Genomic DNA, 142,765 nt, shown 5'->3' on the forward strand with positions numbered 1-142,765 from the left:
GCTGGGCAAACCGAATGTGCCCCACTGGCAGGGCTGCGGCGAGCCCCCAGGGTCTATACAAGAAGGAACTGACCCCGCCAGGGCTGCTCCGAGCCAGGGCCAACATGTTGGCCCTTCTTTTGTGGGAATGGCACTCCCAGGGTTGTGTAGGGCAAAGCTGACCCCCACTCCAACCAAGACAGAGGGGAGAGATTCCTAAGCCAGACAGCGCTTCTCCGGGACTCACACGGCTGCTCCCCTTGGAAGTGGGTGGCTCAAAGGGACAGAGCAAGCCTTTCCCAAAGACTGGATTCATGCAGCTTCATCCCACGTGGACGATCTTTACTTGTGGGTGCCAGACACTGGTGGAAGCATTCCAAAGTCTGTTTTAAATGTGAAACCATCCTTATAATCTCGGGAAGTGAGAGAGTGTATGAGAAAGAGCCTTGTAAACCAGACAGGACTCCAGAATACAGGGAATTGCTCGTAGGTTGGTAACAGCCAGGCCAAGGAATGCTGCTCCAGCAGAAATTTTACCAGCGAGCTCTGTCTCCACCTCCTGCATCTTCCCATTAACTCAAAAGACCATGATTAGGGGCACTCAGCATGTCGCCAGCCCTGGGAATACAGAGATAAGTCGAACACAGCCGTGCCAATAAAGAGAGTGAAGTCTGATGAGAAAGGCAGCAGACGCACAATTTCATCACAAGGCAGAGAATGAGGGCTGGCAGGGAGGGAGGCAGAGCCATTATGGAATGATGGGAGGGCACCTAAGCCAACTGAGAGAATCAGAGAAGCCTTCCTGGGGGTGGGGGCTCTCACTGGAGGGAGCCATGGATGAGGGAAAGGGCCTTGCAAGCAAAGGGGAAAGAGCCACTACTCAGAGGCCCGACGATACGTGACAATAGGGCACATGGGGACATGCACGTGGCTGGTATGGCCGGAGCACAGGATGTTTTAGGAAGGCAGGAAGGTGCAAACAGGACCTTGCATTCCATTTTGAGGAATAAGGACTTTGTGCCAAAGACAGGCAGTTCCCAAAGTGTGCCTCATGGAATCCTAGACCCCAGGTGCCCTGGGAAAGAGGGGTTCCATGGTCACACAAGTTTGGAAAATCCCTCCTACCATCCACCTTTCTTGGAGAGTCAGAGTCATTAGCATATCAAAGGTTCTGGGAGTTCCAGCGGTAAGGAAGCCTGGTCAACTCTGTCTAACCCATGCTTTTCCAAACAGCTCTGGCCAGGAGGAATGGAATACCTGTAACTGTTCCACGGAACATTCTTTGGGAAATCTGCCAGAGCCTCAGGGCAGACTGTGAAGGCTTTTCGAGGTACGAAAATGAGCTGGTCAGATTTGGGTATTGGAAACATGCCCGAGTGAAGGAATGTCCCCTTCCTCAGCCCGCTTCTAGATTTCCCTGAGCGTGTCACCAATGACATGCAAGTTCTCCATCCCTCAGTGCGGCCTTCCCTCCCTCCTTCTCTCCAGCTGCCATCATTTTTCAAGGTTCAGTTCAGGTGTCACCTCCTCCAGAAAGCTTCCCCTGACCCACCAGGGGAGGTTAGATGGCTCACACTCTGTCCCCGCTGTGACTTGCACAGTCAATTGTCCGACACGGGGTCACCCGGTCCTCCTTGCTCTCTGAGCATTCCTGCTCAGGTGCCTTTGCTGACTCATGCTCTTTCTTTTCTCACTGAGGTTCCATCTCCGGCCTTCATCCCTTCTCACATTCGAATGCCAGTCCTGGACCATATCTCCCATCTCCATGGTTTCAACAACCCAACAGGCTGAAGACTGACAGATGCGTGTCTCCTGCCAGAACTCCCTTTCCAGCAGCAGACCTGGTTAAAACACCTGTTAGACAGCTCCACCTGGACACCCTTCAGGCGCTGCAAAGCAGCACTCCACCTGCTTCTGCATACACCCGTTCCTCCTTCTGCATCACCCCTGTTCCTCCTTCCATCACTCTGACCCAGAGAACAGCAGCATCCCCCTACCTGCCCAGGCTGGAACCTGAGGGCCAGGTGGACTCTGCTCTCTTCTCCCGCCACATGCAGTCGCCTCCCGAGTCCTGACGATGCTGCCTCCTGAAAGTGTGCCCCTCTTTCCCATCCCCTCCTCATTGTTCTGCCCGTCTGGAGCTTCATCCTAGCCCATCTGCATCCCTGCGATAGCTCCACAGCTGCTCCCTCTCAAACCACTCTCCGCACGGCAGCAGAGCGGTCCTTCTGAAGCACAGGTGTGTCATGTCTGGCTCCTGCTTAACAGTTCCGTGACTCCGCACTGCAGCTCCTTCACGGGGCCCACGGGGCCCTTCACTCTGTGGCCTGTGCCTGCTTCCCCCACACTCTTCTCCTTGAGTCCTCTGCTCAAGTCCCACTTGCCATTCCTCATTCCTCCACCACTCTAAGATTTTGCAGATGCTGTGCTCTCTGCCTTGAATGCTTTTCTGTCTCCTACCCTGCAAAACGCCTAGCTATCCTCCAAGTTTCTTTTCAAGGGCTGCCTGCCCGTGGCTGGCCTCCCAGGGCAGCTTAGATGCTCTTTCTGCCTCTGAAGCCCTCTGAGCCTCAGTTTCCTCATGTGGAAAACCACAATCCCTACATCAACCATTTGTTGTGAAGAGCAAAAGAGAAAATAGTCAGTGCCCACACTGTGCCTGGAATAAAGAGGACACTCAGTAAGTGGCTTAGGGCTAACAAGAGTTCTTCTGCCCCATGCCCCAGAGTGGCTGCTGTGATTTCCACTCGAGACTGACTTCCAGAGTCACTCAGGCCTTGCCAGCCAAGCACGGCCCTTCAGCAGGGATACCATCCTTCGCTCTGAGGCTGCCCAGCTCCCATTGTGGCTGATGCCAGCAGACCATCACCAAAAGCCCCAAACTAGTGCTTTGAAGTTTGAATGTGATCAAAGGCTCCTGAAGGACAGGCATGGAATATGCCAGCCACCAAGGATACCAGGATGGGCCAGCGCTGGCCCCAGGGTGCAGAGAACCTCATCACAATGGAAATGGGTCTTCTAAGAAATGTCTGGCCTGCAGTAGAGGGAAGCTGTGCATAGCTGCTGGAAGAGCTATGAGTACAAGTCTCAAAAGTCAAGTCAGGATACTGACAGCCCAGCTCCCACCTGGCCGAGGACAGTGCCGTGGAGCCAGGGCACCTCCCAGAGACAGTGAACTTTATCCACGGTTCCGTCATGGCTTTGAGCCAACCCAGCTGCCAGGTGGCAAGGTATGGTGGAATCGAAGAGGAAAGAAACAAGGCCTGGGGCACAGTAACTCAGGCGGCTCACAGAGGCCCACAGGGTCCAACCTCGCTCCCGGGGTGAGTACACTCTGTTACGATTTCAGGCCAGAGCCTGGAGAATAACAGGAAGCACACCATTGACCAGCTTTTCTGAACGGCTCCTTAGAGAAACTCTCCTGGCTACTGACAGCTGGCCAAGGACTTGGGTGATCTTGGATTCTGGCCAAATCTTCCATCAAGCCTGAGGTTGACTATTGGCAACCTGGCCCCTGCACCCCAGCAAGGTCAGTAAGATTCCTGCGCTTCAAATCTGATTGTTTGAGTTTGTGAAGTCTTTGAGTGATCCTTCAGTTGATGGGTATCCATCATGTACGGATGCTATGCACCGGGAATGCAAGGGAGCAAGGAGCATGGTGCCTGCTGTCGAAAGCTCAGTAAAGTGGGGGAGAAAGCTGAAGAATAGGCAAGGAGGATTTGTGAAAATGTCAAAACAGGCCAAAACGGGAGCTCGAATGAGAGGAAGCTGCCTAGTATTAGCAGGGAGGGTGATGGAAATGAGGGATGGCTTCCTGGAGGAGGAGACACCTCTGCTGAACCTTGAAGGAGTGTAGGAATGCATAAGATAAAGAAGAGAGAAACGTTATTCCAGAAGAAATAGACTGAGTGGAGGTACAGGAACATGAAACAGCATGGTGCGTTCCAGGGACACTCAGCACTTCAATATGGCTGCAACCCCAAGTAGGAGAAGGAGAGTGGCAGGTGACCGAGGCCAAAGGGATGCAGGGGCCGAGAACCTGAGGGGAGAGGACCTCACCTGGATTTGGTCCCTCGTGAACGAGCCGCCTCCAGTTTTCCAGAATCGTGATATTTCTCCTCTCTGTCCACACACCAAAAAGCTGGATGCCACTTAGATCTGGGGTTATTTTAAGAAACAATGTCAATTCTTCTGTACCGAGATTCCAGCACAAACTGCACATAAACATCCACGCAAGCCAGACAGGTGGATGTCAGTCAGCTAACAACGCGGGTTGAGGAAGGAGCTCGGGAAGAAATCAATGATTTTGGTCTCTCCCAGGCCTTAAGAGTCTTAAAAGCCCATCGGACACTTCTCTGGCCAGTTCAAGCATCTCCCAAAAAGCTATTTGGAGTCAAGCACATCCTCTTAAGTGGCTCTCCCCTGCCCTGAGAGCCAGGCAGCAGAGCGCCATTTCCCCAGCTTTTAGGAGAAGTATCACGAAGGGATGAGAAAGCCCGTTTTCCCAGGTCACCGTGGGGCTGGCCCGCTATCCGGTGCGCCCCCACTCTCCTCGCTGTTTCCTCCCACACACACACACACACACGCCTTATTCTGAGGGGAGGGGAATTTATAAAGGTGGAAAGAATTTAAAAAGTGCGGACTGGGTTCAGTCAACGAGCTAAGCACCTTTTCTAGAGTCTCTCATTTGGAGTGCAGCACTTCCCAGCAGCCTCTGGAGGTGGGGAGCCTGGGTTCAAGTCCAGCCTCCACCATATGCTTGCTGTGGGCCTCTGGTCAGACTACTTTACCTGTCTTGCCTCGGTGTTCATCTATAAAATAGGATAATAGTGATACCTACGTCTAGGCTATCTGTGAGAATGTAGTAAGTCCCACCCCCACCCCCGCCCTTCCTCCCTGAGCATAAGCTGCTTTCCACAGGTTTGCAACAATTCTGCTCAGTTGAGCAGTCCATGGGCAAAGGAAGCGAGGAACGAGAGACAAAAAGAAGAATGGAAGATGGTACTGAGGGCCACTGGAAGGAGCCATGGACAGGAAGCCAAGCCCCAGTGGACTCTCTCCCTGGGTTACGTCTCTCAGCCCAGACCTTCTCGTCACCCTAGAGCCGTGAAAGTCCCTGACTCTGAGCGCGCCTCGGGAACGTCTGTTCATCCACGAATATTCATCACCTCTTTCCCAGAAGTTTTCAAGACGCCTAGGTAGAGTTATTTGCCCCTCTTCATATACAGTGTTTCTAATGACTTTTAAAAATCATCTGTCCTTGTGTCTTGCTCTCCTAATAACTATAAATTTCTTGAGAAGAGTAATACTGGCTCAGACATCTCCAGATCATTGCTCAGAACACTAATGGTTTAAAAAGCAAAAGTGCCTCATACTTATTTTGTAGGAAGGGAGGGAGGAGAAGAAATGAATTGATGTAACCTTTAGATAACTTACTCCAAGCTTCATTCCAAGTGGAAATAGTCTGTCTTGGTGACTGTTGTATCCGTAGAATCTGATATATGCACGAGCACATAGGAAGTGTTTACTAAGTTTATCATTCATTCATTTACCCAACAAAATTTATTGAGAGCCATCTAGGTGACCGCTGGGTTCTCGGCACTGAGGATACCAGTTAAAGGACAGTCAGGAAGCCTGTCCTCACAGCACTTACATTCTATGAGCCAGACGGACCACAGACATATAATTTAATGTCAGGTAATAACAACCACTGCTAAGAATAGTTAATCAGAGTCAGGGTCCAGAGAGTGTTTCTGCAGATCAGGCCATCAACAAAGATGTCCCCAATCTCTCTTGGTGAACAGTGACCCACCCCTTGAGTGTAATGAGATCCCAGGCTGGGATTGGATCCTGGCTTTGCTGTTCACTGGCTTTGCGGCCGTGGGGAAGTGGCATAAATTCCTTGAGCCTCAGTTTTCTCATCTTTGAAATGGGGAGAATATTGCCTATTTTAAGAGTTGTTTTGAAGATTAAAATAGATAACGCATAGATAATGGAAAGCGTTTAGCATAGATTGTGGTGGATAAATAGGTCAATAAATGACAGTGTTACCAGATGATGTAGTAAAATAAACACAAAGCCCAGTACGTCATCATCATCACTGTCATCGTTACCGTCACAATAACAACCTGTAGCTCACAGTACGTGACATGCTGTTAGAAGTATTTCCCATAAACTCATATTTAATCCTCAAACAACCCAGCTATTATTAATCCCATTTTATAGATGAGAAAACAGAAAGCACTGGACAGATTGAACCCTCCAGAGGAGAAGTGACTTTCCCAGATCAAACAGCAAGATAGTGCCAGGCCAGGCTCTGGTTCCAGGCCTTCTGATTCCCAGGGGCCCATCCTCCTTCCGTCTCACTCACCGAGCAAGTCTTGGCTCCTCTGGGACCACACGCCTGTCAAGGAAATGAGTTTATGACTAATTCCTGCCGGGCAGTGTCTACCAAGTATTCCCAGGGAAGTTAATTGGGGTCTGTCAATCTAAAAGGTCCTATGATTGAGTCCCTTTGGGAAATCTGAGTAAGACAAGATGAGGGAGCTCTCCTTATTGCCCATCCTCTGAGGGAGATAAACATGCTAATGAGCATCACGGCTCCCCCAAGAGGAGAATGTTCTGTCCCATCCTCCAGCGTGTGCCTCCCACAGAGCCCTTTTCTCCAAAGAGTGGTGCTGGCTGTCCCCTGAACAACCCAGGGAAGCGTTGCTTGGGGTTGGCCCACATGCCCAGCCTTGCATTTTTCACACTCTGCCAGTACCCATAGACCACCACTCCTTTGAAACTCATTTCTTCTCATTTTGAATTCTAGTTTTTAAAAGAAGCATGTGCAGGAAACATTTCTCCCAAAACCTTTAATCTGTGAATCCCATCTCTAATCAAACATATACACACATCCCCACTCCTCCCCTGGGATGGCCATTTAAAAGATTTGGTCGCTGAGTAAATAAGCCTGGCTGATAAGCACTTGTCTCGTGCTGATAATGCCTGTCATTACAGAAGCAGGAACACCGCCACGCTGAGCAGAGCAGGCAGCCTCCCCAAGGAGCGGTTCCAGTGGAGCGAAGAAGAGCTCCCCGGCTCTGCAGCTTAAACACAGCTCCCCAGTCAGGCTTCTGGGAGGCCAAGTTTGCCTTCCTTTGCTTGAAATGTTCACCATCAAAGTGATCCCCTGAGTTAGGTTAAGAATAACCATTACAATGCACTCTACTCAGCAGTATGCATAGCTCTAGAACTCTCAAATCCGTCCTCTTAAGGCAGTCTCCCTACCTTGGACCCGCTCCTATCACTGCACTGCCCATACTGTCACTGAGAGTCCCCATCTGCAGTAGATGTCACCAGCGCTCACCCCACATCCTCTCGGCCCACCTCTGACTTCAGCTGCTGCAAGGATGGACAGCTCCCGACCACGCTGGTGGCTTCTCATCTCAAGGCCTGTCTGGTCTCTCAACTCTTCTACCTCAGGGCTTTCTCTGAAGCTCTGGAAGCTGGCTCAGTCCCAGATCCCAGAAGTTCAGGAGAGTTAACGCCCATGAGAACAACTCTCAACAATGGGAAATGAGAATCATCCTCAGAGTTACAATGTTGACTGCAGTCTAGACAGCTTCCTACCGTATCTCCAGTGAGGTTGAGCCCACAGTGGTAACCAGCTCACTAACACTCCTCAACTAGCTTTTTCTCTGTTAGGTTATAGCTATCCTCAATTAGCTACAGCTATAGCTGGAAGAAACCACTCCAAAATTTCATTTAGCTCATAAGTCTACTGGTCAGTGGGACGTTCTTCTGGGTTGATCTTGGCTGGATTTGTTCGTGCGTCTGTGGTCACATGGTGGATCCTGGCCCTAGCCATGGCTTCTATTTAGCATTTGTCATCAAAGACCTTCTCAGTTTTACCTCTTACTGGTTGGAGATGAGAAGCAGTTGAATCTTTCAACCCTCTGAGTCCCAGAATTCCCAAACTCTCTCCATTCCTTTTCAAACCTGCTTACAAATTAGCCAATTCTTTTCTGAGCTCATCTCTTTCTTGCAGGAGCAACCACGACGTGCTACTAACATTCTGTTTTCCAACCTTTTCCCGTTCAGCCACAAGATCCTTCAGTACATCATCTACCTTCCAAGTTATTCAGACAGCAGTTCTACCAAATATTTCACCACTGCACGTCTCAGATCACCACCTCTCCCATCTCCAGTAGCAGTTTCCTGCTGCCCACCACCTGGCCCCAGAGCCCGTGCCACATACTCTACTTTTGTGTTAACATAGCTCCCCACTCCTGGTACAATAATATAATGTTCAAAATCCTCAGTGGGAAGTATTCTCCCCCATTGAAAACTGCTGGTCTATGAGGGAAATATACTCTCATTTTGTTTTTTGTTTGTTTGTTTTGTTTTTGCTGAGACACCTCCTCAATGTCTCTTTGGTCTTACAGACAGATTATTTGGTTCATTCACAGTGGACAAGGGGAATGTCCCACTCCAGACACATAAAATAGCAAGTGCCAAAAAATGTGTGTGTGTGTGTGTGTTGTTTGAAGCAGGCTTGCTAAATGACCACCAGTCACACACTGAGTGAGTGACAGAGGGAGTCCTAAGACCCGAGTCTCTCAGTCCAAGACACTTAGACCTCCACCACACTCCTGCCTTCTCCTGTCCATCCAGCATTTTCTGGAGCCCAGGCTTTGAGGGTGCACCAGGACTGCTGTTGAGAGGAGCTTAGGGGCACCAGTCTGTGAGAGGGAGCGTTGAAAACTGGATTTGCAGAGCAATTTACCTAAGATCGAGAACATGTCAAAGAATGAGTCATGGAGATCGTGGGGTACATCTACCTCTGTCCGTCAGCTCCACCCTACCTGCCTCCCACTGGTATTTTCTGTCCATCTAGGGGAACAAGAACTCCCGTATGACCCTGCTTATTCTGTCTCCATGAAAAATGAGGCACATTGAGAGCCAGGAAACATAGAAGTCTGTGGTTCTGCACCAGCATGACTGTGGTTGAAGCAGTGTGGGGGATGGGAAGAGAAGAGTGATTCTGGCATGCCTCTTCTGGCAGGAAGTCATCATTTTAGTGTCCACCATATGCCAGCCTCCTGTACACTTTAATCATCTCAGAATAGATGTTAGCCTCCCACTTTCCAGAAAGAAAACTCAGGCCCAGAAACACACATTATAAGTGATTAAGCCGGAATTAAAGCTGGCCCTTCTCATAACTATCCAACTTCATTAATTAAGTGCTTTGATCCTCAAGTTTTTACATGGGACAGTTAGACCAGAAAAATCTCTAAGGCCCCCTTTATCTCTGGGCTTCTTCATCTCTTCCAGATGAGAGGAACACGACTCCTTTGCCCTTAGCACTTTCCAGTTCACAAGCCTGTTCGTTAGGTCTGATGGCTGCAGCCAGAGCCTTCCTTACATGAAATGCAGAGAGTAACAACCCAGGGGAGGGAGGGAAACAGCATCCTTACATAACGATTCCCTCTATGATTTGGTTATAAATAACCCATGAAGAAAATGAGGTCTCTCTGGCAGGCCCTGCTTGTAGTGGGTGTTGGGGTACGTGACCGGGACCATGCAGATGCTCCGACTGATTGAGAAGGTGCCACTTGTGATTCCGCTGGGCACCTAGCCCAGTACTAACAATGAGTTAATTCAGTACTAACAATGTGACAGGTATTGTCCCAGGTGCTTTGTATAGAGTCTCCTATTTCATCTTTATAGCATTGCACGGGGTGGCATCATAATTATCCCCATTCAACAGAATGGGAAACTGAGGCACAACTTATCCCCAAGGTCATATAGTTAGCTAAGTAGGAGAGCAGGAATTAACCTAGCAACCTGACTCCAGAGCCTGAGCGGCTAACCCCTCTGTGATGAGTTAGTCAATGAATTAATAAGTTAATCCACCTGTTGGCCAGCCTGGGGCTCTACCTGAACCCCAGCTGTGCAACTGCCACTACTGCTGCCCTTCCTGGATTGGGCTGCCTAGGGACAGACTCTTTCCATTCCCAGCCCAGTGCTGGTCTTCTCTCCCGAGGACAGGGTTCCTGAATGCCCCCACCAGACCCACAGGAACAGATTCTGCTGCTTAGATTCTCAGACCACTGGAAACCTCAGTGCCAACTGCTGGATAGCTGGCCACCTACCTTACCCTTTGAATTTCCAGAACTGGTCTCTGGAACTGCCCAGTTTCCATGGCATCACGTCTACCTAACAGCCAGTCGGAGACTATATTAGTCAGGGTTCTCCAGAGAAGTAGAACCAGCTGGATGTATATATATGTATATGAAGAGAGATTTGTTATGAGGAATTCATTGATTCAACTATGGAGGCTGAGGAGTCCCCAGGTCCGCAGTCGGTAAGCTAGAGATGGGCATGAGACCCAAGATGAGCCGAGGTTTCATTCCAAGGCCAAAGGCCAAAAAAACATAATTTCTGTTGTTTTAAGCCAGCTGGTGTGAGCTATTTTGTTGTAGAGCCTGAACTGACTAAGTCAGAGCCCCACAAATAGGTCTGCTCTTCCCCCAGTACCCAATGCCTCAGCTCAGCAGTCAGGCCGGGCTGGGGGAGCGGGGTACCCTCTCACTCAGCCTGTTGTCCTGGTCAGCTCTTCGGTTGACTGGATGAGGCCTGTCCACGTCAGGGAAGGCAATCTCTTTTACTCAGTCTCATCCAGAAACACCCTCACAGACATGCCCAGAATCATGGTTGACCAGATATCCGGGCACCCCCCCCCCCACCGGGCCCAGTCAAGCTGAGACATAAAATTAACCATCACACAGACCAAGAGAAAAGAAAACATACCAGAATTTTCGTAGCGATTTTATTCATAAGAGCTAAAAAGTGAAAATAATCCAAACATGAAAATGGAAAAACAAACTGGTTATTCACACAATTGAATATCACTCAGCGTTAAAAAGAAAAAAACTTATGACACATGGCTAAGTCTCAAAAACACTCTGCTGATGAAAAGACCTCATACAGATGATTCCATTGATATGAAATTCTAGAAAGGCACAACTATTCTATAATGGAAAAGGGCAATGGTTGTCTCTCGGGTGTGGGGCAAGGACTGTCCGAGAAAGCACAAGAGGGAACTTCCAGGGGTGAGGATGATGTTCTGGTGATGTTTTTCAAAACTCAGGAAGTATGAACTTAATATATAAACATTTTGTTGTATGTAAATGCTCCATCAAAAGAAAACTTCAAACAAATACTGAACTCTAGTTAGTAGTAAGCACACTGAAGGATTTAGATGGACATGTACTGAGTCTGCAATTTACTTTAAAATGCTTCAAAAATTAGATGAATTAAGGATGAATAAATGGACAGATAGCAGAGAAGCAAGGATGGCAACACGTTCATGGAAAATCAAGGTCGTAGTTAGCAGGTGTTCACTGTAACATTTTGTCAACTTTGTAGGGGGACAAGAATTAAGCAGAGAATAGGTGCCCGTTAGATATTTGTTGAATGAATAAATATCTTGAAAACCAAACTCATCCAGACAATGGAACTATTTATGATATTTTTAAGTAAGAGGGATAAAAACTCCCAGAGTGTGAGAAGAATAAGATTCCGATTTTGTTATTAGAGAAAGGTTTCCAAATGCATGAGGATGTGTGTGCGCAAGGAAATATCCATGGAAATGTAAGACGAAATCATACACAACAAAACATGCATAGCTGTTCATTCTGAGGGTGAAAATGTGAGCCACTTTTATTTTGGAGGTTTTCTGGGTTTTTCAGTTGTGTCATTGAACATGTATTTGCTACATAATCCAGAAAAAGCAACAAATGTTATATTGTTGTAATTGTTGAAATTGTTCTAGAAGATTATGTAATATTTATAGAAGATTATTTAATAACCTACTTTTTTATTGTAGTAAAGTATACAGAACATAAATTTGCCATTTCAATTGCTTTCTAAGTGTATAGTTCAGCAGCATCAAGCACGTTGACGTTGCTGTGCAACCATCCCCACCATCCATCTCCAGAACGTCTTCATCTTCCCAAACTGAAACCTCTTGCCCATTAAACAGTGACTCCCCCATCCCCCTCTTCCTTCAGGTCATGGCGCCACCATTCCATTATCTGTCTCTATGAATTTGACTGCTCGAGTTACCTCAGGTAAGTGGAACTAAACGATGTTTGTCTTTTTGTGACTGGCTTATTTCACTTTGCCTAATGTCCTGCAGGTTCATCCATGTTGTAGCACGTGTCAAAATTTCCTTCCTTCCTAAGGCTGACTAATAGTCCCTCAGATGTATAGACCACATTTTGTTTATCTAGTCATTCATCGATAGACACTTGGATGGCTGCCACTTTTGGACAGCCTGCCTTTTGTTTTCATTTTTGTTTTTGGTGAGGAAGATTGGCCCTGAGCTAACATCTGTGCCCATCTTCCTCTATTTTGTATGTGGGACGCCACCAAAGTACAGCTTGATGAGTGGTGTGTTATGTCCATGCCCGGGATCCGAACCCGCGGACCCTAGGCCACCAAAGCAGAGCACAAATTTAGCCACAATACCTCTGGACCAGCTCCAATAGCCTGCCTTTTTAACATAAAATTTTTGTGAACATTTTTCCATGTTTCATGTGAAATGGTGAGAGACGGGCAAGGGATCTGGAAAGAGCGTATCCATCAGGTACCCGATCCACAGTGTCTGCCAGGGATGGAGAGGAGAACAAGGAGAGAAGGCAGGGAGAGGCCCTCCAGGTATAGTACATGTCTATATAATTAAAAAGAAAGGTAACTGAAAGGAAAACTGGCCTATGTAGATTTTTTAATTGCTGTTTCCCCTGGCTAGAAATACTGCAACGTGATGGAGGGAGGGAGGGAGGAAGGCACAGAGAAGAGAGATTTTTTTGTGAACATTAAATGAGTTGAGATTTATAAAATGTTTAGCACAGTGCCTGTGCAGGGAGCAAGCACCCAATTCATCGCTGTTATCATGACCCGCTGCTCAGCACGCTCTCTGGTGCCCCTGAGGTCCTTTGGGGACAGAGAGCATGGACGTGCCCTGTTCTTCTGCAGGGAAACGGGCCTGGGGCTGGAGACCTGTGCTCCAACCAGGTCGATGCATCCCTCACCATGTCCTTGCCGGCGAACCCTTTCCTGTTGTCTGTTTGATCGGGAATTGAGGTTTAGTTGCTCCTCTTAGTGTGCAAATGGCTTCTCCTGAGGCTCCTTCAACACAGCCATCATGAAAAAGCTCTCCAGCTTTCAGGGAGAAAGTTTCCGACATGCACCGAGTCCGGAAGAATCAAATGGAGCAAAATAAAGGCACAGGGGATCTCTTGCAAGACTGAAAGTGACTCAAAACAGAGGGCATGTTGGAGGGGATCATGCTAGCTGCTCCGCGCCAGCACCATCGTGAGGACTGACTGGATTAACACCTGGAAACCCTTTGGCACAGCGCCGGCACAAAGTTAGCTGTCGGTCAGTGTTGCCTGTTATCTTTGGAGGCGGTGGCCCCAGACCCAGACCTCTGCCCTGGTGCTCACCCCGGACACCCACCTGGATGGCCCCTGTGCACCTTAACCGTGAGTCCAAAGCTGAATCCAAAAGCACTGTCCCCACTCACCACCACCCCCAGACTCCCCTTCCTCCCGGGCCGCTGAGGGCTCCACAGAGTAGGGTCCATGGAAGCAGAGACCATGATGCTAACCCATCGTTAATCCTGGGTTCCTAGCACAGGGCCACAGAGTAGGCAATCAATACATCTTTGAAGCTTGTGGGTTTTATTTTGTTTTCGGGTGCAGTTTATTGTCATCACGTTCTTATCATGTGGGATAGTGTCAAGTCAGACAGGCATGGCTGTGAATCCCTACCTTGTCACTTCTTAGCTGTGTGAGCTGGAGCAAGGAACAGGACTTCTCTGAACCTCAGTATCTTTAGCTGTACAATGGGAACGAGCAGACCTATTCATAGGGCTCTGTCTTAGGTTGGGCTGCTGAAACAAAATACCACAGACTAGGTGGCTTACAAACCACAGAAATGATTCCTCACAGTTTTGGAGGCTGGGAAATCCAAGATCAAGGCGCCGGCAGATTCCGCGTTTGGTGAGAGCTTGCTTCCTAGACAGCCGTCGGTGCTGCAGCTGTGTCCTCACATGGCGGAGGGCGTGGGGACTCTCTCGGGCCCCTTTGATTAGAGCTCTAATCCCAACCACAAAGCCTTCATGACCTAGTCACCTCCCCAAGGCCCCGCCCTCTAACACCATCAGCTGGGGGTTAGGGTTTCAACATAGGAAATTTGGGGGGAAGACGAACATTTAGACCATAGCAGGCTGCCATAGAGGATCAAGGAGACCTCTGCACAGGTCCAAACGTGGCGTCCGGTCTGGAGTGAATTCTAGTAAGTGAGCATTTTCTACGTTAGTAATGCCCCTGTGACGTCAGCACGCTCTTCATTACTAGAGATGCGGGGGTCGAACTCAGTCATTGAAGCATTTGCTTAAATTCCCACACCGGGGTCGTGAACCAGGTCTCTTGCTTCCTGACCTGATGCTCATTCTTTGTTGCCTGAAATGTCTGAATCATTTTATCAGAACTGGGGGTGGGGTGAGGGGACAGAAAGCTGCTTAACTTCTTTTCACGCGAACGGCCTGTCTCCCTGCGGGAAGCGCTTGCAGTGATGAAAGCCGCGCCTTCGAGTTTGTTTTCATATATTTTTGAAGTTCTCTTTTCCCCTTAGCTCTTCTTTGAAAATGGCTTCCTGCCACTTTGCTTGAAAAGCCCGTTTCTCTTTCATGAAATACCAAAAACAAACAAAACCTAAGTCTTTGAAACTCTGTTTGCCCTTCAAAGAGCTAACATTTGTCAGTTGTAAATTACCATTCTCCACACTTCTTTCAATCAGAATTAACCAAATCCCTTTGCATTTGCATCTGTATTTAGTCCACAAACAACGTTCCATCTTAACAGGGGATGTTGTGGGAACAGCAGAAATGCCATCAGCTTCTTTTACATGGAAAGAACAATGGGGAACAAACTTTTTGGCACTCATGGTCTCCTTTGGGGACGGAGGGTGGAGGACAGGGAGCACTCCCCGCCCCCACGCCCGCCCCCGCCCAAGGTGCACAGTGCTGCGGAAAGACCAGGCAGCGGGAGTCCGCAGACCTGGATTCTAGTTTGTGGGACCTTGCTGGGCTTCTTGGGCAAGTCCCCCAATTTCTCTGGGCCTCAGTTTCCACATGTGGACAATGAAGGGGGTGGACAAAATAATTTCGAGTCTCCAGCCAGATTTCAAATTTGCTTAAAGTACGTGGAATATTGCTAAAGAAAAAAGTGACACTGGCCATTTCTGTTCAGGCTGGAAACCCTTGTTGAATGTTTATTGAATTAGGTATGGACTGTTGTAAAGGGTCTTTCCTTAGACGATGAAGGTGGAGACAGACATATGTAAGGGCACATGTGTGGGCTTGTGTGTGTTTAAGTGTGCATATGTGAGCTCACATGCTTGGAAATGTATTTGTGTGGGCATCTGTGTCCATGTGTGTATGCATAAGTGCCCTGGTGTGTGTTTGGCTGGGGAGGTGAGGGGGTTGGCAACAGCAGGTTGCCGGTGTAGACACACTAATCATGGCTCATTTTATGCAAAGATTTTAACAACAGCATTAGTCATCCTATTACTGACTTTAGAAACATGGACAATGTCTCCTGGGTAGCATCCTGGAATAGGGAAATGAGTACAGGTTTTAGAGTCGCATCCCACCCCGGGCACTCACCCAGCATCTCTGAACTTCCATTTCTTCATTCAGGTTGGCAGGAGGTTGAAACGAGAAAAGGTCTGCAAAGTGCCTGGGGAGAGTGAAGGGCTCGACAGATGCTGTTCCCTCCCTTCTCTTCTGATTAGTTATCTATTACTCAGCAGCAAATTAACTAAACTTAGCAGCTTAAAACAACAAGAATTTGTTATCTTACAGTTTCTATGACTCAGAAGCCCAGGCAATTTCTCTGGGCCTTCGGGCTCAAGGTGTCTCACAGGCCGCAGTCAAGGTGCTGGCTGGGGCCACAGTCTCATCTGACAGCTCAACTGAGGGAGACGCTGCTAGTCCTCTCTGTAGGACGGCTCACCACATTGCAGCCGGATTCCAGCAGAACAGGAAACCAAAAGAGTAAGAGAGAGCGCTGGAAAGGATCACTGGAGGCCATCTCAGAGGCTGGCGACCAGTCTGTCTTCTGGCCCCCAGTGATTCACACCCCTCCCACATGCAAAATGGACTCATTTCCTCCCAAGATCCCTAAAGTCCCCTCTGACTTCAGCATCAGCTCAAAGTCCAGAATCTCATCTAATCAGATCCATGGTTGGAGGAAGCTCCTTGGGCACAATTGCTCACACACGGCTCCTAGACACAGTTCCTCTCCATCCATGGGCCCGTGGAACTAAAGAGATACAGATCTCTAACATACAATGGTGTAACAGCCGAAAGATAACTGTTATGTCTCTTGCTTTTTTTCCCCCAGATTTTTAACAAGAGTTTTGATTTTTGTATGCCACTAATTCATTCATTCATTCAACAAATATTTATTAGGTACTTAGTATATACTCTTTTTTTGCATCTCATTTGCATCTCAGTGAGGAGTCAGAATCAGAGGCAAAATATTATAGCTGAGCCCACTGGATTGTTTTCCCCTCGGTAAAAGGACCCTTAGTGTTCTCCATCAATGAGAACTTTCTAGCCATACCTGCAGTGAAGTTTGAGTTGGTTTAACTACTTAGATCATCTACCACAAACACTAGCCATTTGAGTTCTTTTTTGTGGCAGAATATTAAGGATAATGCAAGATAATAAGAGATCTAGAGTATTGTCAGATGTAGTCTGCCTATAAGAGCCCATTGAATATTGTCGGAAAAGGGCAATTTGAGGAGACAAGGCAGATACATTTGGAACATGCCTAATGACAGTGTGGACCAGTGGTGTTTCTCGATTGTGGCTACACATTCAAATTCATCTAAATTTTGTAAAATACCAAGGCTTAGGCCCTATCCCTCAGAAATCAGGACTCAGCTGGTTTGGGGCAAGTCCCAGACATTAATATCTTAATCCTCAGGTGGGTCTATGGGACACACAGGATTGAAGACTACGGGAGACCCACAACGGCAAATGCTTCGAACATGTCACACATCCCACCTCCCAAGCCCGAAACAGACGTCATTCATCAGTCAGACCCCTCGTTTCCGCGGTTGGGATGCAGCCTTGAAATCTTTCTCATCACAGGATTCTTGAGAGCCACTCCAAGGAATCCAAGTGGTCACACGAACTGGGACATGTTTGCCATTCCTGACAAGCATATTGGACACGCTTTCCCAATTCTGGAAATTATCGAGGGGGAGGAAAGTTAGGGCCCCCTCTATGTTGAGCAGACCCCACCTGATGTAGACAACTGAGGTCTAATTGCCCCTTGTTAAAGGGCCATTGGAAGAGCACAGAAGAGGGGCCAAGATGGAGAGAGGATTTACAACCAGGTCTGGCAAGAAATGTTTTCAGAACTCCAAGATGTTTAGCTCAGAGAAGACCCATGGGGCGATATATATGAAGAGGTGACCCTCCGTCTGAGTCCTTCCAAGGAGCTGCGTAAGGCCCCAGAGGGGGACTCTCCGGGGAGACAGATCATGGCTCAGTGTGTGCAGGACCTTCTTTCTGAACAGTCCTCTCTTCAAAGCCCACTTCTTTCACTCACTAGAAACATAAGTTTACGTGAATTACTGAACCTCTCTGAGCTTCCTTTTCCTCATCTTTCAAATGAAGATAATGGTGCCTACTTCACAAGAATATTCCAATGATGGCATGAAAAGATAAATATAAAGCATCCGGCACAAAGTATGTGGTCAACAAATGCTGGTTATCACCATTCTTCTGTCACTGTTGGTGGAGTGCCAGCTCCCCCAGAGATGGTCTTAGAAAAGAATAGAAAACAATGTTCTAAGTGTTTCCCCTGGGCGCAGCATTGTGTTAATATCCCACAGATGGGACACATGTGTCCCCAGGCCCCAAACCAGGAATGTCACAATGGCATCTCCTTGACAGTGTCAAAGCAAAAGTCTGATGGCTCTGCCCCCACTTGTGAGTGGGGTATTCATGTTCCCTTTAAGTCCTCCGAACTGGCCTAGAACTCCAAGGGGTTCCATATGATCTCAAGAGTATTCTCCTCTTAGGTCTCCTCTCGTCTCAACCATTTCTCTCCTTGAAGCTTGACATCTGGTCCTGTTTCGTCCTGTTCCAAGTGTGGCCACACCTGGTTTGCTGTGGACCCACTCTATCCCTCTCCTGAATCTTGGCCCCGGAGCTCTTGGTCCTTGCACTAACCCTAAAATGGAGCACGGAACTACCACGTGGACACAGAGAGGTCCTGCCCTGTGCTCTCAGGACACAGTCACAGACACAATCACAGAGCTGACAGTTTCTGAATTCCCACTGTGTGTACGGCCTTACTCATTCCACCGGCATCATATCCCATAACCCTGACAATAAACTACAGGGTAAGTCCAGCTGTTATCCCCATTTTAATATGAAAAAAAAACCTTGGCAGGAACTCTTTGACTTCTAATTCTCGTGAACTAAGAAGTCAGAGAGTCAGAATTTGAACAGGGGTGATGACTTTAAAATATGTCCACAAGGTATCAGAATGAACCCATGGGTCTTATATATATACGTAGCTAGATATAGAAATATACAAATAGATGCTTGTGGAGCTGTGCATGTGCACATATGAATATACGTGTGTATGTATATGCATATATCTATTTTCCAGCTCTGTCCTTTGAGAGAGTCTAGAAGCAATGTCACCTCAGTAGCAACAGCACCCTGATCTTGACTTTTAAATACCATTTTTCACTAAAAGAAACCAAAGCTCCCTGGAGAAATGGCTGATTCCAGGGCTCAGGCAGGGAATCTATAGGATGAGTCTGAAATATCTTGTGCCAAATAATAGCAAAGTGCTCGGAGAATAATGACAGCATATCAAAAGGATGCAGGAGCCAATTCGAAAGGGCTCACACTGCCCAAATCTGGGACAATTTAAACATTATAATAAATGTGGAAAGTAAAGGTTTATAACCTATTGGAAAAACAAGGAATCCAAGTGTCTACACTGACGCAAATAAATAAATATGTAAATGTCCTTCCTTACGGTAGAAAACCAGCAGTAAAAAAACGATGGAATTTTAAAAAATAGTATTTGGCAATCGCAACAATAATTGATTTGGAAAAGGATTTTAACAGATGCTAAAACCAGAGGGTGAAAGCATGAGGAATAGCCGGGTATTTTCGTAGTCTCAGATTAGCTCTCCAAAGGCTACTTAGTAATTACCCAGGGTAAAATAGCAACTTTATAGTGGATACCACTGTAAACCCATGATCAAGGCTAATATCGCTAGTAATGGGGTTAATTGACTCGTGCCCCCGACACAACGCCCTGGGAGGACCTCAGCTTCGCTCCTCTGGTCTTCCTGCCCAAAGCACTCGTCAGAATCTATTCAGGAGGAATCACCAGACAAACCCGAATTTAGAGACATTCTACCAAGTGACTGGCTGGGTGTTCTTCACAAAAGTCAAATCACGAAAGACAAAGAGACAGGAACTGTTTCAGAATAACGAAGGTCTAAAGAGATATAATAGCTAAATGCAACACACGTTCTTGGGTTGTTTTGTGAGAAAGGACATTATCATGAAATCTGAATAAGGTCTGAAGATTAGATAAGAAATTTCTTGTTTTTAGGAAATATGCACTGATTTATTCAGGGGTAAATGAACATCATGTCCTAAATGGTTCAGAAAAGAGAGACGGGGGCAGAGAGGAACACACCAAGTAACATAGTAAAATATTAATATTTGGGGACCTGAATAAAGGGTATTTAGGATGCTTTTGTAATATTTTGCAACTTTTCTGTAAATGTGAATCACATTGGAATTTTTTTTTAGTAAAACATAAAGCATCTCTTCTGCAAATTGCTTGACACTCTCCCCATCAAGAGGTGATGTCTAATCCCTGCCCTTGAACAAGGTCTGGCCTTGGGGACTCACTTCCAAGGAGTACGGCTCCTGGAGGCCAGGTCATAAAGGGAGATTCGGCGTCCACCCGGCTGACCCCTCTCAGGGCACGCACCCGTGAGCTCTGAGCCCCCATGTACGAAGTCCCCGGATTCTGAAGCCACTATGCTGGAGAGACCACAGGGAAGACCTGACCACACAGAGACGGGAATAGGGCGAAGAGAGCAAGACACAGAGTTTAAGGGAGCGCTAACCACTCACCTTCTGGGCCCAGCAGGGTGGATAGAGTGCAGGAATTAAGGTCACCTTCAAATTGAGTGTGTCTCTCTGGATGGGTGACCTTGCCTGAGTCCCTGGACCCTCCCCACGTCAACTGTCTCATCTGTTTAATGGGCAGTCCGGAAAGACCTTACCCCGTGTTTGTGAGGCTGCCAGGGCCACGGTGGAGGCACTGTGCTAGTTATAAAAGAGCATCCAGGTGTGGCACCACGATGGCACCACCACGTGCAACACCACCAGGGACTCGCTGTGTAAACACCTAGCTACTCACACCATTGCAGCACCTAAGACTGGGGTGTGTGTGTAGGAGAGCGAGGTGGAGAGAGACGTTGCATGTGCTGAGCCTACTCCATGCCAGACACTGCTCTAGGCTGAGAAGACAGTGGGGGCAAGACACAGCGACTCTCAGCTCTGGTGGCTGTTAGCTTCAGGATGACGTACTTTACTCAAGCTAGGAGCCTCAAAGTCTTCTTAAAATGTACCAGGCCATAGCGTCCCTTAAAGAAGGAGAAAAGACAAGGGAAAAGAATAACGCAAAAATAACCTCAGTGTTATACACACTCACTTAATCCTCACCCAAACCTCTGGGGTTGACGGACCCATTTCTCAGGCATAGACACTGAAGCTAGGAGAGGTGCCCAAACTGCAACAACTAAGAAATGGGGGAGCTAAAATTCGAACTCGGACCCTGGAGCATCAAAGCCTGGGCTGTGTGGCTTTGTGGGCAGGCGGCTGGGACCTGGAGTCCGTCAGCCCGGGTCAGGGCCTCGCAGGGCTGGACACCTCTCTGTGTGGGGAACTGTCCTGTGCACTGTAGGGTGTTTAGCAGCATCCCTGGCCTCTCTCACAACCAGGAACACCCCACACCCAGTTGTGACAACCAAAAATGCCTCCAGACATGGCCAAACATCCTCCTGGGGGATGAAATCACCCCAATTGAGAACCACTGGCCTAGGTGCAAACCCTGGTCTCACCACTTGTTAGTCATATGGCCTTGGACAAGCAACTTAACCTCTCTGTGCCTCAGTGTCCTCATCTGTAAAATGGAAAAACAATGGTCTGTGAGGTTACTGTGGGGATCCAAGAAGGCTCAGGAAAGCACATGGCCATCCACGTCGGGGCTGCAGACACCGGCTCTTCTCTCCACTGCCCTCTGCTGCTTCCCCTCGAAACACGAAGGGGAGCTCAGAGCAGGTGCATGATGAAGGTCAGCTCACGTGTGGATATGGGAACACGTCGGTTAACAGGCGAATTAACTAACGAACAGGAACCTTCTGATCCAGGCGTCGTGCATTTGCTGATCGGGCACGCCCCTCGGCCCCTCTCAGCACTGCATGGCAGTTAAGATTAAAGGCTCCGTAGTGAGGCTGCCCGGGTTCAAGTCCAGTTCGGCCACTCAGGCGCTATGTGAGCCTGGGCTAGTGATCTAGCCTCCTAATGACTTCGTTTCCTCACTGTAAAATGGGGGTCACAAAGTGCCTGCCTCCCAGGGTTGTGAGCATTGAAGGAATTAGCACACGAGTGTATCCAGCACAGAATGAGTCTCTGTGGGGCCTGCTTTACTGCTCTTACTATCATAAGCACTAACCGTTCATCGGCCTCCAGCCTCACTGCCACCTTTCTCTTCTCCCTGCCTGCCAGCACAGGCCCACTTCTAGGCCTTTCCACTTGCCATTCCCTCCCCCTGGAGCACTCTTCTTCATAGACATTAGGAGCATCGCTCCCACCTCATCTCTTCATCCAGTCTCCCTTCACATGCCTCTTCCGAGAAGCCCTCTTTGACCACCCTAAATAAAACAGCAGCTTCAGCCCTCTACTCACTTGGTTTTATTCTGCATCACATTGCTCATCAGGGACACGCTCTATCGGAGGCTATATGGTCTAGTACGCTGCAGTAGAGGACACGATAGCAGTGGTCATTTGCTTGTCTCTCTCCCACCAAAATGTAAGTTCTAAGACCTCAGAGTCTCTGACTGTGACCACATCCCGAGAACAGTGCCAGCACATAGTAGGTGTAAATAATCGTAATGAATGATGATTGATATTTTGCAGAAGGGACTTCCAAAGTCCTCCCATAACTCATTTTTCGTAACACAGAAATTATTCAAACAGAGCCCTAGAATATTCGCCACAAAAGATTGTGCCTATAACAACCTGTCGTTTAGAATAGAACAGCTGAATTTTAGAGACTTCCAGATCAATCAGAGTTTCTCCGACCACGTTCCCTGCAACTGTGGTCTCCAGAGAGATGATAATAACAAATTCCACCAAACAAGGATCCACAAGGTCACACAGCTGGGAAACAATGCAGGATTCTCTCCCGCTTGGGGATTCACCAGGCATAGGAGAGCTCTAAGAAGCCCCGTCGAGAAAACAGATATTGTACCTGGGTTTGCTGAACTTACTTCACCCTAGCTCCCATCCATTACCATCCGCATCGTGATGCAGAATTCAGAAAATGGTGCTCTAGTATAAGTCTTTCAATTTACAGATACAGACAGAAAGTGAGGCCCAGAGAGGTCAACTGGCTCATTCAAAGTCACATAGCCACCTCCTGCATCCTAGAGCAGGGCGCTTTTCACTGCCCCTGATGTTTTCCCTATGGTCCACTTAGCTATCATTTCACAAGAGGTCAAAAACTGAACACAGACGTAATATCAGTTTGACTAAATCATATATGAAAGCTAATGCACCAAATACGATTTGCTTTCAATCTCACTGCTCCAGAAATAGACAGTTATTCATTCAACAAATATTTATTAAGCATTATGTGCCAGGCACTGCACATTTTGCATTGAACGAGGCATGGTTCGGTAGACTGACAATAAAATTATAAAGAGTTCAAAATTGATTGAACTGTCCTTGAGACGCCTGCCTCAAAGTGGGGATTTGTAAGAAATTACATATTCACATTTCATTTGCTTCCATTAACAATGCTCACATTTAGATCTGATGGTAATAATACGCTCTCAACTGGAATGGCTCTGGAAGAAAACCCTCCCCTCCACGGTGCAGACTGCCGAGAGGAAAAACGAAAAGATGGGACCTCGCTGGGCACCTCAACCAACAGATTTTCCAATTTCAAGTTCATTTAAATTACATCTCTGGCTCTTCCATTTTATTTAAAATGCATTCCCTCATTTACTATTATCTACAAATCAAAATACCTATTGAAAAGTGGGATTTGTTTTTTAAAGCACATCGACTCACACATTTCAAAGTCCTTTGAAAGCACGATTTATCAAAAGCCACGTAACTAACAGATTTGAGATGGAGAAAGCTCTAACTATTAATCTATATGATCTTCTCAGTGAACTGGTAGCATCTGCCTAGGAATCGGGAGAATTGTTTTATGTTATGCTATTTTAAAAAGAAGATTCCAAATGAGAAAAAAAAAAATTAGAATTCCAGGCTTGTGAAGTCGATATCTGATGCCATGGCATTGAAGCCAGCTTTTAGCACAGACTCGAGACGTGTGTGTCTAACACGCAAAAAAAACCTGAGAAATTGGAAGCTCTGCAAGGTCCCTTGCCCCTGTATGTATCATTAAGGGCCAAACTGTCTGCTTTGTAAGGATGCTGTCCTGGCTTCTCCAGGAGCTGTCCGGAAAATTAGTCTGGCAAAGCAAAGATAATCACCCCAAAACGCACATAATTTGTGTTTATTAGACACCAGAACAAATCAGGAAGAATTCCTCCGCTGTGGTAGAGACACACGGAGAGCAGAAACTGCATAAGCACAGGGCCACAGGAAGCAAGGGACAGGAAAGCCACGCCCCCCCATCAGCACTACACACAGTGAACCTGTTGTTTAAAATCAACTCAAACAGAAATCACTGAACAATCCGTTTGTTTAAAAGGGGAGGGGAGAGTACATCTTTTAAAACCAAGTACCACTTTTTTTTTTTAAGCACCAAACACCACCTTCTCTTCTCTCACAGGATCACTCGTCCATCTCTGCTAGGCTGGGGTATATGTGACTGAGTTACTTCCAACCGCCTCAGCCAATTCTTTCAACAACAAATCAGTAGTGAGGTTCCTAAGCACACGGGCTGCTATACAGACAGAAAACGTGATAAAATGAGCAGCACGGGAAACGTGTGTGTCCGTGTGTGTGTGTCTGCGAGCGTGTATGTGTGCATGTGTATTCTGCATGCTCGTTAATATCTGCGCAGTTATATACATCCATGAGGGGCTGGTTTCTTATGCAGCTTAATGGAATCCATTTGGGGTGAAAGGCGTTATTTTGCCTAATGAAATCTCCCTCTCACAGTCCAGCTCCCAGACTGAATCTGCAGCAGGGTCACCATTGGGGGACGTCTGAGAGATCTGGGACATACGATCGAAAGGGCCCTCCTCCTCCTCCTTGTCCACCTCCTCGTGCCCCGGGGCCACAGCGTTGGGGATCATATGGACGTAGGCGGCTGCGATCTCCTTGTGGAAGACGGTGTCTTGGTTGTAGGACATGAGCTCATTGCTGATGTTCACTGTCTCCACCGGGGTGCGTGAGCAGAGGTGGCTGCACCCCAGCAGCTGGGCAAACACCTTCCGGAAGTCGGCGTTGAAGGCGTAGATGATGGGGTTGAGCGAGGAGTTGGCCCAACCGAACCAGACAAAGACATCGAAGGTGGTCTCGCTGACGCAGGGGAAGGCGGCCCTCGGGCCCTCGGGGTGTCCGCTGCAGAACGGGACCATGCAGTTAAGGATGAAGAAGGGCAGCCAGCAGCACACGAAGACCCCCATGATCACCGACAGGGTCTGGAGGACCTTGGTCTCCTTCTTGATGGATGTCCGCAGGCTGGTGTCGGGCGCACAGGCTGCGCGGCTCCGGCAACTCTGCGCGTGCTCCACCGCTCTCTCCAAGGAGGAAATCCTGCGGATCTGCGCCTGTGCGATGCGGTAGATGCGCGTGTAGGTTACGATCATGATGGCCACGGGGATGTAGAAGCTGATGAGAGAGGAGGAGATTGCGTAAGTTCTGTTCAGGCTGGAGTCACAGTTCTCTGCCCTCACCTCTGGCTCCCCGGCTTCGTCCCAGGGCGTCCCGTTGGCCAGGTTGGATGGCGGGTCCATCCCGCCCCAGGAGCCTGCCTTGTCCCTGTGCCAGTGGAGCTGGACCGGGATGAAGGAGATGAGGATGGACAAGGTCCAGGCCAGGCCGACCATGACCAAGGCCACGCGCTGGGTCATCTTACGCTCGTAGCGGAAGGGCCTGGAGATGGCCCAGTAGCGATCCACGCTGATGACGCACAGGTTCAGGATGGAGGCGGTGGAGCACATGATGTCAAAGGCCACCCAGACGTCGCAGAAGGCCCCAAAAGGCCAGTAACCGGCCACCTCGGCGACCGCCTTCCATGGCATGACCAGCAGCGCCACGAAGAGGTCGGACACGGCCAGAGACACGATGAAGACGTTGGTCATCTTGGCGCGTAGGTGGCGGCTGCTCACGATGGCCGCGCACACCAGCACGTTGCCCAGAAGGGTCCAGACGATGAGCAGGGTCAGGAGGCCGGCGGTGACCACCTGCGCGGGCCCCAGCGGCGCCGCCCCCTCCGAGCCCCCCACGGTGCCCCCCTGCGCCCGCTGCTGCTGCCCGAACCGCGCCCGGTACGCGGTGCCGTTGCGCCCCGGTGGCAGCATGTCGGGCTCGGCAGCAGGGGTGGGCTGCGCGCTGTCCCAACTTCAGCCCTGGGCCCCCCGGGCGGCCCCATCGGGCACCCAGGGGGTGGCGCGCCGGGACCCGCGGCTAAGGGATCCCTGAGCCCCGGGGGGAGCTCACCGTGCGCTGCGCCGGAGCCCTGGAGCGCGCGGGGACCCCTCTCGCTTCCTTGAGCACCTCCGGGTCGGTGGCCGCGTTGCGCCCCTCCAGGGCCGGCGCTGGGGCCAGGAAGCGGTCGGTGGCCGCGGAGCTGTTCCCGGGAGCCGGCAGCGCGCCGGGCGGCGGCGGCTGTGTCCGGTTCGGAGCCGGAGAAGGGAAGAGCGAACCGCCACCGAGGGGGCGGGGGCCGGGAGCCGCGCTGCTGCGCCGCCTCGTCCTTCGCTGCTCCCCGGGCCCGCGCGCCCGCCCCCCGCGCCTCCGCGCTCCCCTCTCCCGCGCGCCCGCCCCACCTGCGCTTGGCGCCCTCACTCCCGCGCACCGCCCGCCGGAGTCACGGAGGGAACCGGCGGGGCGAGAGGCGCTCCAGGGCCCGACCCTCTCCCCGTGAGGGCAGAACGCGCCCCGGGAAGACGACGAGGTGCCTGGCCCAGCCCTGGTGCCCTGGCCCGGCCAAGTCTGAGGAACAGCGAAGTGGGTAGGGATGGGGGCGGGGGGCAGTGGCGCGGAGTTCTAGCTTCTAGATGGGGAAAGAGCGGCTGTAGGGACTCACAGACCTGAGTCCCAATCCGGACTTTATTCCTGGCTGTGTGACCTTGAGCGCTCTACTTAACTTCGCTGAGCCTTGGTTTCCGCATCCACAAAATGGGGTAAGGATTCCTGCTCCTCCGAGCAGTGTAAAGGCTCAGCGACGCGCTGGCGGCCGTGTCTCCTAAGAGCGACTTCTCCCAGCCTCCCCCCAACATCCGTCCTAAGGTTGGGGCTTAACCTGACCTCTTGGGAGAGCCTTTTCCCCACCCCACCCCCAACCTTAAGCGATTTTTCATTTGGGGAGTAGTTTTGAATGAACCCCAAAGAGAAAGAGGAGGAAGGGAGCCTGCAGCCCGTTGGGAGCCTCTTGCCCTTCAGGGCACTTCCTCCGGCTCCCTCTTTTTTAACCTTGAGAGGGATGGATGAGTATCTCAGTGCATGACAGAAGAGGAAACTGATGCTTCACAGGTGTCCCAAAGCCCAGATATTTAAAAAGAATGGTGGGAAAACACTGGAAAGGGAGAGCAGTGTTCCTGGACCTCACCCCACCCCAGCGACAAGTTCCATTTGTGAACCACCAAGTCTCTCCCTCTCCGTCTCCTCCCCCTCCATCCCTCTCGTGTTAAGCTCAGCTGAAGGCCACCGGGGAGAGAAACGGATGCGGCAGCAGCATGCTACACAGTTCCATCTGGGACTGACCCAAACAGCTGCCCTGCGTCAAGGTCTAGAAACAAGGCTGGACTCTCACCCACTCCCTAATTGCTCGCTCTGCTCAGACCCTTCTGTTCCGTTCTTCCTGGCCCCCACCTGCCCCCTGGACCAACACCTACAAGGGCCCCGCTTCTCAGACCCGCCTGCACAGCCTTGTCCAGCCTCTTCCCCTTGACACCTTCTGCCCCTTGAGGGCTTTCTGCTCCTGGAGGCAGCAAGACCGTCTGTCCAGGTGTCTACACCTAAAACTGGAGAGTCATGCTCACCTCCTCTTTCTCCCCATCTTCTAGGAGCTGGACCACTCCTCTCTCCACTGACGTCCCTGTCCAGGACTGCGTCTTCTCCAACCTGTTTTATGGTGACACTAGCCTAGCCTCCAGGTCTGCCCTGATCCTCTGTCCGCGCTCCAATCAATGGCAGGCAGAGTGATCCTTCTCGGAAATCACTATGGTCCTGTCATTGCCCAGATGGAACACCCCCTGTCGCTCCCTACCATCCCTGGTCCTTAGTCATGTGAAGTCTTTGGAGTCTGGTTGTCTTCTTGCCCTTGCTCAGTGCTCCTCCTGCTGCTCCTGCTCCCTCACATACAGCCTGGATGCAAGCTACTACCAAGGGCCAAAAAAAAAAGACCCCACCAATTGTAATTTCCCTAATGGTTATACGGTAATTCCTCATCCCGGAACGACCTCCACCCCGTCTTGTCCTCCTGGAGAGCAGCGACTTATGATGTCAGAAAAGAACGTGGGTTTTGGAGACAGGGCTTTGAATTTCAGTTCCTTATTCTTTTATTTAGCAAATATTTATTGAGCACCTATTATGTCCCAGATGCTCTTTCATTCACTGGGAATCCAAGGGTGTATAAAAAAATATATATTGTCCTTTCCCTCTGCGAGGTTATAGTCGAGGGTTGGAGACAGACCTTAGCCTGAGAATCATCCAAAGAAATGTAGAATTAGAACTGAGACAAGTGCTCTGAAGGCAAAGTACGCAGCATTATGAAAGTGTCCAATAGGGGGTTGACCTGGACAAGACCCTTAGGCAGGGCTTCCCCGGGGAAGTCCATTTTTGCATTGCACTCACAGCTAAGTGGACAAATGGGGAGACAGAGAGAAGGAAGGACGCAGCAGGCAGGGAGAACGGGCATTTGCTAGCTGTGGGATCTTGGGCAAGTTGCTTGATCTCTCTGAGCCTGTGTTCTCGTCTTCAAAATGAGTTAATAGTAGTTTAAAAGGTAAGTGTGATGAGGCCAAAATAATTCCCGCATGAGTGGCTGCGAGCCTCCCTCTCGTCTGGCTGTGCCGCTACAGGGGCCTGGGCTGTCTCTGCGGAGGCTCCTGCCCTGGCTGTTGTGAGGGAGAGTCAGAAAGTGGGTGCATCATTGGACCTGCGAGCTGGAGGAGGAAGGAACCGTTCCAGAAGGAAGAGACTGTGTTTGTCTCTTCGTAACAAAGAGCAGCAGGAGAAGAGTGGGAGAGGGACTGAACGCTCAGGGGCGTTTGCTGTGAGAGTGCTGAGCGAACTGGGGTCGTAGGAAAATGGATAGGAAAGGAAAAGGGGATTTTGGAGAAAGATCACCTATTGCCTTCCCAAAACTTAAGAAATGCAAGAAAACTACTTGAACTTGGAAATTATCTTCTTGGACAGAACACTGGAGATAGGACCATACGGACCATGGCTTTCTAAGTGATATGGAGCTCTTAACAATGTGGGCGCCCTTCCCTCCTTCTCACTCTAACTTAGTACCTCTCCAGGAAGCCCACCTGACTCTTCTGGACTGAGTGGGTGTCCTGGGCTCCAGGAGACCCCTATGTGGGCTCATACTGCAGCAATTGTGACACTGTATTGTCATTGTTCATTTACACGGCTGTTTGGTTCTCTAGACTCTGAACTTCTTAAATCAAGGAACCGCATCTTATTCAGGTTTGAATTCCCCAAATCAACGCAATGAGTGGGTGCTTGACAAATCTTTATTGGTGGACGAGTAAAAAAGAGAGGGCTGTGTGCCTGACACTGTGACACCAATAGACAGACAGTTCAACCAACAAAAGCAGACACACGCTCACCACACAATTTTGCATTTGCTGAGGACCTACTATGCGGGGAGCAGGGAGGAGATGTACACAAGTTATAGCTGGGCTCAAGGGCTCCTGACTCTGTGGACTGCCCCGTGTCCTGGGCTCCAGGAGATCCCTGTGTTGCTTACAATGCAACAATTATGACACTGGAGGAGGTGGGGGCAGCAGGAGGGGGAGGGAAAGGGGAGGGGGAGAAGGAAAAGAGAGAGAGGAAGAGGAAAGGGAGGAAGGAAGAGAAGGGGAAGGGGAAAAAGAAATAGAGAAAGAGGAAATGACATCTTTGGACCCCTTGATCCAGTCAGACCCTGGTCTTTGCAGTTACAAATGCCAATCAATCTCCCTTTTGCTAACGTGTGTCTGAGTTGAGTTTCAGTTGTCTCCTGTGACCGAAGAAGCCCTGCCGGGCACAAGGAATAAACAAGGTTCAGTAGTGGCGTGAGGGCAAGGGGATGGACTGCCAGTTTGCGTGGGCAGCACCGAGAAGGGCTGCACAGAAGAGAGGACACTCAAGCTGGAGGGTGAAACAGAGCCCACCAGCATCTGAGGTAGAGAGACATTCCTAACAAAGGGAACAGCATGTGCAAAGGCCCAGAGGCACGAAACTTCATATGTGAAAGGATAGATTTTCAGAACTCTAAGGCTTTTCCTTCTGTTTGTCCAAAAGACCATGTTTCTCATCATTTTTGGAAACTGAGAGTTTTCTATCAATAAGACCTCATGCATGCAAAGTAACAATCTGCAGCTCGTGTCTCTCCCATCTTCACAGGAGGGCTCCTGGAGTGGTTTGTCTGCTGGGGATGATGGTTTTGTGTAAGCAGTGGCTGCCTTCTCTCACCCAGCCTCTTTCCCACATCCTTCAAAAGAGCTGGGCAGAGCCAGCAACTGAAACCGAGGAGTGTCTTTAGTCAGCCTCAGAACCCAGCCTCGTCAGTGCGGACTCCAACCAACAGGACAGCTAATAAACTCCTCCTCTTATTTTCTCCAGCCAGACTCCTGCCCTCAGAGGCTGACAGGGAGGACGTGATCCGCTCACACGTTTGGCTCCTGCCAGATTGTACTAAGAGGATTTGCTGAGAGCAATTTAGCACAGAGAGGGTTTTCCTAATCCGTCAGCAAATATTATTCTATTTGAATTCGTTGATCCTCCTTTTTCTGAAGATATATTTTAAATTGGATTTGCTTCACTGAGACAAATCGCAAAATCAATAGGACAAGAGCCAGGATTTTGCCGCTGCTGCCACAGCTGGTGTCAAAAGACTGAACCGTGTTTTACAGGCAGAAAGGCCTGGTTCCTTGGCTACAGGATACACCTGAGCTCCCTGTGCCAGCCCTGCCAGCGTGCTCAGCTCGGCTCAGTGGAGCCCAGGCAGAAAGGCAGAGAGGACCCAGCCACGTGCATCCCCGTGGCTGGAAAAGCCACCCCGAGCACACGTCCATTGATGGTGACCTCCTCTTCAAGCCTCAGTCCCTGGGTCTCCCCGCCTCCCCAGCTCAGAAACGCAGCAGGCTGGGATCGGCCACTTCTGGCAGATCAAAAGAGCTATCCAGAAGGTTAGCACCTTCTCGTAGACAGAGGAAGGAAGATGGGCTTGCAACTCAGAGAGTCCTGGGCTCAAACCCTCTTCTCTGACTTACTAGCTGTAGAAACTTGAGCAAGTGACTTCACTTCTTTGTGCCTCAGTTTCCTCATCTTTAAAATGGTAACACTAGTACTTACTATGCGGAGATATTATGAATAAATGACATGCTGTCTGTAGGACACGGTAAGTCTCTGTATTAGTCAAGTTTTGTTACCATAACGCTGTGTAACAAATAGCCCCAGGATCTCGGTGGCTTAAAATAACCAACATTTATTTCTCCCTAATGGTCTGTGGTCAGCTGAGAAAGCTTTGCCCTGAGATGGGGGTCAGTTCAGTTTGCTCCTTGAGTCTCTCATTCCCAGGGCAATGGTTCCCCTGGGCTTGCTCTTCTTGGGGTGCTGGGTGGGAGCCGAGAGGGCTGCCCCAACCACACTTACACCTGGAGCCTCCAGTCAGACAGAGCATGTGTCAGCTCATGTGCCCCTGATCAAAGCAGGTCATGTGGCCAAGCAAGAAATATGCCCCGTCCACGGGGAAGCCCCAGCAAGGTGTGGAGGCCAGGAAAAAGTGTAAGCAAATAATATCACCCATGCAGTCTGCAGTAAGTGGAAACCATTATTGGTTCATTGTTCCCACATGGCTCCAACAGCCAATCCCTTCTATCCATCCCCTCTGCCACCTGCAGTTCAGGTCCTCATCGCTCTGTGCCGACATGCTGCCCAGAGCCTCGCGACAGGCCCACGTCCTGCTGTCCTCTCTCCCTTCCACCTGATGCTCTACGCCAAGATGATTCTCCTAAAGATATGATGCCCTTAGCTGCTTAAGCATGTCCCATGATTCCCATGACTCGCGTTATGAATTACTAACTCAACTAACAAAGATTAATCTATTAATTCCAAAGGTCTTAGCATGGCCCTTTACAATCTGGTCACCACCCGTTTACCTGGTTACCTACCTGGTTGCCAGCCTCGTCTCTTGCCTTCCAAGCCTTCCCCAGCAGACCCCATCTTTAACCCGCCCCAAATGGGTCCCTCTTCTCCCAGCACACCCCGCTCCTTCAGGTCTTGTGCCCTTGCTTGCTCTCCCCCTGCTGGAGATGTCCTCCCCACTCTTTTCTGCATGGCGGCAAACTCCCACTGGCCTTTCAAAGCCAGTGCCAATGGACCGCAAGGCTCCAGGGGGTGACACGCTCTGTGTCTGTGCTCCTGCAGGACCCGGCACCCACCTCCACTATAGCGCGCAAGCCCATGGTAGTGTGATGGTCTGCTCACTTACTGTTTACCAACCTTCCTCCTCCAGCAGCAGACCCCCTGAGGTGAAGCTGTCTCAGCCTCCTGGAGTCAGCCTGGCCAGGCGGAACCCGGTCCATATTTGCTGCATGAATGGACACGTGGTAGAAGGGATGAGGCGCGTCAGCCTCCCTTGTGCTCCATGCTGCCCAGGCTCCCTCGCGCTTCTGGCAGATGGGAATGCGAGCAGGAGTGATGCAGCACTCCTTGTTGGAAGCACCGAAGAACAAGCATGGTTCCCGCCCCTCTCTTCTCTGCAGCGAGGAACTCGTGCAGGGACGGCAGAGCTGCAAAGACAGAGTCTGACTGGATACCTGGGTTCCCGGACGGAGGAGGCCCCCAGTGACCTGTATCAGACTTTGCATGAGGCAGACGTACGCTTCTTGCTCCCCATCACGGAGACGTGGGGTTATTTCTCACTGCAGCCTAGCCTAGCATGAATTTGCGTGACTAATACATGTATAAATAAACGTTGCTCCATTTCTAGCGTGACTAACACATGTATGTATGAGTAAACGTTGCTCCATTTCTCATGGCGTCTGACTGAATGTTGCTCAATCTCCACAGGGCACCCAGATCTTGGCTTATAAACATCATCCTTCCCCAGAAGGACTCAGAGGGTCGCAGAAATGGCTGATGCCAGAGCTGGGGAGAGAAAGTAGGTGAGCCTGGAACACCTCATGGTACCAGAAGCAAGAAAGTGCTCACAGAGTGACGGAGATGTGTCGAAATGACACAACAGCCAACCTGAAGGGGCTCCTACTTGCCAACTCTGGGACAATGTAAGCATCAGAATTAATAATACTAATGGATTGTAATCGATTGAATAAAATGATAATCCGTGAATCCATATTTATAAAAAGAAAAAGGAAGGAAGGAATGGGGGAGGGAGGGAGAGAGAGACAGAGGAGCCATCCTTGCAGTAGGATGCCAATTAATAAATGTCAAAGGAATGATAGAGTTAGAAAATCACATTTGCAACCATAATAGTAATAATTGATTTAGACAAGAATCATCACTAAGTAAAAGTTTGGAGAGGAACAGGGTATTTGCATGGTCTCAAAGCACCTCCAAGCATATTGTTTATTAATTACAAAGAGGAAAAAATACTAACTTTACAGTTGAGAACCCTGGCAGGCCCCCCCTTGATGAGGTGAACAAAGTTCCCACCACCAAGAATGGGACAGACGGGCCAAGTGCCCCCTGACGGGACGCCCCAGGGCCGCAGCATCCTTACTGGGATTCCCGTTCCCTCAGGGGACATCAGACACACCCAGACTGAGGGACCTTCGACAACTGACCTGAAGTCTTCAAAAGCATCGATGTCCCAGCAAAGGAAGATGGAGGAAGCTCTACAGGTTAAAGGAGACTAAGGAGGCACGCCAACTGGATCAGGCGGAAGACCCTTTAAAGAGTATTACTGGGACGCTTGGCAAAACGTCCATGCGGACTGTACATTAGACAGTCATTGAGAATTAGACCGTTGACAACTGACAATTATTGACAATTAGACAGTTGTATGGCATCAGCCTTAAATCTCCTGAATTCGATCATTAGACTCTCCTTGTTCTTAGAGAACACATGGTGAAATGTTTAAGGGAAAAGGAGCAGAAGCCTGCAGCTAAATTCCCACCGCTTCAGGAAAAGATCAATGTCGTCTCCTCTCCTCTCATATATATGAAGTAAGAGGTGAAGTGAATGTGGTGCATAACAATCCGTGAGTCTCGGTGACGGGCACATGAAAGTTCATCTGAGTCTTGCTCTTCTGTAAGTTTGAAATTATTTCAAAATCAAAGAAATTTTAAATAAATATATTGATTAAGAATGCTTTCAGCTGCGAGTAACAGAAAGCCGGACTTTTCCTGGCTTGGGCAATAAAGACATTCAATTCTCTAACATAAGAGGACACTCAGAGGGAGCAGGCAGAGAGCCTGGTGCAAAGGCTCAGGGAGGTAAGGACGACCCAGATTCTTCTTGTCTTTTCATCAAACGCTCCACCTTTCCCAACATTGTGGCTTTGTGCCCTCGGAGCCTCACCATCACAGGATGGCTGTTACAGCCTCAGGCATCATGACTGAGTTCAAACTCCAGGAGCAAAATGGGGGACACTATGTCAGGGGAACTTTTCTTGATGTGTCTGTCACCTGTCACCAGTGAAGAAAATCTTCTCAGAAGGACCGGAAGTCTCATTAGCCAGAAGTGAGCCACACGGCCGCCCCTAGCTACAAGGCAGGCTGTGAACTGTTTCAGGATCAGACAGAAGGGAACAGCGCCCACGCTTGGCTTAACAAACTGTGATTCATGGCCTGAGACCCGGGGCTTTGTGTCCCCAACCAAAACCAGGGTTTTCTTAGCAAGCAAAGGATTTGCTACCGGGAAGGCAATGAACAGTGTGTGCCGCCATTAATATTTGCTCGGGTCGGCACTGCCGGAACTGAGCATCGGAATTAGAGAGCTGCAGACCCAGCCTCACCCCCGCGAGCCCCCGCCTGTTCTCGGGGCAATCCCGGTGACTTGGCCACCACAGCCCTCCACCCAGAGCGCGGAAGCCCCTTCAGAGCTTAATTAGGATCAAGTGCCAGGAAAATGTGACCTCACAGACTTGAGTCTTTCCAAAAACACATAAATAAATAACTTTTCAGCCCGCACAGACAAATATCAAAAAAAATACATGTTTTTTAACTGAACTTTCCATAATATTGAACTATTTCTCACTTCCCATTTTTTATCTCAAAAGATCTTTGAGCATCCACCCATTTGTCTGTTCATGCAACAATAATTACAGAGCTCTGCTGGCCATGGCGATACGGCTGGGGAACAAAACAGACATTGTCTCTCCCTCTTGAGGCTTATAGTTAAGTGATAAAAAAAAATAAGGACTACTAGTCAAACAACCCAATACATGACTGTGTGATTAGAAGGGACGGTAGCCACAGTGAAGGAAGGCTAGGTGGGGCTGCGAGAACTCATAACAGGGACACCAGACCTGGTCTAGGGGTGAGTGCAGACTTCCCTGTTGTTTGGATGGAGATCTGAAAGATCAGTAGAATTAACTAGGTGAAAGGAAGAGGAAGCAGGGGCTGGCCCTGTGGCCGAGTGGTTAAGTTCGCGCGCTCCGCTGCAGGCGGCCCAGTGTTTCGTCGGTTCGAATCCTGGGCGCGGACATGGCACTGCTCGTCAGACCACGCTGAGGCAGCGTCCCACATGCCACAACTAGAGGAACCCACAACGAAGAATACACAACTATGTACCGGGGGGCTTTGGGGAGAAAAAGGAAAAAATAAAATCTTTAAAAAAAAAAAAAAAAAAAAAGGAAGAGGAAGCAGCAAGTGCAAAGGACCTGAGGCAGGAGGGAAGATAGCACGCGAAAGAACTAAAGAAGCTGGTCAGGGTGATGAAGCACAGAGGAAAAGTGAAACACAAGGAAGCGATATGAGATCAGGGTGGGCAAGAAAGACCACGCAGGCCCCGGGGGGCCAAGGTAAGGTTCTCTATCTCAACAGCAATGAGAAGCCGTTGGAGGACATTGAGCAGGGGAGGGACATGGGCACAGTTGCCTTTCTCAAACACCATTCCAGCCATAGTGAGAAGGACACACTGGTAGGGCAAGGGAGGAACTGGAGAAATGAGTGAGGAAGCTACTTCAGAAGACCCATCGTGAGCTGAGAGGGACTCAGAGTAGGGTGATGGTGGTGGAAGTGGGGAGAAGAGGGCAGAGGCAGGAGATCTGTGGTGGCCCCTGATGAGAGATGAGGCATAAGGGTGGTGTAAAGACAGCCCTTGTACACCTGGTGTGCATGACAGAGGCAGGTACGATCCATGGCATGGAAAATATGGAGGGACCACTGGCCAGAGGAGTGAGAAAGCTTGAGTTTGGTGTTGGACACATTCATTTAAAGCGCCTTGGGGACATCTGAGTAGGCTACTGGAAATAAGCAGCGGGGAGCCGAGAGGCAGGGCTGAAAATGCAGATTTAGGAGTCAGCAGCATCTCCATGTGAGTGAGTGGCTGGCCGTGAACTAGATCACCAAGAAAAGCAAGGAGAATCCAAGAGGACCAGTGTCGCCCCCTGGACACTCCAACACCAAATGGCCAAGAAGAGGGCGATGAGCCTGCAAACAACACCGGGTGTGGGGGCCGCGGAGAGGCAGAACAGTGCCAGAGGGAGGGTGTCATCGAGGCCCAGACCCTGTTCACGCTGCTCACCCTCTCTGCAGACAGCGAAGCGGAGACAGAAGACACAGAGGGGCTTGTGCAGTGCCCCAGACCACCCAGCTTTTTCCTGGGCCAACCGTGACTACATTCCCCAGTTCCCATTTGTCCCATTTTTTACTTTTTGTGTGAGGCACAAAAAAGCAGGGCAAAGGGACTGTATGTGTTTCCTATGGCTGATGTACAAATTTAGTGGCTTAAAACAGCACAAATTTATTATCTTACAGTTCTAGAAGTCATAAATCCAAAATGAATCCTAACTGGGCTAAGATCCAGCTGTCAGGAGGCCATTGGCAGAGGCCTAGGAGAGAACCCCAACCCTGCCTTTCCAGCTTCTGGTGGCGGCCGCATTCCTTGGCTTGTGGCCGCATACCCAGCCTCTGCCTCACTAATCACATCACCTCCTCCTCTTCCGTGTCAGACTCCCTCTCATAAGGACACTTGCGATTGCATTTAGGGCCCACCCACATATTCCGGGATAACCTCCCCTTCTATGGTCCTTGACTTAATCACATCTGCAAAGTCCCTTTTGCTTTTAAGGTGACATATTCACAGGTTCCAGGCATTAGGACGTGGACAGCTGTAGGGGACATCATCTGCCCTTCCCACGGGCTCTCTGGGCCACGTAGAGGACCAGCAATCTGAGAACTTCCTGGCACAGCACCATGTCCGTGCAAAGAGAGATGCCTGGTCTACCTGAGCAGCAGCACCTGGAGGCAGAGACCTCGGATGCTCCATGTGGCCTTGGTCAGAGCTTGCCGTGTGCCAGACTCCACAACTCAGGCTTCAGTGCATCATCTCAGTTCATTCTTTCAAGGACTCTGTAAGCTGTGTGATCCTGTTTCCACTGTCTTACAGGGGAGGAAGCCAAGATTCAGTGAGGGGAAGGTCACCACGGCAGAGACCTGGACCTGACCTCAAAGCCTTGTCCCTCTCCCCACATCGCTCTTCTGCCAGGGAAGCACATTTGCAGGGCCCTGTCACAGGGCAGCCCCAGCTCTGCGTGCTCCTGCGGGCAGGAGAATCAGGCCCCTTTGCCTGAGGCTGCACCCCCAAGACTCGCTGTAATCCTGTCTGTCCTCTGGGGTCCAGCCCAGACCTCGAGGAGCCCCTGGTGCTAACATCGGGGACAGAGCCTCACGGGTTTCTGCAGCTCATCAGCGCCCATGGTCTTAATCATCCTCGTGCCATCACATCACCTGACGGCTGCCCTTTTGGGGTCTGTGCTCAGCCGGGGAGGTGAACACTCCCCACTTCCCCCACCAGCCAGACCCCTGCTCTGTGAGCCGGTGGACACAGCTACCCTCCCACCCTGTTGCTCTGTGGCTCAGTCCTGCCCAGGGCGTGGGCCGTGCCATTCCTGCCAGGCCTGCGGCAGAAGTGCAGCGCCGAGGGGAAGCAGGCGCATCTGTCACGCCCTGGACCACATTCTTCCCTGTCCGAGGAGGAAAGCTGAACTCACCTGAAAGCCTCTGGGGAGATGGCCCCACGCCCCCCACGATCCAGAGCAAGCGCCCCCCGATCCAGAGCAAGCAGAGGAGAGTACATCCTGATTCACGCTTCTGGACTCTTTGCTAACAACCAGGCTCCAAGCGCCATCTTGTGCCTTAAAGGTGAACAAACGCTGGGAGTGTGTGCTGGAAGCAGGCAGAGACTCTGCCAAGGTCTGGAAAACTATGTGATGCAAGGAAACACGCCCACCGTGAGCCCCCATCGCATGCCTGGCACTTCCTTACGCCCTGCAATAGTCTGCTGTTGTGAAGCCTGCACACATGTTCATGCAACCATGTGATGAGGCCCCGGGAGAGAAAGGGGCCTAGCCCCACCCTCACCAGGTGGACAGCCCTGTCTTGGAGAGACGGCACGAAGAAATAACTAAACAACTAATGGCAAAGGGTGCCAAGGAGAGGCATGACAAGGGGTCTGTTCAGATAGATGACCAGGGCACCCCTCACTATGAAGGGACCTCTACACATGGCCTGAAGGATGAGAAAGAGACTCCTCCATTTCAAGGAGCCAGGAGAAGCATGGTCCTAAGAGAGGAGCACGTGCAAATGTCCTGAGGAGCAGAAGAATGGAATATGCAAGGACGTGAGGGGAGACATATATGGCTGCAGCCACACAGGTGGGGATGCCCAGGGAAGGGGGGCGGAGGAAGGGACTGGCATGAGAAGATGCAGTAGCAGAGGCCAGATCTTGAGGGTCTGCATCGACCGCGGCTGGGAGTCTGTGCTTTCTTCTAAAAGCAGTGGGAAGCTATTGAAGAGTTTTTAGCAGGTGTGACTTGATTTGATGTACATTTTTAAGACAATTAACATCACTATCATTGTTGTGGTGTTTCATATGATATTAACGTGGCTGAAACACCGTACCAGAATTACCAGCCCTCTTGAGCATTAAAACACTGCCCTCATCCTTCTCCTGCCCCCTCTCCATGGTCCCCTAGGACCTGCTCTTAGAAGGAGCTGGTGTCCCGGTCATTCCCCATCAGACCCCATGGAAGTCCCCTCCTGCCAGCTGCCCCAGCCTCCTCCTCCAAAAAGTTCCCCCCACCCTCATGCTGGGGACTCCCCTCTCACGGGAACACCCTGCAACCACCTTGTTCCTCCAAAGCCTCTTGCCAGGGACAAGGATGCCCCACGGGGAGGGAAAGGTGGTGGGGGCAGGTGGAGGGAACATCCTTGCGGAAACGTAACTAGTTCTCAGCATGCCCTCCCCTGGGGGCGGTGACAGCCTTCTCTGACACACAGCCAGGAACCCAACGCTGTGGAGAGGGTGCAGTCGGGCGCTTCGGCCCATCCTCTCATTTGTTACCCTTGAGGCTGCTGCCCACGCACCAGGTCCCCATCGCTCATCTGACAGCGCGGGCGACCAGGACTCAGAAGGAAAGGCACCAGCGCCCCCTGCCGGTGATGCTCCTCCGCAGCGGAGCTCCCGGGGGCGGAGGCACCTGCTGGCTCTCCAGCAGCTTCGGTTCTTCCCCATTTTGAGCCAAGTGTAGCAACTGAGAACTCAGTGAAAGGGGAGCATTCTGTCATTTGGTGGCTTGTTCTGTATCATATCCTCAAGCAGTTGTTTGACGGGTGTTTTTACCGAGCTGACTTTGTCTTTAAGATGATGTGGCTAAGAGAGAGGAAAAGGCAATGAGCTTTTTAAAGGCGTCATAGTCCAATAGCTACGACCTACTGCCGTGTGGGCGTGGCCGAAGGTTCCCTCCGATCAATCAGAGCGGTGATGCCTACCTGAGCAGGTGCACCGAGCTCAGCCACCGAAGACAGGGACAGACGCACGGCCGGGCGGCACGGTCGTTCCTCCAGCTGGGTCCCGTGGCTGGTGTTTGCCGCGGAAAGACGGAGAGACAAGGGCGCCGACCCCAGGCTCGGCGGCTAGGCGGACGCTGGCGGGGTTTAGCGCGAGAGTTCATAGTGTCTGTGGAAGGGGCGCACAGCCCTTCTAACGCACACCCAGGTGCCACAGGGGCTTGCTGTGACCCTGGGGGTCCAGCTCCAAAGCTCTCATCCTTCCACTCGGCCTCACCAAGAGCTGTGGTACCCAAAACACACAGCTCGAAGCCTGGCTTGACCGGGTTCAGGGACGACTGAGCTCCAGCTTCCAAATGCACAGTCTCCCCTTGGATGAGGCTGCAAGAGACAAGTCAGCGATGCTCCTGAAAACCAGCGTTGGGTTCCTGGCTGTCCCCAGGGCATTGGGAAGGCAAGTCCATGTTGAGTTTCCTGATGACACGGAATCATGCCTGGGGAGCCAGCCAGTGATCTTTACAGCTAATGGCATTGAGCCACCCACCCGGGGATCTACCATCATCTACCCACCAGGGACACCAGATGCTCCTCCCAGCAATGGGGGATGAATATTAGGAATTCACCTTCTCTGATGACTTTTTGTCTTTCTTATGCTTTCTGTCAAATGTTTTTATAATGAAATATCTCATGCGCATAAAGAAGTACAGAAGAAAATATAATGAATACTTCTGTACCAGCCACTTTTCAAAGATATTTCAGCCACAGCATGCACTCAGCTGTTTGTCTCCACTCCAGGCCTGCCCCTCCCTGTATTTCTCTTACTCTAACCCTGAGATCTTGACACTTATTCACTGCACACTCCAGTTACTCTCCTGAGAACTGCCTTGGACTAAGGCAATAAATTTTCCTTTGCTGCCTAGGCTGGTTGAGTCAGGATGCTTGACTGCTTGTGGGTTGAAGCCGCCTGGCTGGAACAGCCATCCCCAAGGCTACGGGCTCTTTCTGTTTAGTGCCAGGTGAGGCTATATCTCTAAGGTCACTCCGCAGAAGCCCTGCGCCCAGCAAGACCGTGCTGACTTTTCCGAGCTCTGATGGTGCCCCGGGTCCACTCTGAAAACACCGCACCCGGATCATTTGTTCCCAGAGTTGCCGTGATTCCTTTATCTCCTTGGCAGAGCCCGAAACCCACAGGCTGCGGCCCAATGGCTGTACTGATGTGCTTATCACAGGGGAAGATTAACACCAACCAAAATGGTGTCCCTTGGAGACACCGGCATGCCCATTCAGTCATCTCATACGGGGTGGGCTACCAATGTGCAAAGACTCAGCCACGAGGATGCTTGCTGTGCTGTCCTTTATGATAGCAAAAAATGAAAAGAAAAGAAGAAACAAACAAATAAACCATCTAAATGTCTCTAAATGTCCAGCATCAGGATTTGGACTGAATGAGGAATGGTACATCCCTCCACGGAATGTGCTTTGAAGCCATCCAAAGCCATACTGCGGAAGAGTACACAGCATCAAGGAGCCTTTCCCTGGGGTCCACGGACTCCTGAGATGATGCTTTGGAACAGAGTTGGCATCACCTGAGATGCTTATTTAAGCATCCTGGGCCCCACTCCAGCCCAACAGAAGCAGAACTTCTGGCTGGGAGGGCAGGAATCCCAAGATGATTCTTATGCATACTAAAGTGTGAGAATCAATGCCATGGGGACCCTAAAATACTTAAGAAGCATGCTGGTGTATTAAAGGAAAAAAAGCAAGTGACGTGCAAATTCGGCATACATAAAGACAATCCCATCTGTGTGTGTGTGAGACTGTGTGCGCACTAATAGGGACCTAGGGACCAAAAATTAACAGCGATTACCTCTAGATCAGTTTCTCAACCTTGGCCCTATTAGCATTTGGGCCACATAATTCTTGCGGGGGGGCTGTCCTGTGCATTGTAGGATGTTTAGCAGCATCCCAGGCCTCGACCCACTAGAGGCCAGTAATCCCCCTCATAGTAACAATCAAAAACGTCTCCAGAGATTGCCAAATGTCCCCTAGGGGACAAGACAGCCCCGGGTTGAAAACCATTGCCCTAGATGGAAGGTATGATAAATGATGTTTTACTTCGCTTTTAGTCTATCTGCCCACTTTTTAGTTTATTCTAAAATGAACATAAACTATCTTAGTCATGTAAAAAAATTCGGTGTTTCTTAATGTCCCACTGCCTGTGCTGTCAAAAAAAGAAATACACTCAGATGAAAAGATGTTCGCATTAGTATTTACAACAAGTGAAGTAATTTTATTATGATTTTAAAATAATTATGGAAAAGCATTTACAAAGGCCTTCCAAATGTCAATTAAGAGGCTTAAAATATTTATAACCTTTGGAATAGGCATCCTGATTTTGAGTATGTATCTTAAGCAATTCTAAATATAGGAAGTACTTTACAAATATGGTTGATTTTTGCAGAGTCATTTATAAAAATAAGAAGTTATAAACACTCTAAAACCAACAGTAGGAAACTCAGTTAACTACAGAACATTCACTCAGTAGACGACATTACAGTGTTAGAACGATATTTACAAAGAGTTTATCGCAATGTGGGGGGATGGTTTATGCCATATTGTTCAGTGGGAAAAAAGTGGATACAATTTGAATCTATCGCCTCATAGCTGGCAAGTATCACAATAGCAACAGTAAAAAGAACCTTTGCATCCACACGGCAAAAAAATACACCGAAATGTTAAAAAGCGATTGTCAATTGAACAATGGCATCCTAGGTGATTTTTTTTCTCTCTACTCTTCTCAAATGTCCAAATTTCCTATAATAAGCATGTGTGTATTTATAATGAGAGACAGAACAGTAAGGTTTATTTTTTTAAAAACTTCAAAATGATCACGAACAAAAATGTGGCAGAATTTCAGGGAAGAAATATGTCTTTGTATTGATCTATATAAAAATAACTTTGTTCAAAAAATGAGACATATTCAGAAAGTACAATATAACCTAAATGTGATTGTCTCTACATTTATCAGTTCTGGGAGGGATAAAATTTAAGGCCGATGATACTAACGCAGACGGTCAGAAAAAGGTTGCATGTAGTAACATGATAACAGAAAATGATTTTTATGAAAAACAAACTGGATAAATTTTTTTTCCAATCTGGGATCACAGTTTTCTAAAACAGAAGATCTCATTTGGAAGGAGATGAAGTAATTTGGGTTTGATTAGAATTAACCAACCAGGCACAGATTTCAGCCGCCTTGTTGATTTTTATCTAACTGGTTTGCTTTCAGCCGGGGTGATGGGCCGTTCCATCCCATGGAAAATACAACCACTGCAGACAAAAGGCGGCCCTCCTCGCATGTGTAAGGCAATATTTGCCCAACTGGCCATTCCCAGGTGGCTCCCAGGCATTCTCTCGTTGGCTCACTTTCACGTTGCCCCAGACTAGATCCTACAATAGACCTCGAAGAGGGAGGCAGCTGCGTGCATTCGGTAGAAAATGGAAAAAGGCATGGCCAGGTTGACCACAATGATCCAGGGTTCAAAGCCGAAGACAGTTTCTTCCAACCCGTTGTCGTACTCGGGGCGGCAGCCGAAGGCAGGAGGGATCCACAGCTGCAAGAGAAGAGGAGTGCGTCCTGGTTCTGCCTAGGAGGGCCCCGCAAGTCCCAGGACTCAGGGGATGTCACCGTGCTAAGGATGACACAGCATCTGCACAGCATTTCTCATCTCCACGGAGCCCGTCGGGGCCCCTGAGCCTTCTCCCTTCCTCAGTCGCCCTCCTGAATGAACGCTTTTCAAACCCATGTGACTCTCTCCACCCCTACGGCCCTCACCTTGGTCAGGGGCTCGGCATCCCCCACCTGAACTGCTGCTGTGCCTCCAAGTGACCGCCCCACTCCACCGGCACCTCCCGTCTACCCCTGCGTGGCTGTGGGAGTGCGCTTTATCAAGCACACATCTGACCTTGTCGCTCCTCTGCTTCTCACTCGCCAGTGGCTCCTGAGCACCTTCAGGAGCAAGTCCAGATCCCCTCCGTGATCCGGAACCCATCGCTTCTCCATGTCCCTCATCCTGCCAGCCTCCTCAGGCCATGCACAGTCCCCAAATGTGCCTCTCTCCCCCAAGTCTTCAGGCCTTTGCTCCTGCCTCTTCCTCTCTGGGGACTCCCACTCTTCCTTCTTCTGCTAAATCCTACCTTCTTCCAAGTTCTGAGACACCACCCCTTCCAGGAAGCCCTCCCAGGAAGCCCTCCCAGATCTAACAGGTCAGGGCAGGAAACCCCTCCGTGTTCCCACAGCCCCCAGTGTTTACCGACAGCAGAGGTTGCCTGTTTACCATCCTGCCTTTACCAACATTGGTGCTTGGAGATCCCAGCCGCTAGGTCTGGGCTGGCGTGTTCTGTGGTCTCCTTTTGGGCTTGTCCTTGCCTTGGAGAGGCAGCCCAGGCCCTGTCCACATCCCCCTGATCAGGGGGAGAAGCACATGCTTTGGAACCAGACCTGCGTTCGTGTGACTTACAGACTATAATTTAACCTCTCCAAGCCTCGGTTTCCTCATCTGTAAGATGGGAATACTAACACCTGTCTCAGAGGGCTCAGATGAGAATAAAATGGCAACTAAGTTTGCAAAACCTAAAGCAATAACCTAGTACTTCTGATGCTCATGGAACCTACACCTGGTCGCCCCTTGTCAGTCTCCCTGTCCCACTTCCTCCTCCTCCACCTCCCCTTGAACTGTCTGGCTCCTCGCCTGCTTCCCTTTCACATGCACACGTCTGCAACTTCCTCCACCCGTGCACTGTGGCAGGCAGCCCCCCGTGATCCCACATCCTTGTGGTGCCCCCTCCCCTTGAGTTGGGCTGAACTTAGTGACTCACTTCTAATAAATAGAATATGACAAAGTCTCAGCATGTGGCTTCTGAGGTTACAAAAGGTCTCTCAAGTCCATGTTGCTCATGTCCTCTTATAAGAAAGGAAGCCAGCGGCCATGCCATGAGCTGCCTGATGGGGAGGCCGTGTGGCCGTGAACCGAGGGAGGGCTCAGGCCAGCAGCGAACAAGGAGCTCAAACTCTCAGCCCAACAACCTGCCAGGAGCTGGATCCTGCCAACAGCCACGCGAGTGGGTTTGGAAACAGATCCCCTCCCCACAACAGTCAAGTCTGGAAATGACTGCAGCCCCTGTGGGCAGTTTGACAGCTGCCTTTGAAGGACCCTGAGCCAGGCGCCCAGCTAAGCCACACTGGGACTCCTGACCCAGAGAAACTGTGGAATAATAAACGTTTGTGGTTTTAAGTTGCTAGGTTTGGGGTAATTTCTTACACAGCAATCAATAACTGCTACATGTGGCTTTCATTAGCATGCACATGCAGGACTCTCCCTGGGTTATATCTCTACGCCACTGTGTTCTCTGGGTTCTGAGACTCTTAGGGGTCCTCCAACCACTCCAGCTGGTTCTTCCTGTTCTGCTTTTCAAGCTCCTCCTTCTTTGCTCAGTCCCTTCATGTTGGCCGATCCCAGGGCTCACTCCTGGGTCCCCTTCACTTCTCTATACTCATCACCCCTGGATGATCTCACCTAGTCCCTGGTTGTAAATACCAGCTATCAGCCTGTGACTTTCCAACCTAAATCACCAGCCTGGTCCACCCTCGAGAATTCCAGGCTCGTGTATCCCATTGGTTACCAGCGTGTCTAAGATGCATCTCAAACTCAGCATGCCTTCCCCATGCCCCACCTCCTCAGTGACATCTTCCTCCCAGTTGCTCAGTCATCTTCCACCCGTTTTTCTCCACCTCCGATTGTCCAGGCCGCCACCCTCATCTCTCACCCGGACCATTGCAGTGGCCTCCTGACTGGCCTCTCTGCTTGCACTCTTGACCCCACAGCCTAGTCAACACTCAGCTGCCGCATTAAATACGATCGTGTCCCTTCCCTGATTAAACCCTCAGAGTCCTCAGAGCCCCTACACGGGATTGTGAAGTCGTCCGTTAGCTGATCCCTTACCGCCTCCAACCCCGCTCCTCGGATTGTCCCCTACCCATCCGGCCCCACCCATGGCCCGTCTTCCTCTTTCTCAGACAAGACAAGCTCACTCCCACCTGGGGTTTTGCACCTGCTGTTTCCTGGAACCCTTGCGGCCAGCTCCTCTCTGCCATTCAGCTCCTAGCTCTAATGTCACTCCCGGAGAGAGTCCTTCTCGCCATCCAGGACTTCTGATCTACAGTGGCCGCCCCAGCACTGTCTCGCACAGCCTCCTTTCTCAATTCTCTGTAGAGCACGAGTCCCTCTAAGGGGTTTTCCCCTTTGATCGTTTATTGACAGTCCTGCCATCTGATTTGTAAGCCCCACAGGAGGAAGGCCAGAGATCTCGGTCATGTCACACCCTCGTCACTCACAGCTGCGCTGGCCCTCAGTAGGTGCTCAGCGGATATATTTTCAGGAAGGATGGGAGGAATGGGGGGAGGGAGAGAGAGAGGGAAGAGGAGGGGAAAAATGAGAAGAAAGGAAGGAGAGATGATTGGACCTCTTTCCTGAAATGCAGACCTTTCTATCTGCTGTGAAATTGGCCGGATTTCTTGCTACTCATCCCATTGGGTCTATGTCCCCTTCCCTTGAATCTGGGTGATGCTGTCGCTGCTTGACCCATAAAATATGGCAAAACCAATGCCATGCAATGTCCACCCCCAGGCCTTAAGGGACTGGCACTTCCAATCTCTTAGAAGGTTGGCTTGGGGCCCTGAGCCGCCCACTAAGAAGTCACGTGGCCTAGACCAGCATGCTGGAGAGCCCACATGCAGATGCTGCAGCCAAGAGTCCCAGCTGAGCCAGCCCTTCAGCCATTCCACCAAGGCATCAGATCTTGGACCCTTCAGCCCAGCTCGTCCACCAGCTTCAGTCAACACCACATGGAACAGGAGAATTTCCCAGCCAAGCACTGCCAGAGTTTCTAAACCGCAAGGTCATAAAACATAATAAAATGGTTGTTTTTATCATACATTTGGGGTTGCTTGTTACACAGCAATAGAAAAGCAGAACATCTGCCTGTTGGCTATGTCCCCTTGGATGTCTCAGAGGCACCTTACAACTGAGCATGTCCAGTACCAAACTCACATACTTCCTTCCACATTGCGCCCCCTCCCAAGACTGCTCCCCCTCCAGAGCCCCCGATCTCCGTAAATAGCATCACCATCTACCCAGGAACTCAAGTCAGGACCTGGGCGTCATCCTCTACACCTCCCCCCCTCCACACACTACAGCATGGATGGACCTGGAGGAAATTATGCTAAGTAGATAAGCCAGTCTCGGAGAGACACACACTGCGTGGTCCCTCCCACATGAGGCACTTGGGTAGGCAAACTCATAGAGACACAAAGCAGGATGCTGTTGCCAGGAGCTGGGCGGGATGGGGAGTTGCTCAATGGCTACAGAATTTCACTTTTGCAAGGTGAAAAAAGGTTGAGAGATGGATGGTGGTGATGCTGGCACACTAGTGTGACTTACTTAACACTACTGAATGGCACGCTTAAAAATGGCTAAGATGGTAAATTGTATGTTATGTGTTTTTTACCACACTTAAAAATTAAATTAAAAAGAAAAAAACGTGAATCAACTCCTGTCACTCCCAGCGTAAAACCCGTGGACAGTTTTCTGTTGCATTTAGGATTAAGTCCTGGCTTACGAGGCCGTGTGACCCGCCCCAGCGCCCCCTCAGCCTCTGGGCACCTTCCTCGTGTTCTAGATACAGGGGTTTCCTTCCAGTTCCTAGAGCGCATCCAGCAAGCCCTGCCCTGGTTTGCATCCACGCCTTCCTCGTGCATGTTGCTCTGCCCAGATTGCCCCACCCCCACCAGCCCCCCTCTCCAGGAGCGAGGCCTTCCCTGACCCCAGCGTTCTCACAGTGCCCTGAACTCCTCCATCCTCACGTCCACCACCCTTTACTGCCCACTCCCCAGCCGCTGACTCCCTCATGTGGATATGCACACCGGCACCTCCAGCTGCAGCCTCTGTGCCAGCTCCTGGGCCTGGAGAAGAACCATGCCTGCCCTCTGCCAGGTGTCTCTGGCACAGCATGGGATCATCCACAGGGTCTCAAAGTGCTGCCCTTCGAGTCGGCTCCCGGCATCTTAAGACATCGTCTTCAGTGATTTCCATCCTCTGGCTGATTGCAGGCAGGCCTGGGCCATCAGGCGCGGAGAACAGAGATGAGGAGACAGGAGCATCCTCCCCCTGGGAGGAACCCACAGATTCTAGTATCACAAGCAGTGCTATTCCTGTTGGAGCCAGTCCAAGAACACAAGCCAAGTGCTTCACCCGGTGGTCAAGCTAAGGACCAGCAAGGGGAATGTGGCTTTCCTGTACTTACCAGAAAGAGATACACTCACACCTCGGGGTACGTCCAAAAACAATATGCTTTAGGGGACTTCTAGAACCAACCCTGACTTTATAAGAAATTGAGCAGATACACCTCCCTCTCACATAAAATGCAGCCCTGCCGTACTCACTAACACCTCTCTCTCGTTTTCCTGTTTAACTGCTTTGTTCCCTGCTGTGCCCACAGCCCTGACTTAGTTCCTGGCACACAGCAGGTTCTCCATAAATGTCTCTTAGATGAAAGAAGAGGGCCCACCTAGAACCAAACCCTTTTGGGGCCCCTTCTCCTTCAGAGCTCCTCCTAACTGTCTGCAAACCTGGAGGGGGACTGAGGCCCCAGTGACTGAGACCCCAAAGTGGGAATCCAATTTGATTGGCAGACACATTTTGGCCTGGGATGGACCCTCCACTTTTGTGGCCCTAGTGTAACTTATGTCCAATGCTGCAGCCCCTGGGTGTACACCAGCTGAACTGATGGGGAGGAATCTCAAAGCCAATGAGCTGCTGGGGAAACCGAGTGGCCCTGATGAAAGGAGGCTGGCAGTGGAGAGCTGGCTGTGATGACGGCAGGCTCCATAGACCGGGGCGTCCCCACCATCCCGCCAGCCAGTCATTGCAGAGGCCTCTGTGGTGCCAAAGGCTGCTTCTCCCTCCTTTTACCAAGCCCTGCCATCCCCCTACATGTTTCTAGAACAAATCCCACAGCACACAATGTTTTTCATTTCTTTTTCTTCTCTCCATCCGCACTGCCACTGCCCTGGCTCAAGTTCCCATCATTTTCTATCTAGGCACCTGCAGGGCTTCTGTTCCGGCCTCCTTCCTGCACACAGCTGCTAAGGGGTCATTCCAAAACACACATCTGAGAGCATCCTCAATTGCCCTCAGCATAAAGAGCAGACTCAGCAGGCTTAGGAAGTCTGCTCCGGCCAGACCATGTAACTGGACCCTCCATCCCATTTCCCGCTCTGCTGCTCTGCTTAACGTCTACGGAATTCATGCTCAACTGCTTCATGCTCCCCAAATCAGCCAGGGTGTCTTTCGCCTCTGTGTCTTTGCACATTGTGTGCCCTCTGCTCCAAACACTTTTCCTTACTTTGACCACCATTGCTTTGACTTTCAACCATTCCTGGAGGCCAAAGCAGATGCTAGTGACCGACTGACTGTACATCTTCTTCTTTCTTGCTACCTTCCATCATAGAGGCTGGAAAGCAAACTATCCACTTCCCCAGCCTCCCTCGCAGTGAGGGGCAGCCACATGAGAGACATTGCCTGGCACCAGTCCTTCCCTCCTTTTTCCTGTCTTGAACCCAGATGTGATGCCTGGTACTACTGCAGCCATCTTATGACCATGTGGCAACAAGGATCACACCGAGCGCTGTCAGGTAGAAAGATGAACATTGCCTGGATCCTCAGTGATAAGGTTCAGCTGCCAGGCCAACTCTGAGCAGCCAACCTCCAGAATTCTTATCTTAAGACTGAAGATGCTGCTGGTCAAGCTTTCTATTTATTTACAGCCAAAAGCACTCCTAATTGAGACTGAGCCTCACCTCAAGCATCCCCTACTCATTGAACTCCCCCTGGACCCATGCTCCTATTATCCCTCGCACACACGCCTGTCCCACCCTTGCCATACTCATCGTATTCTATTTTTAACTTGTCTCCCTCCCCCGCTAGACTCTGACCTTTCTGAGGAAAGAGAGTAAGTCTTCTCCCCTTTAATCCTTAGTTCCCACCCAGCCCCTGGCACACAGCAGGTACTCAGTAAGGACCTGCTTTGTAGACTATAAGCCTATGTTCTAGCCTCATTTTTAAGCCTTACACTTAAATTATTTTGACTACAAGCTGCCTCCATCCCTTATTTGAAAAAGGCAAGGAAAATAGATTAATTAATTTTTTTAAATAAATAGACAACTGGATGCAGATTACCGAAATATTGCAGAGGAACAAAAAGGCTGTGATATTCCTCAAGACTCGTCTCTTGGCATTGCCCTGCAGGAAACGGGGGTGGCAGGCTGGGCCCAGAGCCCCCTCCCGGCTCCTCTCCTCCTCCTCTTTGCCACAGCCCTCTCTCAGACACGTATTTCCGTTGACTGCAGGTGGCATCTTGCTGCCCTGGGGAGTCACGTCTCCAGCCACGGCTCCACGCTTGAGGGAGAAAGAAGTGAGGGATGTGGCATTGCCGGTGCAGACGGTGACCACCCGCAGGGTCCTGATGTCCTCAGAGAGCTTCTCGGGCTCCCGGTGAGTGGACTCGATGATGAAGAGGTTCTGGATGTATTTCTCGACGATCACCAGGACGGAGTAGGGCAGATTGTACCAGGTGTACGGGGGGCAGGACTCAGCACAGAAGATGGCCAAGATGGAGCCCCAGGAGATGAGCCAGGAGCCGAAGGCAGTGCCCACCAAGAGGTCCACGTCCAGTTTGCGGGCCGGATTTTTGGACTCATCTAGTGATTTCTCATCTATCCTGTAAATCTGGATTCCAACCAGCCCTGCAGCTCCCATGAGCATCAGCAAGGTGATGGCGTACAGGTAGAACATGATGAGTGCCGACTCACTCTTAGTTTTGGAACGCCCGATCTGAATCAGATACACCACCACAACCCCGATCGTGGCGGCCAGCACGGTCAAGCCCAGGACCAAGCCCACCATGACCCCGTGAAACTTGAACTGAATCTTCCGATGCTGATGACTGTCTACTTTGCGTCCAACGTTTTTCCACAGGACGTAGAGCATTGTGGAAGCCAGGATCTGATACTCTATGTTGAAAGGGTAGAGATAGTAAACCCCTTGTGAGATGGCAGAGCAGAAGGTCGGGGGTGTGCAATTACACGGAGGTGTGTGGTCATCTAAAACTGGGAGAGAGAGGCAGATCCAGGGGAGGGCGGTTAGCACGTTCAGTGGGGAAGCGGACAAGCACAAAGAAATACTGTCACTGTGGATTCATGCTCAGGCTTTCCCATTGAATCAAAAGCTTTAGTTCATGGCTTATTATCATATTTAATATCACGGTTAAATTGACAAGCATGACCATCCCCGAAGAGTACTAACCACATGAATCATATTTTATCCACACACTGGAATATCATACAGCCAGTATAATGGCATTGTAGAAATTTACTTATCAACATATAAAGACGTTCACAAGATATTGTTAAACAAAAGCAGCCTGCCAAGAGGGACAGAGTATGACTCTCTTCTTGTAAATTATAGATACATACGTGATAAATAGATCTATAGATAAAGAGACAGACAGATATAGGAAAATCTGGAAAGACATAAACTAAACTGTTAACAATGGTTATCGCTGGATGGAAAAAGGGCAGGTGATTCTTCCTTTCTTTTCAGTAAATGAAATTTTTATAGTGTCCTTTTATGTTCCTTTTACTGAGATACAATTGACATATAACATTGTGTAAGTTTACAGTGCACAATGTGCTATTTTCTTCTAGATTTTGCTTCACTGCATTTTCTAAGCTTTCTTTGTGAATATGAGTTCCATATGTGATTTTTAAATTATTTTTTAAAAGATAACTTTGTGACAGAAAATTCCCCTTCTTATTAGCAAAGACTGTCCTCTTGAGAATATCAGACGTGGGCAAGTATGACACGACATGGGCACCCTCCAAACCGATGGCAGGAGTGCGAGTTGGAATTAGCTTCCAGAAGACCCTTAGCAATGGTATAAAGAACTGTTTCATAACAAGGAGGGAAAATGCTGTTAATAAATAATGCAATACGTAACAAAAGCCTAAAAGATGATATCGATATAGTCTGACCTATAACTTCAGTCAATTTTAAGGAAGAAATCAAAATGTAATCAAAGCATTAGGTAAAATTGTGTGCGTGTGTGAAAGAGAGAGAGAGAGAGAAATCCCAATGTGCAACAATTTAGAAATTAAGTGAATTTTGATACATCCACACAATGGAATAGTAAGCAACCATTAAAAATTATAATTAAGTTGTGTTTTAATGATACAAGAAAATAATCATGTTACAATAACAATGGAAAAAAGTAAGAACAAATTATATATCCAGTATTTTTTAAATGCATATCACAACCCAGTATTTGGTTGTGAAATAAATTTATAGGGTATCAACCAGTATTTTTTTTTTAACAGAATGGAATTGTAATGTAATAGAAGGAATGGAATCGAATACAATAGAAATTTGAGAGTGTCTCTGATATAGTAAGGTGACTATTTTATGACATATGTGTACACACACAGGTATGTGTGCATTCGGATTGCAATGTAAAATCTATTTTTTATTGTGGGTTGTAGTCAAGAAAAAACTGAATATATACAGCATGATTTCAACTAGAAATTAACAGCACACTACAAAGAAATCAGCAAATGCTAACAGCATTTAACGGTGTTTCTGGGTAGGCATCATCGTGGGTTTTTTCTTTACTCTATGGCAGGGTTTTAAGTTAGGATACGCATGTACTAATTACGAAAGCAGGTGGAAAAGCCTCATGGTAGCATTAATCACCCTCCCTTTTGCAAAATACTCTGCAATTTTCAAAGCATAAGGAGTTTCCTCACCACTTAGAACCCAGCCAGTACCATGCAAAAGATGGGGAGAGGTCAAGAGGACAGGTCAGATTAACAGAGGGTTAGAGCTGACGGAGTCCTTTTTCATAAAATAATGTAATCCCATCTTTTCACAAAGAGCTCAGGAGCCAGATCAAATCCTGGCTCAATCACTTCCTCGCTGTGTGACCTGGGGCTTGTCACTTCTCTGTGACTGGATGGCTTCATCTGCATACTGAGGTCAACGTCGTCCACCTCAGACTGTTGGGACAAGATTAAATGAGGTGCATGCAGTGGCTGGGACCGCGCCAGGCACTCAGCAAATGCTTAACAAAGCTGTGCTTTTGTCACTGTTGTCATTGCCGTCACTGTTATTGATACCGAGGAAATGAGGCCCAAAGAGAGAGAAGGATCTTGCCGAGAGGGGGCTGCTAGCAGGGGGTGGTGACGAAATAATAGCACGTGCCCCTGATTTCATCATCCCCACCCACTGGTGAGGAAACGGGTTTAAAGTTGCTCTCTGTGACCGGCCTGGGGTCATACAGTGAGTATAGACGTGCAGTGCATTAAGGCTGGAGGGACGCTTTCAGAGTACATGGTTCAGGTCCCCTTACTTTACAGATGAGAAAAGGAAGGCTCAGAGAGGTTGAATGGCTTCCAAAGGTCACACAGCTGGTACGTGATGGGAACAAGACCTAAACCTGAGACATCCAGTTCCCAGCACAATGCACTTTCCTCTCAACACCAATGTTCTAATATAGAAGCGATAGGTCATACATGAAAAAAAAGCTTTGGAAGATAGAATTCAAAAATAGAAAGATTAGCACTACAGGCTCTCAAATAGGAGCAAGGAGGAATAAAGATGGGCCAAAGTCATAAGCCAAGTAGAGTTAAATAAAAACTTCCATGAACTAAAACCTATTAACCACAACCTACCATCAGACTTCCGTGGACTTTTTAAAGCTATACTTCCAGCGGGAAGAACTGGTAATAAAGGCTTAATTGAAAACACAAACACAAACAACCACCAATCTTCCATAGGTATAAACAAAGACCTTCATTTCCATATCAAACTGGACCTTGAAAAATGGTGATCAAAATGATAGGGGCCGACAAGTCCCTGAGTCACTGGAGAAACCTTTAATTATGCTCCACACCCTGCCATGGAGCAGAACGAGAGACTGAGGAGGTTTCGATGGATTTTCAACAACAGAGGATTGTCTGGCCGATGCTGAGCTGGGTGGACCCTGCGGCTCTTTGGAACCTGTCCCTCCATCTCTGCGCGTTCCGGTCCCTGTAGGTTTCCAAGATGCTCCAACACCGGAGCCCTTACCACTCACCTATGGAGATGTTGCCAAAGCCCAGAGTGATGAGCCGTTCCTTGTGCTCGTTCAGCTGGTGCTTGGACTCATTCAGGACACTGTTGGCCCACAGAAGCAGGTTGGTGAACACCGAGTGGATCACCCCAAACCTGAAAACACAAGGACTCAGTCGTTGAGTAGCCCTGGGAAGCGCCAAGCCCCATGGGGTGAGACAGACACGTTGCACACACACACAACACACACATCCCTCCTTCTTAGCCACGGTTCGGGTTTCATCTGGCAGCTCCGGCTCTGGGTGGAGCCCCCGTCTGGCTGGGAGGGGCAGTACCACAGGACCTTCCAAAACCATAGTCTTGGCACTCTGCCTTAACCTCGAACCTGCCTGTACTCAATGCGTTGTCTACGGGACACAAAGAAACTGGGTCTTGGAAGCAGTGATACAGGGATGGAAATTTACTAAAAGCAGGCAACCAAGCCTGCCATACCCCAAACCATTTCTTCCAGAAGGGAAGAGGAGAGAACAATGAGTGAAAGATGAAAGGGCTACACTGGAAATCTGGAGAGTTGGGTGTACCCTTTCTGTTGGTTGGCCAACCCAACGATCATCATCCGCCTCCTCTACCTTGCCACTTACCTCTAAAGACACCAAAACAAGCCAGAGACTTGCTGTCTGGCCTCCCTGGCAGCGAGGCATGGCCATTCTGGCCAGTGGGATGTGAGGTGAAGTCTACTGGGCACTACTGAAAAGCTTTTGCTTTCTTGATGAAAGAGATAAGAATGAGAAAAGCCTACTGACTGTGCCTCCCTCCTTTTTTCCAGGCTTGAATGTAGATACGAAGGCTAGAGTTGTGGCAGCTATCTTGTAACCATGAAGCAACCTGCATGGGCTGAAACCCTGACCCACTGAGGACGGCAGAGTGGAAATGTAGGAAGAGTCTGTTCTGTGACAACCTTGTTGCACTGCTGGAGGCTCAGACACCTTCAGGAATTAGACCATTGTCACAAATAGAGTAAATAGCCGCATTGTGGTCTGAAGAGTTAGTAAGCAGCAGGGCTGCTCCAGTCTGACGGAAGAGGCCTGCCCTTGCCTCCATGCCATACTGCCTCCAAAGGAAGAAGAAAAGGGATGAAGCGGAAGGTGGACACTGGATTCTGGGGAATAGAGGAGAGATGTGGGGCAAATGTGGCTCCAGTGGGGTCACTGACTGCTTCAAAACCTCTGAAGTCGCGCCATGCCTGCCGGTTTAAACTGCAGCTTTGGTAGCTTCCAGGGTACTTAACAGTGGGCCTTGCATGCCACAGGTGTGGCCAATCCCGGGATTCGAGAGAGGCACCCCTTCAAGCTCTCTCTGTGGCTGGTCATGCCTCAGTTGGAGAGCAGAGGCCCGGAGGAAGCAAGCCCCCTCGCTGCCTAACCAAGAGCTCGCTCTCGCATAATCTGTCCACAGGAAAAACGGTGCAGCTGGCTCCTCAACCCTGACCTTGCCTCTCCTCGGAGTTTTAGCCCCAGCTGACCCCTCTAGGGTTCCCATGAGCGACGGCCTGCAAAATCTCCCTTCATTTGAGCCCTGGCTTCCTTGGGCAGCTGTGTAATGTCCAGGCACAACTGGAGAAGGAAACAGCCTCCTAGGCATGTGGGAGGCAGGTGTTTGCCCATCTGCTCGCCCCTGGTGCTGGCCCAGTTGCTATCGGTTGTGGCCAGCCTTCCCCGAGGCCTCTGGAAGGCTTTGTATAGAGCTTTTGACAAACGCAGACAATGCTGTTTGCCTCAGACTGGCTGGCTTTTCTTTGACTCATAATGCACACAACTCTCCTTTCTTCTCCACTTTCCTGGTCCAGATGGCGCTGTCCACAGCCAGGCCCACAGAACCTGAGGGGTGATGCCGATGTCAATGCCGCCCGCAGCTGCAGACCATGCTGCCATGCAAGCTCCCTGCGAGCCAGCAGCCTCCCGCTGGTTTGATCTGGAAACCATCCTACAAACTAAAGGCAGACACCATTTGCTCATGCCAAGCTTCCTTTCTCATACTCGGATCCCATAAACCCGGACCACAATAAAGCAGAGGCTTCCATGAGCCATTTCTGAGCTCAAGTTATGTTTCCAGCTCTGCTTTCGGAGCTGCTGTTCCTCTAAACCTCGCCCTTGGGAAAAGAAAAGGACTCAAACCAACAAGAGGAATTCTCAGATCAGGAGAAAAGTCCCTGTATGTACTAAAAGTGTAGGATAGTAGAGTATTGGCTCAAAAGACCAGAAAAAAACAGTAAGGCCAAGGGTGGTAAGTTCCTAAGCCTTCAGGGCCTGGCACGAAATGTCAGTGAATGAAGCAGGTCTAGCATGACATTAGGGAGTGGTGGGGACTGAAGCAAACTTAGGGGGCAGCTCCCATCTGGAGGGAACAACCCTGATTCAGTTCTAGCCCTTTGGTGACATGCACATTTTGCATTGCCAAATCTTCCATTTTGTTTGAAGAAGTCTAAATTTTCTAGAGAAGTCTAAATCGAAAACCTAAAGGTGATAAGTAACTCAAAAATGTTCCACACTTTGCCCTACAAACCAAACAGGCTAAATCAAGCTATTGGCATCTCTGGTTCAAGCCACTCACTGTCCAGTCTAGGAAAGGGCCCAGAGACAGGGAGTGACTTGTCTCCAGTCACTCAACAAGCAAGGCCAAGTAAGGGCCATGTCCCAGTCCCCCAGAGGTCCCCTGGATGAAAGATCCTCATGGTAAATGTCTGGGTACCTGGCCCAGAGCAGCGTTCATGTGTGCATATAGGGCTTTCTTAAGTAATAATAATAGGTGGCACTGAGGTAATTCACCCCATTATCCTATAGATTCTTTCTCTTGATCCTCACAATCACCCCAAGAGAGAGGTGGATGGAGGTAGTCATAGACCCAACATCGATCACTTCCTTCCGTCCTCAGAGATTGGCTATGCTATTATCTCCATTTTACAGATGAGGAAAACTGAGGATCGCAAAGGAGAAATGTCTAACATGGCAGAGTGGAAATTCAAACACACATCCTCCTACTTCCAAGGCGGTCCCCAGGAAGAGGCCAGAGGGGGGAGGTCTTGCTTCTGGGCCACGATGAGGGCTCTGCCCGTCAGGATGGGGAGGAGAGTTGTCTCATGTTTACAACCCAAGTAAGACGGCGGCCATGAGTTTTGTTTGTTCTAGAGGAACACCAAATTCAACATGTAATTCAATTACCCACGGTTTTTACCTTTCCAGTGTTTTGAAAGACTGGATGACATCCTTTGCATGCCCCCAAAGAAAATATACCTAGACGGAAAGAAAGGAAGAAAAGCAAGACGCATCAGTGGGAGATCATCATATTTGCACACTTGAGAAGCTATGAGACTTAAGGAAGAGGTTTGGGAAAATGTTAGGGAGTGACTTCCCACCCTAAGACTGGCGAGTCGATATCCTCGTCTTGGGTGGCAGTGCCACTCCCCAGTGGGGACAGTGCCCCAGAGCACTTTGGGGAGAATGAGGGTGAGGCTCCAGGTTCAGGAGGAAATGGTGCCATGACCGACTGAGGATGTCTGCCGTGGAAGAGGGTTTGGGGGTGGCAGCCTGCCTGTCACGAGCCTGTTAACCCATTTATATCATCCACATTAGGCTTCATCCGAGAAATATCCGCTGAACAGTTACTACGCCAGTGGCCAGAAACCCAATTTTGTGTCCTTTAAATGAAGAATAGAATTGATCTGGGTTGGTCCTTTATTTTACTCTATTACCCATGCGGCCCCGGCCCCTGGCGTGCAGTCACTAGAAGTAAAGCGAGGCAAGCGCCGAACGCCGGGAGGCTGGTACCGGACCTGCGCGGATTCTGGCGGCCGTGGCCTTGGGCAAGCCAAGGAGCCTGTCTGCATGTGGTTCCCATCTGTGAAGTGGGGGTGACAACGGAACTTGCCTTGGAGGGTGTCATGAGCAATTAAATAAGATAATGCATGTCAACTACTTAGAAGAGTGCCTGGAGTGGGGACATTTTCAGTGAACATTCTCCACTGTCAACTTATTCACTGGCATTGAAGGAGCACCTCCCAGGTACCAGGCAGCATTTGAACTCCTAAAATATTTGGGGCCTAATTTTAGACACAAACACATACACTAGTCCACCCCCCTTGTCTGCGGGGAATGGTTCCAAGACCCACAGTGGGTGCCTGAAACCGCAGATGCACAGACCCCTATGTATACTGTGTTTTTTCTATACATATGTATCTATGATAAAGGTTAATTTATAAATTAGGCACAGTAAGAGATTAACAATTATAACTAGTAATAAAATAGAATGATTATAACAATATCCTGTAATAAAAGTTACCATAGATCTTAGCAACCTCAGCATATGACTTTTTTTCTTATTAACTTGAAAACTTTCACCTTTTCGCTTAAAGGAAGCACTTCACAGCTTCTCTTTGGCATAGCCGAATCGCCACCATCACTACTCTTGCACGTTGGGGCCATTATTAAATAAAATAAGGGTGACTTGAACACAAGCACTGCGATACTGCGACAGCCGGTCTCATAACTGACACGGCTGCTTAGTGACCGAGAGGCGGGTGGCGTCTACAGCGTGGATCCACTGGACAGAGGACGAGTCACACCTCGGATGAGGTGGAGAGAGACGGCGCGAGATTTCATCACTCAGAATGGCGTGCAATTTAAAACTCAGAAGTTGTCTATTTTTGGAATTTTCCATTTAATATTTTTGGACCATGGTGGTCCACGGGTAACTGAAACTACGGAAAGCAAAACCACGGATCAGGGGAGCCCTGTACTAGCATCTATTGTATGCCAAACCATGCTGGGCACTTCATAAATTTGTCTCATTTCATCTTCATTTTGCAATTAAGTGCCATAAAAAGAAAGCCAGACAGCCGAAAGGAAAATACACTTATACAGACTATCTCTTCCACCTTGTTTTACCTAAGACTTACTGTCCTGCTCTGGAAAACACTTTCGGGGTATGATTGTTGAAATACCTGACAATTTAAAAAACGGATAGCAGTGACTCCTGGTAAAGATGACATTCAGCCCAACAATAGGGAAACGGTCAAGTAATCTAGCATTCACCAATGAATTCTAAGTTAGACAGCTACTTAATTGGTGCTTCTATAAAGACTACATAGCAACACAGAGAAGTTATGTTACCAAGTAAGGGCTCAAAGCCAATACTATGGCACCAGCTTTTGAGAAGAGGCTTTATTGCGAGGTTGAGCAGCGAGGAGACAGGGGGCAAGGCTCTCAAATCTGTCTCTGGGATCCAGAGTTTGGGGCAAAACTTAAGGAGTTAGGGGCTTCTAAGCTACAGCTGGGCCCATGTAAGCTGATCGGCTAGTCTTGAATCAGTCCATATATGGGCAGCTTGGGCTGCCTGAAGCTGGGTTTTCCTTATTGAAGGAAGATTCTTGGTTCCAGGGTCATCCCAGGGCTATGGGTTCCCGTCTGGCACATGTGCAGTGCCGTCTCTGTTACTGAGCAAAGTTTGATTAAAATAACCTGTTTGGGGGCTGGCCTGGTGGTGTAGTGGTTAAGTTTGCCCACTCTGCTTCTGCAGCCCAGGGTTCGCGTGTTCAGATCCTGGGCACAGACCTACACACTGGCCATCAAGCCACGCTATGGTGGCATCTCACATAAAGCAGAGGATGATTGGCACAGATGTTAGCTCAGTGACAATCTTCCTCACCAAAATAAATAAAATAAAATCACCTGTTTTAAGGAAACAAAATTAATTTAAGGTGGTCAATATTTTATGTACTGTTTCATTTATAATTTTTTTTTTCTGAAGAAGATTAGCCCTGAGCTAACATCTGTGCCAATCTTCCTCTATTTTATATGTGGGTTGCCGCCACAGTGTCGCTTGACAAGTGGTATGGGTCTGTGCCCGGGATCTGAACCCACAATCCCAGGCCACCAAAGCGGAGTGTGCCAGACTCAACCACTAGGCCACAGACCCAGCCCCTCATTTATAACTTTTTTAAAGTGAAAAACCCATAATAGTTCCACACCTCCTGTGTAAAACTTTGACGAGAATGTACACTTGAGTATAAGGAATGGAGGAAATAGATAAAAACAATAACAAATGTTTCCATTAATGGGCTTACAGTTAGATGTATTTTTATTCTCGTTTCCAATTTTTTCAGTAATGTTCTACTATAATTTAAAAATAAATTTTTTAAAATTACCATACAACCTAGTAATTCCATTTCTGGGTACACATCCAAAAAAATTGAAAGCAGGGTCTCAAAAAGATATTTGTGTCCCCATGTTCACGGCAGCACTACTCACAATAGTCAAAAGGCAGAAGCAACCCACGTGTCCATCGATGGATGAACAAAATGTGACCTCTCCATACGATGGAACATTGCTCAGCCTTAGGAAGGAAGGAAATCCTGTCACAGGCTGCAACGTGGATGGACCTTGAGGACATTATGCCAAGTGAAGTAGGGCAGTCACAAAAGACAAACACTGTGTGATTCCACTTAACCGAGGCCCCCAGAGGAGTCAAATTCCTAGAGAGGGAAAGCGGAACGGCCGCTGCCAGGGGCTGGGGGCGGAGGATTCAGGAGCCAGTGTTTAATGGGAAGAGAATTTCATTTTTGCAAGCTGAAAGAGTTCTGGAGATGTGTAGAACAACAATGTGAATACGCTCAGCACTACTGACCTGTACACTCAAAAATGGCTAAGAGGGCAAATTTTATGTTGTGAGTATTTTACAATTTTTTTTAAAAAATACTATATTTTTAAAAATAATGGTTTTCACTCTCCAGTCACCTAATGTAGCAAAGGCACATAGTAAAGTAGAGAATGATTGATTAATTGATTGACTGACTGATAAAATGCTTTAAATTAAGAAGATCCAGATCTCTAACCCATCAAGTAACAGCATTATTTTGAAAACTCACATCTCTCCAGGTTATTCCTCTGTCTAAAGCCTTCAATGGCTCCCCATTGCCCTCCAGATAAAGTCCAAGCTCCTAAGCAGCCATCAGCCCTGACTAAGTGCTCACTGAAAAGTGCTTTACACACATTAGCACCTCCAAACCTCATCATCCCATGAAATAGGCACTTTACAGATGAGAACTGTGAGGCCCAGAGAGGTTAAGAAATTTGCCTGAGGTCACACAGCTGGTATAAGTCAGAGTCAGGTCTGCCCAGAGTCCATGCTTATAAGCCCTATGCTAAACCATGGCTCCATTCTGTGCCCGTCACCCCAGCTCACCTCCCCGCACAGCCCCACACATCTTCTCCCTTGTCATGTAGAAAGACCGCACATCCCCAAAATGTCCTCTTTTAATGGCCTCTTACACACCACACCTCTCTTTCATTGACAGCTCTGGGGCTCTTCCCTGGCAGAAACCACCACTCCCCCCAAAGCTGACGAGAGACCCCCCTGGCCCTCATCACCGGAGGACTTGGGTCAAGGCCTCGAGCCCCCGCGTTGTCATCGTCTGTTTCTGTGACTGTCTCCCCATCTGACTGACAGCTCCGGAGGGCGCAGCCCGCGGTGCTCACCCTGGTACCCCCAGAACCGAGCACAGTGTCTGCCCGGCTCGGAGGGAAGGAGGGAAGGAGGGAAGTTAGCTCTTTCTGGTCTCACTGAGGCTGTCCACATTGCCGCTGGTGTCACTGTAAGACTCTCATACCATGAGATTTGACTTCCCTGGAATAAACCCCCAGTTAACCCTTGTATTAGTTTGCTGGGGCTGCCATAACAAAGCACCACAGACAAGGTGACTTCGAACAACAGAAACTTATTTTCTCGCAGTTCTAGAGGCCAGAAGTCCAAGACCAACGTGCCAGCAGGGTTGGTTCCTTCTGAGGCCTCTCTCCTTGGCCTGTAAATGGCTGTCTTCCTCCAGCATCCTCACACGGTCTTCCCTCTGTGAGCCTCTGTCCTAATCTTCTCTTCTCACGAGGACGCCAGTCCTGCTCTATGAGGGCCACCCATAGGACCTGATTTAGCCTTTAGCCTTAATGACCTCTGTAAAGACGCTATCCCAAACGAAGTCACATTCTGAGGTACTACAGGTTAACACTCAGCATATGAACTGTGGGGGCGTGGCCGGCCATTTCAGCCCATAGCAACTCAAATGCAAGGTGACCCCTTCAAACTTGTCCCCAGCAAGCCACCACGCCACCGCAGAGCCACACTGCTGCCGAGCTCACACGGCACGTCCTCTCAAAGAGCTTCACTTGTAAGAATGTCTGATCTCAGGAAACATCCTAAGGTCAGCGAGAGCTGTCCGGCAAGTCACGTGGGTACACAAACTGGAGACCGCTGTGATAAAGGACAGAGCTCATCAATGGCATCAGTGGCCTTCTGGAGGTGGAAAATTGGTCCCGGAGGACCTTCTTAAACTGGGAATCCAGAAATACTCTGAGCAGCGACAGTATGACTGCACCACGGTTATGGTCGTCAGGGCGACTCATGTGAAGGAGAATCATCGTGTCTTGGCTGTGGCTTTCGGCAAGTCATTTCTCCTCTCTCACCTCCAGCTTCTGCCTTAGAAATGAACGTGGTGCTCCAACACCTGTTCTTGTGGAGTTGTTGGAGTCATTGCACGAAGTGATAAATGAAAAGTACCTCTGCATACTCTACAGTTCTACAGAAATATGAATTATCACTTTCATTATTAGAGTAACAGGGATCCCAACTCTGACAGCCATCACCAGGGACTTCTGCTAAGAATGGAAGCTATACTGGAGGTCCATCTAAGATTCTTTTCAAACATGAGATTTTTCTGATTCTAAGCTATCTGTTTAAATTACATATAGCAAATCCTTATTTCTTAGCCACACCAAGTTGACCAGTGCTGAGAAGGAACCTCTCATACATTTCTAAAAGAATTTAATCCACAAGTAGGCAAACAAAAAGTGTTTCAATGACCCAGAAGAGTGACTGTAATGGCACGGGGTTTCTTTTGGGGATGATGAAAAAGTTCTAAAATTGATTGTGGTGATGGTTGCACAACCTTATGAATATACTAAATGACGCAACTATATGCATTAAACGGGTGAATTGTACGGTATGTGAATTATATCTCCATAAAGGTGTTATATTAAAATTGCCCCAAGCCTTTTCTGGTGGACCCTGGCTTGGCAGAATTTCCTGACTCTCCATCATTACAGTTCTGCCTCATAGGACTCCCACAAAGATAACCAAGGGGACACAGAGTCCCACTTTACAGTGGAGGCAGCTGAAGACCCGAACCTCAGAGACGGACTCAAGCTCACCGTGTGCTGCCCCCATTTTCTACACCCTGGAGCATACTTAACAGGAACCAAGACAACATAAATAAACATTGCGTGGTTTACCTGCAGCAGAGTATGTACTGCGTGTGTCACAGGGAACACTCCTTCTGTGGCTGATAAACATTCAGAAAATCCAATGAAGTACCCAATTTTAAGGCATCCCAGGATGATGGTAATGACTGCAAACAATGTGATACTACCTAAATTGGGGGGGGAGGGGGTAGAAACGCACACATATAAATAATATGCACTGATGTCATTTCAAAATGAGTTATATTAAACCCTCACGTATAGGGTCAAATGATTTTTGACAAGGGTGCCAAGACCGTTCAATGGGAGAAGGACGGTCGATTCAACCAATGGTGCCGGGAAACTGGATAGTCACATGCAAAAGAATGAAGATGGACCCCTACTTTACCCTATATACAAAAATTAATGCAAAAGGAATCAAAGACTTAAAAGTAAAACCTCAAACTCTTAGAAGAAAATGTAGGGGAAAATCTTTACAAGATGGCTTTGGAAATGATTCGTTGGATATGACACCAAAAACGCAAGCAATAAAAGTAAACGTAGATAGACTGGACTACATCAAAATGAAAAAAATTTATGCATCAGAGGACACCACCAACCCACAGAATGGGAGAAAATATTTGCAAATCATATATCTGATAAGGCATTAGTATCCAGAATGTATAAAGAACTGTAATTTAACAATAACAAAAAAGAAACAACCCAACTAAAAAATGAGCAAAGAACTTGAATAGACATTTCTCCAAAGAAGATATGCAAATGGATAATTAACATAGGAAAAGATGCTCAACTTCACTAATTATTAGGGAAATGCAACTGAGAAAACCACAATGAGTCATCACCTCACATCCATTCGGATGGCTGCTATCAAGAAAAGAAAAGAGAGAGAAAGAGAAAAGAGAAAGGGGGGGGAAGAAAGAAAGAAAGAGAGAGACAGAGAGAGAGAGAGAAAGAAAGAGAGAAAGAAAGAAAGAAAAAACAACAACAACAAATGTTGGCAAGGATGTGGAAAAATTGGACGCCTGGCATACTGTTGATGGGAACGTAAAATGGGGCAGCCATTATGGAAAACAGTATGGCAATTTCTCAAAAAACTAAAAATAGTATTTCAACTTGATTTAGCAATTCCACTTCTGGGTATATACTCAAAAGGATCAAAAGCAGGGACACAAAGGGATATTTGTACACCCATGTTCCTGGCAGCATTATTCACAATAGCCAAAAGGTGGAAGCAACCCAAGTGTCCATTGATGGACTGGATAAACAAAATGTGGTCTATCCATACAATGGAATATTATTCAGCTTTAAAGAGGAAGGATAATCTCTCACATGTGAATCTTTCACAAGTGAAACAAGCCACTCACGGATGGACAAACACTGTATGATTGTACTCGGGAGATCCTTAGGGCAGTTAAATCCACAGGGATAGAAAGTAGAATAGGAGTTGCCAGGGCCGGCAGGGAGGGGGAATGGGGCGCTGTTTAATGGGGACAGTTTTAGTTTGCAAGAGGGAAGAGTTCTAGAGATTGATTACACAATGTGAATGTACTGAACACTACTGAACAATACTTAAAAATGATTGTTGGTAAATTTTATGTTATATGTATTTTACCACAATTAAAAATAAATATATATATCTATAAAATAAGTTCTACTATTGGCCCGATAATCTGAAGCCAGAAGGCAGTATGATGTCCTGTTTATTACGGTACCCACCCCATGCATATCCCAGGGTCTGACAAATGATACACATTCAAGAAAAGTTTGGCCGAATCAACAGAAGGCCTCTAGAAGCTTTTGGCAAAAAAAGATCAGTCGAAGAATGTCACGGCTCTGCTCAAAAATCTCAGTTCTCTAATCCTAAAATGCTTATTCTTGAGAAGAATAAGGGTGAGGGATATACAGGTACACAGAAAGTCTCTGTACTGCGTTTGCAACTCTTCTGTAAATCTAAAGCGTTTCTGAAATAGAAAGCTTCCTTTAAAACAATGATGGGAGGGTCCATGGTAGCATCAGGGAAAGGGTCTATGCTGGGTGAAGAGAAGAAAGAAAACACTCGTTGATGGTGTATCCAGCATGGCTTTGACAAAAAGTAAAAACAAACAAAAAATACGCATACAAAAAAAAGCCTACAAAGGAATATAGCAAATACATTAAGAAGAAACTTGTAACAAACGAAGAAATTAGGGAGAAAAACATAGTGATCATGGGGACTTGACCAACGTCAGCGTTCCTAATCCCTCTTCTGGGCCAACATTGACCACCATTCACACATTCTCTCCCACCAACGGGAGGAAACTGGATCGTGTGTGACATGCATTATGGCAAGAGAGAGAGAGGGCATGAGCTGTAAGTGAGCTATAACCTTACAGCTCAGCCTCAGAAGCCTGCAGTGAAGGGTAATGCAATCGCCTGGCTCCTTCCCATCGCTCAAAGCCTTATAGAAACAACTCTAAGTCAGATTTTATTGAAGCCTGGAAAAACCCCAGTGAAATCAGAAACTTTGTAAGAGTGGAGATTGAATCCCAGTCCTTTGAAATGGTTTGACAAATGCATGGTTCGTTTTGATTACAAAGAGAACTAGCAAGCACAAAGAGAACTAACAAGATGAGGCACAGCAACCTGGTTGGGGCGACAAGAGCACAGGGTGTAGCCGTGGGCACCTGGGCACCAGTCCCGGCTGTGCCGCTGATGGAACGTGAGTTCAGACAAGTCACTGCTCTGTAAAATGAGACTGGTCCACAGCAGGGGTTCTCAAACTTGAGCGTGCATCACAATCACCTGGAGGGCTTGTTAAAACACAGATTGGGGTGGAGACTCAAAATTTGCATCTTTAACAAGTTCCCAGGTGGGACAGATGCTGTTGGTCTGGAACCCCACCTTGAGAACCACTGGTCTAGAATATCTCTGTCAGTGACATTTCAAAAGTTCTGTGATAAATACATCATGTACCTTCTCACACTCTTAAAGTCCTTCCTTCCTTCATCTATCTATCCATCCATCCACTTATTTATACAACAAATATTTTGGGGACTCCTACTATACGTAAGGCATTTTGCCAGGGGCTCAAAACAAGATTGGTGGAGAAACAAAAATGCACACATATTATATTGCATAAATTGGGGTGTGCACAAAATATAGAGGGATGAGCTGGCGCCAGACTTCTCATCTGCAGCATGGGAACCAGAAGCCAGTGGATGAGTAGCTAGAGCCCACTTGCAAGGAAAGGACTGCAGCTCAAGAATCCTATTCCCAGACAAGATGCGGCCCACCTGTCAGGGAAAAGACAGAAAGGTATTCGAGGATATGCAAAACATAATTTGCTCAACAACCATTTGTGGAGCACCAACTATGATCCAGGCACTGTTCCAGGCACTGTAGATATAAAAAAGTCAATAAAATGAAGTATATGCTCTCGATGGGGAAGATAGAAAACAAACAAGTGAATAATAAACACAGAAGAAATGTCAAGAAGTGCTAAATACATGAAGAAAAGTAAAGCAGCAAAGAGAAGCAAGGCTGATGGTAGGTGGTCAGGAAAGGACTCTCTGAGAAGGTGACAACTGAACAGAGAATAGAGGATGAGGGAAAAATATCATCCACATAACTCGTCTGACAAAGGGCTTTAACCAAACAACCAGTGAACTGGGAAAGAGTCCTCAAAATTGGGGAAGATGAAGAGGAGACGGAACAAGAGTGAGCAATAGACTTTGTAAAAATTGGAGGGGTGAATGAAGGCGTAATGGAAGGAAGGAGGAAGGGAGTGGAGGGGAGGGAGCAAGAGTTGGTGTAAAATAGATGGATGGATGGATGGATGGGTGGGTGGATGGATGGGTGGATGGATGGATGGGTAGGCGGGTGGGTGAATAGTCCAGTAGGTAGGTAGATAGATTAGTAGGAAAGAAAACAAGATAAAAGAAGTTAAATCAAAATGGATGAGGATAAACTATCTGGAAATGTGTAATCTACATGCCCTATAAAGACTTGTGATACAGGATAAAGTTGGGGTTGGTCTGGGTGGGGAGCAGAGACAAAAAACCTTTCAAAGGTCTCATGGTAGAGAGATGGGTACTAGGGGGGAAAGGGCAAAAAGAGGGATGCAGACGTATTCTACAGGTCTCATAGGAGTAGAGAGGAAGTGGGAGGATCCTGGAGCAGGAAGCAGTGTGTCTCGCTGGGGGAAATGTGTGGTATTTTGTTTTCAGATAAGAATGGGGTAATATATACCTGACTGTGAGAACAAGGAAAAGGAAGAGGGCCATTAATGGACTAGGAAAATCACAATAAGATGTTCAAGTGCTCCAAAAAGTAAACGTGTGGAAAAGGAAAATGACGGAACAATATGTAAAATAAATCATTATAATCATCACAAAGAAAAACAGAAATAATAAAGTCGAGCATATAAACGATTACAGTAAATTAGAATGATCTAAATCTCCCATTAATTAATAGACAAGGATGGGAATGTTGAATTGAAAATAAAACCTAGCTATATGCTCTTTATACAAATCACACTTTGAACAAAGTGATAACAGTGGAAAATAAAGGGGTGGACAAAGATGAACCAGGCAACACAAACAAAAAGAAAGCAGGAACGGCGATATTAATATCACATCATAAGGAATTTAAGGTTAAATGTAATAAAAATAGGATAAAGAATCCTTCTACCGTTATCATTGCACACGAGAAAAGACATAATGTATGAGGAGGAGGTACTAGTCACATGTGCACCCAGATAAAATAGTTTGTGCTTTGTATGTTTACCGTCTGAAAGAACAGAGTGGAAGATCTCAGAACCAGACAGATCTAGCAGACAAAACATAAGAGAGGACGCAGAAGAACTGAATCACACAATCAATAAACTTGGTTTTATAATGTCACCTTGCATACCTCAAAAAGAGAAAATGTAATTTTGGACGTCCACGGAACAGTGACATAAATCGATTGTGCTATAAAAAGACAGTGCAGTGCAGGGGTAGAAGCCGCCGGCCTGACTTCAAATCCTGTTTTTTATCACTTATTAGGTGATGACCTTGGGAAATTACTTAACTTCTCCGTGCCTCAGTTTCCTCATCTGTAAAATGTGGATAATAATAAGATTGCCTATCTCATAGGGTTGTAGAGGAGATTAAATGAGTCACTACATTAAAAGCACCCAGAACAGTGCCCCACACATAGAAAATTCTACAAATAGGATGTTATGATCATCATCACTCAACCACAAAGAAAAGTTTAAATCAGAAAGTTTACCAGTCACATGACTTGAGAATAATCCTAGCGTCTACTGTTGGCAGAAGGGAGGCCCATCCTCTGTGTTAGGCACCCAGACCCCTCCTAGGAGTCTACAATCTTAAACTGTGGGCTCTCAGAAGTGGACGGTCCCACAGAGTTAGTCTGCATCGCCCATCTCATGCAAGGATGCCTCCCACTGCATCAAGACCGGCGGCCACCTGGCCTCCACCTGGACCAGGGCTCCCCCTCCTCTGGGGAGGTGCCCCATCTCTCAAAGTGTGCCCTACCATCACCAACTGGTGCTCATATTAGAACGTTCTTCCTTACTTCGAACTGCAGTCAGTCTCCCAGAAGTGCCATCTTCTTCCCTGGAGATTCTGTCATCCCTCACTCACTCATTCATTCATCCATGCATTCACTCATTTGATGATTCAGTAAATATCAATGTAATCAACAAATATTATTACATGTCGGGTGCTAGGCTGGGAGCTCAGGATACAATGGGGAGCACATTCAGACAGGATCCCTGCCTTCGAGAGCTCACAATCTGGTTAGATCAACGAACACACTGAATAACACGACCCCCTGCTTGATTAGTGCTGGAAGACGATGAAGAGGGTACTCTGAGAACTCACATCCCAGGAGCCGCACGGGTCTGAAGGGTCAGGAAAGGCTTCCCTGAAGAAGGGACTCTTGTTTGCGGAAAGCCAGAGGAGGGCCTGGAGCTGAGGCAGTGAGGCGGCAGCATTTTCTACCCTGCCGTCTCCACATCCTCTCTCTTCCGGACTGAACATCCTTTCACTCCTCCCAGGCCCCCCTCCTACAGGTGCCCACGTGAGGCTCAAAGGGGCACAAGACACGCCACGTGCAGTCTGACTTCCTTTCCAAGGAATGCCAAACCATCATCAGCTTTTTGGGCAGCCACATGCTCTTGCTGATGCTGAAATCCTGACGTTATGTTCGTATTTTCTATTAGACCAGGGATCCCACCCAAACAAACAAATAAGTCAGAAAGTGCACGCAGTTAGGTAAAACTCTCTCATAGTGACCTCAGGCTGGGTCTTGGGGGTCACTGCTCCCCTTCCTGAGGAAATTGCTCGAAACCCCCTGTGCATTGATTTGCTCCAGAATTTTGCTGGGTGTCACTGCTGTGCTCAGTTCTCTACATTCTCTGTATTCTTTCATCTTTTTAAAATTCAGGACATATTCCTATTCCTCCCCTTGTCAGCTGATTCCTCAGGGTCATCTTCCAGCCTCCTGTATTACTCCTCTGAAACTTGGGTCACACCCTGAAGACAGAGCGATCATTCTGAAATGCAAATACAATCACATCCTTCCCTCTCTTTAAAATCTTCAATGGCTCCCCATTACCCACAGGACAAAGCCAAGGTCTGAAGTCTGCGTGTAGGGTTCTACCTACCACAGATCTTGCCAGCATCTCTGGACTCGCTCCAGACTCCAGCAAAAACAAAACATCCTCCTCTGGGGACCCTTCCCTAAACCTCCAAACCCCCTCATGCCCAGGCTACTCTTTTGCCCACCCACCCACCCCTGCACATCATAATACTGAATAATTTATTTCATAATAATAATACATTTCTCTTACTATGCGCCAGAGGCTTCTCTAAGCATTTTATATGTACTAACTTACGGATTCTCGTAACAACCCTATGTGACAGGCAGTATCAACATCCCCATTTTACAGATGAGGAAACTGAGGCAGAGAAGAGGATCTATATGCCCTGCACAGGGGCCATGCTCTCAGACATCATGCTCCACTGCCCCTCATCGTCTGCACCGTCCTCGCCCTCTCCTGCACCTCTCCGTGCAGGGCCTGATCATTCTGGCATCCTCAGAGCCCAGACAGGGCCTGGCACAGATGGGAGCTCAGTCCAGGCTGTGGAAGAAAACCAGACCCAAAGGTCCTGCCCAGCCACCTCAAAAGTTGTCTCCATGCTGTGGGCTCGGCTCCCTTCTCTGTTGCTCTCTGCAAGTTCCAAAGATCCTCCCGCTCGATGGAGAAGACAGGAGCCAAGTGTAAGTGAGGGGGTTTGCCCTCTCGGTCGCCTGTTGCTATCATATCGTCCACCCCAAAGCGAGCAGCTTGTCCCTCTTCTCTGTCTCACTCTGTTCGAATATTTCCAGAGATGGGGGCTCAGCCCTCCTCCTGAAGCCCCTTCAGCTTGCTGGTCTGGTAAATGGGCGTGATAACACCCACCTCGAGAGGCGCTGTGAGATTGAGACACTACGCCAAGTGAAAGAAGCTAGTCACAAAGATGACATGCTACGTGATTCCATTTGCAGGAAATGTCCAGACTACGCGAATCTAGAGACAGGAAGCAGATTAGTGGTGGCCTTGGGCTAGGGGGGAATAAGAGGTATAGGGGATGACAGCTGAAGGGTGCAGGGCTTCTTTTTGAGATGAGAAAAATGTTCTAAAATGGACTGTGGTGATGGTTGACATGTCTGTGAATACACTACGAACCATTGACTTGTGCCCGTTCCATGCGCGAATTGTGGAGTATGTGGACTACATCTCAATAAAGCTGTCTTTAACAAGAAGGCGAAGAATTGCTGGGGCACGCTGACTTGGGGCTTGCTATACCCATAGCAGGGACAGAAGCTCCAGGAAACGAGGAGTGTCTGGAAGAGGCTGCGTCTGCCGGAGAGTGAGGCTATAGGAGGAGCACGCATTCTGAGGAGGAAGAACAAAGTGCAGCCTGGCTCGATGTTCAGGAACTCGCTGCATCTGTCCTGAAGTCAGCAGGCGGGCTGGAATCCCACGAGGACCCAGCCTGACCGCTCCCTCCTCTGCGGCACCGGACGCTGCCGTGTGACCGCACACCAGGTTTTGCAATCCGGTCGACCATCCTCCGGTGGTTCCTCGCGAGTCCTGGCTGCACTACCAGCCTGTGGGCTCCCTGAGCAGCAGGGACTCCTGCTGCATCTTTGAGTCCCTCTCCTCTGCTCTCTGCCACCATCCCCATGACGCCTGCCCCTCTTCACACATGTCCTCGGTCCCATCTCTCTTAGCAACCTTCACTCTCTCACACTTGGGGACAGCCTGTTTCCAAAACCCATCATTGTGTGTCCGACCTTTATCTCTACAACTTGCACAGCCGCCACCCCGGGCTGATCTTACATAAGCAGCTCACATCTGCCCCTTTACTTCCAGTCCCTTAAAGGACGATGAGCATAGTGCTCTGAGCAGCCCATTTCCGGGGATGGCGTGCTGGACAGAGAGGCAATGTGTCATACACACAGGTGTGCCAAATTTTAAGAAAAAAGCACTACATAAAAATCTGACTTCACAAAAGGAGTAAATTTGGGGGTGACTATTCACGCGCACAAAGAAAGAATTGCTGTGACAAATAACTGGGACAATGCTTCTAATGTACCAGCATTCCGAACCACCCAATAAATATAGCTATTACTCTTATCGTTGTCATTCCCATAACTTTGTGTTAATAACACTTCCCTGGGCTTGAGACAGGACAGAAACAAGAAAAAAAACTACCTTTACCACTGCAGTCTTGTAAGAGACTAGAAACAGGACAAAAGCAGGCCTCTGGTAATTAATGGGAGGAAGCAGCTATTCACTGGGTTTTCATGTCACTGCGCATGACACAAGATACAGCGGCTGTGGTCATTTCTTCGAAAAAAAATCAAGGCCTTTAGTTAGCAAATAGAGGAGCTGGATTAATAATCCACCATCTCTATTGCATTTTTTTTTTACATAGGTCAATATTTTGTTCCAAAGGAAGTCTTCACTTTCTCACACCCAGTAGGTGGAATAGAATGTTTCCCGCTTGAAGAAATGCCTCACAGCCCATAACAAAACCCAAGAACTTTCTCTGGAAAACCTCAGTGCCTGGAATGCCCCAGGCTGGCTCTGTCTCAGAGCCCCAGACGTCCAAGACTGTCACAGAAGCCAGGGCAGAGCTAAGTCAAACCCGTCTTTCCAGCTACGATTCCAGAGAAACCCAGTCCCTGCTGGGGCTGAAGGCACTTCCCTTGGCACCGAGGCCTCCCGACGCTCCTTTGGGATAACTGGCCTCCTCTTCTCTGACGAACTGTGGCTCTCTTACAGGGATGGAGAGGGCTTGGCCAACTGTGCTCCCTCGACATCTCCCAGCTCCTCCCTGAGAGGCAGTCAGGATTCTCATTTTACTGCTGAGGAAACCGGGCCTCAGAAAGGTGGCAGTAATATAGCTGAGGCATTAAGTCATGCCTTCCAGGGCCAGCGCCACTTCCACCACCCACACGCCTCATTTGAATGGTTATGTTATTGAGGCAACTTGCTGAGTGTCGAAACAGCCACTATTTATCGAACACCTACTATGTGCTCTCTCTCTATTGCCTCATTTGTTCCATCATTGGTTGGGGTCAAATAGACATCTCAAATGTAACGCATCCACAAGAGAAACCTTGATTCTGCATCCCCACTCCTGCTTCTTCCTCTGTCTTCCCAATCCTGGGAAATGGCACCACCCTTCACCAACTGACTCAGGCCCCAGTGCTTGGAGTCTTTCTGGAAGGAGGGAGAGAGTGGGGAAGATCAGGGAAAGAAGGATAAAGGAAGGAAGGGAGCAAGGAGAGAGGAAGGAAGGACAAGGGGAGAGAAGAAGAAAAAGAAAAGGAGAAAAGGAGGGAGAGAGGGAGGGAAGAAAACAGAACAGAAGGGGAGGAGAGGGAGGCAGGAATGAGGAGGGGTGAAGGAGAAAGAAAGGAATGATGAGGAGGGAAGGAAGGAGGGAAGAAGGAAGAACCAAAGGATGGAGGAGGACGAAGGGAGGGAGGGACAAAGACAGGATCCTCCCACTATAGGAAAGCATAGGTCACAGCCAGTGTGCGTGGTATTTTTAGCCTAAGTTAATATCCTCAAAAGACCCTTTCATTGCCGTTTGCTCGTTTGTTTGACATGGCACTGGATTCACTGCCATTGGCAGAGTCACAAAGCCACGAACCTCCCTAAAACAACCATTTCCAGAACAGGAATTTGGGCCATCCTGGAGTTGTGTGCAGTTTTTCCAAAGGCAACATGAATCAGACACAGTCCCTGAGCCCGACACCTCAGATCTCATCCAGATGACAAGGCTCATACCCACTCGTCACAGCACAAGGCAAAGACCGACAAGGAGCAGAAGAGCGTTACACAGAGAGAGCCGCGGCGGCCTGTGGGAGCGAGAGGGACGCCTGCCAGGCACGTGCAGAGGGCAGCGCTGGGGCCAGACCTTCGAAAAGGGAATGTGGGTGCGAAGGACGAAAGTGCGCTGGGCACCCACCCCATAGCCAGCAGACATTGGTCCTGCCAAGTGTGTGAGTCCCATTCTACACATGCTGAAACAGTGGTGGGGTAGGGGACTACAGATTAAGTACCCAGCCCAAGGGCATGCAAGGAGAGTGAAAGCCACACTAGAAGGGAGATTTCGATTCAGGTCTAACATGAGAATTCAAACAGAGATGTGCTACGTGTGTGGACCACTCCGAGCGAAATGTACTCAGCCTCTCCTATGAAGATTTCTCAGACAGCAGCTTTCTCCGAAACTAGACTCCCCATGCCTCCTCCCTTTGACCAGCATCTTGTCTGTCTCCCTTTCAAGAGTGAAAGCTCCTTGAGGAGTGGACTGTTTCTATTTTGACAATGTGTCAATCAACAGGTTGTGAATTCCTAGCAACCGACATTGGAATTCAGGAATTCAGACATTCTCCCCACTGTCTGGAGGTTTATCCACTCATTCCTTACTTCACTCATCCCAAATGCACTTTCCTACCACCTGTTCTATGTCAGGACCTGCAGCAGTTCTAGGACCAAGAGACGAGCATCACAGAGCTCCCCATGGCAGTGGAGGGGGCAGATGTGTCAACAAGAACAACGGTGTTTACCCAGGGCACAGGGAGGGGTGAAGTGGGGCCAGAACCATCAAGTGGGGGAGGTCGGAAAAGCTTCACTAGGGAGGATGGGGTGTGGCCTGGATCCTGTCTTGGAAAGCAGGGCAGGTGGGAGGCATTTAGGAGGAGGGAACCGAATATGCAAAGGCACAGAAACATGAAATACTGTGATGGGAACCAAAAGCCTTTGAGACTGGAGCACAGGGTGAGGGGATATACCTAAAGAGGTCATCTGGGGCCAGATTTTAGAAGGCCTTGAATGCCAGGAAAGGGACTGTGGTCTCCAGCTTGGGGGCAGAGGAACCATGGGAGGGCTTTAAGTCAAGGAAAGATGTGAACAGGTTTGTGTAACTGTAGCTCTAACGATGGAATGTAAGGCAAGAGCCTGAAGGCAGAAAGAAGAGGCTACTGCAATAATCCAGGCTTAAGGAAGAGCGAGAAAGAGAGAAGGAAGGGCAGGAGGGGCGAGCCAAAAAGGATGCTCAGGAAGAGGGAGGCAGAAAAGACAAAAGGGAAGAAGTCAAAGGAGGAAAGGGCGCACGGCTGCTGCCAGGCTGCAGCTGGCGGGCGAGCAGGCTGGGTTCGCGGTGCGCTCGCTCCCGCGCACCTGCCCGCCGGCTGGGAGACTCACCTCGGAGCCAGCGCGCGCCGGCCTCCGTGTCCTTGAGGCGGATGAGGCGGCGGTGCGAGGAGCTGTGGCGCACGTACCACAGCATCCAGAGCAGCTGCAGCAGCATGAGCGCCGTGAGGAAGCAGAGCAGATGGCTCTTGCCCACGCCCGAGGCGTGCACGGCCCAGGCCAGCAGGAGCAGCAGCCCCGCCACGAACACGTTCAGCCCGTACTGGCTGCTCAGTGCCTCGGCCAGCTTCTGCGGGACGCTGGCGCAGACGGTGCCCCGCCGAAGAGCCGGGGACTCCGGGGACTCTCTATCCCCCGCGCTCTGAGCCGCCTGGGGAGAGGCAGGAGCCCTCTGGCCCTCGGGCATCATTGACTGACCCGCACCGAGCCTAGTCCCTGGAGTGGCTGCGGCCCGGGCCCCACCTGCTGCCCTGACCCCTGCCCTTGCCCTGACCCCTCTGTCAACCAGCCCCTCACTCCTGCTCCCCCCTCCAGTTCCTGCCCCGACGCCCTCTGAGAATCGGCCCCAGTCTCCTAATCGCCGTCCGACGCCTGCTCTCCCCGCTTCTTCGCCCTGCACTGGGTCAAGGTGCCCGCCCGGTCCACTTACCACCGTCCCCTACCCGTTTGACCCGAGCTGATCCCGGCTGCTTCGTGCTCCCCAAGGCGCACTGCCCCCTTCCTCTTAGGGCCGTTCCCCGCCCCTGATGCCTCCGACGAGGGTCTGCCCTGCAGAACCCCCGCGCGTCCTCCCGCAGCCCTCCCCGCGCGCCCCGACCCCTCCTGCTGTCAGCAGCCCTCTCCCCTGCGCCCACGCCGGCAGACCCAGCCCTGCCAGGGGCCCCGGAAACCCTGGCTGGCTACAGGTGCCTCCCGCCGGCTCCCGGTGTGAGGGGGGAGCCAAGGGGTCGCGCCGGGCGGCCCGAAGGAGTGGGCACCGGGGCGTGGTTGCGGCGGAGCAGGGTGTCCGGGGCTCCGCGGGTGCGTGCCCGGCTCCTGAGCGTCTGCCTCGCGGACCGGAGAGTCTCGGTGAGCCTGGAAGCGTCCGCGTGCGTGAGTCTGTCTGTCCTCGTCCCTGCGTATTTCTGCGGTATGTTTTCTCTGTGCGAGTCTGTCTGTCTGGCCATCTGTCTTCGGGTGTGTCTGGTTGGGACGGGCGGGGGTTGGGGGTGGGGGGAGCGGCGTGCCGCAGCGCCCATCCCTCGATCCATGAATAGGGGGAGGAGGTGTCTTTGTTTGCGTCTATGTTTGTCTGTCGGTCTGATGTACTTGTGTGTCTGCCAGGAATGCCCAGATCAGGAGCCAGTTCCCGAGAAAAGAGATCATCTCTCTCCCTCCTCCACGGGAATGGGGAGCTGCTTCTGGACCGAGTGGAGCTGGGGGTAGGGGGCGCCCAGGGTCCTCCCTGGAACCGCGGGCACCCGAGAGCCTTCCTCAGCCCCTCTAGCCCGCCGTAAGATGACCGTCGGCCAGGGTGCCCAGCTTAGATGCCTCTAAGAGGAGGTCCTGGAAGGTTCTGCAAAAGAGCTTCCTAAGGGCAGGCATGGCTGAGGGAGGGGCCGTAGCCAGGAGTTGGGAGGGAGCCACTGGGGGTTTGGAGCCTCGGAGAGGGCAGGCATGCCTCATAGGCGAGCCACCCGTGCAGCAACATAGGGCTCAGCACCCAGGAGACACCCTCTCCGCCTTGGATTAATGCTCTGCTGTTGCTGTACTGAAATTTTCCTTCCTCCCTCCCTCCCCACCTCCCTCTCTCCCTATCTTCCTTCCTTTGAGGAAGATTAGCCCTGAGCTAACTGCTGCCAATCCTCCTCTTTTTGCTGAGGAAGACTCGCCCTGAGCTAACATCCCTGCCCATCTTCCTCTAGTTTATATGTGGGACGCCTACCACAGCATGGCTTGCCAAGCGGTGCCATGTCCGCACCCAGGATCCGAACCAGCAAACCCTGGGCCACCGAAGCGGACCATGCGCACTTAACCACTGCGCCACCAGGCGGGCCCCTGAAATTCTTCATTTTTGAACAAGGGGGCTCACATTTTCATTTTGCAGTGGGTTCAAATGACATAGTCAGTTCTGATTGCTAGAGGGTCCTGGCTGCCAAGAGCCCTGGGCGGGGAGGGAGTCAACATGGGGAGCTTGCCTTTCCTTCATTCATTTTTTTCAATCCATTCACTCAACACTTATCAACACTGCATCATTTGCCAGGCTGTTCTAGGTGCTGGGGATTCTGCTGGGAAAGACTGTCCTCCTGGAGCTGACATGCAGATGCAGACACACTCAATGTTTACTGAGTATTTACTGAGAACTCGCTGGGAAGCTGGAGAGCATCAAAGGTGAGACTCAGCCCTGCCCTCCAGGAGCTCATGGCCCAGTGGGGGAGGCCCAGCAAACAGCCCCTGTGAGCAGGGCTGCCTGGAGGGGAGGGCTGGGTGAGCCCAGATTCTGCCAGGAAGGGTGAGAGCTTCTTGGAGGGGCAGCACGTGCACAGTCTTTATCCTAGCAGCAGGAGCTGGCCAGGGGACATGAGGTAGGGCGTGGGAGGGCGTTCCAGAGAGAGGATGGAACACATGCACAGAAATGACTGTAAACAGTCAGGTAGTGACCAGGGAACGTGTCTGTCAGTACCAAGCTTAGAGTGTGACCTTCAGCTGGGTGTCCCCAGAACCAAGCCAGGTGGATGCTCAGTAAATAAGCCAAGGAGTTAATGAATGCACAAATGGATGGACGCTGCACAAATGAGCAAGTGAGGCCTCCGAATCCTCATCAGATCAACAAGGGTTTGGGACCCGCTGCTGCATCTTCCCAACTGTGCCCCATCCCCTGACCTTGCTTCATTCCTTTTCAGCACACATCGTTACCTGGAATGTGAATACACCTGTGGCCTGCCTCTCCCACTGTAACACGAGCTCTGTGAGAAGGACATCGCCTGACCTGTCCACTGCTGCATCTCTAGCATGTAAACGGTGATGCCCAGCACATAGCAGGTGCTCAATATATGTATTGCCTTGTGTCCCCCCAAAAGACGTTAAAGTCCTAAACCCCAGCACCTGCGAATGTGACCTTATTTGGGAATTGGGTCTTTGCAGATGATCAAGATCAAGTTGAGGTGGTTAGGGTGGGCCCTAATCCAATATGACTGTGTCTTGATAAAAAGGGGACTTTTGAAGACAGACACGTATGGAGGGACGATGATATCCACAAGCCAAGGAACTCCTGAAACCACCAGAAACTAGGAGCCTGGAACAGATCCTTCCTCACAGCCCTCAGAAGGAACCAGCCCCGCCAACACCTTCCTCTTGGGCTTCTGGTCTTGAGAACCGTGAGATGCGAAATTTCTGTCGTGTAAGCCATCCAGTTTGTGGTCTTTGTTACAGCAATCCCAGGAAACTAAGACACCCTGCCCCTTCACTCCGCGGCCTCCTGTGGACTTAACTTGTCCACCTCTCCATCCCTCTATTTCCCACATGGTATCACCTATTTTTTAACTGTCTTTCCAATTTTGAGCTTTCCAAAGGCAAGAACTATGTCTGATTCATTCTGCTCCCTGGCACCCACTGTGTGTTGTTTTTTTTTTTTAATTCATTGAGAAATGTGTACTGAGTGCCTCCCATGTGCCAGGTACAGGGCCAGGCCTGGGGACAACATGATGAAGCCCACAGTTTGTACCAATTGCCACGGGACCTGGGGGTCGGGGGTGAGAAGGAGATAGAGTCAGCACTTAGTGACTGTGGATGGCAGGGGCTCCGTGAATGTCCCAGGCCTCCAGAAAAACCATCTCTTTCTCCTTTTACTTCACTTTACAATTTTATAAAGCACATTCACATCCGTTACCTCTTTTTCATAAATCAGATTTGTAGAGAAAGGCACTATCAAGTGGTGGTCAGGTGGGTGAGTCCTAAAGCCAGGCTTCGAGGTTTGACTCCTGGCTCCGTCACTCACTGCTGTGTGACCCTGGACAACTTACTAAACCTCACTGTGCCTCAATTTCCTCATCTGTAAAATGGAGCTCTTAATAGGAACCATTCTTACAAAAGTTTCTCCAAGGACAAAATGAGTTGGTTCATACAAAGCACTTTGGAAAGTGCCTGCCAAATACAGTGTATCGAGACACTTTCTGATCTACTGAGCACCTCCAGTGTGAGACACTGAGCCGAGGCCGTGCAGGAGAGGTGCCAGCTATCCAGCAAACACGTGCACCCTTTTCATAGTGCAGAGTTGTCAGTGGGACGCGGCTGCCCAGCCAGGGACTCGAATTCCCAGTGCTCCCAGGTGGGGCCAGGTGACGAAGTTCTGGTCAGTGGTGTGCAGGCAGAAGTGCTGTGCACTCTCCCAGGCCTGGCCCTGGAAAACCTCGTGTGATCCTCCGTTTTTCCTACCCCTCCTACCAGCTGGATGTCCCACCGACACCCAGAACAACCTTGGGAGCCTCGTGCTGAGGACGCAGAGCCTGCCAGCCTGAGTCCCACAGTGAGCGGTGGAGCAGATTCTTCCTGCTGAAGCTGGACCTGACATGCGTAAGAAAGAAACTTCTATCGGGCTAAGCCACTGTGATTTTGAAATTTACCTGTTACAGAAGCTCGCATTACCTTTACTCCTTTAGAGCACAAAGATAAATAATGTGCAATCCCCGTCTGAAAATCAGGGGGACTCCCTTCTCTAGATACCCTGATTCTTTTTAATAAGCAATGAAATGTAAGTTTCAGGACACAAACGAGAGAGACTAAAGACTTCCCCTTTACTCTCTACTCAAGACAATGCTAAAACTGATCAAGAAATTTGCCCACACTGCTTTCTGCCTTCTGCTGATGAAATTTTTTCAAAGGTCTGAGCCACAGACGACCCTCAATTTCTTATAACTAACCCCAGCTCAGTGGTGGGCAGACATGGGTGTGAGAAACGGGCTCTGATGGCATCCAGGCCCCTCGCTTTCACCTCCTTCGGAGCACGTTACTCCCACCCACATGCCACTGTGAGAGCTGGTCACATGGCTCACCTCAGTGTAAGGGACTGGAAATGCCTTGACCAGGCAGCTGCTTTCCAGTGACAGCTGAGTGTTGTGCAGATGATGTTGACATGTGCTGCCCCCGAGACATGGGCTCCCCAATTTCAGTGAGGATGAAGGGATTCCAGAGGGACAGAGGTCACGTGGCAGGGCTTAAATGCTACAGAGAACACAGGCATAGTTCCCTCATGGGCAACAGGATCCAAGTGCCAGCTAGAAGATTTTGCCCCCAGCTACCTTTGGTGGTGGCTGTGTAATCCAGAGTTTCCAAGAATAAGAGGTGAGCAGTGTTTTAGTTTCCTAGGGCAGCTGTAACAAAGTATCACCAACTGAATGGCTTAAAACAACAGGAATTTGTTGTCTCATGGTTCTGGAGCCCAGAGATTGGACATGAAGGTGTGGGCGGGTCAGGCGCCCTCGGAGACCTATGGGAGGATGCCGCCTTGCCTCTTCTAGCTTCTGGGGGCCACCCACCATCCTTGGTGTTCCTTAGCTTGTGGCCACATAACTCCAATTTCTGCCCCCGTCATCACATGGCCATCTTCCCTCTGTGTCTGTCTCTTCTCCTCTTCTTAGAAGGATGCTAGTCATACTGGATTAAGGGCCCCCCTACTCCAGGGGGACCTCGTCTTAACTTGTATCGTAATTACACCTACAGAGACCGTATTTCCAAATAAGGTCACGTTCACAGGTACCAGGGGTTAGGACTCCAACATTTCTTTCGAGGGGCATAATTCAACCCACAACAGGCAGCCTATTACAGCATTATTTGCTCTAGAGAACTGGAAAATCTCTAGGTAAGGTAAACAGAGATCTACCTTGAATCATTACGAGAGAGTCAAAAACTCTCACTCAATACCCAAACCTGAGCCAGTTCACAGGCCTGGAGTCCTTGAAGGAAGACGGGGCTGGGTCTCCTTGGGAAAAGCCCTGTGACACTGTCACAAATGCCCTGTGACTCTCCCTCCAAGCCTTCCCCCAGAGGACATCCGGCATCATAGCATGGCGACCATTCGCCGGGGCAAGGTCAATACCAGCTCCTTTTTTCCTTAACTTTTTCTTTTGAAATAATGTTAGACTTACAGAAGGGTTGCATTCCTGTTTACCCTTCCCCCAGCTTTCCCCAGCTTCCCCTAATATCTTAGACATCATGGGTACCTTTGTCAAAACTAAGAAATTAACATTGATATAAAAATATAAACTACAGACCTTATTCAGACTTAGCTACTTTTTCCACTGATGTCATATTTTTCTACACAGATCTCTTGGAAAACACTAGGCACGGGTTCTGAGTGGATGTGAAGTCCTGGACGTTGGTGGGTTCCAAGGTCACTTCTTTTATTAGGGAATAAATTTCTTGATCAGAAGTAATGTTGTGTGAAATACCATGGCAATGGTAAGACCCTCCTGAAGTATGCAGATAGGAATGCTAGCAGAAGCCTTACGGGAGGGAAAGGCAAATACATCTTCAGAATACGTGTCTTACCCAGGGAGGACAAACCTCCTCCCTCCACGATGGAAGGCGTCCAATATAATCAAACGTCCACCAGGCAAGTCTCCCCAGGGAGCGGTGCCACATCAGCAGCTCGGCGTTGGTCTCTGTGGTCAGCAGCTGTTCTAGCGCGGCATTACAAACTCCCCAACTTAGTGCTATATAACCACCACCATTTTGTCGTGCTCTTGGACCCTGTGGGTCAGGATTTGCAGAGGACAAAGGAGGGATTGTTTCTGCTCTGGTCTACAATGTCTAGGGCCTTAGCCAGGAAGGCTTGAAGAGCTGGGTGTGACTCAGTGGCCAGGGCTGGAATCATCTGAAGGTGTCTTCACTCACATTCTGGTACCTGGAATGGGATAACCCAAAGGCTAGGTTCAGCTGGGACTGTCGATCAGAGCACCTCCACATGGCCTCTTTATGTGGCTTGAACCTCTCACAGCTTTGCATCTGGGATTCAAGAGGGAGCATCCCAGGAGGGAACATCTGGAGAGCAAGCATTCCAAGAGAACTAACAGAAGCTGGATGGCCTTTACGACTAGCCTTAGAAGCCACGTAGCATCACTTCTGGCAGACTCTATGGGTAAAAGCAGTCATAAGCCCACCCAGATGCAAGGGAAGGGGATAAAGATCCCCCTCAATGGGAGAAGTGTCAAAAACATTACGCCCGGGGCACGCTCCGTGGCCGAGTGGTTAAGTTCGCGCGCTCCACTGCGGCGGCCCAGGGTTCAGATCCTGGGCGCGGACATGGCACCGCTCGTCAGGCCACACTGAGGCAGCGTCCCACATGCCACAACTAGAAGAACCTGCAACTAGGATATACAACTATGTACAGGGGGGGTTTGGGGAGATAAAGCAGAAAAAAAACCCCACAAAGATTGGCAACAGTTGTTAGCCCAGGTGCCAATCTTTAAAAAAAAAAAACCTCTTCTTTGAAAACAAAGCAAAACAAAACATTAGGCCCCTCTTTTCAAATCATCACAGTAGGTTCTGCACTCAGCAGTAACGTTAACCAGGTCAGCCTCGGAGAGGGGACTTCCATGTTGTTGAGCGCATGCACAGCCTCCATCCCTGCCACCAGGTACCTTGTACATGGACCCATTGTGCAAGCACGGGGTAGCTAGGCAGAGGCTGACAGATACCCACAGAACATGCCTTTTATCCCCTTCCTCTGCAGGGGATGCTGCTGGCGCACACTCACGTGAGACGCAAATCTTCACAGTCTTAATCCATTCTGAGAGGTCCATCCACATACTTCTTCCACAATCCTCCTTGTCACCAATCTTCCAATTCTTTTCTTTCTAAATCACTAACTATCCAGCCAAACTGGCAGTCTGTTAGCAATCACCCATGAGCTCATGTAGATTCGGACTCTGGACATCTCTCAATCCAGACAAAGTGGACAACCATATATACCACATTCTCCCCACTGAGAGGATTTTCCTTTACCACCTTCCCTTCAGGGCCACACTTGGGTGGGGCTGTAATGCTGCAGGTGTCCACATGGTTGGACATCATATTGTGACGGGTGGTGCCGTCATATCATGCAGAACCACCTGTAAACTAAGCCTGAGCTTTTCTCCTCACTCATGAGAAACTCCTCCTGGGACCACAGGTGTGGATTAAAGGAAAAGGGACAATGCAGCAGGAGTCAGTCTCAAAGGAACCTGAGCCACCTGCACACGCAATTTACTCACGGTTTACAGCCCTGCTGAAGTCGCCTTACATGCCTCTTCTACTCAGCAATGTATTACTGCTGTGCACGCCCAACCTTGTGGTTTAGTAGATCAGGTAACATCCAGTTCATGCCAGAGTTAGGTGTTCCATCTCTACCAGGGCCCAGTAGCAAGTGAGACATTGTTTCTCAAAAAGGAAATAATTATGTGCAGAAGAGGGCATGGATTTGCTCTACAATTCTTGTGGTCTCTACTGTGGCTCTCCAATTGTTCATGCCAGGGTCTCCACACAACATCACTATTTGCCACAAACGCTTCACGTGTCCTCGGCTTTGTTGGGTTCTAAGCCCCAAGTGGTAGAGCAGCTTGCACTACAGCCTGGAAATGCTTCAGAGCCTTCTCGTGCTCTAATACCCACTCAAAACCGGCAGCCTTGTGGGTTCCCTCGTGAAAGTAACGCACTTAAATGTGCTGTATGTTGCCTCCAACATCTACAAATTCCCATAAATACTGTGCCTCTTTTAATGGGAGCCAGTACAAGGAGTACCTTGGAGGTGCTAGCTCAACATGTTCCAGATCGCTGAACCCCCAGAAACTTCACTGAAGTGACAGGGCCCTGAATTTTTGTAGGATTTATCTTTACCCTCCATTACACAGAAGGCATTGAGTACTTGCTCCCTCCTGCTCATCAGTCCAACGACTACAGCATTATCAATGGAGTGGGCTGATGAGACGTTGTGTAGAATGTCAAGACAATCAAGATGTGTTATTACGGCAGATAACAAGAGCAGAGTCACTCTGGGGTCAGGCTGTAAAGGTGCCCTGTTAGACCCGACCGGGAGAAGCGAAACTGGCATGGCCTCTGGTATTTACGGTGTCTGATCATTCCAGCTGCTACGAGGGAGACGAGTTCTCTAACAGCATTCCTACCTCAGTTCACACCAACCCAATGATGACCGTCACCTCTCCTTGAGCCTATTTCTTGTATCCTTATATTTAAAGTCTTTTGGGCCTTTCCCAAGAACATGGTCAGCTGGTGGGTTTTCTGACCTTTTAAAGCAGAGCCCTTTGAGCATGCCCACTTCCCTGAGCCCACTGATCCCTTCCTCCACAATTCATCATGGCAACCCTGACATCTCTACTTTGTTTAATGTTTCCAAGTCTCCAAGAACCACAGCTGCAGTGGATTAGAGCCATCCCCTGAAGCCCCTGCCAGGGTGTTAAATCCTCCAGGACAAGGGAGTGCCTAAATGGACAAACTCTCCCTTATCCAACTTGATATTCTGCTTTTAACCCAGCACCACCAGGATCTACTCCTGGGCACTCTCCTGATACTTGTCAATATGTTCTTCAGTCCTGAAGCACCTTGCATATGATCCCTCTCTCTACTGAACAGGCCAGCACATCCCCAGTAAGCTACACTAATATTTGATCCAGGATATCAGTTGGGAGGCCAGGGGATACAGGGACAAATCCTGAGGCGGGCAAGCAATGGTTTTTGGGGTTCCCACATCCTCTGAGGCACCGGACCCCCCCACTGTTGAGTGACTTGGCTACCTGATTCTGACCCTGCCTGACTTTGCTCCTTACTATAAATGAAAGTCTCTCTACACACCCTAACATATGTGTGTACACTGACTGGCCTTGATTCTGCTTACTGATCATGCCTGCCTTTTCCCACCCCAGATCCTAGATCTACTTTCTCTTTCTTTCCCTGTCCATTACCATTTACAGAGTGAGTACCTACTGTGTGCCAGGCACTGCAATATGTGTTTTTTAAACATGGTTCCTATTATGCACAACGCTACAAGACAGCTATTATTCGCCCTTGCCAGCTGGAGGAAGATGAACACTCCTCAGGGTCAGACAGCAGCAGGTGCAGGGTGTGATCTGAGGCAGACTGAATCTGCTCATCACAGGAAGTCCCTTTCCAGGGAAAAAGCATCCACATCAGGGACTTTCTATGTCACAGTGCTTATGATGTTCGGGTTTAATGTGGACAGATTTGCATTTGAAAGTGCAAATACTGTTTTCACAGGTCTGTGAAGAGCAGAGTAGCCTTCTCTAAAAAGAAGGCTATTTCTTTGGTAAACTCAAAGTGCTAATAGCTGGAAACAGAACTAATCCAAAGTTTGTATTAATAAAACACACAAGAAAGTTATAAAAATATTTAATTTAAATGTTAAAGAAAAATTATACATACTTAAAAATGATTAAAAGTCCATATGTTAAACAAATGCTAAAAACCCAATAATTTACACAATCATAATATGTGAAGTGATGCGAACACATAAAATATTTTCAATTGGTCCTCTCACCTAACAAAACTATTATAAAAGTGAGACACATAGTAACTGCTGCAGTTGGCTTAAAGGCACAGGACAGCATCATTCCGTTACACACACATCCAGTCACCTTGTACAATGAACTGCTACCCTTAAATGGAAAAGTGAACAATTTATCTGTAATATTGAGTGTACATTATGTACCCATTATGAAACTTTGTTTAAAGTTTTACACCAATAATTTCTCCAATGATTCAAACAGATTAACATTCCAAATTAGTTATTTCTATTTTGAATTCAAAAAATTCAATCACCACGTGAGTTTAAGAAGAAGCAAATGAAATATAATTTACTCTGCTTTCAACCACAGATCTATAAAGTTACCGTTCCTCTCAGGAAACCATTCACTGCGTAGAGGCAAAAACACACTGTAGCTCTTCCATTATGTCTGCGATGCTTTCAGATAGCTGGGTATTTAATCATTCACTTTAAAATGACATGCCCTTAAATCTGAAAGAAAACCAGCTTTTATGTCCCAAGTGAAACATTCTATCTTAAACTGTTGGATTTTATATTAAAAAAGCACAGTTCCATCTACAGGCCTGCAGCACTATCTGGTTCTCCGTTACCAATTATACATTTGTATCAACAGTTAGTCATAAGCTCCCAAACGTGTAAAACCTCAAAACTGAACAGCCAAAGATTTAACGAAATCAGGAGGGAGAGGTGGGAGCCAGGGTCAGATGCGGGAATGTTCTTGTGGCGACACCCATCAACCGGGACGAGAGCAGATTGTGAGAATCCGAACAGTCCACAGCACAACGTGCAGAGGGGACTCTACACATCAGCATGGTCACTTACGTGCTGGCAATTACTCTCAGACCAGCAACAATAACATCCCTTTCTTCTCTACGTGGTAACAATGAGTTCCCTTTAAAACTCCAAAGGAAGAACATGCCATCTGCTGGCTGAACTGTCAGTTTTCTTTTGCACCCCAATAATTTACTTAGTGTATTAACTTTTACCTCTCTGGGCCTCAGTTTTCCTACCTGTAAACTGACGTATGGAGTATTTCCTCCAAGTCCTGATGTAAGTGACATGAAAAGAGGGCCCATCTGTCTTTTTTCCCATGTCCCTAAGCATACAGAGTGAGTACTCTTAAGACATACTTATTGAATAACAGAATTATCTGATACTCAGCCAACAGATCCCACTGTGTAAGACAGCAGGCCCAGGGATGCAACGGTCTATGGGGAGGCAGAGACTCTATAAATAACATAGAAGGAAAAGGTTGATGTGTCCTCCATCAAACATTTATGAGGTAGCCAGAATAGTTAGAAAATGGCAGACTTTTTTGCCCAATTGGGTAAAATTACCCATTCTCCCAGATTCCCATTTCTCGAGAAAATCTAGCCAATAGCCACTTGTGTATAAACTGATGGAAGTTGACTTCAGTATAAAATGGTCTGTGTGCACTTCACCTATATTGAAAGGGGAAAAAAAATTGCCTTCATGAGATCCTTGAAAGGCAGTGTGCCTTCTCTAAGCAGTAGTCACTTAGAACTAAATTACACAAATGGGAAGGGGTCTCAGGCCCTTTCATCGCAGAGTTCAGTGGATGAACAGCTCGAGTGTGAACACAACTGAAATAATCCACAAGTAGTCTGCTATTGCTGTGTCAGCGGAAAACTGTCATGAAAGACATTTTCAAATGAGTACGTTATCGGAAACACCATTCCAGAAATCTTACCTTCAGAGTCATCCCAGGAGTGAGATCAACATTACAACCCCCATAAACTGCGTAAACAGCAACAGTGGAGTGAAAAATGACCACACGTGCCATAAAGCTATGTTGAAGCTGAAAAGAAAAAGACAAAAAACACCCAGCTGACAACTGCACCCGTAATCTACACAAATGTATCCCATTGTAGAATCCAGACTTAAAGAACTCACTTTCTACTCAGTTTGGAAAAGCTCATTCACCCAGCAACTTTATATACATCTATCATGTTTCTCAGATACGTGATGCAGCCAATACTCGAAATACCACAATCTCTTCAAAACATTCTGGGAACTGGAGTCACTAAAGGTCTTCTAACGAGTCAGCATGGCTTAATGGAAACGTGAGTCTCCTAAAGTTAGTGTCTCTAACGGAACATGAATTAAAACACTATATCAAACGATCATAATACAAAAGACAGTTAAAGGTTATTTTTCTGTTAGAAACAGAATGAAAAAAGTAATTGTCTATAAACTGCTATTAATTTTCTATTGAGAAAAACACTATTCCCCTCACCAAGGTAAGAATAAAACATTTTTTAAGTGCAAATGAGTTTTATGGACTGAATTTATAAGAGCAGAAGTTAATAAGGGAAAATTATAGTTAATTACATAAGTGTTTCAGATAGTTATTGATTTAAATATATGTTTTGAAAAATAGCTAAAAAATAAAATAGCATCTCCGGGAGTGATGTTAGCTTTATAAGAAAATGTAAGAGCTGGCCAGTGACGTAGTAGTTAAGTTTGTGTGCTCTCCTTTAGCGGCCTGGGGTTCGCCAGTTCAGATCCCGGGCACAGACCTAGGCACTGCTTATCAAGCCAGGCTGTGCCAGGCGTCCCACATATAAAGTAGAGGAAGACTGGCACAGATGTTAGCTCAGGTCCAATCTTCCTCAGCAAAAAGAGGAGGATTAGCAGATGTTAGCTCAGGGCTAATCTTCCTCAAAAAAAAAATAGAAAATGTAAAGTAACACACTTGTCTACCTGCATCACGGAAGGAGTAATAATAATCACATCACAATGTAATATATGTCAAAGAACCTTACACTTGAACTACAGAAAATCATTAAAAAACAGATATTTAAACTGAATATGTACAAAGGTATGTGGTTTCTCCAAAATCAAAATTCACTTACTATAAAGAAAGGAAAAAAACTAAAGGACCATACACAATGTATAAAGAGTAGTTTTTCTCTCTGATTGGCAGGATCATAGGATTTATTTCCTTTGTGTTTTTCTGTAACAGATTTTTCTTCAGTGAGCAAGTATACTTTTATAAACATTAAAAAAAAAATCAGTATTTTTTTCATTGAGTACCTATGAGCTTATGAAGAAGGATACTGACTATGGCATTGTTTATAACAGCATAAGAATAAAAACATCAGTAAACCCCACAAAAGGGAGCTGGTGAAATAAATCATGGTACGCCCATGTAGTGATGACTAACAGAATGAGGCGCATCTACACACACCAACACAGAGGAATTCCAAGCTATAGGGCTCCATTAAGAAGAAAAAAGATGGCGTGCTGGCCTGGTGGCATAGTGGTTAAGTTTGCATGCTGCGCTTCGGCGGCCTGGGGCTCGCCAGTTTGGGTCCTGGGTGCACACCTACACACCACTCATCAAGCCACGCTGTGACAGGCACCCCACATAGTAGAACCAGAAGGACTTACAACTAGGATATACAAGTATGTACTGGGACTTTGGGGAGAAAAAACAAAAGAGCATGTATATTGTGTTTTCAATAACTAAATACATACATAATAATAATACATAAATAATAAATACATAATACATAAATACATAAATAAAGAGAGAAAGATACTACTGAAGAGGGAATCAGAGACTAGAAATGATAGGGAGACTATTTTCCTGTTATTCTTTTTTCTTCCTTTGAATTTTGTACCATGTCCATCATTTGATCAAAAAACTTTTTATTCCTATTAGTCATTTCAAACTCAACTTACCAAATTCCTGCTGCAATAAAAGTAGCAGTTGTAACGGGTATCAAGGTTGGATACTTGACATCATAATCTCCAATTCCACGATACCACTCCAGGTAGAGGATGCAGTAAAATGCAATCGACAAGCTGACGAGCAACAAGGCACCGCCAAAGAGAAACCAGCTGTAGAGACAGAAATGACGTAAGGGTTGACAGCACGTGGCAAGTTAGCAGATGTCTCACAGGTTGCATTGACAGCCTACAAATCTATTTCTAAGAAGAATATCAGCTGGGGAAGGAGCACAGAGGGCCCCACAGTTCCTCAATCCAGCTTCCAGAAAGTCCCCATCTAATGGGAGATGGGGGAGAAAGGATGAGGCTGAGACACATGGAAGGATGAAAAAAGACTTCAAATACATGCATGCACACACACTTTCATAAACTAGCCAACTCAAAAAGAACCCTGGAACAGTGAGGCATTTTCTTTAAAAACCAGGAAAGAGGCCTGGCCCCATGGACAAGTTTGGCACATTCCACTTCAGCAGCCCGGGTTCAGTTCCCGGGACCAACCTACTCCACTCATTGGCAGCCATGCTGTAGCAGCAACACACAAACAAAATAGAGGAAGACTGGCACAGATATTAGCCCAGCAACAATCTTCCTCAAGGAAAAAGAGGAAGACTGGCAACAGATGTTAGTTCAGAGTGACTCTTCCTCAGCAAAAAAAAAAAAAAAAAAAAAACACCAGGAAAGGTAGTGGCTTTCTGGTTGTTTCTGAAGTTTTAAGTGTTAGAATAATAAAGATTCTCTAAGGGTACCATTAACTCCTCTAAGTAGGGTTTCTTGGAATACTGAAAATCAATTTGGAAGATAGTTAATTCAAACTGCCTCTCATAAATGGTTTCTAAATGAAACCTTCCCATTTTTAGAATGTCTCCAATCTTCCTCCAAGGGCCACGTCTTTTTCCTCCTTCCAATTCCATCCAAGACCTGACTCAGTGTGTGTGAGGCAACCTCATCAGCCCCTTCTTTCCAGCCCCTGCTGGTCACGTGAGGTGGCCAGACTTGGGGAATGAAGTCCCTTTCCCAGTCTCCCAAATCAACCCAAACCCTCACTATTTTTTGCTTCTCCAAGGGGAGAAGACTGGTGCTCCGGGTAGAGGAGAGATGGAACAGATGGCTGCAACAGTCCGGTTAACAGGCACTGAGCTGACTTTCAACAATGGCAAGGAAGTGATGACTTCTTTTAAGGCTCTTTATGATGATGCAATTCTTGGATTCAGAATGATGAGAGGCAGATAATTCAGTGGTTAGGAGCACAGCCTTTGCAATCTGTCTGTCTGGGTGTGAATGTCAGCTCCAGCAAGACTAGCTTTGTGAGCTAGTTACTTAACTTCAGTGTGCTTGGGAAATATTAACAACACTTAACGCACAGAAGAGCTATGAGAATCAAACAGTGTTTAGGAAAGTGTTTCTCACACAGCTAACCTCAGTAGCGATCATTATTCCACTGATGTTATCCACGAGAAAAATATTTCCATGTTCCTCTTGAGGGGTCTTCAAAGAGCTCTCTTCTGCTAGAGTATGCATTCTCAACAGGGGCGATACCACCCTCAAAGTGAAGAAAAAATCTCACTCTTTTTCTATGTACAAAGCACAAATATGCATGCAGCACATAAGGGGGTGATTAGGAAAAAATGGTTAAAAACGGCTCCTTAGGAGGTGACAATAAAGAAAGGTTGTGGAACACCGTGCTAGAGTTACGGTGATCTCCTTGCTTTGTCAGAATCCTTCCTTCTATTCATTTCAGTTTCTAACTTCACACGGAATTCTAGTGCGGCTGCTCTGTCCAGATATGGGAAAGGACAGAAAAACCGAGAAAACTGCCTGAACAAAATAAAGTACTGCCAGTCGGTGGTCCTCAGCCCTGGCTACTGATCTGAGTCAGCTTTGTGATTTTCTAAAATGAAATTATCTTGCCCCAGTTTCTGACCTGGTGGGTCTGGAAGGCCCTGAGCATCTGGGATTGTAATTTTAGCTGTAGTTTAATCAACTCCACAGTTGATTCTGATGCAAACAACCAGGATTTTTTTTTAAATTGTGATTTCCAAAGCATCAGGATGTTTTGCTTTATTTTTAATGTTGACTTGTCTCTCCTATCTTTGAACATACAATCCGTAGCCTTGCATAGATTTAAAGAACCCTAATGCCTCGAGCTTCTGAACTTGGCTAACAGCAGGGTAAAGAAAGGAACTCCCTCAGGTGTGAGAGGAATGAACGTTTTTAAGAAAGCAGAACTCAGCCTCAACTATCTTTGAGTACCACTCTATCCCACGGCTGCTCAAGCTCCCCACTGCTTACTGAGGCCCTCAGCAAGAACACCATGCTACTCAAAATCTTCAGCCTCGGAGGATGCACTTAGGTCTTTTTTCTGTAAGATGATGCTTTTTTGAGGCCAGGCCTATGACTCCTACTCTCTTTTCATTCTCACAGCCCTGGTCCCGAGTCCTGGCTCTGCCACACCACAGCGGTATGCTCCCTGGCATTCCACTTACTCCTGCAGGTGCCCCCAAACATCTTCTACGGCTAATTATTCCTTACCTCATCATTTCCTTAAAGTTAAACTCCTAAGAATACTTAATATAAGGACACAGATAGAGAAGTCCTCTATCTCTCCTAAAACCTCCAACAGGTCTACCTCCTAAGACTGCTCTGGATCAGGTGCCCTTCTAGATGTTGCCGTAGCATCCCATACATACACTCACACAGCCTGCACCACGTGACCTATGCATCTCCCTGTCTTGGCCTAGAAGGAGCTGTTGGAGGGCTAAAAATGTGCCTTATGCATCATTGTCACCACAGGTGAACACACTTCAGGTTCTCACGAAATATTTGATGAACACAGGCGCAGCTGCTACTGGTGGTGTGTGAAGTAACCATTCCATCTTTTCCCAGCCCAAGCTCTAAACCAACTGATAGAGACAAAGGAGTGAGGATGATGAACATGAGTTGTCAGCTTTTTAACTGACAGAGCTGTGGGAAGATGGCTCTGGTGACAAAGCCAGTGACAAAGTGCTTCCTGATACTGAAACTCAGAAACAGACAGACTTACCCAAGATTCCAAGTTGAAACGAAAACCTAGAGATCTGCTCATGTTGGCGCTGCCCCCATAAAACGATGGCAAAGAAAAGCGGACCAGAGTCTGTGCTTCCCATGGGCAGCTGGCTCCCAAAAGAAAGAAGGTGCTAAACTACACGTCTAGTTCTTCATCCCAAACTCAATCAGATAGTCACACCACCTCCCAGGGAAGGAGCAAGTGACGGGGAGGGACAGGAAGATGGAAGTGTTTAAGGAAAGTTCCTGCTCACAGAAATAAGAGGGGAACAAGCTTTCTCCCTCTAATAGTTTAAATCAACTCACTTATGCTTGCTTTTCCCTGACTGTGTGCTCCATCGAGCTCCTGGCTCCCCTCCGGCACTCACTGCTCCTCCTGAAGGATTCTGGAGAACTCTGTGTCCCCCAACGATAACACAGGATCAAACAGTCCTGTCTGCACCTGTCTTCTAGCCCTGACAGTACTTCCAGTCATGCTTGCAACCTATGCAAACCACCCCTCCCAATGCCAGCTCTGACACTCACCAATATCTCTCCCTCTTTCTTCTGTATTCTGGGGGCCTCCAGAACATTCTTCAATGTTCAGTGAGGACTCTGGGATATGATTCACAATTTTTTCCTCCATGTCAACTCCTGAGATTATACTGGAGATCTCAATCTTCGTGAATGATGGACTATTTGACATCTTGCCTCAAAGCTTGACTCCTCCCACTAATGACCTCAACTCTAATTCACTCACACCCTGTAGTTACCTTGTTAGCTGTAACTATCCTCTGAAAACAAGTCCCAAGACCCAATTCTCACCCACAACGACTCTCATTCCTTCCTCCCAGTACCCCTGCACTTTATCTTCATAAAGACCTGCAGTCAGTCTTTCTCCCTCTATGTTTTACAAATGGATTAGGTCCTTCTTAAAGTCACTCCCTTCCCCATCCTACAACACATTTATGCTGAAAAGGCACACTGAAATACTTTCCACTCTCACCCACTCTCCTGTATACGCCCAGAGCATACACTCTCTCACTCATCTTTGTATCACCAGTACCTCCAACACGGTGCCCGGCAGAGGGCAGGTGCTTACCAAGTGTTTAAAGAATTCAACTGACAAAACAGAACATAAAAAATAAGACAAAGGTGTTCAACGTATGAAGCAATAAAGTTTTCTTACCTACTAGTGTGAAAGTTTTCTTTAACGGTTTTAAAGAAATCAACATAATAGGTCACAACAATGGATGCCAAAATCCAGAATCCAGAGTGGATATTAAGTCTTGGAAGAGGTTTCTCCTTTTTCTCAACTGCTGTAGAGGCTTCTGCAAATAAGGAAGGTTTCAACTTATCAAGTTACCATAAGTTTATGAAGAAAAATCACACTTATTTTAAGCCAAATAAAATAAATTCCTAGTGTTTTCTAAGAACCAGGTTTTCTCCCATTATAGTACCAATTTCTTCTGTAAAGCCATCAAAGTAGGTTTTTCTTTGCAGAAATTATAGGAGCCTGCTAAAAAACATGTTCAAAACAATCAACTTTATTCTTCTAAATGAATTTTGAAACCAAATTTGCATACTCATAGTCTTTCAGAAAGAATGATGCCACCTGGTAGTGTAGGAATTTTAACATTATGTTTCATATATCACCTAGAGATGTAATTAGTCCTGTTAATTAAGAAAAATGCAAACAGCAAAACTTAAAGGACAAAACAGACTTGTGATTTTCAAAAAATACTTTTAATTACATATTTAAATTATTTTAAACACAACTACTTGAAGCAGCTCAAAAATGGAAAGGGCACATGGGAGGGCTAGTCCTGGCACAGTGCCGCCTATTCAGGTGATGGACAAGTCAAATTTCTTCCATCTGGGACCTGATCTGAAAGAACAGGTGGCTGGGATTGGCTCAGGTGAGTTACTGCTAACAAGTTCCCCAGGTGAGTGACACGCCCTTCCTCTAGATCATATGACAACCACTAGAATACATCTGAGGTTCCTGACCTTTAGCTGACCGTCAGGATCCCTGCGGAACTTGTTGAGAGAACAAATTCTGGAAGATACCCTCAAAATTTATACATAAGCATGCCTGGCATGATGTTTCTTCTCTTTATTCTTCAAAAGGTAATAAATGCACAGGACTTACAACGTACAAGACAAGAGCTAAAATGCAATCTCTCTCTCTCCTATTCTTAACTGCAGTTCCTCAGCCCAAAAGCAACTACCAATATCAACTTATACCGAATTCTTCCAAATTCTACGCAACTACAGGTGAATAAAAATCACACGTGATCTGGTTTGTACCCACATGGTGGCATACCAGACTCTGTTCTGCGCCTCCCTCTGAAAATCACCCACATCGGTATATAAAAGTCGTCCTGGTGTGTCATGTATGGATACATCTAAACGTACTGAACCAGCTCTCTGCTGACAGGCCATCAGATGTCTCCGGTCGCTCGCTATTACAAGCAATGCTGAGGTGAAACACTACACACACGTCCTTGTGGACATACTGATACAAGTATGTTCCTTTGGTAGATTCGTAGAAAGAACGGTGGGCATCTTTAACATTAATGGATGTTGCCAAACAGGTGTTAAATCAGCTCTCCTGGGAACCCTGGAGCGCAGCTGAGAGGAAGATACGCAGGGCTCCGTGTTCTCTAAGGATCTTTTATGACACCAAATACCCGACTTCCCAAACTATTCGGTAAGCCTGGAAAAACGAAACCCGGTCCCTCCTGACTGGGGAGGGCTGCGGGAGGCCCGCGGGCCGGCCGTTTCCGGGGGCCTCGGCGCAGCTCGTAGCGCGCCCGGGGGAGCGCCTCACCCGGCCCGGCAGAGCTCTCGCCGTCCACCGGGGCCTCGGCGTCCGGCGGGAACAGATACCGCCGCCGGAGATGCTCCCGCGCCCGCGAAGCGTCCATCTTGGCACCGCCCAGAACCCCGGCGGAAGTGACGTCAAGCCCGCCGGAACTTCCGCCATCGGCTTTCCGGCGGAGGAGTCTCTTTTTGTGAGGGGTGGAGACTCTTTGGTCTTCGGAGTGTTAGTTAATGGAAATGTACGTCCGAGTTGGCTTCTTAACCTCTGCACTCGAGTCCTCAAACCTGATTTGAATTTCAAGATACTAGTCCTCTCCCGGCGGAAGATATCCCTTTTATTCCGAGCTACGGAAGGCCAGAAGGACCAAGGTTGCTGACGCCGCTCTGCGTGGCATGCAGGGATGCGCCTTTGTGTGGCGCCTCTTGGTTCCTTTTGCCCTGTGCCTCCGGAGCCTTCCCTGGCTCCCCTGTGTCTAAAGCATCACAGCCCCTAGTGTCTTTCCTAATTCTCCTCTTCAAGAGTCGCCCAGCTAGACTTGAAAGTGTCGAAGGCAGCCCCAGGAGGAGGAAAGGACCGCTGGGTGGCCGGTGCGCCTGCTGTTGAGCCCCGGGCCTGGCACTGACCATTTAGGTGGACTTGCGCAAGAAATAAACCTCGCCGGCCTGGTTCTTCTTCTGCATAACGGAGAGGATACCTGCCTCATGGGTTTGTTGTGAAGTTTAAATGCGAAGCACCTGTATGCGGTTCATGTTAACCCCCTGCTTCCGACTTAGGAGAAGTTGCCCCTGCTGGGAACTTGGGAGCTAAATGTGTACTTTCCCAGAAAACTGCCATTTCCCATCGCTCACGCTCATAAACCGAAAAAGACTGTGTCACTAATTCACAAGTTTTGCTCCATCAATAATCCTGTTTATGACTCTACTACCCCCTTCCTATCGGGTCATATGTTGAGAAGTTTTGTGCTTAACCATTGAACGCTTACTGAGCACCTACTATTTGCTACGAACTGTTAGGCACCATGCTAGGCAATGGGAATAAAGATGAATAAGACATGACTTTGCCCTTGAGGAGCTCCTGGACTGGACCAGAGATGACCACAGAGACATAATACGGGATAGCGTAATGTTTATAAAAGTATGGAAGCGTTTCATTAATTAACAAATGTGTTCTGAGCAGCTGCATCTGCTAAAATGCTGAAGACAGAGGTAAGTTAGAATCTAGTGGAGAAGACAATTTCAATATAAAGCCATAATAGAAACACTGTGTATATGGTTATGGGAGTACCGAATGGAGAGCAGTTCATTCTCCTGGGGAGTGTGGGGAGGAGGGAGAGTGGCCTGAGGTGGGTTGAATACGGGGATGCATAGCCCAGAAAGCCACCCAGCAAGTAGAATGCGGATTAGTTAGTAGCCACTCTTGAAGATCTCCTGTATGTCGTGGGTATCTGCAGAAAAACTGTAAAAAGAAATATTCCAGAAAAGAATTTCAAGTTTCTGCTGGGTTATTTCTGCCGGGTTATTTCTGCCGTTTCTTCAGCCTTTCTAGCAAACCCTTTGGAGCAAAGAATTTAACAGCCACGAGGATCATATGGCCTTTCTACACAATACCTCTTTTCTCCCACTTTGTTTTTTGTTTTTCTTTTCAGACTCCTAAAGAATCAGCGTTCATCTCTTCAAAGCCAACTGGGGTCTTTGCCCTCCCTTCTTCTCTCTCTTGTACAGGGTTAGAAGTCTGGTTAACAGGAAGTGAATTCCTATCAAATACAGTCTTCTGTTGATTGTCTCCTGGCAGAAGGGTCAGTGCTGGGTCTCCCTCGTAACTGAATATTCCCAAGAGCCTGGCACCGATTCCAGGGTTTCCATATGTAGTGTGCTCGGTCAGATCCTGTTTCCCCTTTGGTGGTTTCAGGGTCTTTGTATTTGGATCTGAAATCCTTCCAGCTTTTTTTCCTTGATATTTTAAATGGCACTACTTGCACACCATATTGATGATACTTAAAAGCAGGTTGGAAAAAATCCAATATTTAATGACCACATCTTCTTTGCTGGGGCCCATTAAATAACTTCTTAAATGTGTGTACTGCGTACCTTAATGATAGATATATATCAGATTGCTACCAACCAAGAAATTTCATTTTCAATGTGGATTACTTGCAGGGAAAAATTAATTTGATTATGACTTTTGCTGGCTTCCCCTTAGCAACTTGGTTAAGTCCAATGTGTTTATAGATTACTGAATCCTGACTGCATCACTATGGGTCCTTGGCAAGTTATTTCATTGTTATCAGTATCAGTCTCCTCATGTGTGGCACAATGGGTACCAGAGTTAAGATAAATATATACCCATTGCTTAGCCTAGTGCCTGGCATGTGGTATAAGTTCAAGCAGTGGTAGTTACTATTCACCACCACTTAGTCGGGCTTGCCCAGCCTTCCAGATCTGGCTCCTACTCACGTCTTCATCAGTTATAACCGTATCCTCAGGCTCCAGTTACTCTTTGTTGCAATTTTCCTTTTGCCTGTGCTCTCCGCAGTTGATCGGGGGGAACAACCATGTCTTAGTAGCTCCCTAGTGCCTTGCAAACAACTGGCACGTAGCAGGAATTCCATTACACACTTTCTGCTTCGGCCCTTGATTGCAATGAACTGGTCTTCACTGTGGGCATGCATGTGTCCACCCTTCCTCTGAGAAACCACTTTTCCTCCTTTCTGTAGTGGTCCTGCAGAGTGCTCAGGAGGCTGACCTTGTCCTAGGGGAGGGCATATGACGCAAACCAGACGTGTCAGTCCCCAGGACTTAGGCAGGGTCTGTTGGGAACAACTTCTTTGTTGGTGTGGTGAGTTGTGAGGGCAACGTGGGCTTGGGGCTGCCACCATGGGGACACATGGAGGTAGCCCACCTAGGAAGGAAGCTCTGAGATGCAAGCCAAGCCAAGAGGTCTTGGTTGCATTGTTTCAACTCCTGAATCCAGCCATGTTAAGAACCTAGTTAAGAACATGAGCTCTGGAGCCAGCTGCCTGGCTGGCTGTCATTACTGGTTCTCTGGTTACTGCTGTTTCAACTGTGGTCAGGCCCCTTATTTTCTCTTTTGCCTTAGTTCCCTCAGCTGAAAAATGGGGTTAAGAATAGTACCCACCTTACAGGATTGGGTAAAGATTAAAAATACATACAAAGAGCTTAGAACAGTGGGTAGCCCACAGAAAGCTCTCAGTAAGTCTTGCCTGTTGTTATTATCCATTGCTGAGACTTCTGAGTAAAAAAAACACCTTTTTTTTCCAAACTAATGCTAATTTGAGTGGTTTTCTATTACTTATACCCTGAGGCCGGCCCAGTACAGCCCTGTTCTCTCATTGTGCCATGTGTCTGCCCCAGTAGTCCCCAGTGAGACTGTGAGTGCCTCCAGGAATGAGTTCATATATATAAAGCTCTTAGGAAAGCACCTGACATATGGAAAGTGCTCAGTAAATGTTAATGTATATCACTTGGGGTACTGCCCTTCATTCCAAGAAGAAAGCCAGTTTATTTTATTTTTTTTTTGAGGAAGATTAGCCCTGAGCTAACATCTGCTGCCAATCCTCCTCTCTTTTTTTGCTGAGGAAGACTGGCCCTGAGCTAACATCCATGCCCATCTTCCTCTACTTTATATGTGAGACGCCTACCACAGCATGGCCTGCCAAGCAGTGTCATGTCCGCACCTGGGATCTGAACTGGCAAACCCCGGGCCACCAAAGCAGAATGTGTGCACTTAACCACTGTGCCACAGGGCTGGCCCCAGAAAGCCAGTTTTTTAAAAATCCCACTTTGATTATATAGATAATGCAATGAAATATGTGTCTCTTTTTCTACACAACTTATTTCCCTGATAAAAGCTGTAGAATTGGAATTGCTACGTCAAAAGATATGAACATTTTAAAGGCTTTTGATTGATATTTTCAAGCCGGCTGCAGAAAGGGTACACTGTACTACTTTACATTTCCACCAGCAGTGGGCAGGAGAAACATTCTTCAACATTTGTACCAACAACTGGCTTTTTCATTTTGGTAAATTTTTCCCAATTGATAATTGGGGCGGGGGTGGGGGGGCATCTGACATTTTACTTTTCTTTTCTTTACTAACAGATTTTTTTCACATATTAATTAGCTAGTTGCACATCATTTTCCTTTTGGGATTTTCATTGTTTGCTTATTTTTATGGATCAAGGATATCTTTGAATGTCAGATTTGTGGCAAGTTTATTTTTTCCAGTTTACTGTTTTCCTTTTAAGTTTGATCATGTTCCTACCTATGTTTTGTGTTGTTTTGTTTTCTTTACTTCTTATAGCCTGTGATGAAGTGAGAGCTTGAATGAGCTTGCCCAGTGAGGTCTAAGTGGGAAATTCTGGCAGGTCGAAAGTGCTCAATCAGTGCTAGTATATATACGAGTACATAGTACATAGTAAATGTCACTTGACCCCTCTTCAAATCAACCTAGTTACTCTCTGCCTGTTACTCAACTAGGTATACTGGGAGAGGTTCTTTTTTTTTTCCCCCTGCTTTATCTTCCCAAATCCCCCCTGGTACATAGTTGTATTTCTTAGTTGCAGGTCCTTCTAGTTGTGGCATGTGGGACGCCGCCTCAATGTGGCCTAACGAGCGGTGCCATGTCCATGCCCAGGATCTGAACCAGTGAAACCCTGGGCTGCCGCAGCACAGCAGGCAAACTTAACCACTCGGCCACAGGGCCAGCCCCGAGAGTTTCTTTTAGTTAACCACAACTGAAACCAACTCTTACCAGCCTACAAAAAATAATAATAACAATAACAACCACCATAGTAATAACCATTATAATCATAAAATACATATAGTTCTTTTTTAAAGAAGCTTATTGGAATTCCTCTGAAGTATTTCACAAGATTGAAAGAAAAATAAGATTTCAATCAAGTGTGAATGAAGGTGACACCCAGGAGAGCTCCGGGCACACAAACATGCCTCAGCTTTGAGGACACTGTGTCTGCAGCACATGGTGCTGGGCCCGCCATCATCCCTCGGGCCCTTCCCATTTCAGTGCCTGCCAGCCTGCTTCCGACTCTCACACCTGTGGCGCTTTGCCTGGGGTTTTCTCTGGTCGCATCCTTCTTAAACAGTGGGAGATGGAGGGAATTCTCACAGAAGGGAAATCCGTGTGAGCCCAACAGATGTCTACTGTGCTAGCAGAAAACGCCCCTCGTGAGCCTCTCAGGACAGGCACTGTGTTGTTTTCTGGGATAAGATGTTGGGGAGAAGAGTGGAGAAGCTTCCTTCTGGCTGCCACTCTCTCTCATCAGAAGAGAGATGCTGGTCTCAACCAAAGCATGAGGACAGGGGGAAAAGGACCATTCCCAAAACTAGAAAGACAAGCTGGAGGCGAGTGGGAGGGAACCAGCCTAGAACGGAGAGGCCAGTAGGCAGGAATCCTTGACCATTAAGCGTCCACAGTAACTCATGAAATTTCTGGCTTGTGGCCAATTTGGGAGCAATGTTTGGGTCTTTTGGGTTCTGTGGGAGGACCATCTCTTATACTGACTTGCTCACATTTAAGTTGAGAGCTGCTACCAGGTTTGCAAACCCAAAGGAAAATGGAGGTGTGTCCCGGCTGACCCTGGCTGTCTGCCCTCCCCAGGTGCCCAGAATCCTCAGGCTGTTAGTGCCAGTCTTGTTGTTGACATGACCTAAATTGTTCAGTGCCTAGAACTTGGCCTGTCACTGTGTACATGCAATCAAATAAAACAAGCTCATTTTTTTCCTTTCAAAAAGCCCACATATTTTAAATAACATATTCTACCTCCCATTATCATCCATTTCCAATAAGTAAAAAAGAAACTTAGAAGGCAGATTTTAGCTATTTTTTGAAAGCTTAACTGGAAGAAGGGATAACAGCTGAATATATTCTGAGATCTGGTAACCACAAAGGGCATGAATTGGATAAAACCATGAAAAGGACTTTCTGATCCCCTGAGTCACTGTGGAAACCACTTGGAAATCCTTGGCTTGGACATTTCTTTAAAAAAATCTCTACCTGGAAAATCTTTATAATAATTATCTAATTCATCAGTGCTAAGAAAAGGCAGGTAGAAACAAGGAGGGGGTCCTAACCAAAGGAAAAATTTGGCCAGGAGGAAAAAAATCTAAGTTATCAAGGAGACATCTAGATTCAAATCCTGATTCTGTTACGGACTCTGTGACCTGGGTCAAGTCACTTAGGCTCTCTGCACCTCCTCATCCATGAAATGGGTGCAATAATATCACCCTCCTAGAGTGGTGGAAAGATTTAATTATATGTATATGCATGCGAATGTGTATATATATAAAGGGCTTAGTACCATGCCTGATATATAGGAAGTACTCCATAAAAGGGAAGTATTATTGTTGTTGTTGTTGTTATTGGGGAAGTGGAATCTCGGCAGTGGGGAAGGGCAGCCCAGGAGTGGCATGTGGTCAATCCCAGAGGAGCAGCAGCAGGTCACAGCAGTACAGCCTTGACGGGCTGGAAGGGGTCAGGCTGGTGGCCACACCAGTAGGAAGAGTTCAGCTGCAGAGAGGGAGGAGGAGGACCGGCGATGATGAAAACAGTGGCCGTCTTTGACCAAGCACCTCACATGGAGTAACTGGTTACTGCTCGTAGCAACCATACGAGGTAGTTACTAGTATGATTCTCATTTTATACATGAGGACACTGAGGCACAGGTTTTTATTATGGGATCCAAGGAAGCTTCCATTCCCTTGATAGAAATGATTAAACTCCCTGTTTGGTAGTTTAATTGTAATTGCTGAGTAAACACCTCGTGTTTGTCAGAGTTTAAAGGTCCGTCATTGCCCAGGTCTTTGCCCAGAGCCACACAGCTGGTGAGTGGAGCTAGGATTTGAACCCAGGCACGTTTCACTTCAGGGCCTAAGCTCTGGGCTGCCCTGCTGACTGCCTCTGGTGACTCAGAGTATCTCAGGACAGAAGCTACAGAGAAGTCAGAGTGCCTGGGGCTCCTTCTTGCTGGATGCTGGCTCCAGGCTGCTGGACCACGTTGTTCCGTTAGAAGCCTGGAAGGGAATATGTGGTGACCTTGTTGCCCCTTTCCCACCCAGACCCATGGCAGGCATTCTGATCGATCACAGCATTTCTTCCCCTTCCTAAGAGCCAGGGTAGGGCCCGCACATCCTGAAGAACACCAGCAAATCACCACCAATTGACTAGAGTTGATAGGTCAGATAAAACCAATTTGCTGTCCCTAGTCTAAGGGCTTAGTGTATGCCAGACAACAGTACAGAAATGCAAACTGGGGAGTGCTTTTAAGCCAATAAGAAATTTCGTGTCATTCCTTAGGAGACTCGCACATTGCTCAGCTAGGTGTACTGAAAATCACAAAAGTAAATATGCAAACACATATTTTAACAGAGTCCATAGGGAAATCCCCTGCCAATCGTAGAAAAACCAAGGTATTTCAAGTTGTACTGGAGGGCAAAGTCCCGCTCACAGAGGGTCAGCTGGACTCTGTAACCTCCCCTTGGATGTCACCTCCAGTACCATAGCCACAACTCCTGTGGTGACCTGCGGGCCCTCAAGTACAAAGCAAGGGGGAGAAGACACCAGCCTTTCAAGATGGGCAGTGGAGAGCAGAGCACCTGGCCGTGAGGAGAGTGATGGCCACGTCATGGATCACAGCGTCAGGGGCAGGATGACGCTGGCAGGAGACCTGACGTCAGGGACCTGCGCAGCACTGCACAGGGAGCCCTCAGCATACAGTGCCTGCCGCCACGACAAGGTTTGGAGCCGCTGGCTTTCCACACAGACCCAGGATTCTCAAACTCACTGAATTAGTGGAATATCGGGCGCTTTTGTGGAACATCATGAAATATGGATAAAATAGGTGAAAAATAATCAAGTGCTATAAAAGTTTATGCCAGTTCTCATAGCATCTAAACCAGAATTGTGTGGTAACACGTACCAAGAAGCTTAAGAAATTTTATGCAAGGACACCTTACAATTGAGAAAATTCTATTACCTTAGCTTTTTTCTGAAACCTAGAAGAGAGATTGCAGCTTCGGTTTTAGCTATAAAATACCTGCCTGTTAAGGATAAAATTGGTCAGAGCAGGGCTGTCCTGCAACGTCACCATTAGTATCCTGATGCAAACTTGATGCCAAATCCCGAGAGCAGCGCTCTTAGGAATTGCCAGGAGAACCGAGCCTGTACCCACCTTTGATCTATGGTGGAGAAATCTAATATATGGACTACCCGGGGCCTCCCCCGGAGTCGGCCTGAGGTCACCAGGAAGGCAGAGCAGCTCACAATAGTTGCTCTGTGGCCACACAAAGGCCTGGCCTTCCCAGCGCTGTCTGACCCTTCAACTCTGACCAACATATGTGTTTACTCAGCAATTACAATTTAAACTACCAGAGAGGCAGTTCGGTCACTTATATCAAAGGGAATGAATGAAAGCTTCCCTGGTCCCATAACAGAGAAAGCCGGACTAGCCTCTGCACTCAGAACAAAGACACTCCTCTTTTCACAGTGCAGACAATTGTTTCTCAGAAACCCTCACTGTTTTGTAACCAAGACAGACAGTTAGACGGAAGGTCCAACCCCAAATTACAGAAGTTGAAAAATCTAATAAGCGAGCTGGGCAAGATGTTGAGTTTCTTTAAATGTTAAAAGCACAGATGGAGAGCACCTAAGATGTCATTTGTTAAGCTGGGGGAAACTGCAATTCTGGTTTATTTTCAACATCACTGAAGACTGAAATCTGCTATGAAAACTTGGAGATCCAGTCTTCCACAGGTTTATAATCTAGTGGTAACCCCCAATGATTTTACTTGACAGCACTGAATAACAGCTATTTTGAGGAGACAGACATAGAGATGGAAATTGGAGAAATAGATTTCAGTGCATCTTTGGGCAAATGACCTCATCTGTCCTCAGACACTGAGGGTGGCAGTGTAAACTGGTAACAGCACTCTGAAAACCGTTTGGCCCTATCTGTTACAGCTGAAACATACCTGATGACAGCAAGTCCACTCCTAGAACACTCAGTAGAAATGAGAAAGCACGTGCCCCAGGAGACGTGTGAAAGATGTCGGTTTCATTAGAAAGCCAGCCACCCTGGAAACAGTTGCACACTGTATCAACAGTAGAATAGATAAATGCTGTACAGCAATGAAGACAGCATAAACACCTGCTACAAAGCAATGTGGATGCACCTCATGGAATCTTGGGTGAAAGACGCCGGAAACAAAAGGCCATATGCCCTAGGAGTCTATTTACATAGAGTTCAAAACCAGGCTGGACCAGTCCCTGCTGACAGCAGGCAGGCTTTGGTTCCCCTTGGGTGAAATAGTCTATTTCTTTGACCTGGGTAGTAGTGGCACAGGTGTGTGTACTTTATGACATTCACTGAGCTGTCCATTTAGGTTTTTATGTTTCTATGTGTATACTTCAATAGAAAGTTTACATTAAAAAATGAACCCATCTGAGTTTGTTGGGCAGTTTTATGACTGTATCTGTGACCTGAAAAATGGTTACATGTTCACTGTCAACTAGAGTGTTGCTTCAGAATTGAAGTGGTTTCTTCATCTAAACATGCTGCCATGCCGCCTGCTTTGGCCACTGTGGCTGCTCTTGCACCAGTCCTTGCTCTGCAGTCCAGTCCTTGGAGAGCTGTGTGCCGGGCCAGTGCCGCATTCACTGGCAGACACTGCCGCTGCACATACTTCATGCACTCGAAGAGGAGGTGTTTCCAGATACCTACTGTGAGCCAGATGCTTCGTGTATGATATTTTAATTTCGCTCTCTCAACCTGGGAAGTCAGTACAATAGACAAAACCCCTGAGTTCAGGGAGGCAACATAACCTGCCCGTGCGGGGCTCTTGGCTAGTAAAATACAAAGCGGATTGGACATCAAGTCTCCTTCTGGCACAGAGTCCTGCGTAGAGCATTGCACCCCACTGCCTGCCGCGAGCTGGTGACAGGAGGTCAGGTGGCAGGAATAAGAGAAAGCTGACTCAGTACATCAGGGGGCTAAGAAACACCTTTCAAGAATCAATCCAGGGGGCTTCACTAACCTGACTCCCTCCATCCCCACCCCAGGCGAAATGACTCCCGCCCTCTCTGGGCCCACATTGCCACCAGTACACCCCCAGCACGTTTTACTGTGCCTGCCTCGAGGTTGGTTGTCTCGCTCTCCTTAAAGACAGCACAGAGCCAGCCCAGGGTGGGCACTCTGGAATTCTCTCATTAGTCCTCCTGCCTGAGAGCAGTTTCAACAAGAGGGCTGAGTGCAGAATTCCAGCCACTGAGGGTACCAGGGGATTCAGGTCCAAACATGTTTGTGAGGGAAAGCAAAACTCAGTGCACGCGAGCCGGCTTCCCAACAGAATCTCTTTAACTGTGAAATGCCACAACATGCTTATGATCAGTGATTCCTCCTCTGAAATGGAAATGGGTGAGCTTTCTCACGTGCATCAACTCCTCTGCCAAAACTCAGCCTCCTGGAACAAGAACAAGGATTAACTATACAAACCACCTCTTGCTCATGTGTAATTTAGGAGTCAATATAAAGTAACACTTTCTGTACCCAGTAAATGAGAAACATAATATGCTCTCCTTGGCTCACTAAGTAAAAAAGGAGATTTAGAAGGCCTATTTTAACCATTTTTTGAAAGCTTAACTGGAGAAGGGATAAAAGCTGAATGTATGCTGAGATCTAGTAACCAGGAAGTATTGGTAAATATATGTAATATGCCTTTTCTCTTAGCTTATGTGAGTATAATTAATTGACCTTCAGTTTCCTTCCACAAGGGAAGAAGTTACAATAAGAAGAGTGCTATGGTGCATGGTTCTATATTCAGGTGAAAGTCAGCAATATAGAATTATCTCCTATTTATGCTGGAGTCCAAGTTCACCAGAGACAAAACAACACGAAAACCAAAAAACAGCTAGGAGGATCAGTCTTCCATGGTGGAATAAAGAACTGATATCCTATCAATAGCTTTCACTAATGGAGATGAATTGGATAAAACCACTGATCTCTTAAAACTTTCCTTGTTCAGCTGCAAAAGTGCTATCTAAAAACAATCTATACCAAAGACCACTGCTGCCCCCCCCACCATTCCTAGAAATCTATTTTAGAAAAGAGAGGTAATTACAGGCTAGTGAGATCAGCAAAGTAAATTGTTTTAACTGGAACTTGTCAGCCCAATTATAACTTTGAAAGTAAAATGACATGTTTAGAAGGATAATATGAGAACTTTTCAAAGGTTCTCTTAAAAATCTGCAGACTTGTAAAAATGCTCTTAATCTTGACTTTTTATTAGCTTATTCTCCTACCCACCGTGAGGGGGTTTAAGCAGAGACTAGGAGCGGGGTCCTTGAACTCCTCTCTCCGCAGAGGGGTCATCTTATTTCACCAAGGCAGCAAGCCTCTTGGACCTGTCTGAAGCAAGATTAACCTGGGGAAACTGGGTTTTGCAACTGTTAAACTTTCTGCCTGTACATGCCCCTCTGCCATCAGTTGCTTGATTCTCAGACTTCTGCATCAGCCCGCATCTGGCTGTCACAGCTGGTTAGAGGGAAGGGCAGCCCTGGATTCTCTCCTGCCTGGCCTCGGTTTCCTCCTGGGACTGCAGACGCCTCGTGGGTCTGACAAGAGGAGGGCCCCAGCCTAAGACAGTTGCGCATCTGAATCCTTTGGAAGGCAAGATACAGCCCATCTTCTCCCAAATCCTGCCTATAAGCAGCATCACAGAAAATGGCCAGTGCACATGGTGGACAAATGCCAGAAAGTAAGGTCCCAGATAAGGAAACCAGTGACAAAATGAAGCTGTAAAGCCTGACACAAATACCATGAGATTGGTTTCTAAAGTCCTTGCAGCTCCAGTAGCGTGTGTGTCTGAGTCCAAGTCAGGCAAGCGACTGCCAAAACCAAGGGTGGTCTGTGAAAGAACCGCGGGAGGGACCTGTGGATTGTGCTTTGCAGCCAGACCCACAGGGGCAGCTGCAGGCATGGGGCCCCTTCCCGCCACCACTGCAGTTTCCAATGAAGAGACCCTTCCGTGACACTGATCGTTCAAAATGGCCATGGCTAGGCTTACTGCTTCATCCTCGTGGGGCTCGAGGGAACTGAGAGGCCACCTCCTGCAGCCCCACTGCATGGACGCTCTGCTGGCATGCCTGAGCAGCCACCCCATGTCTGCCCTGTGCTGCTGGCAAGTTCTAACTCAAGAACCTTGGGTAGTGGCTACAAGGATGGCAGAAATGAGGACCCTACCACAGTTTATGTTTTAGTTTTGTCACATTTGCCTTAATTTTGCCTTAAATGCACCACAGTAAAACTAAAAGAAAGATAGAAATCAGCATAAATCTTGAAATACTGTAGTGCTGGTACATCGACATGTGACCCTCAGGAGCAGCTCTGCACCCTCACTGTGCACTGGGAGGACAGTGGAGCACACTCTGCTCCCTGGAGCAGGAAGACGTCCTGGGCTGGCCTCAGGAGTCACAGCTGGGCTCTGCTTTCGTCCCTAATTGAACATGTGGTCTGGGTCAAACTTCACTTCTTCTTTGCATTCCAAAACATCTAAAGCTTCTCATGGCTCAAAACTATTACTGGTAACACTAACAGTAGCGACAGCAACCACTGAAGGACTGTCTACCGGGTTTTAGGTATGGTGCTGTGAGCTTTACACGGGTTAGTTCATTCACTCACAACCCAGGAGCGACCTGTACTGTCCCATTATCCAGACGAAAAAAGTGAGGTTCAGAGGGTTACCTATTAAGAGGCCAAGCCGGGACCTGATTCTCAAGCCTAGGTCCTCCTTCATCCTGACACAGTGCCACTGAATCCCCTCATTACACAGAGGCTCGTCCCCAAATCAGAACGAGACAGTGCCACTCAGCTCACCTGCAAGTCCAGGGAGAGGCCGGCTCCTTGGCTCATCCGGGAACTCAGAGGCTCAGAGAGCATCTCTGTGGGCCCTTTGCCCCCTCCTCCTGTTGATCCTCTCGCCTGGTCCTTTTAACACTTGTTCCGTGTCCCACCCTTGCTTTCCCCTGTACCGGGAGGTACTGTTAACGATGACAGTCAACACTGGGTTAAAGGGCTGACGCTCACCACACGCACCAGCTTTGAAGGGACTTCTGGCAAAATCTACTCAAATATCAAAAAGTGGCACACAGCTCTCCTCCAGCACAATCAACTAGGACTTACAATACCGTTTCTGACAGCGTTTCAAGCCACTGGATCACCGGAACAGCAATACAGCTAAATACTGGATTCGGTCTCAAACGAGCTATTTCTCTGAACCTGGTCACAGGCCACACTCCAAAATCCACTCACTGCAAATCTCTCTTTGGCTGAAGATAGACTGAGCCACAGCGTAGACAGGCCAAACTGTTACAGAGAAACAGCCTCTAAAGAGCGGAACTGCTGGCGAGGTAAGGGTTATCACTCACACAAGATCGTTGTTATGGCCGTCCCTGGATGAAATGCTGCAACTCACATATGCATTCTAACAACACAAAAACCAACCCACGAAAACCTCTAATTGAAAATGCATAGCAATGATGTAGTTAAAACAACTACTTTTTAGTCTGACCAGAGGAGGAATTATTTTTTGACTTGTCACATTTAAAAATATTTTCCATATTAAAGTGTTTTTTAAAGTATAATAATTTTCACCACAAATTTAGAATTTTGGACAAGAATATATTTTACTTTCTCATAAAAGTTCTACCAAAAATATATATTTTTCTTAACTTAAAAATACAACTTTGGAAAGGAAAATGAGTTGTTATAATTCATTACATGTTTTACAAACAGCAGTGAAAGGAAGAAATCAAGAGAATGGATTCAATGTTTAAATATAAAAATGTTCATTTCAAAAGCTTGACTTTGTCCTTTAATAACTTAAAGGTGGGGTTCTTGCTGATTTTCTTGTTAAAGATGACCAGAAGCTCCTCTTCAGATTTGTGATGTTCATTTGTCACAGCATAATACTGAGCTAAAACCTTCACAAAGAGAAACAACCGTCAAATGGGTGTATTTGTCCTGAAAATTGACCTAAAAAGTCCTTTAATCCAGAAGTAGACCAATAGTAAAAAATAATAGCAAGCCAGGTGCTGGTTACACAGGTGTGTTCTGCTTGTGAAAACTTGTGCAACTGTACACACATGAGCACTTTACCTGTGTCAGACACTGATGAAGAATTAAACAAAAAGAAGAAACCATTGCTCTGGAATAATCAAAAGATAGAAAAACATCTAGAACAATAATTTTCACATTTAATATAGGCACTGCAGTGGCTGAGGAAGTGTCATGGGACTTGGCCCCATTCCCTCCCCACAAACCCTGAGGGGCTCCTGGAGCAGCATGAAAGTCACCAAGATACACGACATTTATAGTATTTCAGATTAAAACAACAAACTGTACATTTTAAAATAAAGAACTGATTGTCCTGAGATTATATACCTGGGTTCGTACACCATACCTTTTTCCGTAGCTTTTTGATTGCTATTTCGTTATCTGGGGCCTGTTTCAGGACTGCTTTAATAGTTCCCTTCCAGTTGAATTTACCTATAATATAAAGAATAATCTGTAAAACATTTTGTTTTGTTATATCACCAGGAAGATAAAGAAATGATTTCTGCAACATCTCTTTGCTACCTGGAAAATGAACTAACCCTGAATGAACAGGACACCATGGTACCGTGTAGCAGGCACTTGACCCATCCAATCACAGTGGCCTAGCAGTACTGACTACCCTCACAGTACTCGTTCTTAGAGTGAGCAGGTTAACTAAGTATCCTAAGTACCATCACTACTACAAGTTCCTGTAAAAAGACAGAGTGGTATCTAATGAACTAAAGAAGATTTACTAAGCATCCACTAAGATCACGGGGCTGTCCAAGAGCAGTAAGCAAGACAAAGATGAGCAAAAGGAGCTTAACCTTGAATAAGAGAGGGGACAGCCACAAATAATTACTATACAGTGGGCTAAAAGACTCATCTGTGGGACTTCTGCTCCTGGGAAGAAGAAGATTTGTATGCTGAAAATCCATAATGCTAATCAAAGAAATCAAAGATTTAAATAAATAGAAAGATATACCATGTTCATGGATTGGAAGACTCAATAGGGTAAATATACCAATTCTCCCCAAATTAATATACAGGTATAATCCAATTCCTACATCATCACAGCAAGATTTTTTTGTAGATATAGACAAGATTATTCTAAAACTTAATTTTGAAAAGAATAAAGTGGGAGAAATAAGCCTACACAATTTCAAGACTTCAAGTTTACTGTAGATAGCTGCAGTAATCAAGAATGTGTGGTATTGGTAGAAGGACAGATACACAATCAACGAAATAGAATAAAGAACCCAGAATAGACCTATACAAATACCCCAAGTGATTTTTGACAAAAGTGCAAAACCAATTCAATGAGGGAAAAAATAGCCTCTTCAACAAATAGTGCTGGAGCAACTAGACATTGATGGGCAAAAAAATGACCCTTGAACTAAGTCTCATATTCTATATAAAAACTAACTCCATATGGGGGCTTGCCTGGTGGCATAGTGGTTAAGTTCATGTGCTCTGCATCAACGGCCCAGGGATCACTGGTTCAGATCCTGGGCATGGACCTACACACCACTTATCAAGCCATGCTGTGGCAGGCATCCCACATATAAAATAGAGGAAGATGGGCACAGACGTTAGCTCAGGGCCAGTCTTCCTCAGCAAAAAGAGGAGGATTGGCAGCAGATGTTAGCTCAGGGCTAATATTCCTAAAAATTAACTCAAAATGGATCATGGACTTAAGTATAAAATGTAAAACTATAAAACATTTAGAAAAAAATAAGAAAAAAATCATTGAGATCTAGGGTTAGGCAAAGAGTTCTGAAATTTGACACCCAAAGTATGATCTATTAGAGGAAAAGCAGATAAATTAGATTTCTTCATAATTAAAAACTTTTACTCTACAAAAGATTCTGTTAAGAGGATGAAAAGACAAGCTACAGACTGGGGAAAAAAAAAAAAAACCCTGCAAACCACACATCCCACAAAGGACTAATATTTAGAATATATAAAGAACTCTCAAATCTCAACAGGTAAAACAAACAAACAATCCAATTAGAAAATGGGCAAAAGACAAGAACAGACATTTCAATGAAGAGATACACAGATGGCAAATAAGTACATGAAAAGATATTCAACATCATTAGGGATATACAAACTTAAACCACTATAAGCTTTACTACATACCTATCAGAATGCTAAAAAAACAGTACCACCACCAAATGTTGGCCAGGATGTGGGGAAACTGGATCACACACACATTGCTGGTGGGAATATAAAACGGTACAACCACTCTTGAAAAAGTTGGCAGTTTCTTAAAAAACTAAACATGCAACTGCCATACTACACAGCTACTGTACTCCTGAACATACATTCCAGAAAAAATGATGTATGTTCACACAAAAACTTGTACATGAATGTTTACAGCAGCTTTATTCATAATAACCAGAACCTGGAAATAGTCCAGGTATCCTTCAGTAGACAAATGGTTAAACAAACTGTGGTACATCCATGCCATGGACTACTACTAAGCAACGAAAAGGAATAGATTATTGATATGTGCAGCAACCTGGATGAATCTCCAGAGAATAATGCTGAGTGAAAAGAGCAAATCTCAGGTTACATACTAAATGCAACAGTCTGAAATTACAAAATTATACAAATGGAGAACAGATTAGTGATTGCTGGGGCAAAGAAGCGGGTGGGAGTGAGGGGGAAGTGGGCGTGGCTATAAAAGGGCAACAGGAGGATCCTTGCACAATGGAAACCTTTGTCTCCTAACTCTGTCAGTGCCAACACCCTGGGGAGAGACAGTACTATAGCTGTGTAAGGTGTTACCCTTGGAGGAAACTGGGGAAAGGATACATGGATACATAAGGATACACAAGTCTGCATCACTTCACATAACTGCATGTCAATCTACAATTATCTCAAAACGAAAAATTTATTTTCAGAAAAGCCTCATTTATACAAAGTTGGGGAAGGGTTCCAAGCTAAGAGATCTAACCCAACTTGGGCAGTCACTGACCCTCCGTTAATAAAGCCTCGATTCCCACTTGAGTCCTCGGGTCTGTTCTTGACTGGCAGGAGCCTAGGGAAGGCTTCGGGCCTGAGGAGTAGCAGCAGCTTTGTGGAGGAGGCAGCAGTTAAGAGGAAGCTGGAAGGCCAGGGAATGGATTCTGACAAATACACCTTCTAGCTTAGGGAGGTGGCCATGGAGTTTCAAGCAAGGAGACACCAGGAACAGGCCCAGACGTGGGGAGAGGGAACAGCCGAGTCTGGCTGGACCTCAGGGCACGTCTAGGAGAGTAATGAGAGGCAGCGACAGGGGAAGCAAGGAGAGGGGAAAAGGAGCAGGGGCTCAGAGAGTCATGCTGGGTTTATTTTAAATTCCAAAGACAGTATCTATTTCCAATCCAGACAGCTTTACTTTTTATCTTTAAAGCTAGACAGAGACACTGTAAGAGTGGCTCACACAGTTCTCATTCATTTCTTTGGAGTCACATCCTACAGAACTTACTTTGCTTTCAGATTTTTCCACATGCCTCTGGAGGGTACGACCTGCCAGAAAGCCCTGCTTCCCCTCCTCCTTCCCCACCCTAAGGAGGGCAAAGCTTTCCAAATGATGGCAGCAATACCTTTTGCAGAAGCCTCATGGTTTTCTGGTTCTTCACCCTCAGAATGTCCTGGGAACTTTATCTTTTTCTTCTTGGACTCTGCTTCAACTAAGTAATTAGAAAGATTGAAAGAAAAAGATTTTGCATTTATGACAGAAGCTACCATTTAACGAGAGCCATACATGGTCAGGCCCCTTACATCCATCACCTCTCCCACTCCCCAAGCAACCAGCACCATGGGGTTTCTCCTCCTCCACGTGAGATGAGGAGATGGGGAGCTGAGAGGGAGGTCACTTGCCTGGACTGAGCCCAGGTCGGCCCGATCCCTAAGCTTATGCTCTTTGCCTTACTTGGTTCAAAATGCAAGGTCTAATGGATTTTATGTATCCCAAATTCACAGCTTCAAAATGTTTTTAACAAGCCCGGGAACATAAGCTAGCCACGTACTCTCCGAATGCTTCCGCTTTCTCTTTCCTGGACCGGTTTTTGCCTCCTCCTCGTCCACGCCTCCAGCCACTGCCCCGTCCTCGGCGCACAAGCCCTTGCTCCTCTTCCTCTGGCTAGGCTTCCCTGCGGAGCCGCTGGCCTTGCTGTCCTCCCCTCCAGCTTCCTGCTCGGCCTCCCGCCCCATTTTGCGCTTTTTGGGCTTCTGACTCTTTGAATTCTCTTGGTGGTTTTCTAATCTTAGTTCTTTCTTTTCTTTTTTTCTTTTCTTCTGCCGTTCTTCCTTCCTTTCTCTTTTATTCTTCTTCACCTTTGCTTGTTCTTCCGTGGTATCATTTGCTTTGGAACATGGAACCTTGGCGGAGATTTCTGCATGTGGATCCGCCACTGGGTTGAGTGGCTGTTGATCTCGCTCCTTACTGACAGGTTCCTTATTATTAAGCAAAACCAAGAAACACATAAATACTCATTCCAGACACAGTTGTTCACATCATTGCATGTATCTACTGAAGAAAATGTTCCAAGAAAAATGTCTTTATTACTTACCATTTTATAACTGTGCTAAATGCTAAACAATAGCTAAAATATAGCAATAAATATACGAACTGGGAATAACTGCCCCGGCCCACACCCCTCTCTGCATTTAACAGACATTTTCATTCCAAGGGAAAACTGAAGCATCCTTCCGTCACGCAAGCCAGACCTTTAACTGTGGCTCACTATTCACTTTTCTTTGCAATAAGACGAGCACTTAGATGTGGCAGGACCACTGGATTTATGCATCTGCAGACCTGGGTTCAAGTTCCAGCTCTGTTCACGACCAGCCAGGTGACTCAGGGCAAGTTATTTAGCTGCTCTAAACCAATTTCCTCATCTATAAAACAAAGGTAGTAACACCTACCTTATGCAGTTGATGCACGAATCAAATAAGATATGTCATGTGCTTAGCACGGGACATGCCCAGTAAATGGGCCCGGTGAGCGGGAAGGGTTTTGTAACTATCGAGGACTAGACAGAGGTATTGTTATTATCATCCTCATTCAGATTAGATGGCTACCTTAGAGGAGGGGTCAGGGACACCTGGACGGAGGGTCAGGAACCATGGGGAACTAAATAACCACAAGCACTGGAACAAGGTCAGCTGTCCGTTTACTGCAATACCCTATCCAAATCAGCACAGATCAGCATGGCTAGTCCCAGTGCCTGCTGTGCTCCCTGACTCTAAATACGCTAGAGTCTCTACGCCAGCCCCTTCTCAGGAGACGACATGAGCAATCTGCTGAACTGCTCTGGGAGCCCTAATGCGTCTGGGGGGGAAGGAGGGGGTCAATGGCAGGAGCTCTCAGGCCGCTTCAGTTGTGGTAGAAACCACTGGACTTAAGCATCTGCAGACCTGGGCCCAAGTTCCATCTCTGTTAGTCACCAGCCAGGTGACTCAGACAGTCACCTCCAGTCTTGCGCCTTCAGGAGACTCAGTCACAAGGGAGAACTACTGCCCCCGAAGGTGGACCAAATAAAGAAGGGCCGGCTCTTGCTCGCGCACAAGACTCTACAGAGGCCACACCTCACTCAGACCCGGACGCTCGCCCCTGCCCAGAAGAGCAGCATTTAGGAGACGGACATTCAACTAAATGGTTGGCGTTTTCTCGGCAGCAGTTGAGAGAAATCCACTAGTCCAGACGCATGCGGGGTCGAAGGCAGAGCAGAGTTCAGCACCGGACTCGGGCGGAAGAAGGGGACAAAGACACTCCCCACCCATCCCGCACTTCTGTTCCTGTCTGACAGTCGGGTATTCCTTCAGCACACGTCAGCCCCAGTCTCTAGCTGGTGTGTCCCCTCCACGTCCAGACCAACTCCTCGCCACTGGAGGGAGGAGAGGGAGGGTGGGAGACCACAGGCACTCAAGAAATGACTAGACAAATTCATGCCCCGTCTTCTTTCTACTTCATGCCAGGCTCTCCTCAAATGAGGTCTCAGCGACGCCTCCACTGACTCTCACCTAACAGAGTGCCTGCTTCACTCTGCCCCTTCCCCCCACCTTCTGTTTCTTCCTGGCGCCTATCATGACCTGACATTAGAGCACAAACCCACATCCGCATGTGTCTGTCTCCCCGACTAGAGCACAGTCTGTGAAGGCAGGACCTCGGCCTGATTATGCTGTACCCACAACACCAGGTACGATGTATGCGGGGCTAGAGATGGTCCCATGGTAGAGGAGGAGGTGAAGCACCCAACCTCAGGCCGGTGCAGAGCAACAGGACGACGAACACTGCAGGTGAACGGACGGCACATCCACACACTGGGGCATGCTGTGAGGCTCAGGGGGCAAAGGCAAGGCAAGCACACATATTTCTCAGACTCAGAGTTACCACGAGCTGTTAGTGATTATCGTTTTTAATTCTTAACATGCTCGCAGCTTCAGAAGGGAAATGGGAAAGACTTTTTTTAAACTATATAGTCGAACTAGGTAATTTCAAATATTTGATTCTTAGTTAAAATAAAGGAAATAACCTTTAAAAAACAGCTGCCACATAAATGCCAATTAAATGACTGTTTATAAGGTTTCAAAGGTCCAATTCATATATTCTGAAAGAGACAAAGGCTAGACTGCCAAGATAAAGTTTCATTTTTATCCCAATTTAATACAAAAACTATTTCCTTGCTATAAAGCAAAACAACTCTTGACAATGTGATTAGAATAAAACACCCACTACCTTTTTTCAAACTACTACTAATGTAAGTCTCCAAATGGGATATAAGCTCCAAATAGGAGCAAATACAAGTGAATTAATGGGAAAATTTTAAATTAACAATGTAACCAACAGTGTGCTAGCGGATATCAAATGAGACTCTGCACCTGTATATTACACCCGGGGTCTCCGATGAAACCACTTTGACAGGCGGGTGACTGAGCTACTCTAAGGGAATTCTCCCTCCACCAGAAGGAAGGAGATGAACGCTCATCGAGTGCCCACCAAACGCAGGGCAGGAGGGGACGCTTTTATAGCCTCGTCTGCTGTACTAGCGCAGCTGTAAGGGCGCTCTGGGACCCCCACCCCCACCCGAGAGGACTCGTAGTCACTCTCGACGTCCTCGCCCTGTTTATTTTCCTCATGGCACTATCACCACCCAAGATATTTTATATTTTTTGTTCAGAGCCTGGCACAGATCAGGCACTCAGTAAGTACCGAATAAATGAATGAAGATGATCATCCACATTTTTCTAAGAAAAGGAGGCTGAGGCTCAGAGAGGTTAAATAATGTGCACAAGATCAAATGTGCGGCAAACAGCACAGCAGGGATTCCAACCAGGTGTGTCAGACACCCAGAGCGCCTGTTCTTTCCAGCGCATCCGCTGCCTGATGTTTAAGCCAGTACTTCCAGTTAGCTGCTCTTGTTATCAAACACGGGGATTAAATGCCTTTCTCTGCACAATAAGGACATCTTCTCTGCAGTGCACTCAGTTTATTCCTCCCATAAATGAAGGCACACAGAGGCGCTCTGAAAAAGAAGGCTGTTTTGACCTCCGAAGACAAGACATTCCCATTTCATTCTGACTAATCATTTTTGCCACACTACAAATTTAAAATTAGATCTGACTTACAGTGCTGGAAGCTTCCGAGAAGATATTCCACACCTGCTCCAGAACAGACTCATTATGAACTTTTAAACTGTTCTTCATCCAATTCTGTAAGGAACAGAAGGAAGAAACCCCCCCCTTAGCCCATTCTGACAGGCACATGCTCAGTCACCAAGGAGCTACGCATCCCCTCCAGTCGGGAGTCAGATCAAACACATACCTGAAATTTCGCCTTTTTCCTGGGAACATTGTCAAAAGCACTAATTTGCTCTAAAAGTTCCCTCACTTTGGGGCTGACATTGGGTCTTTTTATTAATTCGTTAATTTTCTGCAAAAAAGGAAGAGAAAACAAAAACAATAAATACCTGACATGTGAGTTTCACGAAAGCCAAACTAAAGTGTCCTACTAATGGATACAGGGTTCACCTTTCAAGTCCAGATTCTGTATCAGTGTCTCTGCTCACGAATTCGCTCCAGTACTGGAAGTCCTAGCCAGAGCAGGTAAGCAAGAACAGGAAAGAAAAGGGATCCAAATTGGAAAGGAAGGAGTAAAATTATCTCTGTTCCCAGACAACATGGTCTTATAGTAGAACACCCTAAAGACCTCCAGGAGAAAACCTGTTAGAACCAATGAAATTCAGCAGAGTGGCAGGACACGCAATCCATGCTCAAAAAGGAAGTTCTACTTCTATACACCAACAATGAATGGTCCAAAAAGGAAATTAAGAAAACAATTCCTTTACAATAGCATCAAAAAGAACACAATATTTACGGGCCGACCCAGTGGTGTAGTGGTTAAGTTTACACGCTCTGCTTTGGCAGCCTGGGGTTCAGATCCCAGGGGCAGACCTACACACCACTCATCAAGCCATGCTGTGGCAGCATCTCACATACAAAAACTACAGGAAGATTACCACAGATGTTGGCTCAGGGACAGTCTTCCTCAAGCAAAAGAAGAGGAAGACTGGCAACAGATGTTAGCTTGGGGCCAATCTTCCTCACCAAAAAAAGTAAAATATTTAGAAATAAACTTGACCAAGGAGGTGAAGGACGTGTACACTGAAAACTGTAAATTAATGCTGAAAGAGATGAAAGACACAAATAAATGGAAAGACATTCTGTGTTGGTGGATTGGAAGACTTAGTATCATTAAGATGTCAATACTAACCAAAGTGATCTACAAATTCAAATGTAATCTCAATCAAAATCCAGTTGACAATTTTTCTTTTTCCAGAAATAGAAAACTCCATCCTAAAATGCACATGGAATCTCAAAACATCTTGAAAACGAACAAAGTTGGACGTCTCATGCTTTCTGATTTCAAAGCTTACTACAAAGCTAGAGTAATCGAATCAGTGGGCTACTGTCATAAGGACAGACAGACAGACCAGTGGAATAGAGAGCCCAGAAGTAAACCCATGCATATATGGCCAAAAGATTTTCAGCAACGGTGACAAGACCAGTCATGTGGAAAGAACAGTCTTTTCAACAAATGGTGCTGGGATAAGTGAATATCCATGGCAAAGGAGTAAAATTGAACTCTTACCCAATGCCGTTTACAAAAATAAACTCAAAATGGTGGGGCCAGCCCAGTGGCATAGTGGTTAAGTTCATGCGCTCTGCTTTTGCGGCCCGGGGTTCACCGGTTCGGATCCTGGGCACAGACGTACACACTACTTATAAAGCCATGCTGTGGCAGGCGTCCCACATATAAAGTAGAGGAAGATGGGCACAGATGTTAGCTCAGGGCCAATCGTTCTCAAAAAAAAAAAACCTCAAAATGGATCAAAGACCTAAATGTAAGAGCTAAAACCATAAAATGCTTAGAAGAAAACACCAGGGAAAAGTGACACAACACTGGATTTGGCAATGATTTCTTGTATATGACACCAAAGGCACAAAAAAGAAAAAAGTAAATTGGACTAACTATATCAAAATTTTAAAACTTCTGTACATCAAAGACACTATCAACAGAGTGAAGAGGCAATTCATGGAATGGAAGAAAATATTTGCAAATCATTATCCAATAAGGTGTTAATTACCCAAATATGTAAAGAACTACAACTCAACAACAAAAAAAACAACCACCCAATTAAAAACTGGGCAAAGGACTTGAACAGACATTTCTCCAAAGAAGATATACAAATGGCCAAAAAACACATGAAAAGATGCTCAACATTATCAATCAATAGGGAAACAAATATCAAAACCACAATGAGGTACCACTGCATACCTCTTAGGATGCCTATTATCAAAAAAATAGAAAATAAATGCTGGGGAGGCTGTGAAGGAATTGGAAGCCTTGTGACTGCTAGTAGGAATGTAAAGTGGTGCAGCCACCATGGAAAAGAGTATGGAGGTTCCTCAAAAAACTTTAAAAATCTAGCAATTCCACTTCTGGGTATGTGCCCAAAAGAACTGAAAGCAGGGACTCGAACAGATATTTGCACACCCATGTTCACAGCAGTATTATTCACAAGAGCCCAAAGACGAAGCAACACAAGTGTCCACCAACATATGAATGGATAAACAAAACGTGGTCCATCCATCCAATGGAATCCCACTCAACCTTAACAAGGGAGGACATTCTGACATGTGCAACAACATGGATGAACTATGAGGACATCACATGCTAAGTGAAAGAAGCCAGTCACAAAAGGACAAATACTGTATGATTTCACTTATAGGAGGTAGCTTGAGCAGTAAATTCAGAGACAGAAAGTAGAATGGTGGGGGCCAGGGGCTGGGGAAAGAGAGAACGGCGAATTGTTGTTTACTGGGGACAGAGTTTCAGTTTGCGATGATGAAGAAGTTCTGGAGATGGATGGTGGTGATGGTTGCACAACGTGAGTGTACTTAACTGTATACTTACAAATGGTTAAAATGGTAAATTTTATGTCATGTATAATTTACCACAAATTAAAAACACTGGAAAAAATGTATAAACAAACCAAAAGTAATCCAAAGAATCAGACAAAAATGGATATTATAGGTACTAGGAAATTAATTGAGGACCAAGACAATAGTATTAAGATCTGATAAATAAATCTGAAATAGCAAAAACAGAACAGAGATTAAAATTAAATAAGTGACCTAAGAAAATGCTTATGGCAATCACAGTGAAGGCAGAGGAAAGGTACTGATTAAAGTCAGGGAGACATGATGGTCACCGATGAGCCAAATACGGACAAATGATGCGGCTAAACAAACACAATGCAGGAAAATGTCCCTGTGTTAGGAAAGAACGGAAGCTATATATAAACAGACTAGAAAAAAATGGATACAGGATACTCAGGCGAGGATAAGGCAAACCTCTCCAGGGAGGAAAACAAATCAAGAAAAAGACGAACACGGCAGAAGTCAGGCTGGCTCAGCAGCGGCTGGAGCAGCGAGCTCAGAGTCAGGAGAGGACAGGGCACAGGCAACAGTGTGGAGGAAACGCTGTGACCCAAGACAGCGGGATATCTCTCCCTGACCCATTGATCCACTCTGTGTGTAAGCCCAGAGACATCTGGAAGGATGCTCGGCGAACATTAACACTGACAGGATTTCAAAATTCAGTCTTTAAAAATAAAGGTTTTAAGGATTTAAGGAAAAGAACAAAACCCCCAAATCCATCTCTGTCAGATGGGTCACAGGAGGCCCCGTTTATCCCCCCAGCACGCCACATTTAGTCTTATCCGTCTGTTAACAACGTCAACCAGGGAGTTAGGGAGGAATCAGAATCAGAGGGTGAGTGGACCATGACAGACCCCGAAGACAAGTTCCTGATTGCTGAGACGGTGACATAGCTGCTGAAGCCTGACAGTTTAGGGCAGGGTCAGCAAGCCTCTTCTGCAGAGGGCCAGAGAGTGAAGATTTTAAACTCTGCGGACCATCCGTTCAGGGCCTGACCACTCGGCACCACCCTTGCAGCACTAAGGCAGCCACGGACGGTATGTAGACTAATGGGCATGGCTGGGGGCCGATAAAACTGCTTACAAAGGGGGGTGGCCGGATTTGACCCACTGGCTAACCCATGCTGTAGAGGATTTCATTCAAGATGTGATGGCAACAGAGAAGGAACTCACACACCCAGGTACTTCAGCTCAGGGGCCTAGGAGTATCACCTGGTCCTCAGGGAGATTACAGATACAGTGCCCAAAAGTGTGGCTGACGGTCGCCAGCTTAAATATCTTAGTTCAGATAAGGGGTTTCACTAGCTCCCCAATCTGCACTGGGCAGCCTTGGTTAGTCCCTAGTGAACAGAAGACTTCCCCCCCAGGAGTCAGCTAACTCAGTAAGCTGGTCCATATTAGCAAATTCAGGTTTAAGCTCTATCGTCAAAGGGAGTAACTATTTATTTGGTTTCTAGGAAAATTCAGAATTTCCACAGATGACGTTTGTCTTCTTTCTCCCACCTTCCTTTCTGAATCCTTCCTCCTGCTATCTATTCTGTAAAAGGTGAATAACGTTCTGGAAGTCATACCTCTCGGTGAATTAGGGATTTTGTTGATTTTGCCATTTTTCTTGTACATGTTTTTGTTTTATTTTAGTTAGTAGAAAATTCCTCATATCTATGAAAATGTCTTTATTTTGCCCAGTCTGATGACTGACAGACATGAGAGATTAACATGGTTTGAGTTATAAAAGTTGCATTATCACTAGAAGCAGATACACTAGCTTAGCCAACGGAAAGCTAGTGAGAATTCTGAAATAGTTCTGCAAGAAACGTGTAAAACATATGGATTAAAGGCAAAATACATTGCAACTGTATTAACAGAGAAATAAAGAATTCTTTTTCAAGAAGGTTTAGTTGCTCAACCTAGGTCTATCCTAACACGTTTCTGGGTCTGGTCTGCATAGATAGGCATTTATTCTTAGTTTCTCAGGCTTCCAAAGAAAGTGGAAGATGTCAGATGAAGCTACACGATGAAGCAGAAAGACCTTACCTGAATCCATGCCTGCTGTTTAATATCGCCTTTGTGGGTTTTACCTTCATAACCTTTGCCACCATACTTCTGATCCTCACTTATGCATTTCACATGATTTTTATAGTCGTCACCCCTTAAAGTGATAAAAGGTTCCACCGTTAGATTGATGCTCAAATTGGAGTCTCTGTCTCACTCGAGCATGCTGCTCCTACCTTCTGCGGGCCACACTTGTATTTCACACCTGTCCACTGCACAAGTACCCCACCTATTTCACTAACTATGCTTATAACCCCCTGGTCATAGCCACATTCCTTCCTACAAACTAATCAATATAAAACCCACCACGAAACTTTCCATCCATTTTTATATACTAACATCTTAAACCAAATTGATACATAATATGTTTTTTTGTCATAAGTGAATATGTACAGAATAAAAAAGAAAATAATTCTTTGCAATAGGGTGGCTTTATCTTAAATTACAAAATCTGTATGATTTCCTGGTAATATAGTAGACAATCAATAATCCATTGTAGAATAAGTTAAAAGTTGGTATAGGGGCCAGCCCTGTGGCGGAGTGGTTAAGTTCATGTGCTCTGCTCCAGAGGCCTGGGGTTTCGCCGCTTCGGATCCTGAGCGCAGACATGGTACCACTCATCAAGCCATGCTGAGGCGGCATGCCACAGAGCACAGCCAGAGGCACTCACAACTAGAATATACAACTATGTACCAGGGGGGCTTGGGGAGAAGAAGATTAAAAAAAGAAAAGCTGGTATAAAATGGTGGTATCAGGTTACTAACAAGTTCTGGATCTCAGAATCTTGGAAAAAAGGAAACTCAAGTCTGTCTCATATAATCTTTTTGAAGCCCTCTGGGGTCCTCAAGGAGATGTTTGGGACAAGGTCTGGGCAAAGTCCTCTATGGAGAAATAGCCCAAATTTCTCCGGTTTTATATATCAAGCTTCTTCCTAGGACTGAGTATAAACAAAGACTTTGGCAGCTCCCCAAAACTTTTTTTTAAATATCACTTCTGTAGAATGAAATTAAAATAAATTGTTAGCAAATATCATCCAAATGCCACAGAGGACACTGGGGCAGATGCCCCAAAAGCTGCCTTTCCACCTGAAGCCTCTGAAGCTGAAGGGAATCAGCATTAGCCATCTGTAAATGGCCCTGCTGCAGACACAGCGCATCTGGTCCCCTCCTGCTGTGTCCTCACCTGACCAGGGGCGCCCTCAGTGGAAGGGCCAGGAAGAGCTGACTCTCCCTGTCACCTCCAAATTTCTGGGGAGTACCTAGGCTCTTCTCCCAGATATCCCCCCACTGTGAATTAATTCATTTTCTGGTCTATAAATCCATCCCTTCAGTGTGATCAACACACGGCACCCCTGAAACCTGACTTGGCGTGGTCACCTCCCTGGGTCTGGTAATGGTGAAAGGAGAGGACAGCGAGCGCCACAGACTGATCAGATCTAACCCCTCTACTCCCTTTCCCTTAGTCGTCTCTTTAAACCGTCCTTAAAAAGCAAATGGTCTTGTAAAGCACTTTTAATTTTTTTCTTAATTTCTTTCCTCAAATTTGCTTCATTTTTTTTTTTTTTTAAAGCTTTGGGGGGTCGGGGCTTCCAAAACTGATCTGGACCTTTACTATGGATCTACAGGAATTATGTGGAACTTACCAGAAATCTTTACCGCAGTCAATGCAAGAAAGGCATTCGCAGTTTCTGCAAATAGCCACGTGCTTCTCAACTTGTACTTTCTTCACTGATTCACCACATGCATTGCATGTAAAAAATACCATTTTTAGCTAAATGGTTAAATATTCTCTATCCCAGATAGGTTTAAGTCTTGTCCTTAAAAAAATTTAAAAGGAAATAAAATTACCATTGTAATCTGAAACTTCCATTACAAAAAAATGATTCATACAGGTAACTTCTCAACCATAATGTCACATGAAAATAACTACACAACGGAATCAAAGTTGATTAGCAATCTACATAAAACTACCACCATGCAAGTAAAGTGATAACTAACAGTGATCACAAGGGTTAATGTCTGTGGGGCGTGTGCTCACCGCGTGCCAGCACTATTCTACGGCTTTACGTCTGTTCACTCATTTAATCCTCACAGCAACCCTATGCGGGAAGAACTATTATTGTTCACAATTAACACGAGGCATTGAGCCACAGAGAGACTAAGTAACTTGCCCAAGGTCACACGGCAGCAGAACCAGGATTGAAACTTGGCAGGCTGGCCCCAGAGATGACGAGTTTTGGGGGCACTGAGTGAAATATCATACCTTTTCTAATAAAGTAAAGTGCACACACGTGTTCTCTTTCTCTCTCTAACGCCTTTAGGTGTGCACTGCAAATTATTTCAGGTCCCCACATACGCTAAGAACATAGCACAAGGGGAAGTGAAGGAGGCTTAGTAAGGGGAGAAGAGGCCTAAAAATAATTTTTATAAGCACAAAAAGCATTCGTACAGGCGTAACAGTGTCTCCACAGGTGTTAAAATAGGAAGACGTGCCCTCCGGTCTTAGTGGACAGGGAGTAGGCGTGGCTTCTTGTCAGATCACTCAGAAAGAAATGGACCCATAACCGGGTGTCCCAAATGCCAGGTGCTCAATTGTGGGGGGCGTTCACAGACCAGGCGTCCGAGCACCACCCCAAGATTAAGTGCGTCTGCACATATACATAACCACCACTTAGAAATTTCAGGGATATGCTATTGTGTTCAGCAAAACACAAATTCACCCAAAGTGTTACAGAAGTCACAGTAACTTTCCATGGTTATGTGATTTTTTAATCACTAGATTCTAAAAGTATTGTCATTTCACATCATAAAGAAGTTTCACAGCAAAAACACTGAGAACTGTCTAACCCAGGGGGTTCTTCCTCATCATGAAAATGAAGATAAGGATCAAGTAAACTGAGGCAGTTAGCTTCAGGGTAAGACCTCACGCAAGAATCCTTTAGCACAAACAAGAATCCTCAGGCATGAAATCACCACTTCCCCTCCACTGCCATGCCCCAGGTCCCCGCTGGAAAGGTCACCGCTCAGCAAGGTCAGGGCTGTCCCCGCCCATTCTGCCTTGAATGGAAAGGTGCATCCTGGCTGCAACCCCAGGGTTCACACAGGCCCAGCCAGTCTCTCATGGAGGCCTCCTGCCCCGAGGAAGACTGTCGGACGTCAGTTTGCCTGATACGCCACATACAAAAACCAGGCCCCTGCCCTGGGGCCCCTCCCCAGCTCACCATCAGGGGAGGGTGGCAAGGGAGGACACGTGGTCAGGCACAGCCTAACACGGAACCCAGAGGAGAGCTAACATGAGTGTTTTGGGACGTGCGGCCACCTCGCACATCTCCTCATCATATCGTAAAGATGGGTGAAACAGTCACATGCCCATGGAGCCGGCGTCACAGGGACTAAGACCCAGCTCTCTGGAAGCTTAGCATTCTGCGCCCGGCAGACGGAAGCTCAGTGAACGACAGGCAGGGAGGGCACCACCCTGCCTCTCACGGAGAACAAAGACCGGAGCGAGAGCGAAAGCCACAGCATCAGAGTCTCTGGGGCACTTCTGTGTAGGAACAGGAGTAAACCATTAATTAGTCACCCAGAAACAGACTGTCACCAGACACACAAGGCAGAAACAGCTGCACTGAGCCAAATTATCTGCTGAAAACTTTAAAAGTACTTTCTTAGTAAGATTCAACAATGAAAAGACACCCCCTCCAACTTAAGCTACGGCCTAGGGCTTTCCGACCTTCCTTGTTGAGGCCTATTCTGTGTCTTCATCGAGGAGGAGGGGCAGGGAGAGGGGAGGAAGATCCAGCTGGGGCTCAGTCTGTCAGGGAAGGTCAGGAATTAAAGGCCTGAGACGGACAGCTGAAAACCAAATTTATCAGCTGAAAGGAGCCAGTGACGTTGACAAAAAAGACGCTCGGAGTATCCGTGCAAAGCATGCCATCCCTCTGGGGATTGGCCGCACCACGGAAACACGGATTCCCGAGAGGGTCAGAACGTGCTCACACACCCACGGGAAGATACCTCTCCAACCGTTCCATATGGCCTTTGCGGCCAATGTTCCCATTTAGAGATGTGCTCGTTTTTAAAGCCAGGGTAGGGAGCTTGCACAGTTAAGTCAGAACTGTCTCTCAGGCTTTCCTCTGGAGCTTCAGAGGCATCGCTGCATTTCTACACTGATCTGAAGTGGGGACAGCATGACTGCCTGCTTGCTAATGAGCTAAGGCCTGGAAGGCGCTCACCCCTCCCTTGTTCAGAGCCCAGAGGACACCCCATCACCAGCCAAGTGTCACCCTGATTATACCTTACACCTGACCCAGCCTCTGAGGGAAACTTCTGTTTTTTGTGAGGAAGATTGGCCCTGAGCTAACATTTGCTGCCTCTTTTTGCTTGAGGAAGATTGGCCCTGAGCTAACATTCGTTGCCTCTTTTTGCTTGAGGAAGATTGTGCCTGAGCTACCATCTGTGCCAGTCTTCCTCTATTTTGTATGCAGGTGGCCACCAAAGCACGGCTTGACGAGTAGTTTAGGTCTGTACCCGGGATCCGAACCTGTGAACCCGGGCTGATGGAGCAGAGTGTGAACTGAATCACTATGCCACAGGGTCGGCCCTGCAAACACGTTTCATTTATGCAGTACACATATGTGTCTGTATGGTGAGCGGGCTGTGAACAGCAAGCTCAGAACCATCCTAACTGCATGGCAGACAGGGCAGCTGAGCAACGTCAGAAGTGTGAATACTTTGAACTTGCAAAAAGACCCCATATAAAAATGCAGTCCCTCTAAGTGAAGACAGCAAGCATTGCCTAAAGCAAAAGATTAAACTTAGATTTCACGAGACTAAATAAATATGAAAGAAATTTAAATACTTAAACTTTCAAATGATGTCTTTAGCAAATTCGTAACATTCATACTTCGGAAGTTGGGAAAGCTGAAAATGTGCTGCATTAGGACTTTCAGGACACCTCACCTACGAGGCTCAGATGTCGTATAGCTTGTGACCTTCCATTTTAAATACTAGGACCCTAAGTCTGCATTCTAAGCCCAGCCTGCACTGGGCACGGAGAGCGCCATGTCACAGCAGAGGATGGCAGGTGCTGCACAGTGATGCTGAGTTGAGGGCAGCAGACAGCTTCACTCAGGGACCGGGGACTTGCGAAGGAATCCAGGCACCTCAGGCTCCTGTCATCAAGACTGACCAGGTTCTGCTGAGCTGGACCTGGACTCAGGGCCAGAGGATCTGAGCTGGAGCCCACATCTGCCAATTAAAAATTAAATGACCTCGAGGTAACTTAACTTTCCAGAATCTCTTTATCTGTAAAATGGGTCTAATATCTATCTTGGAGCATTGAGTGGAAAATTAAATAAGATACCAATGTGAAAGATTCATCCTTACCCAATAGTAGAAAGAATTTCCTGTGACTTATTAATTGTACATCAATTCTATTGCACCCAGTCTCCTCCCAAACCCAAGCTTCTTTAAATATGACCCTCAATCCACCGACGCAGCATCATAAATTCACTCCAGTCTCCTCTGGATCCCCACCCCATGGGTGCCTGCCTACTCCACCATCCTGTGCCCTGATCACATGACTCAAGTTTGGTTCTGGGATTATATCTGGAGTTATTTTTTTACCTTCCTCCCTCTACATTTTGGTATTGTTTATTTTTTACAAAAACTACATTAACTATTCTTAAAACATTCTCTCACACACATATACACACACAGACCTAAAACCCCATCACCACCACCACCACCACCACCACAGCTCACCTGAGGGTCCAAGCTGGCGACAGCCCCAATGAGCAGTTACCTTGAGCAAGTCACGGTCCCCTCTGAACTGTAAGTTTTCCTATCTGTGAAACAATGGGGCAGGCCAACTAGACCAGCCCTGAGCCCCTTCCGGGGGGTACAATTCCAAGAAACCAAGGGTACGGGAAAAGGGAAGGACAGACAAGTACACACTGTCCACCATCCCGCCTAACCACCTGAATGTGGGGTTGATGACGGTGGCGACGTACATTCACGCGGGACCTCCCCCTTGCTCCCTGCAAAAGCCCTCAGAGGTAGATATACCTCTCTCCACTTAACAGATGAGCAAACTGAGGCTGGGAGAAGTTAAACCACGCCTCCTCCACTCCACCTCACCCCTCACACATCACCAGCATTGTTTTACACGGCATCCCTTTGCTGCTGTAATAACTGTGCAAGTCTACCACCTGTGAGCACCATGCTGCGCGCTGGGGGAACCGGGGTGCAGGGTGAACAGGTCCCAGCGGGCCCTCTCTGCGGCGAAGTCAGCCTTGCAAATACACCCCACCTTGCTCCCCTACCTGTCTCCTCAGAGGTAGCAGGTGCTGCAGAAAATCCTGACATATACTGAGCACCTACCATGTGCCAAGCCCTGTCGTAGGTGGTTAACACGTTTGTGCTCACTCAATCCAACAGTCCTCTGAGTTAGCTTCTATATTATTCCCTTTGACAGACCAGGAAACTGAGGCACAAAGAGGTTAAGTAACTTGCAGTAGGTCACACATCCAGGTAGTGGCAAACCCGGATTCACACGCAGTTATTCTGGTCCTAAGTCCGTGCTCTCAGCCACTATGCTCTACGGCCTCCTCCCTGGGGACCGAGCTCCCCAAGACTCGGGGAAGGCTAGAGCCTCATGCCCAACATGTAGCAAGCCTGACGCCCAGACCAGCAGTGACAACCACCCTGGCTTGCCGAGGAGAGGGGGCTCCCGACACGAGGACCTCTCCGTTCTACAATCGGGTAGAACCGGCCATCCTGAGTCCAGGACTGCTTTCACTTCCCCGGGGCCCGAATGAGATCCGAATGGATTTCCTCCTGCCCTGCGTGCGAGCCAGAGGGGGGCCAAGTGGGGACGTGCAGGAGGCGGCCACTCCGCCGCCGCCCCTCCTCGCTCCGAGCCCCAGCCTCCCGGGTCGGCCCCTGGGCCACCGCCCTCACCTCTCAGCCACCGCCCGCCAACGGTTTCAACCGGCCGCTAGAGCACGTGGAACCGCCGCCTCCCGCCCAGCGCAGCCGCCGCCTCCCTCCAGCGCTTCCCGGCGCCGAAATCGGGTTGGAGCCGCCCTGCGCCTGCGCGCGGCGGTCGCACAGCTTAACCCCAGGCGGAAGTGACGCCACAGGAAGCCGGGGGGCGGGACGGGCCTGGCGAGGGGGCGTGGTCGGGCACGTTCCGCGGCCGGCGGATCCCGGCGCTGAGGGCTGGGGCGGTGGCGGGGAAGAGGCGACTGCGGGGCGCGGCGCGGCCTCCGAGGGTAAGGCGGCCGCCGGGCCGACCTGTGGGGGTCTGAGGGTCGGCGGAGAGCGGCGGAGTCTGCGCGGCTCGGCCCCGGGAGACCGGTCCTCGGCCTGGAGCCCGCCCGGGGCGCCCGCCGGGCCTGCCGCCTCGGTGCACGCCCTCCGCCGCTGCAGGCGAGCCGGGGTCGAGCCTCAGGCCGGCGCCTGTGCCTCGGTCGGCCGCCGTGACAGCGTGCGGTCCTCCGTGCTCGCGGGAGCGGAGCCCTCGGCGCGGGCCCGTCCGTGAGTGCACGTCGCCGTGGTCCGTCCTCTCCGCCCCAGGCAGGGTCTGCGTAGACGCGCCCCGTTGGTGCGCGTGGCCGGAGCGCGGGGCTGAAAGTTGAGCGGGGGGTGAGCGGGGGATCGTGGCAGACGTGAGCCCGGGGCGGGGGCGACAAGGACCTGTCACTCGAGGCGAGCGCGGCGGGCCTGGCACAGAAGGCGTGCTGGTGCCCAGGCCGCAGTAACCGCACGCCGCAGCCCGGGGGCTCAGACGGCGCGCGCGTGCCCACAGCCCCGGGGGCCGCGGTCCACGGTCGCCGTGTCAGCGCGGTGGTCTCTTCTTGGCTGGCAGACGCCCCCTTCTTGCCGCGTCCTCCTCGCGCTGCGCACGAGCATCCCTGGTGTCTCCGTGCGTCCTGATCGCCTCTTCCTGTAAGGACACCAGTCAGATCAGGGCCCACCCCGACGACCTCAAGTTACCTCTTTAAAGGCCCAGCCTCCAAATGCAGTCACGTCTGAGATGCTGGCGCTTAGGACTTCAACATGTGGATTTGGGGGGACACAGTTCAGCCCGTAACAGAAGGAATTCACCAGAGTGGACAAGAAGGGAAATATTTTCCGACAGAGATGACAGAATGGCCCAGAGGTTTGAAAGCAGGGCGCTGTGCCAGGGACCTATGTGTGCCTCGTTCCTGGTTGCCCTCCCCTGGTTTTGTTTTCATTTGATCCCCCTGAAAACTCAGGGCGGACTCTCTTCCCTCTCTCAGGCCGACTTCACTTGGAGGTTTCAGCAGAGATGTCTCTTCCTCCAGGCAGTTTTCCCCTCACCCTCCTCCCCAAGTTAATTTGTACTTCCCTCCTTTAACGTCCCTAGTACAGTGCCGTACCTGTTTCTCCCGCTAGGCTGGCGCTTCCGGAAGGCATAGATGATCAGATCTGAGTTGTTCACCATCATGGGCTGGGTGTCTGACATACCCTTGGTGTCTGTAAAGTTAAGTGAATGATGGGACAACCGAGACAGCCTGTGGAGGGCAGGACACCTGTATTGTTCAGTTTATCAACATTCCACCCTCACAAAAACGTCTTGCACAACTTAGGCACACAGTATCAGTTTAACTGAAGTGGCCCGCCTGGCATCATAGGTCAGTAGAGAGCTGAGACAAGAATCCAGGCTTGTTTGCTTGAAGCCAATGCTTTTGTCGTTGAGGTTGGGGTGAGGGGTAGGGGACAAGCCATTTGAAAAACATGGTGGCCAGAGGGGAAGGTAGGACCACTCTAAGGCAAGCTTGGTGCTGAGGGGCATGAACTGTGGGCCCTTGTAAACTAATCTATTGTTGGCCCTGCTGAGCAGACTTCCCCAGATTCTCTCCTTTGGTGTTTGACCAGTTGGTGAATTGCTTCACCGAACAGAAGGGCTTTGCTCTAGGAGCCCTCTCTGTAGGTTAAAATTCCGTTCTGACTTGTTCCCTCTGGAAGCACCTGTTCGTTCACATCCGTCTAAGCCTTTGTTTGTTCTCTTTTCCTGTATTTCACTTCCTTTTGATGCCATTCGTTCATCTTCCTACCATCACATTCCTGGTATAGATATGTAGCATTTAGAACAGGAAGATCCCTTGGAGGTTATCTAACCCAGTGGGGGACCTCTCCAGTTTTACAGGTGAGAAAACAGACCCAGAGTCTCCATTCATCCAAAAACTATGTATTGCACACCTACTGTGTGCAGGGCACTCTTCTGGATACCAGAGATAGGCTGATCAATAAGATAGATGTAGAACACGTCTTGACACCGGAGGTTTTTGGTCCTCGTCACAAAGTCATTTAGCTGCAAAGTTGGAGGAGAGCCCTGTACTCCTTGTGTCACACCACACCACCTTGTGTGCCGCGCGGTCATCCTCAGTGTGCTGTGCCGTAAGGTGCTTATCTGTGGGGTTACCTGGACAATCAGGCATTGGCAGTAGACTAAAGAAGCAACTGATTCCATCCACGGAAAGCCTTGATCTGCACATGTAACTTGGAATAGTGGGTGAGGGGTGGGCTTTGGAGTCAGGTTCCCTGGGTTGAAATCCCAACTCTGCCCCTCCTTGATTACCTCTTACTCATTAGCTGTCTGACTGTCCTCTCTGTACCTGATCAGGTTATCTCTTGCTGTGCCGTAAACTACCCCAAAACAGTAACTTAAAAATTATTTTATTTTATCTCACATTTTTGTGGGTCTGGAATTCAGGGAGGGCTCCATTGGACAGTTCTGCAGCTCCACATGGTGCCGACTGGACGTGGTGTTCAGCTTGAGGTGGCTGCTCTGGCGAGTTCGCTGTGGCTTTGCTCCCATATCTGGTCCTGGGAAGGGGTGGCTGGAAGGCTGAGCTCCGCGGAGTCTTCTCCCACCCCCTGAGTCTCTCCACTTGGGCGTCTTACAGTCTGACTGCCAACGCAGGCCTTCCAGGGCCAATGTCCCAAAAGATGGAAGGTGGAAGCTGTTAGCTCTTGGGTCCTGGGCGCAGAGATGAGCACAGCTTCACGCCCTTATTTTTGCCTCTTCTACTGATCAAGGCAGAAGCTGCTCAGATTCGAGGGGAGGAGACCTAGATCCCACAAGTTCCGTAGGAGGGGAGTCGAAGAAGTTGCGGTCGTCTTTAATCTGCCAGGTGGCTCACTGTCCTCATCTGTACAAGGAAGACAGTGGCAGTACCTGTCTTACACTTATTTTGAGAATTAAATGAGTTACTGTGTATAAAAGGCTTAGAATGGTGCTGAGCATATAGGAAACATTTTATAAATATGGGTTACTAGGTACAGGATACATTATTATTTATGCTTGCTATTCATAGGACACAAGAAATATAAGACCGATTCTTTTTCTGGAGCTTTTTATAATATTGGGGAGGAACAGGGTTGACATCATGAAGCAATTAGACAATTACACTAAATAATATAGAATGGTTATAATTTTTATGGTCAAAGTAAATTGTGGAATAGTTCATAAATTTGCATATCATCGTAACTCTAAGGGTCATGCCAAAGCATTTTTTTCCTTTATCACTTGTGTATAGCTAGAAAATGTCTAAGGTAGATTCAGAATATTTGCTGCATTTTAACATTTAAGTCTATGGAGGAAGGGTTTGTGTTGTGTTTTTAATGTCTTTTTTCTCTTGGGAGATAGCATAGACTCCAGGGTTTAGGAACCAGGACTTAAATCCTGGTTTTGGAACATAACAGTTTTATGATCTTGAGCAAGTTACTTAAAATCCCCATTTCTTAATTCCCTCACTTGTAAAATGCTGATAATAGGGTTCTTGAAGCTTTGAGTTAATGGATATAATATGCTTAACACTGTCCCCGGGCTTTAGTAAGCAGTCAGTAAATGATAGCTAATAAAAATAAACCAGGAGGCCTTTAGTTTTCAGACACCTGATGGAGCAGGGGTGGGTAACTGATTACTCAGTCATTTGGCTGTTCAGTGCCTTTGAGGACTCAAAGCTGGGGACAGTGCTCCACCACCTGATAATGCTTCCCTTTCTATATTCTTGTTTTGGGTAGTATAACCCACTCCCAGTGTTTCAGTGTTGCTCTTTATAGGTGACATCATCTCTGGTCCCCATTTTCTCTGAATCCCACTCTGATCTCAAACCCGGAGAGCATGCTAATACCCCAAACTCTACCTAGCAAAAACTAAGCTTTCAGTAAAGAAATAGGGAGACCAGAATAAGTATAGAGCTGGGGGTGACATGATGGGGGAGGAGTGCTGGAGTTGCTGAGTTGAGGGGTCTTACCGTTGGAGATGTTAGCAGCAAGTTGGATATTTGGAACTGGTGGTCGAAGCTAGAGTTTCCAGTTTAGGAGTTGTCTGCTTAGAACGGATGAAGGCCAAGAAGAGATGTGATTGTTAAGGGAGAGAGAAGAGGGCACAGGTGCTGAATCCTAAGGGACGTTCACATTTGGGGGGCTTGCAGAGTAAGAAGTCCAGCGTAGAGCTAGAACAGATCAGGGATACAGTAAGAAAACTGGAAGCATCGTAGGGAAAGAGGAGTTTCGAGTTGGAGGTGGGCAGACTACAGTGCCACATGTTGCAGAAAGCTGGGAGGGTGGGACTGAGGACAGGCTGTTATGGGCAGGTCTGTTCAGCACAGTGAGAGCAGCAAAGTTGCGAAATGAAAAAGGAGTCGTGAGAAAGTACAGTGGATGTGTAGATTGCTGTTTTGAAAAACGTAGTAGGAAAGCCTTGGGATGAATAGATATGCCTAGAGGGTGGGTTTTGGTCTCATGTTTTGTTTTCCTCTTCTTCAACATGGAGTAATCTTGGTGTGTTTGTAGGAACTGATGAGCCCGTGGAGGAGAGTGAAGCAATGAAAGGGGTGATGATGGAGCAAATCCTGGCGGAGGCAGGTGGGAATGGGGTCGAGGGGAGAAGGGAAGTTTGCTTTGGGTAGAAGACACACTTCATCCTGTGAGGCTGAAGGGATTGAGGGAGGGGTGAGTGGGAAATTGGGAGTTGAGAGAAGAAATTAAAGGCATCCAGGTTGTATCCAGTTATCCATGGGCTCAACCTTCTTAAGGTAGGGTCACAGTCATTTTTATGGATGAGGGAGACAGATGTGTGGGAGTGGAGAGAATGGAAAGGATTTAGAAGAGCTGTTGTGGGGAATGTAGAGGGAGTCAAAAAGACATAAATAGAAAACATTACTAACCATCGTTAATTAGCAACAGAGGTTAGTTAGCATGAATTTTAGTGATTGAGTATCTGCTACGCGCCAGGCAAAGATGAATAAGGTGGTGCCCTCAGAGCTCACAGCAGAGTTGGAGACACAGATGTTGGAACATAATGACGAGTTGTGTTACAGAAGTATGTATGGGGTAAGATCACAAAACAGTGACCCCAGAGACAGACTTGAGGAGGGACCAACGGGGAAGAGGAAACACGTTAAGAATGTCAGGAGAGGCTTCTAGGAGTGGGAGACGGCTCAGCTGAGCCCTGATAGGGGAGAGGGCATTGTCCAGAAGGTGGGAGAGTCAGATGTAAAGGAAGTATTCCCAGGACGGGAACTGTCAGAACCAGAGGCTTTTGGTTGAGAGTGAGGCAGAGGTCTGCAATCCACATACTTCAAAGTCACCCCAATGCTTACAATGCATATACCTAGGCCCCACCCTGGACCAAACAGAACTCTGGGCCTGTGTCCTGGAATCTGCACTTTTAACAGGCTCTCCAGGTTTTTCCTGACAGAGAACATTTTTTGAATACTTAATGTGCTAGGCGCTATTCTGAATGTCCATGGGTTCCCACAGTCATCTCAATAACCTGTGAGATAGGATGCGGAAGGTAGGACACGGAAAAGTCTTTTGCCCAAGGTCACATAGCTAAGGAGTAGTGGGCTAGGGCTCAAAACTGGCCAAGAATGTAGCTTGTTTGGGGAGCTGCAGGTAGGTTATTTTGGCCGGCACATAGCGGGACTAATAGGAGATAAGGCAATAATAATACAAATAATAGAAGTAGGGGTCGTATTAGAAAGCTTAGATTTTAGCTTTGTGGTTTAGTGACTTTCCAGTAATGCTGATTACTGAATATTACTTATATAATGCACTGAGACTGAAAGCAAATAAAGCAGATAAAACTACCATTTTAACCACCACAGTCTTGTTCCAGTCTGACTTCATTTCTCCCTGCTATTCATTGTCCATAAATCATCTCTTACTGGACTGAGTTCCTGGACGTCAGAGCCCGTGTCTTACTCATCTGTGTGTCTGACTTGAACTGTTTTGTTGAGTTGTGTGTCATGCACTTTTTTGTGTATGTTTCCTTCCCTAGAGTTTAAGCTTCGTGGCGGGGGGACCTGGCGTGTTTTCCTCGTTCTTGTAACCCTACACCCTGGCGCACGGTGGTCAGTCAGTAAGTAGGTGTTGGATGATGGAACTGTCTGTACCCACGTAATGGCTTCCCATCTCATTTGGAATCAAAGTCAGGGATCTTAAAGGGCACTGCAAGGCTCTACATGGTCTGACCCTCCCCAGCCCACCCCACCCGACCCCCAGCATCTCCTACCACTCTCTTGGCTTCAGCCACACTCTTGAGCTCAGCAAGCACTGTCTCAGACAAGTCATGCTTGCTAGTATTTCTGCCCCAGGTACCTGCACAGTTCAGTCTCTTACTTCCTTCAGGTCTCTGCTACAGGAGCTCCTTCTCAGAGGCGTGAATGAATGAATGGACACGCTGCTTTGAGATGCCTCTTTTCTCATTGTCTAGTGGTGGTGATTTATTTTGACTTGTACCTTTTCTCCTCAAATAGGCTCCTAATTTCCTCAACTTCTAATTCAGTGCCTTGTATACAGCTGCCCAATAAATATTGATTTGATCTTAATCAGTTAACTTTTTTCTAACTTCGTGTTTTTATATATTTTTTTTTTCATTGAAGTATTCCTAAGTAGAAATGAGAGAGGTGCATATTGTATTCTCATGGTCATGTTCTAGATTTGCACTGTCAAATGCAGTGGCTACTTAAGTATACATTAAGTTAAAAGTTCAGCTCCTTGACCATACCTGCCACATTTCAAGCACTCGGTGGCCGCACGTGGCCGACAGCTACCATGTTGAACAGTGCAGATATGGAACATTTTGATCATCACAGATAGTTCTGTTGAACAGCACTGGTCTAGATGCTTAAGAGACAACGTTTTTGTTTGTTTTAACTGTGACAAGGAGTCATGACAGTGAACCACAGATCCATCAGTGGGCTTTGGTGCCATTTAGTTTCCAGTCATGACATGGAGAATTGCTGTTTGATCCGCTTTCTCTGTTGTAGGTCTCCTGAATGGTTGAGCATGGACCCAGTTGCTACTCACAGCTGCCATCTCCTCCAGCAACTGCACGAGCAGCGTATTCAAGGCCTGCTGTGTGACTGTATGTTGGTGGTGAAAGGAGTCTGCTTTAAAGCACATAAGAATGTTCTAGCAGCGTTCAGTCAGTATTTTAGGTACGTATTTTAGACTGTTCTTCTCATCGTATGGAGAAAAAGCTAGCATGGAAGTATTTTACTACATTTTATTTTCTTCTTGAATTTCACAGCCCTTTTGTAAGGCCTTGTGGGTTTTTTGCTTTTGTATTTAAAGTAGCCTGAGAGGAAGAGAGCCTTTAAATTAAAATATATTTGGGGTTATGGAAAGTGTTTTGGCACTAATTTAATAATTCTAATTAATGTCAGTCTTCTGTATATGTTTCTTATCCTTTCGGGATGAAAAGGTTGAAGAATAGAATTTCTGGTAAGAACTTTTCTGTGATAAGAAATTGGAGAGGGGAAAACATCCTACATACTGTTTTTTGGGTTTTTAAAAAATTAAAACATTTTAGTTTTGGTTTCTCGTTTGAGTGTTCTAAGAAAACAGGTTTGAAGTCAGTTTACTTATTCCTATAATCATTATTGCTTATATGAAAGATTTACTTATAAATAATACAAAGCAGTAGTATTTCATTTATTTTAACGTTATGAGAGTTAGGTTTCTACATATATCTTCTGGTAACTGAGATTTATCTCCCTTTAGACACTAGGCTTCTTTTTTTAGTACCTTTTTTCCCCTAAAATCTATGCCGTTTCACTGCACTAGTAAACAATATATGGAACATGATTTAATCTTTCCTTGATAATCCTGATTCATCAAATTAAACCTCAGCTGCTCTCAGTGCTATAAGGGCACAGTATAATGGGTCAGCTCAGTGAGGTAGCAGTGCCTTCTGTCCCTGTCCAGAATGGCCCCAGACTCTGGCTTGGCTGTTGTCTGTTTCTTCCATCTCCCCAGGATAGTTGGGTTTAGGTGTTGTGGTACATTGGCTGTTGTGAGTTCTCCCCACCCCACTTCTGTTTTGCACTTTCCTTAGGTAAGAGCAGAACTAAAAGCCGTTTTGGCAAAGCAGATGATTACATTTGATAAAATGTCTTCAACAAACTTGCAAGATACTTTACCTTACTCAGCCTGGTGTTTTATACACAGTACAAATTTGTTGTCCTGTGAACTTGACTTGTGCCCAGAATGAAGTGTCTGGGCTTTAAGGTGCCTTTTTTCCTCACTACTCGTAGGGCTTTTCTCACTGCTGGTTTATGGACCGTTGGGTTGCTGAAAAACCTCTAACAGCCAAATCAATTACTGATTACAGAAGGAGTGTTTATCAGCTATCTAGAGGGGTCAAACTCAGAGACAGAAAGGAGAACGGTGGTTGCTGGGGCTGGGGGTGAGAGGATAGGGAGTTGTTACTGAGTGTAGAGTTTTTGTTGGATGATGACAAGGTGCTGGAAATGGATGGTGGTGATGGTTGCACAACAATGCAAATGTACTCAATGCCACCGAATTTACCATTTGAGCCACATTTAAGTGTTTAATTTAACATGTATATATTTTGCCATGATTAAAAATTAAAATTTTTTGAGTGAGCATGTATCCAGGTTTGGGTTTTTTAGCTATTTTTATTTTTAAATGTTTTTAAGGCATTTAGATACGGAATACTTTTGTATGTGTTTTATGACCTGAAATAGATAATTTGTCAGACTAAACATAAATTATTGAAAAATATGTGTCCTTTAGTTTGCTATACCCTATCTGTGTGCAATTAATAACATATATGGATAATTAGATTTTGAAAAAGAACAATGAGTATATTTCAGAATTTTTCTTTGAGATCTATTTGGAAGGTTGGATATTCAACACACTAATTCATGGATATTGCTTTATTGGATGGCTTGCCACAATTTTTTAAAGGATGAAAACGTAATTTTAAAATCTTGGCATTTGTAGAAGGGTAGTAATTTTGAATATTAATATGAATATTATTTATAAGAAAAAGTTACCAGAATGTATGAATTCTTAACACTGTAAGCAGATGTCCTTTCTTTTATCAGGAGCCTCTTTCAGAATTCCTCAGGCCAGAAGAATGATGTTTTTCACTTGGATATTAAAAATGTAAGCGGCATCGGGCAGATCCTGGACTTCATGTACACTTCTCATCTAGATCTTAACCAAGACAATATACAAGTCATGCTGGACATAGCACAGTGTTTGCAAGTTCAGAATGTTCTGAATCTGTGTCACACGTTTTTGAAATCAGCTGCCGTAGCCCAGCCGTCTGGCATGCCTTGTCCCAGTGCCTTCGCCCTGCAGGGCGCCTTGACGGCTGACGCTGGCTGTGTTATGAGTGAGAGCCACCCTGCTCGTTTGCTGCAGGAGTGCTCCGCAGACCTTCAGCACGGCAAAGCGTTGGATGAACCACATTCTCGCGCTCCACCGTCAGGTCATCCGCCTCACTCAACAGGTGAAGCGTCTAAAGAAGCCCCTGGTACTTTCGATGGCAGCTGCACAGAACTGCCTTTCAAACAGCCAAATTGCTACTACAAACTCAGGAACTTTTACAGTAAGCAGTACTATAAACAAGCTACTGGTCCCAGTCACGAGAGAACAATTGAGCAGCCTTTCACCCTCAGCACAGCCACAGACATCGGTGCCATAGAAAACCAGCCGTGTGCTGTTGGTCATTCCGAATGTGTCCTGGAGTCTGCTGAGCACTTGCCTTCCAACTTCCTGGCCCAGCCTTTGAGTGAATCTTCTGCAGACCCTGTGTCAGACAGCACAGGCCAGCAGCCCACCAAGCAGATGAGGCTCAAAAAGGCCATTCACCTGAAGAAGCTCAATTTCCTAAAGTCACAGGAATCTGCAGAACGCACGTCTGACCCCAAGTCAGATGACAGCTTAACAAAGAGGATTGAATGTGCTCATGAAAATACTGTAGAGAAAGATAGCGGCCAAAGTCCTGCAGAAAAAGAAAGTGAAGCACTCGTCAATTCTGAGCGTTTTAATTGCGCTAATGAAGTGGAGAGGCCGGAAGAGCCTGCGGCGCTGGAGGACCAGTCCCAGGCGCTCCAGTCCCAGAGACAGTACGCCTGCGAGTTGTGTGGGAAACCTTTCAAACACCCGAGCAATTTGGAGCTTCACAAACGGTCTCACACAGGTACACTGATTCCGCACCAGGCAAAGGCAGAGGAAGTGACGCAGGGGATCCCACCCCGCTGCCTGCTCCTGTTTTTGTAAGGAGTTTTGCTGTTGCTTGATGACATCGTTGATATCCACCCACAAAGTCAAGGAGCCTTAGCGACTTTTTATTTTGTATTTTTGGTGATGCCTCTTAAAGGATAATCTTGAAGTTATGTGAATGCTTTTGTAGAGCCGGTTTCACTTTTTATTTTAATTACAGTTTTATCTGATAAACCTTCCATCCCTAAAGTATAGTAATTATTTTGATGCACTCAAAATTTCAAACTAATTCTAAAACAGATAAGCTGTGTTTAGTTGTCTCTGTAGAATTAGATTAAATGTATTTTTTAAAAGTATAGTGTAGTTTAATTCAGACTAAATTTAGCTTGGGTAATTCTAAAAGTTCTCTTGGAAGTGATTTGAAGATCTGATTTTAAAACTTGTGATTCAGGAGGCAAGAGGTAAACTTTTTTTTTCCTCCCCAAATCCCCCCAGTACATAGTTGTGTATTTTAGTTGTGGGTCCCACTAGTTGTGGCATGTGGGATGCCACCTCAACATGGCCTAATGAGCAGTGCCATGTCCGCACCCAGGATCTGAACCCTGGGCTGCCAAAGCTGAGCACACAAACTTAACCACTCGACCACGGGGCCGGCCCCAAGAGGTGAACTTTTTAATAAGGATCAGCTTTAACCATTTGATATTTTCCAATGAAAACTTTTCCGTTTTGAACATTGAGTTTTCAAAGTTTTCTTACCTTAATTCATACCTCCTCCTCTTTCCACAAAAAGTTTACTTTTTCCAAAAGCTTTTTTAAGTGTTATACAATACATAAACATTATGTTATGCGATACGTATATATTACTTTCCTCCCTGTAATTAGACATGAGGACTCTAATATACATTATAAATTAATGACGGTTGCCTCATGGGCATGAAAAGTAGTAACATGCTGCCGGAGGCTTCCAAAATCACTGCTCTTGAGGTGCTCATATATTGCGTTTACTGGTGCGACCTTCTGGTATGGCTTTGGATTCCCACTTTGCTTAGGTGTTTACTACCTTGTTGTATTGTTGGGAGACAATTAATATTTGTGAAAGCCCTTTATAAATCCTAATGTATCTGAATATAAATCATTATTATTATTACTAGAGGTTCAGAATTACTCCATACAGAAGGCAGTATCATTGACTCAGTTTTGCCCTGAAAAAACTGAATTTAGCTCATTCTGCTTGCTTAAATTTCCTAGAGCCTAATGATCACTATAATTTTTATTGAGAAACTTGATTGTTTAGCTTTAAAGGAAACAAAAATTAAATCATTTCCTCTGAGAGAATGTCTCTGATTGACAGCAGTCAGACAGTTAGGTGGCAGAGGTGCTTCCTAGGGTAAGTTACTCAATTGAGAAGGGCAGCGGTCCCCAAAGTGTGATCTGGGGAACGCTCTCAGAGAGTCAGTGAGGCCAAAACTACTTCTATCGTAGTATGAGGTGTTACTTGCCTTTTCCTTCTCCTTCTCTCCTAAGTGTCCAGTGGAGTCGGCTAAAGGCTACAGGGTGTGTGACGAGGCCACGCGCTGGTGGCCAATGAAATGTCTAGTCATGTGTTTTAAAAATCACTCAGTTTTCATTCCTAACGTAGACTCTACCCACATATATAGCCCACATAAAAGCCCTGGAGGGGCCTCGATTAAGAGTGGGAAGGGGTCCTGAGAGCGAAGTGTTTGAGGACCACTGGCGTAGGCTTGTTAGCCCTCGTCACTTGTGGGTTTTAGTAAACAGGGACCTCTTTTCCAAACTCTTGTGTCTCATAGTGGAATCTTAACATTATCTATTATCCCCATAATTTCAGACATAAATAAATACAGTCCCAGAATACAGAGTTAATGTGATTGTAATTACTCAGGGTCAGAAGCTCCTCCCTCATCCTGCAGGAAGCTGTTCAACAGTTTCAGGAAAAGATCAAAGTAAAAATATCCTGGCAGGAGCCCAGAAAGCCAGCAAGCTAGTACATCCCAGCAATACAGTAAGAAGAGAAACGTTGCTATTTTTTAAAGAGGATCTTAAGCCACTTGATTTGAGGGGAATGGGGAAAATGTCAAGTTCTTGGTCTTCAAAGTGTGTTCATTAGGGTTATGTAGATTCAAGGTGGTGCCTTGAAGTATACTTTTGAGCAGATCATTTTCTAGAGAGTGTATTCAGAACTGCTGTGCTTTCTTTGTAGTGGAGTTCCATTCACTACAATGTATTCTATGCCAAAATGTAGTTATTCAGTCACTAAAATCAGAGGAGAGGAAGCAGTCAGCAAGGGAGCCCAGCTCCCGGAGTGAAATCTTGTTTCCCTGTTAGTGTGGTTCAGACACGGCTGAAAGGCAGTGCAGAGGGCCTTTTCCCTGTCCGCTTTCAGGAGGTCCCACTCTGTTTGGGGCATTCCCGTATTTGAGCCTCGGGGGGTGGGAATGCGTCACCCTAGTTCTGTTAGGAATCGCTGGCAAAGTGAAGGAGTCAGGCTGAAGGACGGGACAAGGCTCGTGCTGTTCGGCCAGAAAACTCACATTCGATTGTCACCTGAAGGGGAAGACCGTCCAAAGCCTGGGGATGGTGTGAATGCAAATAAATGAGTTTGATTTTAACATAGGTTTCTCTTTGGAGAACAATTTAACTTTGTAGAGAAAAGTAAATATAGATTTCACTTATCATCTCTGCCTGTCATCTAAGGATGAGTAGTGATGAGGATGCACAGAGTCCCAGTTTTCCTACTGTTATAAAACTTTCTGTTTTGAAAGGTCGGACACAGGAGATCATCTAAACATTTTAAACAGAAATCATTGTGCCAGTATTACTAATGATTTTACAAGTTGTTGTTTTGTTTTGTTTTAGGTGAGAAACCTTTTGAATGTAACATTTGTGGGAAACATTTCTCTCAGGTGGGAATACTCTTATTTACTGTTAATAATTGGAAACCTGAAACCCAGTGTTTATTTCTATTATAAGTAAGATATACTTTTGGACTTGTGAGAGAAGCCTCTGATGATATTTGTAACTTAACAGACTTCATACTCAGAAGAAAATAATTTTCAAGAAAACCAATTTCCAGTTCGTTGGGAAAAAATAGCATTTTTGATAAGCATGTGAACTCACAATACCTTTTATTCCCCCCGTTAATCCAATTGTAGTATACGTCTTCTCTTTCCCGGTAATCCACATTGAGCGTCCACCTGGAGGCTGCAGATTATGCTGGGCTGGATCCAAGACAGATGTCTTCATATTCTTACTGGGACTGTGCATGCGAGAACGCTGGGGAAAAGGCCAAACAGTTTCATTCCCTCCTCTTACTGCCTTTGAGCTGACCTCTGTTAAGATCGTTAGGACACGTATCAATTCTCTCATTCAGCCGGCATCTGTTAAGCCCTTCTAGGGGCTGTGTACTGATCTGGCACTGGACGTAAAGAAACCTAGAGATTTTAGTACTTTACAGAAAATTTTGAAAGTAATAGAATGGCTTGTGG

At 47.4% G+C, this 142,765-nt stretch overlaps 5 protein-coding genes and 1 long non-coding RNA gene across 12 annotated transcripts in view; 2 read left to right on the forward strand and 4 right to left on the reverse strand.

Moving 5' to 3' along the window:
* Window positions 1-23,887: 23,887 nt before the first annotated feature.
* Window positions 23,888-26,014, reverse strand: DRD5 (dopamine receptor D5). Its single transcript, XM_008543661.2, has one exon. The coding sequence runs from the start codon at window positions 25,882-25,884 to the stop codon at window positions 24,457-24,459; it is 1,428 nt and encodes a 475-aa protein (XP_008541883.2). The 5' UTR covers window positions 25,885-26,014; the 3' UTR covers window positions 23,888-24,456.
* A 15,969-nt stretch (window positions 26,015-41,983) lies between these two features.
* On the reverse strand, window positions 41,984-75,649 carry OTOP1 (otopetrin 1). Its single transcript, XM_070615341.1, has 6 exons — window positions 74,991-75,649; window positions 63,269-63,405; window positions 57,168-57,226; window positions 53,962-54,092; window positions 50,013-50,941; window positions 41,984-43,331 (listed from the first exon to the last, which is right to left on the reverse strand). The coding sequence occupies exons 1-6, from the start codon at window positions 75,346-75,348 to the stop codon at window positions 43,161-43,163; spliced, it is 1,785 nt and encodes a 594-aa protein (XP_070471442.1). The 5' UTR covers window positions 75,349-75,649; the 3' UTR covers window positions 41,984-43,160.
* Window positions 75,650-85,300: 9,651 nt separating this feature from the next.
* TMEM128 (transmembrane protein 128) lies at window positions 85,301-95,410 on the reverse strand. Of its 2 annotated transcripts, none has more exons than XM_008510471.2 (5): window positions 95,081-95,410; window positions 93,437-93,578; window positions 89,179-89,337; window positions 87,182-87,289; window positions 85,301-85,941 (listed from the first exon to the last, which is right to left on the reverse strand). In XM_008510471.2, the coding sequence occupies exons 1-4, from the start codon at window positions 95,175-95,177 to the stop codon at window positions 87,190-87,192; spliced, it is 498 nt and encodes a 165-aa protein (XP_008508693.1). In that variant the 5' UTR covers window positions 95,178-95,410; the 3' UTR covers window positions 85,301-85,941; window positions 87,182-87,189. The 2 variants fall into 2 exon arrangements, with proteins under 2 accessions (XP_008508693.1, XP_070469359.1); XM_070613258.1 differs by having other exon boundaries at window positions 93,437-93,575; window positions 95,081-95,222.
* On the forward strand, window positions 95,366-104,552 carry LOC139082385 (uncharacterized). The gene is made up of 2 exons (XR_011538323.1): window positions 95,366-96,279; window positions 96,720-104,552. It is a non-coding gene; the product is annotated as an uncharacterized lncRNA (long non-coding RNA).
* A 4,215-nt stretch (window positions 104,553-108,767) lies between these two features.
* On the reverse strand, window positions 108,768-129,704 carry LYAR (Ly1 antibody reactive). 3 transcript variants are annotated; one of them, XM_008511023.2, is made up of 9 exons: window positions 128,700-129,704; window positions 123,383-123,556; window positions 121,723-121,837; window positions 117,012-117,119; window positions 116,816-116,899; window positions 113,215-113,641; window positions 112,789-112,875; window positions 109,563-109,648; window positions 108,768-109,083 (listed from the first exon to the last, which is right to left on the reverse strand). In XM_008511023.2, exons 2-9 carry the CDS (start codon window positions 123,502-123,504, stop codon window positions 108,949-108,951), a joined length of 1,164 nt encoding a protein of 387 aa, XP_008509245.2. In that variant the 5' UTR covers window positions 123,505-123,556; window positions 128,700-129,704; the 3' UTR covers window positions 108,768-108,948. The 3 variants fall into 3 exon arrangements, with proteins under 3 accessions (XP_008509245.2, XP_070469358.1, XP_070469357.1); XM_070613257.1 differs by having other exon boundaries at window positions 127,503-128,870; XM_070613256.1 differs by having other exon boundaries at window positions 128,121-128,708.
* Window positions 128,878-142,765, forward strand: part of ZBTB49 (zinc finger and BTB domain containing 49) — a 26,161-nt gene continuing 12,273 nt past the window's right edge. The window contains exons 1-5 of one of the 4 annotated variants that reach the window (XM_070613252.1): window positions 128,909-129,013; window positions 133,569-133,640; window positions 136,049-136,219; window positions 138,134-139,236; window positions 142,137-142,183. In XM_070613252.1, the coding sequence (XP_070469353.1) occupies window positions 136,068-136,219; window positions 138,134-139,236; window positions 142,137-142,183 (1,302 nt within the window). In that variant the 5' untranslated portion in view covers window positions 128,909-129,013; window positions 133,569-133,640; window positions 136,049-136,067. Of the gene's footprint in view, window positions 129,014-133,565; window positions 133,641-135,053; window positions 135,139-136,048; window positions 136,220-138,133; window positions 139,237-142,136; window positions 142,184-142,765 lie in introns of those variants that run through there. The other 3 variants (XM_070613251.1, XM_070613254.1, XM_070613253.1) reach the window with 3 other exon arrangements.

This window comes from Equus przewalskii, chromosome 3 (assembly GCF_037783145.1).
Source record: "Equus przewalskii isolate Varuska chromosome 3, EquPr2, whole genome shotgun sequence".
NCBI lineage: Eukaryota > Metazoa > Chordata > Mammalia > Perissodactyla > Equidae > Equus > Equus przewalskii.

Bases quoted from the DNA above. Each gene is read 5' to 3' on its own strand.
- LYAR (XM_008511023.2), bottom strand. From the start codon at position 123,504: ATGGTATTTTTTACATGCAATGCATGTGGTGAATCAGTGAAGAAAGTA. The intron at 117,120-121,722 runs GTAAGGTCTTTC...CCTTTTTTGCAG, and splicing joins AACAGCAGGCATGGATTCAG to AAAATTAACGAATTAATAAA. The intron at 113,642-116,815 runs GTAAGTCAGATC...CTTAATAATAAG, and splicing joins TCTCGGAAGCTTCCAGCACT to GAACCTGTCAGTAAGGAGCG.
- TMEM128 (XM_008510471.2), bottom strand. From the start codon at position 95,177: ATGGACGCTTCGCGGGCGCGGGAGCATCTCCGGCGGCGGTATCTGTTC. The intron at 93,579-95,080 runs GTGAGGCGCTCC...CCTTATTTGCAG, and splicing joins CGAGAGCTCTGCCGGGCCGG to AAGCCTCTACAGCAGTTGAG. The intron at 87,290-89,178 runs GTAAGTTGAGTT...TTTTCTTTTCAG, and splicing joins TTTATTGCAGCAGGAATTTG to CTTCAACATAGCTTTATGGC.
- OTOP1 (XM_070615341.1), bottom strand. From the start codon at position 75,348: ATGATGCCCGAGGGCCAGAGGGCTCCTGCCTCTCCCCAGGCGGCTCAG. The intron at 57,227-63,268 runs GTAAACCACGCA...CTTTCCGTCTAG, and splicing joins CAGTACATACTCTGCTGCAG to GTATATTTTCTTTGGGGGCA. The intron at 43,332-50,012 runs GTAATCTGCATC...CTTCTCTTGCAG, and splicing joins TGTTCCTCTGCAATATTTCG to CTGTGGATCCCTCCTGCCTT.
- DRD5 (XM_008543661.2), bottom strand. From the start codon at position 25,884: ATGCTGCCACCGGGGCGCAACGGCACCGCGTACCGGGCGCGGTTCGGG.